Source organism: Molossus molossus, unplaced genomic scaffold (genome assembly GCF_014108415.1).
Source record: "Molossus molossus isolate mMolMol1 unplaced genomic scaffold, mMolMol1.p scaffold_m16_p_10, whole genome shotgun sequence".
Taxonomy (NCBI): domain Eukaryota; kingdom Metazoa; phylum Chordata; class Mammalia; order Chiroptera; family Molossidae; genus Molossus; species Molossus molossus.
Genome location: NW_023425345.1, coordinates 50,841,095 through 50,983,920, shown reverse-complemented (window position 1 = coordinate 50,983,920; position 142,826 = coordinate 50,841,095). Strand labels below are relative to the sequence as shown.

Below are 142,826 nucleotides of genomic sequence, written 5' to 3'. Positions count from 1 at the left end.
AGAATTACCTGGAAAGCTTTTCATAATGCATTTGTCCACATCCCTGGAAGCCATATTGTCTGAGTTAGGCAAGGTTAAGGATGGGGAGGGGGTGACACCTTCACTTTGAAAAAGCTCCCTGAGGAATGCAAACCCTCCCCAGCCCCAGCCCCTCAGAAGCCACTGTTGAAGGCGGAGTCCCAGGTCCTCTTTGAGGTAGGTGGAAGGAGTTAGTGACTGCCTGTCTGTCAGTGTCCCTCGGCCTGGGTTGCATGAGGCCGGAACGGGAGTTCTGAAGCTGTTGGTTTTGATTCATCGGGAGCACCCAGCTCTGAACATTTCCCTGACACAAGACTACATTCGAGAAACTCAGCCGAAGAGCCTCTGCTTTTCCTGGAATTCTATCAACCCAGGGTGGCACTGCTCGCTATCTGCTGCAGATCTGAGTTGGCTTCATACATCTTCCCTTAGCAAGAAATGGGGAAACAAATTAATCATGACTTACATGCAGTCTGCTCAGTCGGCAACATTTTTCAAAGCATGACCTCCATGACATGGTGGGGGTGGGAATAGATAACAGAAGGTGTCTTTGCTGGTGAAAAAGTAGAAAACGATTAACCACTCCAACACTGCAGAGAATACAACAGAGGTCCAGAGAGGCAAAAAGATTTTCCAAGGTTGCACAGCAAACTATGAACAGATATCAAATTTGAACAAAAGTGTCTGACTCCTAGACCAGAGTACTTTTTTACCAGGCCACCTGCCCTCCCCACCTTCCCAGGGATCTCAGAGACCCTCAGATACATGATTTATTCCATTTTACATTTGTAGGTCCCTAATCCTCATGAGAGCCAGTCTTTCTTTTATTTTTATTTTTATTGATTGATTGATTTTAGAGAGAGAAAGAAACATTGATTTTTGTTCCACTTATTTATGCATTCACTGGTTGATTCTTTATTTAAAATGTGTTTTTATTGATTTTTTTAGAGAGAGAAGGGAGAGGAAGAGAGGGAGAAAGAGAAACATCGATGTGAGAGAAACATTGATTGGCTGCCTCTTGCACACCTCCTACTGAGGATCAAACCCACAACCTTGGTATGTGCCCTGACTGGGAATCAAACTGGGACCTCTCAGTCCACTGAACCACAACGGCCGGGTGATTTTTTTTTTTTTTTAATTTTAAATATGATTTAATACCTGTATGTGCCCAGACTAGGGACTGAACCCACAACCTTGGTGAATTGGGACTATGCTCCAACCAACTGACCTATCCAGCCAGGGTGAGAGCCAATTTTGCAAACACCCTCCCACTTTCCCTCTTGAATCTTCGGATTCTATTTGTTCAAGGGTAAATGCCGAGAGGCCATACTATATCATTCTATTTATATGAAGTACAAAACCAGATAAAATTGATCTATGCTGTCACGAGCCAGGACAGCAGTTATCCTTGAGGGAGGTGGTGACGGGAGGAGAACAAGAAGAATTCTAGGGTGCTGGTCACATTCCGTCTCTTGATCAGGGTTCTGGCTACACAAACGTGTTCAGTCAGTGAAAATGTCTCAGGCCGTGTACACTAATGACACATGCAGCTTAATGTATGTTTTTAATACCCCAATTAAAAGATTTTAAAGCTACGTGATCATTAAATACTTATCATTGATTAATGAAAGAAAGCACCTTAGGACTCTTTCTAAGAAATGCTTTAAATATTGGACAAATCTACACCCTGGTCAGTGGTCTGCAGTGCCGTGGAGACTTTTCTCACCCCCACCACTTGGCTGGTCAGCCAAAGGCCCCCCGGGGGCAGGGGCTTCATTAGGACCAGTAGCCTCTGGCCCACTTCACAACCAGACTCCTGGGGTGAGTGCAGTGAGTAAGGACCCTGAGGGGAATGCCCAGAATGGTGGTGGGGATAGGGCCTGTATCGTGGGAAGGAAAGCAAGCAATGGCAGACATTACATGCCCTCTTGAGAAAACGACAGCTAGAACCCAGAGCCTGGTGGGACTCTGAGTTGTGAACTGACTCAGGCAGACACAATGACATGATCTTTCAGACAGTCTCTGACTGGCCCTTGTGGAAGGATGCACCTGAGTGTATGAGTGTGTATTGGTGCAAGTGTGTGCCTGGGAACATGCCTTTGCTCTAGGTGGTCCTCTGCCTGGAACACCTTGCCCACCCTGCCTGAAACCCTCCAGCCCTTTTCTCTACCTGGCAACATCCTAAGTAGGTTTCCAAGCTCAATTCAAAAGTCTCCTGTAGCTTGATACCTGCCTGCCTCCCTGGCCGAATTACTCCTGCCCTCCTGCTCTGGGCCCATATGTGACCTTGTACTTGGCCCCTAATTCAGAAGAGTGGCGTGTGTGCTGTCTCCATGCCTGGACTGAGGGCAAGAACTTAAACCTCATCTCTCCCTGGATTGTTTAAGGGACAAATATGAGCATGGAGCTCTGGGATTAGAGTTAATCCCTCTAAACAACAAAAATCATTAGCAGATTATTTAAGAGCCCTGTTTGGAGTACTAATTCAAAGGCTAATAATCTTTTTGTTTAAGCAAGGTCTGATGCTTTGATAAAACTTGTCTGTCATTGTGTTATAGAATTGATTGAGGCTGGCCCCTGGCTGTGGAATTGCCTGAATATGCAATTCATACATTTGTTTTCTCTTACTGACAAGCGTGCTAATGGCTGTAATAAACTAAGAAAATCTCAGGTGAAACAACACATGCCTACACTTGTCTATAGAGGTATAGCCATGAATTTCATGAATGCATTTCCTAAACCCCTTTTTCTGGTGGATGTTTGCTCAGGTTCTGATCAGAATATGAACTATATGATTGACTCAATAGAATTTATTTATCAATTCATTCACTTATTCATTCAGCATATATTCAGCCCCATATGCTGGGAGCCCTGAAAAATACTTTCAAGTAAATAAGACACAATCCCTGCTTTCAAAGAGCTTGTCTTCTGGTGAGATTGGTGATCCCAGCAACCGCACAAGAATACAAGATGCTATGAGAAGTGGTAATGAGATGGTCAGAGGAAGACAGATCCTGAATGGAGAGTCTGAGAAAGTTCCCTGGAGGAGATAGCCTTTGGGTGGTAATGAATTAAATATGTAGCATTTTGTTCATAGTAATATATATATATATATATATATATATATATATATATATATATTCCTTCTATAAAAGTAATTCATGCTTCAGAATGGCCAAAACAAATCTTAAAAAAGGAAAAAAGTTGGAAGAGTCACTTCCTGATTCATACCACAAAGCTGCAGCGCACTCTGTATCAAGTATCAGGGCTGTGTGGTGTTGGCACAGGATAGATATAACAGATCAATGGAATAGACTGACAGTCCAGAAATAAACCTATATGTTTATGGGCAATTGATTTTCAGCAAAGGTGCCAAGACAAATCAATGAGGAAGTAATAATCTTTTCAACAAGTGATGCGGGGACGACTGGATATCTACATGCAGCAGAATGAAGTTGGACCCTTATGCTAGAATTAAGTCAAAATGATCAAAGATCTAAATGTATGGGGTAAAACTATAAAACTCTCAGGAGAAAATAGGAGTCTCTTTGACCTTGGATTAGGCAATGGTTTCTTAGATATGACATCTAAAGCACAAACAATCAAAAAAAAGTTGAAAGTCATCAAAATTAGAAAATGTTATGCTTCAAAGGACACCATCAAGAACACGAATGAAACAACTGATAGAATAAAAGACAATATTTGCAAATCATATATCTGATAAAACTCTAGTATCCAAAATATATAACATTTATAACTCAGCAATTGAAAAGACAACCTAGCCCTGGCCAGTTTGGCTCAGCAGTTAGAGAGTCCGCCTGCGGTCCGGAGAGACCTGGGTTCGGTTCCCGCTAAGGGCACGTACTTCGGTTGCAGTTTGTCCCCGGCCCAGGTTGGTCGTGTGGGTGGCAGCCACTCGATGTGTCTCTTTCACATCGATGTTTCCCTCTCTCTCTCTTCCTCTCTCTCCCTCCCACTCTGTACAAAAAATGGAAAAATGTCCTCGAATGAGGATAAAAAAAAAAGAAAGAAAGAAAAGACAACCTAATTAAAAAATTGGTAAAGGGTGGAGGGAATGAGCAAAAAGGAAAAAAAAGAGAGAACTCATGGACATGGATAACAGAGTGGTGATTGCAGGGTGGAGGGAAGGGGGTGGGTGGAGATAGAGAAGGGCATGGAGGGATAAATTGGTGATGAAAAAATAAAATAGCCCTGGCCGGTTTGGCTCAGCGGTTAGAGCGTCGGCCTGCGGTCCTGAGAGACCCGGGTTCAGTTCCCGCTAAGGGCATGTACCTCGGTTGCAGTTTGTCCCCGGCCCTGGTCGGTCATGCGGGTGGCAACCACTCGATGTGTCCCTTTCACATCGATGTTTCTCTCTCTCTCTCTGTTCCTCTCTCTCCCTCCCACTCTACCTGAACAAAAAATGGGAAAATGTCCTCGGGTGAGGAATAAAATAAAATAAAATAAAATAAAATAAAATAAAATAAAATAAAATAAAACACATACACACACACATACAAATGGCCAATAAGTACTTGAAAAGACGTTCAACGTCATTAGTCATTAGAAAAATGCAAATCAAAACCACAATGGGACCACTTCATACCCATGATGTTGGCTATAATAAAAAACACAGACAACTGGTGTAGCCACTATGGAAAACACTATGGTGTTACCTCAAAAAGTTAAAAATTGAATTGCCATTTGACTGATCCCACTTCTAGGAATACACCCTAAGAAACCTGAAACACCAATCAGAAAGAACATATGTACCCCTATGTTCATAGCAGCACTATTTACAATAACTAAGATCTGGAAACAACCCAAGTGTCCATCAGTAGATAAGTGGATAAAAAAGCTGTGGTATATAACACAATGGACTACTATGCAGCTGTAAGAAAGAAAGATCTCTTATCCTTTGAGATGACATGGAGGGTATTATCCTAAGCGGAAACAAGCCAATCAGAGAAAGACAAATATCACAGAATCTCACTTTTTTGTTGAATATAATGAACAAAACAAACTGATGAACAAAATAGACCCAGACACACAGAAGTAGGGTACAGACTGACAAACCTCAAAAGAGGGGGTGGAGGGGAGAAGGAAGTGATAAACCATAGAACGTATATGCCTGTGTGCCTAACCAATGGACATAGATAACAATGCTGGGGACAGGGCAGGGGGGGAGGGACGGGCAGGGGGTCGGGAGAAGAGTGTCAATCAGGGAAAAAGGAGAAACATCTGTAACAAAAATAAATTAATAAAAAAATTTAAAAAACACACAGATAATAACAAGTGTTGGCAAGGATGTGAAGAAATTGAACCCCTCATACATGGCAATGTAACTTTTACACATGGCAATGTAAAATGATGCAACCATTTTCTACCGCATGGTGTTTTCTCAAAAAGTAAACATAGAATTACCACATGATCCAGCAATTCCACTCCTATTCCATTCCATACCCAAAATAATTGAAAATGGGGACTCAAACAGATAATTGTATGCTGATGTCCATAGCAGCATTATTCACAATAGCCAGAAGGTGGAAACAACCCAAATGTCCATCAATAGATGAATAGATAAACATAGTGTGGTCTATCCATACATTGAAATATTTATTATTCAGACTTAGAAAGGAAGGAAGTTCGGGCACATGCTAGAACCTTGAAGACATTATGCTTAGTGAGATAAGGTTACATATTTTATGGTTTCATTGATATGAAATATTCTGAGCGGCAAATCCACATAAATAGTAAATAGACTGGTGGTTGCCAAGGGTGAGGCAGAGGGAGAATGGGGAGCGGCTGCTCAGGGGTATGGGTTTCTTTTTGGGATGATGAAAATATTCTAGAATTAGACAGTGGTGATGATGGCACAACCCTGTCAGTGTACTAAAATCCACTGAATTATACAGTTTGTTATATGAATTATATCTCAATAAAAAAGATAATTCATGCTTATCATAGTAAGTTTGGAAACAAATATTTAAAGAAGAAGAAAAAGTAGTGCCACACTCTCACCTGGAGGACGTCACGGGCGGAGAACCCATCAGCCAAGATAGGAAGGGAAGAAGCGTGAACGCAGCCAGTGTCCAGGTGACTGGCTGCCCCAGTGAGGAGGTAGTGTAAGAATGTGGGCAAGAAGTAGGCTCTTAAATATCACCATCTCACTGAATGTGAAAATGTGTTCCGTCGATTTCTGGTGAACTAGCACATGTCCACGATGTGTACGCACCGCAAACAAGTGCGGAAAGTAGCGCTACTGACAATAGAGAGAAAATGGAAACACACGGGTGCTTAGGGAGAGAATGCCACATGGAAAGATGTTCAAAATATATTAAGTGAAAAAAAGCATCCACAATAAGAACTTGATTTTGTTTTTAAAAATGTTATTCCTAACCCCCCATCTTTATAGATGAGTGGAAACGAATATGCTAAAATGATACTGATGGTTCTCTGCTCATGGAGTTAGCTTGATTTTCTTTGTCTTGTGTTTTCTTTTTTGGGGTTTTTTTTTCATGGAGAATTAACTTTTTTTTTTCCTCTTTAAAAATTTTTTTTCTGTTTAAAAATGTTCTTCTATGATGGGCATGTATTACTTGTGCAATTAAAAAACCGTTTTTTCTTTATTGAGAGGGAGGGAGAGGGAGAGATAGAAACACTGATGATTGAGAACATCAATTGGCCGCCTCCTGCATGCCCCCCACTGGGGACCAGGCCCACAACCTGGGCATGTGCCCTGACCATGAATCAAACTAGTGACCTCTTGGTGCATGAGTCGACACTCAACCACTGAGCCACACCGGCGGGGCTAAAAGAATAAAGATAGCCCTAGCTGGTTTGGCTCAGCGGTTAGAGCATCAACCCGTGGACCAGAGAGTTCCAGGTTCTGTTCCCACTAAGAGCATGTACCTCAGTTGTGGTTCATCCCCGGCCCTGGTTGGGGTTGTGCAGGTGGCAACCAGTCGATGTATATCTCTCACATTGATGTTTCTCTCTCTCTTCCTTCCTCTCTCCCTGCTGCTCTATCTGAAGATAAATGCAAAAATGTCCTCGAATGAGGATTTTTAAAAAAAGAATAAAGATAAATGTTAACTTAGATTAAACAGTGCAGAGAAAATCCTGCCAGTTTTCTGGTTATTCATGGGAGAATCCTGTGAATCCAGAGTTGGCGGAAGAAAGTATTAACGGGTCACCTGATAATTCAAAAGCAATTTGCTTTATTCCTTTCAGCAACAAGGCAGAGCCGGAAGCTTAGAAGACAAAGGCAAGAATGCGGTTCTCAATACTTGGGACCTGATGAAGCCGGCAGTTTCATCCTGCCCATGGGCAGAAGCTATAACACTTAACACATCATAAGAAAGACCATTTTTATATGTTCATTTGTCCATTCACTCACCTGTCAATGAGCATATGTTGTGTGTCAGGCATGGAGCTTGGTTCCAGAGTTCACTTGTATTCGAGACACAGCCTTTGCCCTGAGCTAGCCAGACGTTGGTTTATAATAAAGCTATCTGCCCCATGATGAAATTGCCTACTTAGCAAATAGTCAACATTCATCAGTGTTTTCTTTGTGCCATGTGCTAAGTGTTTCATGTAGATTATCCCATTTACTCCTCTCCACAACGCTATGAACTAGCATTATTGCTCCTTTTTATAGATGTTGAAACTGAGTCCTTATCTAGGTTTCTTACTGTGGAAGTGGTGGAACTTCCACCCCAGCACAACAGCCCCCTGGACTCATACTGTGCATCTAACAGCCTTTATCGGCACAGCTGGGAGACCTGTGCTCTCCTCCCTGACATTCAGTGAGCTGACAGGCATTGTGCTGGGCCCCGGGGACACAGTGGTGACTAAGGCAGGGCCTGCCCTCAAGCAGTATACAAACCCGGGGTGGGAAGTACAGATGGCTGTCGTCTTCATTCCACAAAAGAGAACCTGAGCTCTGCGAGGCTGAGAGGCATTTCTGAGTTCTACAAGAGACAAAGCTCAGAAGGGCACAGACCGGTGCCCGACACACAGTGAGACACAGTAAACCTTAGCTGTTGTTATTATGTCTAAGGTCACACAGCTGGTCTGCATCAAGGTTGGGGGCTCAAATCTGGATCTTCTGGCTCAAAATCCAGTTCCTTGGAGAGAAGGGCCTGAGCAGAGAAGAGCATCCCTGTGTGGAGGGCTACAGGTTGTGTGGTATGAGGCTTAATCTGGGAGGAGCTCTTTGAGGAAAAGAATAAAATTTACAAAAATATATGGCCACATAAACACATTTGCTAGGGTCTCTTCCAAGGTCATAGAAGGGCCCATGCAAGTGAGGGGCCCTGAAGCTTCGTGGCAAATCCACCTCTGCGACCACATGGAGATTTGCTACCTGAGCGGGTGGGTTAGGCTGGCCAGCCACCGAGGTCCCTTCTAAGACCAAGACTGTGATTCTGTATCCCGAGGTCTATGCAGCAGCACCACCCTTAGACCCAAGAGGGGTCCTTTTCTGGCTCAGCTCTTTAGACGACTCAGCATATCACATATATATGCACAAAATAAATTTATTGAGGGCCACATGGGCACCTCCTACACTGAGAATATGGCAGGGTCTGGAAACTCAGCATCTCCCATGACTAACATCGAACTCGTCCAATCCTTACTCTCAGATAGTAGGGATGCAATGGACGCCTAACAGAGTCTTGCTTCCCAGAAACGCGTGTTCGTTTTCTTGCTTCTCTCCATGTCCCAGTTAGTGGCTCTGGATGTACTTATGAACTAGCTCAGTGGTCACAAAGTTGCATGTGGCAGCTGAGGAAGGTTTTGCAGGATTAATTCTTATAGCGCTTGTATTTGTATATTTGTAGGTCTAGACATAATGTGTAGGAAGCACAATGCCCATTCTTTACGTTCCTCTACAGCACCAGTTCTCAAAGTGTAGTCTGAGGATTCCTGAGGATCCCGAGCCCTTCCAGAGGGTCCACTTTCATAATAATACTAAGACAGCATTTGCCCTTTTCACACTAATTGCCTCATGAGTGTGCGTTTCCCAGAGGCTGCCTGGTGTGTGATGTCATCATTGCTTTGACCACAAATGGGACGTGTATTTGTGTGCTGTTTTAAAAATTATCAGTTTTGCCCTGGCCAGTTTGGCTCAGTGGTTAGAGCTTCGGCCCGTCGACCAATGAGTTGCAGGTTTGATTCCAGTCAAGGGCACATACCTTGGTTGCAGTTCGTTCCCGGCCCTGGTCGGGGTCATGTGGTAGGCAACCAATCGATGTGTCCCTCTCACATGGATGCTTCTCTTTCTTTCCCTCCCACACTGTCTGAAGATAAATGGGAAAATATCCTTGGATGAGGATTAAAAAAAAAAAAAAGTTATCAGCCCTGGCCAGTTTTGCTCAGCGGTTAGAGAATTGGCCCATGGACCAGAGAGGCCCCGGTTCGGTTCCACTAAGGGCACGAACCTCGGTTGCGGTTTGTTCCCGGGTGGTGTGGATGGCAGCCAGTCAATGTGTCTCTCTCACATCGATGTTTCTCTCTATCTCTTCCCCATTCTCTCCAGCTTTATCTGAAGATAAATGCAAAAATGTCCTCCGGTGAAGTTAAAAAAAAAAAGTTATCAGTTTTACTTTCTAATATGATAAATATTGATAGTTATAATTTACATAAACAAAAGCTCTTTGGAGTCCTCAATAATTTTTAAGTGTAAAGGAGTTCTGACAAAAGTGTTTGAGAACTGCTATTCTGTAGATCCACATATTGCTTCAAAACTTTTTCACAGTAGAGGTGATAGCAGTTTATATGATGAAATAAAAACATTTTGTAATTTATTGTGACAGCAATCATGTGTCATATGCCATCTAATTATTTTGTTTGTACACGATACATAAAATTTGTGGTTTAATTCTGAATCCAAGTATTGCTTTGAGAATGATATTGATAGTTTCCTGCCTCAGCGGAGTGAAGTTTCTCCAAATTAAAGTTAATAGAAAAACTAGGAACTATAATGACTGAAGCAAGTTTATCTAATTTGGCATGATTGTCAACAGAACACAAATTACGTGAAAATCTTGATGACAACCATAAAACTGATGACTCTCCTGTGACAAAGGCAAGAAAAATAATTTTTATTGAATAAACATGTACTCATTTATGAATTGTGTATATATTTACTACCAACCAAACATTGCCAGTCCATCAGCAGTACACCTAGACAAGTGCAATAATATTTAAAATTAGTCTTTTGATGTTTTTTTGTTTTTTTTTAATCCTTACCCGAGGACATTTTTTCATTTTTTGTTCAGATAGAGTGGGAGGGGGAGAGAGAGAGAAGAAAACATCGATGCATAAGGTACTCATTGAGTGGCTGCCTGCCACACGCATGACCCAAAGGGCCGGGGACAAACTGCAACCGAGGTACTTGCCCCTAGCGGGAACCGAACCTGGGTTTCTCTGGACCGCAGGCTGATGCTCCAACCGCTGAGCCAAACCAGCCAGGGCATCTTTTGATGTTTTATAACTTTCAGCTATGTAATAACCATAGCTTTACACATTAAAATTTTTTGTTGTTATGAGTCTGTCGTCAATATAGGTGAATAGAATATATTTTATGTAACACTTTGACACTTTTTTGGCTTGATTGATAACATTTTAGTGTTTAGACATGTGGAATGAAAACCTCGTCTGGGTCCTACGAAAGCTAAGGGTGAGCCTGGCACTATGGACCGGGTCATCATTTCTCAAAGAAGTGGGCAAGAGATTCCAGATGCTCAGGTCTCGCATCTGACACTTTCTACTCAAGCGGGTGATTTTTCTACCAAGGGAGAGAAAAAGGTGTAGAATTCACGTGTCAGCTTGAATGGTGGGCTCACTGCCTTTTCCATGGCCCCGGAACTGCCTGAGCAGTGTGAAGAGTCACCACCCAGAACAGGGCAGCTCTCGGAGCGTGCAGTGTGAGGCAGACACCTCACTTACTCAGAGACCGGGACAGGGAGAACACACGGGGCCACTCCTCCCGCCTCCCGGCACCCCATGTGGGCTGCATCGATGAACATGAGTCCTGGGTGAGAATGAAGGGCAAGCGCCTCCCTTGGGCAGGATCATCCTTGAGGAAGGCTGGGTCTTGGGCAATGACTGGCTGAGAGGAACGCCGGTTGCCCATCAGTCCAGGAAATCTAGGTCAGAAGGCCTTGCCCAGACCTCAGCTCTTTTTCTAGACATCTCCACAGAGGTTGCTTAGGAAAAGAACCAGGTGGGAAATAGAGGCAGAGTGTGCTGGGGTGGCAGCCAGTGGGAATCCAGCTCAGTGTCGGGCATGGCAGAGGAAGCCCCATCCCCTTCACCTGATAATTATAGAACCTATCTCATAGGGTTACTTACTGTGAGAGCCAAATGCAAGAATCTATGCACTGAAAGTCTAGCACATAGTAAATGATCATTAAGCATTAGCTATTATAATGATGGGACTTTTTAAAAAATTCACTTGTATGAGTTTTCTTATAAAGTAAGGAAATATCCCTTTGTCGACTGTTTTCTCTGTTATTGGAGTAACATTTTATTTATTTATTATTATTGTTATTTTTTGTTAATCCTCACCCAAGGATATTTTTTCCATTGGAAAAAATAGAGAGAGTGGAAAGGAAGGAGGGGAGAAGAGAGAAACATCGATGATTGCCTCCTGCATGTGCCCCAACTGAGGCCCGGGATCGAACCTGCAACCCAGGTATGTGCTGTTGACTGGTTTGAGAATCAAACCTGTGACCCTTTGGTGCACTGGTTGACATTCTAACCACTGAGAAACACTGGCCAGGGCTAATATAACATTTTTTAAAAAATCCTCACCTGAGGATATCCATTGAAGTGAGGAGGGAGGTAGAGAGAGGAAGGGAGAGAAAGAGAGAGAGAAACATTGATGAAAGATGCATCAAATGGTTGCCTCCGCACAACCCGAACCAGGGCTGGGGATTGAACCTGTAACCGAGGTATGTACCCTTGACTGGGAACCAAACCTGAAACTCTGGTCCATGGGCTGGGCCAATGCTCTAACTGCTGAGCCAAACCAGCCAGTATTGGAGTAACATTTTTTATGCTAATTTTCTATGTAAAACTTTTTTTTAAATGTTATGTAGTCAAATATATCAATTTTTTCCTTTATGATTCCTGGGTTTTCCATCCTAATTAGAAAAGCCTTCCTACTCAAAAATTATAAATCAATTCACCTATACTTTCTTCTTTTTTTTTATCCTCACCCAAGGACATTTTTGCATTTATCTTCAGATAGAGCAGGAGGGAGAGAGGGAGGAAGAGAGAGAGAGAAACATCGATGCGAGAGAGACACATCAAGTGGTTGCCACCCACACGACTCCAACCGGGGCCGGGGCCAAACTGCAACTGAGGTACGTGCCCTTAGTGGCAACTGAACCTGGGACTCTCTGGTCCATGGGCCGACGCTCTAACCGCTGAGCCAGACTGGTCAGGGCCACCTATACTTTCTTACAGAACTTCTGTGGTTTTACTTATTACATTTAAATCTTTGATCCACTTGGCAACCCCGTCAGCAGGCTGGGCTGTGGCGCACTGGACACTGGTCCAGCCTCGGTTCACCAAGGATGAAAATCCCACCAACTCACTACCCAGCCCCTAGGGCGGCCTTGGTGGTAGAGAACTGCATCAACTACCAACAGGGACCACCCTCCCTCCCCCGAAAGTGTTTCTGGTGTAGACCGTCAAACAAGCCAGAATGGAGGCTATTCTAGGAAGAGGACGAAGTATCGCCTTAAGTTTTCTGTGGAAGAAATTACCCAGAATCAAGTGACAGTGAACTTTACAACTGAAGTACTTTACTCTCCAGTGGGTCAAGAGACTGCACCAGAAGTCAACTTCACATTTAAAGGAGAAATTGGAAAGAACCCATATGAAGAAGAATGCACATTGTAGCAAAGGCTCAAGTCCATGAAAGAATCACTAGAAGCACAAAATATTCCAAACTGTTTTGGGAAAGTATCTCCAGCAATGAAATCAGTTTGACATTCAGCCTGGGTTGCCTGTGGTTATATAATATGATATAATTCTGCTGAAAACACATGGTAAAAATTCAAACTGTCAAGCAAGTGCAAAGCAATGATGGCTTTGCTGAGAGAGGCTACACCACTCTGCTTCATGACAGTGCATCTCCAGAGAGATCATTCCTTGGCAAATGCAAGTTCTCTGGCATCCACAATATGGTACCAAAGTAAAACAACAGCTGTCTGCCAAAAGAAGTACAACTGGACTAAACAGAGACCCTAACGCTGGGTGAAGTGTCAGTATGCTTACTGATGATGTGTATGCCAGTCTTCAGTGACAGCTCATGAAGGAGCCAAACAAATCCCAAAGTTATCACTTTGTATAAATGTTTTGATTACAGTAGAGAACTGTATAGCTTCAATAATACAGAGTGTCATGATTAAAAGTATCTTAAAAACAGTAATAGTGCTACATATAGACCATAATACAAAGCTTCAAATAGAAGTAGTTTGGGCCCCATTTTTATTATCCCCCCTCTGCCCCAACAACAATCCAGGCACCCTAGCACCATTCTTGAGTATTCTTTTTTCCACTGATTTGAGTGGAAATGTTTGAGCCTTCTACTGGAGTTCCCAGCCCTTTCCCTACCGAAGGATCCTTTGGGCCCAATGTCAGGACAAAGGCCAGCACGCTGGGAGACACAGACATGGATGTGAGTATGGAGAGCACTGGACCTGGAGATGGGAAACCTGGGTTCTAGACCTCTGCACCATTAGCTTGATGAGCGATCGTAGTAAGTCATTTCTGCTTTCTGGGTCTCCCTGCTCCCCTATGTAAAATGAGGAGATAAGACTAGATGGTTTCTAAGGTCCCTTTCAGCTTTAATCTTTTCGATTCCACAGATACCATGGTGCTGGTCAGTCCCTTCTGTGCCAGCCCTGTCCCCTCACCATTCACACCCCCATCTCCCCTACCCAAGGCCCAAAAGCCTGGGAACCAACTGCCTGCTCTCTCTAGAGACCCTGGCTCTGGCAGGGGAAGGCAAGGCCCAAGAGAGGCTGCGGACTGAGGGTCAGTGGGCAGACGGGACAGGCCACTGAGAAAGCCAGCCTGGAGCCAGCACCACCGGAGTGTGACCATGTCCAAGGGCCTAGACCCATCCCGAGAGAGGAAGGCCTGCAGAGGACTGGGAAACCCTACTTTGCAGCTAGGAAGTGACTGTGAGCTCATGCACACACCCGCGCACACCCGCGTCATCCCACAATACATACGCACAGAGGAGGCAAAATTACTTAAGCTTGAGGTAAGCTAGACCTGGGGTCAAATCCCTGCTCCACCACTTAATTGGTGTGATCTTGGGCAAGAAATTTAGCTTTCAGAGTCTCCTAGGGAATGAACTTCACAAGATTTTTGTGACAACCCAATGAGTTCTAACAGCTCCTGGGATATGGTGGGAAGCACTTCATATTATCATCCATGGCCACTCCTGCTCCCTCCCTCACTATCCTGGGTCCTCAAGCCTTTGCACAGGCCACTGCAGGGTGCAGTGGAAAGAGAGCTGGGTTTTGGAGTCTGACCAATCATGTGGCTCTGTTAACGTGCATCCCTAGAGCACCCAGCATGGCACATGGTCCCTGGTGGGTACACAATAAGTGGTGTTAGTATTACCACTCAATACATCTTCAATGAGCCTGGGAGCTCACTGAGGGCAGCATCCAGGCCAGACCTGGAAGGAAGAGAGACTGACTGGAAACTCCCAAAAGGCCTGGGTCTGAGAGATTCACTAACAAATAAAGGCCTAAGACAATGGTGCAGCCACAATTTCACAGCCCCAGTGGGTATTGGCACATCTGCATGTCCAGTGCCATTCTAGACAGCCTTTGCTGGCCCCACATCCCTGTCATCCCAGCCACTCAATAAACTGTCATCAATAAGGTTTCCAGATAAATCCAGGATACACAATTACATTTAAATTTTAGATAAACAACAAATAATATTTTTACAGGTATGTCATGAAGGATGGCAGAATATGTCACTCCGAAATATACCACTTTTGACATAGGATTATTTTGAGCTAAAAGCACTTGAAAACCAGCAGGTGCAAGAGGGCATTCTAATCTCCCTCTTTCTTCCTGAAAACAGGAAACAAAAACTCCCATGTGGAAAATGCCCTCCCTGTGCCAGGAAAAAAGAAACTTTCTCCCGAGGTTAGTTAAAGCCAAGAGACTTCTCTACAAATAAACTTTGTTAAAATAACTCTTACCTTCCTTTAGCTTTCCCATATAATTTGGTTACTTTTCCACAACTGCCTCCCTTTGCGCAACTCAATTTGATTTTGCTGTTTGTTTGGGTCTTTGTCTCCTTACGAGAGCTCCTGTTTCTCTTAAAACTTATATAAATGTGTACGTTTTTCTCCGGTTAAATTGTTTTATGTGGATTTAATCCTCAGGTCCAACCAAAAACCCTAAGAGGGTAGGGATAAAAATTTGCCTCCCCTACTGTCTCAAATATTGTGTAGGACGTACTTATAAAAAAATGTTTTTTGTTTATATGAAATCCAAATTTGATTGGGTGTCCTGGCTTTTTATTTGCTAATGTTGGCAACCTTAGCGATTGAGCAACCATCACAATAATAGGAACAACTTACATTGGTAGAACGCTTTGATGACCATTACATTAGCTGCGTGCTGCCCTTTGCAGGCAAGGACACATCCACTAGCTGGTATGGTCTTCCTTTCAAGGTATGACTTGGTGGCGCACTTGACACTGCACTAGCACTCTTGGGGGTGGGGGGAAGCCAGTGGTTGAGGCCAGGAGAGTGAGCTTGCAAGTGGGTGGAAGCTGGCTCTGAGGAGCCCTCAGTCAACAATATTATTATTACTTCCACTTAACATGCAAGGAAACCAAAGTGCATTCATTTAAAAATATGTACTGATCCCAGTGCTTTTCAAGTCCTGAAAGGACAGATGAATGGATTTCCACGGTCCCCAAGTGGTAGCTAGTGGCCAGCTGAACTCTGCATCCCTGGGGGTCACATACCTGTCCTCCCTCTCACAATGTCAGTCACTGGAAAATTACAAACAATACGTTGCACATGTGTTAGAAATTTCTGTGTATGTGTACCCAATTCCACCCCTCGTCCCCCGCTGGGATCCCCAGAGAGCAGCAACAGTCTCATTCACCTTGGGAGTCCCAGACAGAAGCTCAGAGGGGGTGCTCAATAATGTGGATTCCAGGAACAGCTATTCATGGGAACCCTTTCTTTCCTGGATGCTGTACTCTAAGCTGCTGCTTCCCTGGCCACCTGCTCAACTCCCTTTCCTCCAGGCCACCAAGACCTGGGGCCCCTGGAAGGAGTAAGAAAGGAAGGGCCAGAGGCTGAAGACACTTAGGGTTAAGGAGGTAAAATATAAAATGTACACCTGTACAAATAACACAGTTCTGGCCCTTACTATGATGGGGAGATACTAACATTAAAGTTTAGTTGGGGATGGGTCAGGGCAGGAATGAGCTCAGGATCAAGGTCCTTAGGCAGCACTGAATATGTGTTAGCATGTGGGAGCAGCCATCTGTGGCTGTCCCCTCCCAACACCCCGCCCCCAACACTTGCCCACTCAGGTGGAGTCACAGTGACCACCTCGCATGCACTCTCCCATGCCAGGGCCTTCGCTCTAGCTGGTGACTATGTGGAACACCCTTCCCCAGATTTCCACTCAGCTACGCCCTCGCCTCTTTCTGGTCACCTTCTCAGTGAGGCTGGTCCTTGTCTACACTATTAAAAGCTCTAACTGCTCCCCAAACTGGCACTCCTCATCACCCTTGCCTGATGCTACTTTCCTCTTTCCTAGAGATTTTACTTATTTATCTTGTTTTGTTCAGTGATATATCACAAACCTGCAGAATAGTGCCTGGAACAGTGGGTGCTCAATGAACACCTGTTGCAGTGAACTCGTTAAGCTGGATTTAATCAGCTAGTTGTTTCCCATCAGGTGTTCTTTCAGAGTTGCCTGCAGAGGTTGGTAAACTACCCCAAGTCAGAGTACCTTCTCTGACCTCCTGCATCATCTTGAGAGACTCCCCAAGCTTCTTGACATATAAACGCCTCATCTGCTGCAGTCCCTCACTTAGCAGGATTTACCAAGGCTCCCAGAAGGACCTGCCTTGCTCTAGGTCATAGTGTGGTTAGGGCACCTGAGCCAGTAATCCCACAGTTCTCTCCCTCTGGGGCCCCTTCTAGCTCTTTGGGAAGATCTAGGGGACCTCCTAGTGCAGAGTAGGGGACCCTCAGTTCAGAATAATAGTTATCAGAAAGAATGCCTGGTGCTATTGTTCTCTGTTTAGTTTCCTCCTAACCCAATTAACCTAGCACATAGTTGGATCAATGAATGCTTGTTCTTATTACTTACTATCATATTCTTGGTAAGCAGAGATGCCTGAGACCTTGGCCCAGGTAATATTTTTTTTTACAGTTGATATACAATATTATATTAGTTTCAGGTGTACAACATAGTGACTAGACATTTATATACCTTATGAAGTGATCACCCCATAAGTCTAGTACTCATGACATTATACATAGTAGGTCCAGGTCATCTCACAGTCTCCAACAGGGCTGAGCAAGAGCAGGGCATGAGAAATCAGGACCTGAAGCAGGACTCTGCCTTCCTCTTTATTTCATTATGCCCTGAGTTTTGGAGCAATGTCCTGTGGTTGCTAGAGCACTGGGTTTGGGGCCAGTCATTAATTGCTTCGTGGCTTGAACGGATCTCATAATCATTGTGTCTGTTTGCTAATCTGTAAAATGGGCTGGCTCCCAGGATTGACATGAGGCTTCTACCTGATAATGTACCTCTGGGAGCTCTGGGTAAAGCACAGATCACCATGCAAACCGAAGTTTATCACTGTTATCAACCCTCTTGCTTAACACCTCCTATGGCTAACTCAACCGCCCAAGGACATGGTTCTTGCTCCTTGGCCTGGAAGCCAAGGTTCTTCTACCCTGGCCCCAGCACCACGTTCCCCCACTCCGTCTGCTGCCCCTCTTCCCTACACACCCTTCACTCTGGCTATAGTTAGCCACCACCCTGAACAGGACATACCCTTATATGCCTCTGCACCTTTGTACAAACTGTTCTTTCTGCTGGGAATGCTCCCCTCCCTTCCTTCATCACCTGCCTCCTCAGTCCTCTGCTTCCTGGTCTTTCTGTACCCACTGTGGAGTCAGGCGGCAGGGTTATACTCCTGGCTCTGCCACGTGCTGGCTGAGTGACCTGGGGCAAAGTTGCTTAACCTCCCTTAGCCTCAGTTTGCTCATATGCAAAATGGAGACAATAACAAGACTCAGCTCTTTGGGCCATTGTGAGGATGAACTGGGTAACACAGAGTTTAGACCCTGCCTGGCACATGGCAGATGCTCAGGAAATGATAGCTTTCATTGTTCTCTTAGTGTTCTCATCCCTGCCTCCTGCTCCAAGCTGCACCCAGGATCTCTGCCCTCGCCCACCACAGCCAGGTAGGTCCTGCCTGTCCTCTAAGACTACCCAAGGGCCACTCGGGCCAGCTGACTTTGGGGAACAGAGGGAACTTTTCTGCCCTTACTGACTGATGAACCATGATGCAGTGGAAATAGAACTCACCAAGAACAACTGCATTCTTAGGCAAGAGGTCTGTGTCTTAGCTGGTGAGGGGGGCCTGAGGAGGAAGAGACCACAGCTACAATAGGAGTTTCTCTACCCTGCTCACCACATGCCAGACCTGATTATGTTTCGTTTCTGAGGGGAAGTGCAAGAGCCAAGGCAGCCGTGCTCACAATGGACCCTGCCCTGGTCTTCCTATCCGTTAGGGTCTGCTCTTTCCTGGTCAGCTTTACGCCCCATCCCATGCTCCCACCGTGGTTACTTATACAACCACCACCTATTCTTACTAATGCACCAACTATAAGCCAACACTGTGAAAATAGAGTACTGGCTAAGAGTGTGGGTTTGGAGTGAGGCCAAGTGCCTGGCATGATGCCTGGTATACAATAGGCATACAATGAATGATCATCACCATCTCAAATCTTCATGCTAACCACTAGATAACAGTGAGCTTTGGAGTTTGCTGCCCTGGGTTCAAGTCTCGGATCCACTACTTTCTAGATGTGTAACATTGACAGCTGCTTGAGAACTCTAGGCTTCATTTTTCTCATCATAGCTAACATGGGGATGATAGTAATAGCTCTCACTTCACTGAGCTAATAGGACTACGTACCATCATCATGTCATGAAAGCACTTAGCACAGTGCTTGGAAGATGGCAAACACTCAATACATGTTAGTTATTACTAATCATTTCCCTGTTTGGGAGATGAGGAAATAGAAGGAAGGAGAAGTTAAGTAACTTGACTAAGGTCACCGAGCTTATAAGTGGTGAAACCAGGATTCAACCCCTGGGCAGTTTGACTCTAAAGTCAGAGTTCTCTCAATTTTTCCATGTTGCCCCTCATTTTCTAAGTTTGAGCCAGAAATAAAATTTTTAGAAATATCCTAAGTATTATTATAGCAATGGATTGTGAAACTTCAAACATATTTAAATCCACGAGTTCATGGTTTAAAAAGAATCATTGATTTCTTCTGGAGCGGCTAAGGAACTAACTCATTATTTCTAAACTGTAATAAAGGAAAAGAATTAAGCACTTATCCGATTTTTTTAAAATCCTCATCTGAGGGACATTTTTGCATTTATCTTCAGATAGAGTGGGAGAGAGGAAGAGAGAGAGAAAAACATCGATGTGAGAGAGTCACATCAAGTGGTTGCCACCCACACGACTCCAACCGGGGCCGGGGCCAATCTGCAACCGAAGCCAATCTGCAATGGAGGTAGGTGCCCTTAGTGGGAACCGAACCTAGGTCTCTCTGGTCTGTGGGCCGATACTCTAACCACACTGATCTGATTTTTTATAAAAATATAGTTTATAAAGGTTAACCTAGGCTAACCAAATAGTTGAGGGAGGGAAGTTCCTTTTAGTAAAGTTATTTCAGTTATTTTTTTTATTTTTCAATTACAGTTGACATTCAAGATTATTTTATAATTTTTTTTTTAGGAAATTTTTATTAGAGTTTATTTGAACCAAACTGATGATATGCCTGGAAGCAAGATCTCAAATACTTGTGTATTTGTGTTCTATAGGCAATGTAGTTTTTTCTTTGATCCTCACCCAAGGACATTTTTTCGTTGATTTTTAGATAGAGTGGAAGGAGGGAGGGAGAGAGAGAAACATCAGTGTAAGAGAGACACATCCTCCTGGGGCCAGGTATTGAGCCTGCCACCCAGGTATATGCCCTTGACTGGGAATTGAACCCGCGACCCTTCAGTCCGAGGGCTGACGCTCTAACTGCTGAGCCAGACCAGCTAGGACTATTTTAGATTAGTTTCAGGTGTACAGTATAGTGGTTAGACAATTATATAATTTACAAAGTGATCCTCCCAATAATTCTAGTATCTACCTGGCATCATAGATAATTAAAAGTATTTCAGCTACTTAGTGCAGAAGGAAATGATAGAATGTCACCATTTTGTGGCCCCTCATGAAATAATGGATCCAGGGGGTGATAATTCACAGGTGCTTTCATTGTGCGTCTCCTGATGGAGGAGCACACCAGGCCCTGGGAGGAATCTTCCCAGACGTTGAACCTGACTCACATCAAACCTCTGGGTATAGGGACACAACCAAACTTTAGGCTGAGGGAAACTCTACAGAACAAATGACCTGTTTATTTTTTTCAACAAATATATTGTAAGGGAGGGGGTAGATAAGGGGGTACCTATAGTTTTAAGAAACTTAAGAGATAGACATCAGTAATTTGTAATACACAGACTTTATTTGAACCCTGATTTAAACAAATATTTTAGATATGAGACAACTGGAGAATTTGAACAATGATCGGATGTTTGATGATATTAATACATTAGTGTTCATTTTTTAGGTGCAATAATGGTAGTGTGTCTATTTTTCAAAGTCCTTTTCTCTTAGAGATACATACTGAAATAATTACATATGAAATTATATAATGTCTGAGATTTGCTTAAAAAAAAAAAACCCAGGGGTGTGGCAGGACTGTAAATGACACCCCATGGGACATGAGCTTATAGTCACTGAAGTGGGGTAATGAGCACATGAGGATTCATTACATTAGTCTCTCCATTTTTGCATGTTTGAAATTTTCCATAAAAAAAAAAACTAAAAGGAGAAACTGAATGATGTAAAATCATTTTGTCCTTATAGCCTGATTCCCCAGCAGTAAGTGAAGGAGCTAGACTGCTTCTAACATTGAGTGTTTACCACATGGCAGCCACAGTTCAAAGTCCTTGGTTTGTTTTCAGTCATTGAATCTCTGAACCACCCTATGGGCAGGGAACCTGTCTTATACCCATTTGAGAAGTGAAGAAACTAAGGTCTAAAGAGGTTACTAACTTGGCCCAGACAGTGTGGTTCAGTGGTTAAGTGTGGACTCATGCACCAAAAGGTCCCCAGTTTGTTTCCTGGTCAGGGCACATGCCCAGGTTATGGGCTAAATCCCCAGTGGGGGGCATGCAGGAGGCGGCCAATTGATGTTCTCTCTCATCAATGTTTCCCTCTCTCTCTCCCTCTGCCTTTCTCACTCTCTAAAACCGACAAAGAAAATAAATAAATAAATAAATAAATAAATAAATAAATAAATAAATAAATAAATAAATAAAAGGAGGTTAGTAACTTGCCCAAGATCCAGCCCCACCCCCACCCCGGGGCTTAAGTTCCACAATAGGCTGCTTCTCCACATGCAGCACTAACCACCCACCTATCTGAGCCCCTCTGGGACCCTTTCTTTATTCGCAGGCCCTCCCTGATCCTGCTGCCTCTCTCCCTTTCCTGCTGCTGGGCCAAGAGGCTTCCCGAGGGTGGGGACTGTGAGAACCAGCCAGTGGGACCCCACCTTGAGAGTTGAGGTGTGTGAGGCGGATGCTCTTGAGAGTCACTGACCCATGACTTGGGCAAGGGTGGTGCCCTGGCTTGAAATGGGAGCAGAGCTGTGCCAGGCAGGAATAATTGAACGTTTCCTCCCTCCCAGGCAGCACTAGCTGCAATCACCATCCTGGCCTGAGTGCAGGGAGACCTGCTGAACCTTCTCTTCCAGGTGTGTGTGAGCCTGTGAGAAGGCACAGGGCAGCCAGCTGGCTGACTGCAGGAGGGGGAAGAATCAGCCCCTTTGGAGGGGCCAAAGAGGCTGGGGGGATGCTGGATGCAGTGACCTTGGGGTGTCCTCACTGCCTGTTCCCAGCTGTCTTCCAGCTGCCAAGAAGTATACATGAGTTTGGCCTCCCTGCTCTCTGGAGGTTACAATAGAAAGGATTTAAGACTACAATCTTCCAAATATTCGGAGTGCTATAGCCACCCAGGCAGACCCAACACCATCTCGGGACAGTTCTCTGCTGTCTAGATTCTCTCCTCATCCTATCCCTCACCTGATCCATTAATTCAGTGCATGCTTTCAAGCATTTACTCTATGGCAGGCACTGTGCGTGGCACTGAGGACATAAAGATGAATAAAACACGGCCTTATTTATCTCAGGGAGTTTACAGTCAGCTAGGGAGGCAGACGTGAACAGAGAAACACGAGGCTGAAAGAGAAAGTACCTGCTCCTCATCCCCCTTTTCCCAGGCCCCTTGTCAAGCATCTCTCTGCATCTGAATCTCCCCCGTAATATCTGTTTGTGGGTTTTCCCTTAGAAGAGTAGGGGAAGCGAAAGAACGGTTCAGTCTAGATCAGCATGGTTCAATAGAAAGAAATATGTAAGACCCAAATCATGTAGTATATAATTTGAATTGTTTTAATACTCGCATGAAAAAAGCAAAAAGAACAAGTAGAAGTCATTTTAATAATATATTTTATTTTGACCTATTATGCCCCAAGTTTTATCACTTCAACATGTAATCAATATAAAAAATATGAATAGCATATTTTACATTCACATTTTGTACTGTCTTGAAAATCCAATGTGTCTTACACTTACAGTACATCTCAGTTTGGATTACCTCCCTACTCAGTGCTCAGCAGCTACATGTGGCTAGTGGCTACCACACTGGACAGCACAGATCTAGATGATCAGCCTTGGGATTTGGTCTGCTTTCTTAGTTTGGAGCTGGAAACTCAACTCCATTACCCAGGGAGCAGGTTCCATCTGTTTGAGAGACTTTGCCAGGAAGAAGGGTAACTGCAACCTCATGTCCCTGCCCAGAGCCCAGCCCAGGGTGTCAGACAGGAAAATGGGTTGAGACTTGGCCAAGGTTGTAGCCCATTAACCGATTAGAAAGCTGAGTGTCTGGGGGCCCAGGAATCTCAAGGGTCGAGCCTACCTGTGGGCTCTAAGGACCCCAATGTGGGCACATAAAGAACCGAGATGCCCCATTTTCACTCTGCCACCTCCTCCTTCCTGCATGCCTGTCCACTCCCTCCAACTGCAGCTGCCAACATGCTACCTTCCAAATGTTTACGCTCCAAAATTAAGTGAGAAAAGGAAGCAGTGGAACAAAGAATAGAGGCCAGAGGAAAGCACACCTGTATTTTAACCATATAGTTTTCTCCGGTTTTTAGAACTAGGTAACTATTTTCTTCTTCCTACTTTTCTTTAAAAAAAAAATTTTTTTTTATTATGAACATGTATTAATTACTTAAATAATTGGGGAATGCAATCTGTATTAATATATGTTTTCTAAAACCCTGCCTGGTCTTCAGAGACCAGTTAAAATGCCAATTCCCCTGAGGGCTTTCCAGGTCTTCCTCTGCGTCACTTTCCTCTGTTATGGTTCTAACTACAGCCTGGCCTATACTGAGTTTAACTGTGGGCCTGTCTTCTCTCTTCTCCAGAATGTTGAAGGTGGGTCTGCATCTCAGCATCACCCTAGGGCCGCCACAATGCCTGCCACCTAGGGTCTCTCTACACATTTCGGAAGGAAGACACAGGCAAGCTAGAGCTCAAAGGCTCCAACTTGACAAGTGGGACTACATCAAACTAAAAAGCTTTTGCACAGCAAAGAGAACAATTAACAGAGTGAAAAGGCAACCTATAGAATGGGAGAGAAATTTGCAAACCATACATCCAATAAGAGACTAATATCCAAAAAATATAGGAACTCCTACAATTCAGTAGCAAATAAAACCATCCAAAATGATCTGCTTAGAAAAAAGGCAAAGGACTTAAATAGACATTTCTCCAAAAAAGACATACAAATGGCAAGCAGGTATAGGCATACCACAGAAAACTGCAGGTTTGATTCCAGACTATCACAATACAACCAGAATTGCAACAAAGCGAATTTTAATCTTTTTGCTGGTGGAGAGTCTTGCCTTCAATTTGTAAAAAATGCAACATCTGTGAAGCTCAATAAAGCAAAGTGCAATAAAACAAGGTCTGCCTGTATATGAAATCATGCTCAATGTCACCAATCACCAGGGAAATGCAAATCAAAACTACAATGAGATACCACATCACATCTGTTAGCACGGCTTTTATAAAAATAAATAAATAAATAATAACAAATATTGGTGAGGATGTGAAGAACCTAGAACCCTTCTACTGTTGGTAGAAATATAAAATGATGCACCATTATGGAAAACAGTATGGCAGTGATAGTTCCTCAAAAAATTAAAACTAGAACTATCCTATGATCCAGCAGTCCCACTTCTGGGCATTTATCCAAAAGAATTGAAACCAGTATCTCAGAGATATTTAGACATCTATGTTCATTGAAGCATTATTGACAATTGCCAAGATGTGGAAACAACCTAAATGTTCATCGATGGATGATTAGATAAAGAAAATGTGGTGTATACATACAATGATATATTATTCAGCCTTAAAAAAAAGAATGAAATCCTGCCATATACAGCAACATGGATGGACTTTGAGGACTTTATGTTAATGCTGCATGATTCTACTTTTAGGAGGTAAAAACAGTCAAACTCAGAGAAGCAGAATCAAATGGCGGTTGCCAGGAGTGGGCGGGGAGGGGAAATGGAGAGTGGCTATGTAATGGGTATAAAGTTTCAATTATGCAAGATGAATAAGTTCTCGAGCTCTGCTGTGCAACACTGTGCCTATAGCTAACAATACTGTATTGTACACTGAAAAATGTAAGAGGGTAGATCTCATACTCTCTCTGACCACAACAAACTATGTTTTAAAAAAAGAATTCAGCCCTGGCCAGTTTGGCTCAGCGGTTAGAGCGTCGGCCTGCGGTCCGGAGAGACCCGGGTTCGGTTCCCGCTAAGGGAGCGTACCTCGGTTGCAGTTTGTCCCCGGCCCTGGTTGGTTGTGCGGGTGGCAGCCACTCGATGTGTCCCTTCACGTCGATGTTTCTCACTCTCTCTCCCTTCCTCTCTCCCTCCCATTCTATCTGTACAAAAAATGGAAAAATATCCTCGGGTGAGGATAAAAAAAAAAAAAAGAATTCAAATTTTCCAGAGGCACTGACCCAGGTAAACTTGCCCTCAATTCTGGGTCCAGTCTCTGCTATAGGGGCACAGCCTGTTTCTCTTGTTTTCTTTTCTGGGCTCTCTCCGACCTTTCTGGGACCCCCGGTGTGACAGAGCCCTTGGCACAGTCTGCAGGTTGGGTGTGAGTATGTGGGGTGGTGGAGCCTGTGGACAGTTGCTGGGCCTTGCCAATGGCCTTGTTTGGGAAATGGGACTCTGGCCCAGATCATGCTCTGGCCTTTCTCCAGAAAGAATACACAGCTCAGTCTCATACCCATGACTATCAACTGTTCCAGGAAAAGGAAAAGGTCTTTTTAAAATAAAAAAAAAAAAAAAAATGAGGCTGAGCAAACTCTTGCAACAGGCCCAAGACGTTCCCCAGACCTTACTGTCACAGTGCTACAGAGAACGGGCTTCACAGCCTCAGCCACACACACCACTGAAATATTTACGAGGTTTCTGGCTCCTGAAGCCAAGCTTTCCGCTCAGGAGAAAGGAAAGGGACATGGCACATGGGAGGTGCCTACAACCTGTCACACCACTCAGAGTTTTACTTTCATTGTTGAAGCCTCATGGCTCAGTGAAGCAGTTGACATTAATCCCTCTTAACTGGTTTGAAAACTGAGTGTCTGAGGCAGGACTGCACAGTGGCTAAGAGCTGGGCTCTGGGCTCGGGCTGCAGCCTGCTGGCTGTGGGACACATTGGACAAGTCACTTAACCTCTCTAAGTCTCAGTTTCCTCGTCTATACCATGAAGATCATAAGAAGACCTATCTCTGTTTTCAGGACTAAAGGAAACAACCCAGGTAGTATGCTTAGCACATAAGTGCCTAGCATGTAAGTGCTCAATAAATATTATTACTACCCAGTCACATCCCTGCTCTCCACTGTTCCCAGGTCACTCTCCCCACCACTCCCCGCTTGGCCAAAAGCCATCCTTCCATGCTATTCCTCTGGGGAGGGCTTGCGCCCCTGCCAACAACCTCCTGTAGGCTGAATGCTTACCATGGAAATAAATTTCTGATGGTGAAATCTTGAACCTGGTGTGGTGTTGACCAAGGGTAGAGGACTGGAAAAGGAGTCCCTTAAACCCACCTCTTGGGCAGTTGTCTTGTGTGCCTGTGAATACAGCTGCCTTGCCTGGATCAGCCTCCAACCTCACACTGGGCTTGCCCATCTTGGGATAAGCATAAAATTGGTGTCTCACAGTTTCCTTTCTTCATGCCTTTATTTGTGTGCCATTCTGGCTCCCTGAAGGGCCTCCCTTTCTATCTGTGCCATACTGTCCCTATTAAATCCTACTCTTTTTTAAATATGTTTTAATTTACTTTTTAGAGAGAGAGGAAGGGAGAGATAGAAATATCGATGTGAGAGAGAAACATTGATTGGCTGCCTCCTGTACATCCCCTACTGGGGATTGAGCCTGCAACCCGAGCATGTGCCCTGACCGGGAATTGAACCGGGACCTCTCAGTCCTTGGGACAATGAACATCCCACTGAGCCACATCAGCCGGGCCTTCTCTTTTCTTCCAGATGCAGTTCAGAAGCCACCTCCCTCAGTCCTTTCTGATCTCCCAAATGGGACCAGTCTTTTTAACTTCCCAAAAGCAATACACGATTGCTTATAATGGCTTTATCTGAAGGGGATTAGGGGACAAGGAACTTTATCTCTACTACATCTGACATTCTAGAATTTCTTTATAGCCTGCAATACAAGTCAGTGCTGGTGATAAGCTTCTGAACAATGACAAAGGTGGTGTCCACTCAACACACTGTGGGTGCATTAGACTGTTAGTTCCTTGAGGGTGTGGATGGGTGCTCTGCATCTTTGTCTTCCCAGCATTCAGCACACACAAGGCTGGCACATAGTAGGTTCATAAATGGCTCTGAGTAGGTGTTCACAGCAATAGCTCTCAGGCCCACCATGAGGGGCACTGTGTTCACCTGTGAGGCCTCACTGTGTCCATATGTGAGCTTCTCGAGTCCTCGCAATCACCCTCTGAGATTGGCACTACTATTCCCCACTAAAAGGAAGCCTCACAAGGCATGTTCACTGCTGTACATACATCGATGCTTGAGATGAAGTAGCTCTCACTGAATATTGGTTGAATGAGTAAATTAATGAATATCCATCTTACGGATGAGGAAACTAAGCCCAGAGATGTTTAATGACTTGCCTAAGGTCAGCCATCTAGTAAGTGGCAAGTCACCTCTTTGCACCGAGATGGACCCTATTCCAAAATCCATATTCTTCACCACTGAACTCTACCAGGTGGAAGAGATGGAGTGGGAGTTGGAAGGATTGGGATACAGTCCTACCTTGAAGGAGCTTCCATCCAACGGAGAAGCAGAAGTGTACATGCACATAGCACAACCTGTGACCGTTGCAGGAATCAGGGAGGGCAGGCCCCAACACCAAGACCCAGAGGTGGGAAATGCCTGCTGAAGGGCTGGATACTGCGGAGGGCAGCAGAGCAGGTGGGGCTGGACATGAGGAGCCTGGAAATCAACTCTACACTTTGCTCCCCTGCCCCAGCTCCTAGCAAAAGCCCAGGAATGGTGAGTTGGAAAGAGGAAAAGGGGGGGGGGGGGCAGGAATGTGGTTCCACACCTTAAGCAATTCTGCAGCTGAAGTGTGTTGATGCTTGCCAAAGGCTTCATGTCCCTCTGCTTTGGAGACTGTATCTGGGCAGGCAGTGCGTCATGACATGAGGGGAGAGGGGAGGCAGAAATGGAAACATCCTACGGCTGGCCAGCCCAGGATGTCAGGTTCTTTGCTGTAGAGCTGCTGGGGGGAGGGGCAGGTAGGATAGGCCTATATGGATAGCAGCCAGAGTCAAGGGTGGGCAGGGACCTGCATGACAATGACAGGTTTTGAAATTTGTGGAGGGAGCCATGGCTGAGGCACAGGTACACTCAGCATGTGTGCAGGGATGCCTGAGCTCAGCTGGGCCACCACCTCTTGCAGAAACCTGCCTACTGTGAACGACCTGGGCTCTAGTGCCTGCCTCTGCCCCTACCCCATCATTGGCCTCAAATGCACAGCTTCTCTCTTCACCCTGGGGAGGCAGGTAGGCGAGGACGGAGGCTGGTGCAGGCTGGGTGTGCAGGTCCGTGGTTGGAGGTATCAGTGAGGATCTGGGGAGAGGTGCCTAGATAGCTCTGATTCTGCCCACGTAGGATGCCTGAGAGCCTCCCAATCCCTCCCCTATGTTCAGTCTGAGTGTCACTGACATTCTTGGGCTGATGGACTCTTCTCACGTTGGCTTGGTCCCCAAAATGTCATGTAATTTTGGGTAAGTCACCATCTTTGACTTTTTTGCTTCTCTGGCTATAACATGACAAGTGTTGCCTCACTCAACACCTTTGGCCCCCTCCTCTCCCTAGCACTTGCCCAAACACAGCTGGCTGGCAACCAGAGCAGAGCATGGAGTGGGATGGGCCACCATGGCATAGATCTGAAAGAAGAGAGGAAACAGCTGGAGCCCACAACCTACCCCCTCCCCAGCTGAGGCAGCCCTGAAAACAATGACTTAGGGTCTTTGAATCCCTCCACTCCCACCACAGCCTGGTGGAGATGTTGAAGGGAAATTCTGGAGAAGGAAAGAACTCCCTTCTGTCCCCCAACCCCAGGTGCTGCCATGGATCCGATTTCCCCACTCTTCTCTCCTTGGCCTCACTCTCCAGGGATGTCCCCCATTTACTTGTGGTTCAGCCACTGTTCACATACTAATGACCAAGGAATTCCAAACCCCCAAATCCAGTCCAGCTCCCGGCAGCCACACTGTTTAACTCCATGAAGCCCAGGATTGGGCGGCAGGGTGGGAAGGGAAGTGGGATTCCACTAAAACACAGTGTGTGGTGCCCCAGAGCTGTGTAAGGCTCTGTTGGGACCTCTCTCCTGGACATCAGGAGCCTCTACCTGATTGCCTATAGGACCACCAGATTGTCCCAAAGGCACCACAAACTCAACCTGAGCTCATGAACATGTCAGAGCCCTCCTCCCTTTTAGTAATGGCACCATTATCCCAGGAACTTAGCCTCCAAACCTCTGTCCCTTCTGACTCCTCTACTCCTTTGTCCCTCATCCAGCCTCTTCCTAAGTCCCGTCAGTCCTGCTGCAGGCTGTCTGCCTCTCTCCACCTCTTCTGCCCCTGGATCATCTGTCTTATTTTTAAACCATCAAACACTTAGAGCACTTGTGCTTGGCTTTGTTCTAAGTGCTTTACCAGATAAGGAAACTGAGGTACAGAGAAGTGAAGTGTCTGGCTCAGGGCCAGGAGGGTCAGGATTTGAGCCCACGCAGCCTGCTCCAAAGCCTGGGCTGTGAACCTCTGTCTCTTGTACCATCACAAATCTCCGCGCTCATCCCTGCACCTTCAGTCGTGCCCTCATTCAGTCCCTCCCACACGTTGCTCACAGGCTGGTCCTTCTTTCCTTCTTGTTTAAGAAAACACTTTAATGGCAAAAATTACTACCACAGTTGGTCTTTCTGAAGCATAACTTTGAACACGTTATTCCCTGCTCAAAAAACCTTGAAATTGCCCCCACTGCTCCACCTTGTGCAACCAGAAGGGAGCTCGTCCCCAGGCTAGGAATCCAAGGGCGTGACTCCAACAAGTTCCCCTGGGGAACCCCTCACTGTTGCCTTCAGGCACCCCTTCCTCTAGCCGTCCTGTGTCACCTGCTCCCACAGCAGCACAGCCTGGGGAGCTCTGAGTGGACTTTTTCTCCTCAAAGAAAGGCTGCAAAGCCTGATTCCTCTTCGGACCACCCGCAGCGTCCACCACAGCATGTCACACAGAGGTAGGCACAGCACACCCGATGAATGAATAACAGTGCAACCAAGCCGCTGATGCAGGTGGAAATGAATTATTTCACTAAACAACATTTGCAGAACTCTTATGTCCAATACTAATAGCTAACACTGGGCACTCTGTGAAACACTTTACATATATCATTTAATCCACTCTACAGTCTTATGAAGTCAGTGCCATCACTATCCTTCATTTTACAATTAAGAAAACTGAGGCTCTGAGAGGGGAACTAACTAGTCCAGAGCCACAGAGCTCTGAAGTAGAGCGGTTGGGATCGGAACCAAGGCTGCCTGGCTCTGAAGCGTCCTTTGGACCACCACACCTCGCTGCCTCCAGCGGCCAGAGGAGTGTTAGACAAATGTTCCAACATCCAGGTACTGTTCAAAGACCACGTAATGGAGACATATCAGTGATATCAAGGTAACAGTGTCCAACCTCTGAGAAGCATCATAGCACTGACAATGTCAAAATGTCTGAAGAGTATAAGGATTTTATGTAATGTTGTACTTTAGTCATTTAAACATTTATCAAGCACCTACTGCTATTTTAACCCATTGGTATAGAGCAGTGACAAAACTCCCCAAAACTCCTCCTCTCATGTAGCTGATATTTGGGGGAAGGGGGATTAAACAAAAAATACATGTCAGAGGTGACAGTTGCCATGGAAAAAAATTAAGCTGGGTTAGGAAAAAGGGACTGTCCAATGAGCTGGTGGGGGTATGTTGGGGCATTGCTACTTGTATAGGATCAGAAAGCCCTTCCCAAAAAGGTGACGTCTGAGCAGAGGCATGAAGTGAGCCATGCAATGATCTATAGATAGTCCAGGCAGAGGACACAGCATGTGCAAAGGCACTGAACTAAAGGCATGCTTGGCCCAGTCAAGGAATAGTCAAGAGGGCTGTGTGGCAGGAGCAGAATGAATGGGGACAGAAAAAGCAGGTGAGATATGCAAACATATGAAAATGTTGAGGCCTACAGAAGGTCAGGCTCTGTGTAATACCACATGTCTGAGAAATAGAAATAGCTAGGATTTATTGAGTGTGTTCCACTTGCCTGGTACTCAGCGCTGCTGACACAAAACCTGCTACAGACAGGCTTCCTTAGAGTCTAATGGGAAGACATATAAAGAAATCCCACAGCGCTATGTGACAGGTGTTATGTTGGGTGAAACTACAGGAAAAAAGCATCTAACCCAGACTAGGGGCCAAGGGAGGTTTCTGGAAGAGGTGGCACTTGATCTGTCAAACATGAAAAAGAAAACACTCCAAAACACAGGTGCACAGAGGGAAGAGCAGGCCAGAACCTGGAATGGCCAGGCAGAACTCAAGTAGCAGTGCACTGGGCTGGGGGTGGAGGTGCAGGTGCAGGGGCAGCTTGTGGGAGGAAAAGCTCCAGGAGCTGGGCTGAGAGAAGGAAAGAGGGGACAGATTTATAGGGGCTTAGAAAACTTCTGGAATGGGAGGCCCAGGCTTAAGTATGTGTGTGGGAAGTGGTTATGGAGGAAGGGACAAAGGGCGAGTAGAGGTGGAACAAAGCCTTCAGGACTTTCATACTGGCCCAGACCCCTGCTTTCTCACAGGTCATTAGGTGGTCTAGCTGTTGTTGACAGGGAAGCAAAAGGTAAGGGGCCACCCCCACCTGTACCAGGTCTTGGTTTCTCAGACCATCCTATGAGGTTCAGATCTTTCTTTTAGGCAGTTCTCTGAGTCCTCATGCTGAGGCACCCCAGGACACTCTGGTAAGAGGCATAAACTGTGTGTCCACCGCCATAACCTGTGTGTCTTACAGTCAATCGAGGATGGACAGACTCTGCTGTCATCCTCCTTACTATCGGTGATGCTGAGCTCAGAGAGGTTAAGGTCTTGCCAAAGTCACAAGACCATTGGGTGTCCAAGTTGGGACTTGAGTCCAACTCTTAAGATTGCAAGCCCCACAGTAACATCGTGGCAGCTGCAGAAAATGGCCTGAGGAAGAGGATGAGTGAGGCAGGCTCTGGGATGGAGCGGATGATGGAGAGGGAGTGACAGACACGAAGAGTGGAGGTGGAAAAGGAGCAGCACAGGGGCTTGGAGAGGCTTTGAGATAGAACTAGAGGTGTCCACAGAAAGACCTGGTAAAATGTCCCAGGAGGGGTATAAAAAAACAGAAGCTGCACCTTCCCACACCATGGCTCTGTGACAAGGTAGTAAGGGGCTTCTTGCTCCCATTTCACAGGTGAGAAAACAGAGGCAAAGAGAGGCGTCCACCTGGCTTGCCCAAAGGCCCATAGGGACTTAAGGCCCTGTGAGAAGCTGGGGAAGCTAGACAAACCGTCGTCAGAGACTTTTCCCAATCTCCCGTGGATGATGAAATAGAGATGATGAGAGGGGAAATGGAGATGGAGGTAGAAATCAGGGTTGCATCCAAAAAGGGAGCGGAAAAGAGGCAGAAGCACGGGTACAGCCTGTCAGTGGCAGAGATGGTGGAGAAATGAGGCCCTGACACCCAGCTCCAGTTACCCGCCCGCAGCATCAGCTGGCCGGGGTGTCACGGAGTCCCCGCGCCTCCTGTCGCCCGCCCGCGGACCCATCCACTTGGGCTGCTCCGCAGCGCGCGCTCCCTGGCCCCGGGGTGAGGGAGGAGGGGGCTGGAGGAGGGGGCGGTGCACCCCCCCTTTCTCGAGAACCTGCAGAGACCTCCTCCGCAGCCTTCGGGCCCATTCCCCTCCCCTCTCCTCCCCGCCCCGGCCCCTCCCCCCAACCCCCAACCCGCGCCCGAATGGTACGTTCCGGTCCGCCTGGCCCGGCTGCAGTGGATGTTGCTAGAACCCACGCCGAGGAAGGAAGAGACACAGGCAGGCTGCAGTGACCCAAGCGGCAGCCCCTGCCTCAGGGACCCCTTCCCCGAGAGACGGCACCATGACCCAGGGAAAGGTACCGGCATCTCCCCCACCTGAACCATCCTCCATCCTCAGGTTTCCTGGCTCCCTGTCACCCTAGGCAAGCTCTCTGGACCACTGTAAGAATCCTCCCCTGGCCCCTGAGGAAAGGTCCTCTGTGGTCCTTGCTGAAGTCAGAGAACCGTAAGGCCCATTTCAAGGAATGGGTTGGGGCCTCTTCCTGCCCACCAGGCTCACCTCTCCTCCCCTGTCTCCCTTCCATCCTTTGCTTTGACATCACAGAACCCTGCACAGATGCCCAGTCCCCCTTTAGGAGTCAGCCTGGTGTCCGTGTGTGTCCATGTTAAGTGTGTATGTGTGTGTGTGTGTTCACGAGGGTGAGCCCTGAGGGGCAGTTCCTATCCAGCATCCCCTTCTGGCCCAATCCCAACCCTAACATTAGCTCATCTACCGTGCCCTCCACAGAAATACCCCCACCCAACTTCCTGTCCTGATTCCACATCTGGATACATCACCTGTGGTTAGTGGGTTACTATAGCAACCCTTCATCAGGATGCTCTAATTTTTGTTTTGGTTTTGGCAGGGCATGGGACTAGATGAGACCAGATGAAACGTCTTCTCTTTTTTGTAGTTCTAGGCCTAAAATGTAGGGGATGGGTTGGGGCAGAGACTTGGCTGGCCTAGTAGGGTTATATAACATCAACATCCTGTGGAATTATACAACTACCAGGGCCTGGGGCAAAGGAGGAGGGTCCTCTGGCCTTTTCTTTAGGGGTGCTAAGGATTGAGCTGAGAAAACAGACAGGAACCTCTCTTACACTCCCCTTCTGTTTTCTAAGATGAGCCTCAGAGCCAATAGCAGCCTTCCCTGGCCTCTCAGAACCTCCTCTCCCTGTTTTTAAGCTTATCAGGCCTCAAAATGATGTCATTGGGTGATACCACCTCCTGCCATTGAGCAGACCTCACTTAGGAATGCTGGATATGTTTGTGTGTGTATGGGGGACAAGGCCCAGGAGGCTCTATGTGATTGAGTGCAAGGGTGGGGGTTGGTGAAGGGACCAGCTTGAACAGGGCTGAAGTCAGAGGTGATCATCCTTCTCCCAGGCATGAACCCTGGATCTGGGCTCAGATGACCTTGTTCTGGGGAGCTGAAATGGATTTTCCTGGGTATGACCCTCTGGTCTGGGTGATCATGGAGGTTGAGGAGTGGGAGGGAAGCAAATGAGCAAGGGCCCCACTCCTACAGGACTAGGCTTGGAAGCCCTTCCCCTAGGAGGTCTAAGGGGGTATTCACTGCAGTAGCTCCCTTTTCTCTTGATGCTCCCACTCCATTCCCTACCCCTACCTCCACCAGGCACTTTGCTGACCCTGCTTCCTGTCCTGAGCTGAATGTATTACCTCTGCCTCCTCAGCCACCCACCCCCAGCTTACTCACAGGCTTTCTAGCGATGGACTAGACCCTTCCAGTTCAGTGGTTCTCAGGGCTGGATGAGAGCTATCTGGTGCTTGCCCGACTCTGAGCTGCCTCAGCCACACACCCTGCCAAGAAGGGACTCTGCAGCCTTCCTCAGTAGCCCTTCAGGTTTAACACATTCTTTTTGGAGTCAGACCTAAACCCCACTTTCTGAAGTTCAGTCCTTTTGTTGCTGTTTCAGTTTTCATACCACCCCAGTCTGCCCTTCTCTGGCAACATCATTCAGGCCCTCACAGCTCATGTTCTCGCTCCTACGCTAAATGTGTGCATTTGGGGGCAGGGGGCACATCTAAATGTAAGTGGACTTGAGTTTTCAACCTGCCATGGGCATGTTTCCCTCTGGGTCTCAGTTTTGTCATCTGTAAAATGAAAGAAGGGGCTGCATTAGATGCCTCCTGAGATCCCTTCCAGCAGTAACATTCTGTGATTCTGTTCTGACTTGGGGGAGAGGCTGAAATTCCAATAGGACAAGGCCAGAACAGGACCCTCAGCTGGCGCCCCTTGTCCTTCCTCAGCCCTGCAGTCCCCATTCCTCTTCCCCCCTCTTCTATTTCCCTGCTTTCCCATCCTCACTGTCCTTGGTTGTCTTCAGTCCAGCAGAAGCAGGCCAGTCCCAGTGGATGGTGCCTGGGCTCTGCAGCCCAGGCGGCCACGTGTGGCTCTGTGACCTTGGATGAGTCATTCTTTTCTCTGATCCTCAGTTCCCTCATTTTGTTTTATTTTTTTGTTAATCCTCACCTGAGGATATTTTTTCATTGATTTTTAGGTAGAATGGAAGGGAGGGAGGGAAGGAGGGAGAGAGAGAGAGAGAGATACATCGACTGGTTGCCTTCTGTACAACCCCAACTGGGACCAGGGATCGAATCTGCAACCCAGGTGCCTTGACCAGAAATCAAACCCAAGACCCTTTAGTCTGTGGGGCGACGCTGTAACCACTGAACCAAACCAGCCAGGGTAGTTCCCTCATTTTAAAACAGGTCAAAACACAACTAGCAAGGTAGCAGGGAGATTAGAGAAACTTTCATTTAGTAATACTTTTGATGGCTTACTACATGCCAGGCCTCCTCCTTGGATCCCAGACAAACAGTGTGGAACCATACAAACCCAATCCCTGTCCTGGGAACAGTGACCTCTAATAGGGGGCTCTTCTAAGAATTTTCTCCTTTCTCAGGTCTTTTCCCGGCTCCCTTTTGTGCCTGGCCAGTCCTGGAGCTCCTGGAGCTCAGTTCTTCCATCTATAAAACAGAGAGACCCCACCCCCCTCCAAGTTTTATTGTGGTTTAAGAGACAAATAGAAATTGTATAATCTAAGGTATACAATTTGATGTTTTAATATACATATATACTGTGAAATGATAACAATCAAGCTATTTAACATATCCATTACTCCACATAGTTCCCTCTTTTTTTGTGTGGCAAGAACACTTAGATCTACCCTCTCAGCAGATTATAAGTACACCATACAGTATTGTTAACTACAGTCACCATGCACATTAGATCTCCAGAACTTCTTCATCCTGCGTAACTGAAACTTTGTTTTTTTATTCTCACCCGAGGACATTTTTGCATTTATCTTCAGATAGAGCGGGAGGGATAGAGGGAGGGAGAGAGAGAGAGAGAGAAACATCGATGTGAGAGACACATTGAGTGGTTGCCACCCCCCATCCTGGACCTGGGACAAATTGCAACCGAGGTACGTGCCCTTAGCGGGAACCGAACCCGGGTCTCTCTGGCCTGCGGGCCAATGCTCTAACCACAGAGCAAACCGGCAAGGGCATATAACTGAAACTTTGTATCCTTTAACCAACATCTCATTTTCCCCATCTCCCTACCATTGTCAACCATTATTCTACTCTGTGTTTCTATGAGTTGGACCTTTTTAGGGTCCACACATATCAATGGGATCATGCAGTTTTTAACTTTCTGTGTCTGGCTTATTTCACTTAGCATAATGCCCTCCAGGTTCATCCATGTTGTCATATATGGAAAGATTTCCTTCTTTTTTAAGGCTGAATAATATTTCATTGTATGCATACACCACAAAAATACGGAGATTCTTGTCTGCACCCCTGCCCTTCCTAGTGCAGGTGATAAAGTACCCATAAAACTTCCAAAATTGAAGGGAAGGCTTAGTGAGGAGGGCTTGGAAGACACCCTTTCCCTGGTAACTGTTTCTCTCTGCCTCTACTCCACAGCTCTCTGTGGCTAACAAGGCCCCTGGGACCGAGGGGCAGCAGCAGGCAAATGGTGAGAAGGAGGCTCCAGCAGTGCCCTCGGCCCCGCCCTCCTACGAGGAGGCCACCTCTGGAGAGGGGGTGAAGGCAGGGGCCTTCCCTCCGGCCCCTTCAGCTGTGCCTCTCCACCCCAGCTGGGCCTATGTGGACCCGAGTAAGTCTCTCAGCTCCTGGAGGCTAGAGCATCACGGGCAGAGGTGGGCTCACATGGAAACCAGGGTAGGAGGAAGTTGTCCAGAAATAGCTGCACTATATGATTGTTGTATGAGGCTCTGCTGTCAAAGGCTTGGGATTTGGAGGACTGTTCTGAGGGTAGGTCAAGGAGGATTCCATAAAAAGGAAGATGTACAGTATCTGTAGTCAGAGTGCTCTTGGATGGAGACAAAGGAATTTTTCAGCTCACCATGCTAGGGATGAGGGGCCAGATGCAGGGAGGAACACAGGAGCTAGTCTAGAAAGGCTCTCCTAGGAGAAAGAGATACAGAAAAGGAATGAGGAGAGGACAAAGTGGGTGCAGGAAGGGGCAGTACGATGCTGCGCTGGCCATTGCCATAGCTGGGGCTGGTCCTCATGGGGGTGGTGGTGAAGCATGTTTACTTGTTAGTTGATACAAAACCCTAGTGGGGACACATCACCATGGAGACCCCGGGAGTGTTGGGGGCCAGAAGCCTGAGCATTCACTGCACCCATCACTCTCCTGTCCCTCTTCCCTTCCCCAGGCCATTGTTGGAGGCATGGTATGGGAAGGTGTGTGGGTGTCAGCCTCAGTGTTCCTCACATCCAGGCATAATTCACAGGCATATTCACCCAGGCTGATGCCATTTTCTTGCAGAACCAGAATTGTAGCCAGTGGGAGCAGCTTTGTTAAGCTGAGCGTCCTGTGGGAGCTTTGCCTTGGGGCTAGAAACATATGGCTCCCACAAGCTGTAAGGAAGGGCCCCTCTCAAATCTTCCTCAGCCCCTTCAGCCTGCTCAGCAACCTCTCAACCCCTCCCCCCACCTGCTCAACTCCTGCCCCCACCCCCAGCAGAATTCTAGAAGGGATCCCAGGAACAATGCCCCAGATAGCCTCTGATCACAAGGAGTGGTCACCATGGTCCACACTGCTCACCACAAAACCTCTCCTCCTAGACCCAAGCACCCCTACACCACCGTGGCCAGCTGGACGGTCAATGAAGGTCTGGTATTTGTGGGAGCCCTTCTCACTGCCTCAGACACCCACAGGACTGCTTTCTCTTTTTTTCTCCCCATCCGTGGCCTGGCTATTTGGACCTTGGTGGGGTGGATGCAGACAGAAAGAACATGACGAAGAAGTGAAGGATAAGAGAGTGAGGGTCTCCAGGCCCCAGGTCTCCAGGTCCCAGGTCTCTCCCTCTTCCTCTTTGCCCATATCCTGGTTGCCAGGACTGGCTGCCTTAAAGAATGTTTTCAAGGCACTGTCAGGACAGGAAGGCAAGTCATTTCAGTCAACATGTGACAAAGATTAACTGAGCATGTGCCAGGCACTGTGTCTGGCACTGAGCTCATTTCTGAGGATGCATCGATTTGCAAGACCTGCCCTCACAGAGCTGACTGTGCAGACAAGTAAACAAACAACTACCACACAGTGAAGCAGATGCTGTGGTAGCGGCCTGGGCAGCTCACCCGACCTGCCTGACAGTCAGGGAAGACTTCCTTGAGCCCTGGAGGATGGAGGATGGCATGAGTTATCCTGGTACCGAGACGGGGAAATGAGTGTTCAAGGCTGAAAGAATGGAACATGCAGAGGCCTAGTAGCAAGAGAACACATGGCCGAAAAAATAGGCTGAAGAAAAGTAGGAGGCAGTAATGTACAGTGGAGCTGGGAGGGCTCGTGGGAGGAGGCTGTGGAGGCTTTAAGGAACTTGAACTTGAGGAAAAAGCAATGGGGAGCTATCGGAGAGCTAGAAGTAGGACTGTGCCGTGGTCAGTTTTGAAAGACCAAGACCGAGGCTCTTACTGTGGAGAGGAAGGACGTGGGGAGCTGGCGGAGGCAATGAAGGAGAACAGAGTGCACCCATGTGAGGCCTCAGGAATGGCCCAGACAAGGGGTACAAGGAAGAGGGCAGTGTAGTCCCCGTAAGGCACAGAGAGCCATAGGCTTTCACTTTTATCTTGTTTCATCCCCATGAGGTGGGTTCAGAGATGAGACTTGGAGAAGGCTGGTCATTTGCCTAAGGTCACACAGCCGGTCAGTCTTAGAGGAGGAGCCACCTAGGGGTCTGTTTGACTGTGGAGCCCGTGCTCTTCTGAAAACCTGGTTCTGGGGCCAGCCCGCAAAACTTCATCCCCTCCCACACCCCACTTTCTTGCCCTGTCCTGGCTTCATTTCCCCTCCAGTCTTCCTTCAGCCCTGGTTCCCAGCTGGAGCACCGGAAGGTTCACCCATCCAACTGGTCCCAGTTCCCACCCCAAGGGCCTCAGAGAAAGCTGGGACCAGGACCTCTGACCCTGGGATATGCTAGGTAGTCCTGGGATTATGTCTGTCCCTTCTGATTTTTGCCATAGGAAGTCCAAATGTCCAGGGAGGAGGTGGGGGACACAGAGGGAAAGGTTGCATTTGTATGGCAGAGCTTAGTCCCCAGCCAGGGTGGAGGGAAGGGGAAGGGAGATGGCAGTTCATTCTCAGGATTCAGAACGAGAAAGATGAGAAGCAAGTGGGGAGAGAGATCTGGAGATGGAGTGCAAGGTTTGAAAATGGGGCTGGAGAGAGTCAGTTTGCCCAAAGGCAGCTCCGAGCAGGTGGCCGCTGGGGCAGTGTGTATACACACTGGTGCACTCGCTCTGGCCCTCCCCCTGCCCATCCAGGCAGCAGCTCCAGCTATGAGAGCGGCTTCCCCACAGGTGACCATGAGCTCTTTACCACCTTCAGTTGGGATGACCAGAAAGTTCGCCGAGTCTTCATCAGAAAGGTAACTGCCTCTCCCCAACACTCCAGGACTGGGGTCTGGGTGTGGGGATCCCCTTGAAAAGCCCCTGGCCCAGCCCTGTGCCTGAGAGGCCAGTCTCTCCTCTTGCGATGCCAGTGACACCAGCTTCCCCAGATTTCACTCCATTGCCCCCCTGCCACTCCGAAACACCTCCCTCTTCTCTCCAGATACTGGGAGGCCTCTTTGCCTATGGGACATCTTTACTCCCCTTTTACTTTGCCCTAAATCTGTTCAAGTGACCCTCAAGAAGGAGGGTGGAGGGCACAGGCTGCAGGACTAGAGAGGAGATTGAGTCACAGGGAAGCTGGGGCCTCCCTGAGCTTCGCTGGGGACCTGAGCCTCCCTGGCCTCAAACAAGGACCCCTCTTCCTTCCCCAGGTCTATACTATCCTGCTGATCCAGCTGCTGATGACCTTGGGTGTCGTGGCTCTCTTTACCTTCTGGTGAGTTGGCATTTTAGACCAGCACCTTTGGGAGGGGACCCAGAACCAGACTTCTCTTGGAATGTTTGCCTGAAGAGATTTGTGTGGGGCAGTGGACCCCCTCATGTGGGGGAGAACCTTGGAGAGTGCACACGCAGGAGTTCTCCGTCCAGTGAGGTGGACCTGGTGCCTTCCAGGTCTCTCTCAGATCCTCTAGTCCCATACCAGGCACTTCTGCTTTCTAAGCCACCAGGGTGTGTGACTCCTTTTCTTTCTCTCAAATCCTGTAAACTGGGGGGGGGGGGGGGGGGGGGGGGGGGGGGCGGTGCAGGTGCAGATGTTGAACCAGAAATAGAGATAGAGGATAAATTTTTGTTCTTTCTCCCTCTCTTCTCTGCAGTGATCCCATTAAGGACTATGTCCAGGCTAACCCAGGCTGGTACTGGGCATCCTAGTGAGTATGTCCCAGGCCCCCAGGCCCCTTCCCAGAGAATCCTCAGCGGCACAGGGTGGGAAATTTCTGTTGATGGAACGCAAACTCATGGCCTATCCCTACCCCCAGGAATTGTTCTCACAAGTGCGAGTTCAGAAGAACCCTTCTGAGGTCTTAGAGGGAGGGGAGGAGGTGGGTGTGGGTTCTCGTGCCTGCACAAGGAGGGAAGGGTGGGGCGGGAGCCATGGCTGGAGAGACTCAGTTTTTGGCCCTGAAGGGAAGGGGGAGTGTGGCTCACACTAATAATAATGTTGCTACTCTTATTACATTGTTACTAATGCTTACTAATTGAATCATTACTTATAGAGTGCCTAATAAGGGCTGGGCATTGTTCTGTGTGCTTGATATATGGTATTGAATTCATTCCTCAAATTTACAAGGTATAATTACCTCAGAAAACTAAGGCCCAGAGAGGTTGAGTAATATGTTCAAGGTCACAAAGCTATTTAGTGATGGAGCTGGGATCCAGAATTCAGGTTGTGGCTTGTGCTCTTAACCCCTCTGTTTGGCAGACTTCCTTCCTCTGGAGCCACTCAGCTCCGGGTTGTTCTATACTCTTTAAGGAATGTGGCAGGTAACTTGAAAGAAGAGATTTGTAGGCGATTCTGACCCTCCTATCTGGGCAATAAAGGGGGTCATCCTGAACAATTCTGCTCTCACCAAAGTCTCCTTCAGCACCTACTATGAGCCCAGCCTGTACTGGGGCTGCTGGGGAGGAGGCCTCTGCAGGGGGAGGTAGTGGGAGGCATAAGGCAGCACGTGAAAAACCGGCGTTCAGAGGAGGGGACGCGGGAAGTTGTGAGCCCAGTACACCAAGCCCTCAGTGCTCATCAGGGCTGGACCTCAAAGGCTGGAGACAAGTGGCTCAAGGTGCAGCATGGCAGTGGACTGCACTGGTACATTTGGGAAATTAGGACCAGGCTGTCAGAGGGCCAGAGACTCCACGTAGGGGAATCCAGGATATCTCTGAGAACGGGCTGAGGGGGCAGAGGCTCTGAATGCCTGGCCAAGAAGCTTGCGCACTAGGGCTCCCAGGCCTGTTCCCGGAAAGGGATTAGGTGGGGATGTGGGCTCAGCTCAAAGCCTGCTGGGCCATCCAAGCCCAGAACAGTCCCAGAGTGGGCCCAGAGCTTATACAAGCTCATGGGAATGAGACTCCTTCTGGCCTCTGGGGCTTCTCAGAGGAGCAGAGAAGTGAATGGATGTCTCGGTCAAGTTGGAGGTCCCAGGGGAGGAGATACTCACACCCAGAGCCTTTCTTAGGGCACAGGAGAAAGGGCCTGTCTGCACACCAGGCAGGAGGCAGGCGTCTTGGGGAACTGGGAGGCACTGTGTGGTAAAACTAATGGGACCCCAGGGACTGCCCCCGGGCCAGCTCACGCAGCAGGTTGGCATGGCTCCCAGCACGTCAGCACTGCCTGGCAGCTTCAGGTGTCCTGAGAACTCAGGAATGGAGTCCCCAGGCCCTTTGCCAGGCCTTCTGTGAGAGGGTTTGTAGGACACTGTGTCCTGAGCAGATGGCAGGGGGACAGCCCAGAAATGAGCAGGCTCGGAAGTGGAGGCAGAGCCCACCCCACGGAGAATGGGCATGAGTATCTGGCCTCTGCATGGTGAGCTTTATTAATGCCCCTCCTCAACATCTCACGGCAGAAAACAGAGATGCTCTCCCTGGCTCAGGGGCGGAAGGGGTGGAGAGAAATAGGAAGTGGGCATGGACCATGTGCTTTCCATGGGGTGTCACAAAGCCTTCAGGATGTTTCAGAAATCCACCACCATGATGCTGCCCTTTTCTCCAGAAAAGCAGCCTGTGGCTCTGCCCTGCCCTGCCTCCTCCTCATCCTTTCCCACCATTCACCCTGCCCCCTGAGTCGGCCTCCTGGCCTGAGACTTAGTGGTCTCACTTTCTCCAACATACTAATCCCTTAACAGCAATAAGAGTAAAACAGCTCTTTTTTAAGTGTGTGAGGCACTGTGCTAAGTACTTTATAGATATTTTCATTTGACTCTTACCCCATCCCTACCAAGGCAGATAGTATTGTCATCTGCATTTTACAGATGAGGAAATTGAGGCTCAGAGAGAAGTTACTGCTTCTGAAGCAGCATAGCCACGGTTTTCCACGGGCACATGCGTGCATTTCCCTCAGTGCTCTGCGGCCACCCCTGGCTCAGGGCTCCTAGAGCGGACACGGGACGGACCACACTGGTCTCAGATGCTGGCCTGCACCTGGGCCTCGTTCCTCTGTCCTGACACTCTGTAAACAGAACATGGCTCCAGTCCAGGCCCTGGGGCCCAGGCTCTGGCACACAAGTCAGTCTTTCTCTCACTTCTGCTATGGCTCATTTTCTGTGCCCTGAGATGGCAGCCTTCCAGCACTCCCTGCCCCCTCCCCAGCCACAGCTTTCTGGAGTTCCTAGTCATCTCCCTCAGGGAGCTCTTGCCTTATTGTCTGATTGCTCCCTCTGAGCCATGGCAGTGGGAACTATGGGCCTCCCTGCAGTGGAGTAAGTAAGGGCTGCGGGGTGGGGGTGGGGGAACCAGGCAGAAGAGGAAAATGCAGAGACCAGAGCTTGGGTGGGGAGGCTCAGAGCCTCTCCAACACATTGTCAGTCCTTACAATAATAACAACTTCCATCCTCAATTCCTTACTTGTGCCAGGCCCAGTGCTAAATGTTTGCCATACATTCTCTCATTCAATCCTCTTTGCAGCCCAGAGAGTTGGTACTAATATTCCTGTTTCCAAAGGAGGAAATGGGGGCTCCGCAATTAAGTAACTTGTTCAAGGTCACGTGATAACAGTGGCAGAGCTGGGATGTGAATGTGAGTATCAGGCTCCAGGGCTGTGCCACGACCCCCAGGTTGTCAGTCCCTCTGCCATTCTTCCTGAACACTTGTCTTGAGGGTTGAGGAGCTATGGAGAGAAAAGGGACTGGGCCCTTGCCTTCAGGGGGCTTCCATTCTGGCCAGAGGGACAGGACCCACACCCAGGACACACATAGACAAGGCGTAATTGTTGTTGAAGCAACTGACTAATGACTGAAGCAAGTCCCAAAGCGAGCAGATGCTGGGGTGTTTCTCAACAAGGGCAGAAAACTTTCCTCCTTCATGGAGCAGGATGTTCAGCAGCCCTGGCCCTGGTGCTGAGAACCTCCCAGTCATGTGACAACAGTTCCACATCATTTGAGAACCACTGCAGGACAAGAAAGGGTAAAGATGAAGGGCTCCTGTTCACCAAATCCAATAGGCTTATCTCAACCCTCCATTCCCTGTGCTTCTGCATTTCATCCAGAAATGTTTAAAGGTCACCTAACCAGTATAAATACAAAACGAGTAGGTCACAGACTCGTCCCCCAGGTACTACACCTGGGAGTCAGATGAGCAGGCTCGTGGGATATGGGGGTGCAGGCTTCAGCTGAGGTATGCCCATGGTGCACGGAGGAAGCCTCTCCAACCCAGACCTCAGCCATCCTTGCCAGTCGGTCCTTTCTAGCAGAAGCAGAGTGTGAGGTGCGGAGGGAAGGGGAGGAGTGTGGTGAGGGATGGGCTGGAGAGGGAGGCAGGGGTGGATCATGCAGGGCATTGCCAGGTCTTTGGAACTTTTAAACAGCGGAGTCCCATGATAGGCTCTGCTGGTAGCTTGGAGGGTGGAAGGCAGGGCTGGAGGCAGGGGGACCAGAGGGAGAGAGGTGCCCACCCAGAGGGGTGGTAGTGGGGATGGAGAGAACAGATTTGAGAGCTGCCTGGGTAGGAGGATCAGCGGGTCCAGGTGATTCCTGAGGCATGGCAGTGAGAGTTAAGGATGATGCTGAAGCCTCTGGCTGGGTAACTTGGAGGGTGCCTGTCTTCTGCAATGGGGATGCTGGAGAAGAGCAGGGAAGAGGAAGAGTTCAGATCTAACCTGCTGAGTTTGGTATGTTTCTGAGTAGCCATGTCTGTCCAGCGAGCAGTTGGATATTAATGTCTTAGGTTGAGAAGGAAAATCTAGATCAGAAACGTAAGTGTGTGAGTCATGAGCTTTTGCCTGATAAAGGAAGGCCTGTGGATGAGTGAGCCCACCCAGGAAGAGCCCACCCAGGAGACTTACCCCACAAGATCTGTGCATGGAAGAAGGAGGCATATTTAGAGACACTCTGAAGGAGACTGAGGAGTGGTCAGGGAGGTGAGAGGGGAACCAGAGTGTATTATTGTGGAACCAGGAAACAATGCTGAGAGCAGATGTTGTGGAGAAGTCGGAAGATGCAGACTGACAGGTGTCAGTTGGACTCAACAAGGTCATAGTGACATGGCCAAGCCAGCTCTCATTAAGTGAAGCTGGGGTTGGGTTTGTTGCATGGGGGAGCGGTGTTGGGAGATGGAGAAGAAGACAGTGCGTGGAGGGAACTTTTTCAAGAAGCTTGGCTGTGAGTTGGCTAAGGTGGCAGTAGCTAGATCCTTGGAGATGCTGATTAAAGATGGAAAACATCTGAGAAGGTTAATGTGAGCAGAGGCAGCAGTAGGAAGGTGGAAAAGAGATGGCAGGCGGTTGAGGGTGTGGGACCCCGAGCCCAGGCCAGGGGCATTGGCCTGGGATGGGAAGAGGGACAGGGAGAGGGCACATAGATGCAGGACATGATGATTGCAAGTGGCAGGCAGGGAGCCAAGGGAGCCCCAACTCAGCTCAAATCTTTCTGGGACACATCAGGCCAGATCATGCAGGAGAGTGAGGGAGCCTGGGAGCTTTGGGGCTGGGGAGGATGGTTGGAATTGCTGCTGTGGAGGATGACTGAGAGAACCGAGGAGGCAGATGGGGAAGGATGGCAGGCGCCATGCTGAGAGCCTTCTGGGCGCTGGAGACCATGCATTGGTGGTGGCACCAATCGAGGTAGGTGTGAGCTCACCCCACCCTTGGGTGCTCAGCACTCTTCTCCTACTGCCTGGACTGGCCTTCACTTCCACTGCTCTCCAGAAAATGCTCAGTCCTCAGTCCCCATCTCTGGGTTGTGCCTGAGCTCCTGCTAGTCTCCTGTTGGACATAGCCACCTGTTCCAGAAACCCATGCCACAAGTACTTCCTGTTTGTGCCAGGCACTGGCAGGACAGACAGGAGCTCTGCCCCTGCCCCTGCTGGTAGGGTAGACCAACAATAAAGTAACCAACAAGATCTGTATGGAGAGTGCCAGGTCTGGGAAGGGCCTGAAGGAGGCAGTGTGGGGTTGGCACTCTGGAGTCAGAGCACCCGGGTTCTAATCCTGCCTTTGCCACATGGTAGCTGCATGACCTTGGACAAGTCACCTGACCTCACTGTACATCATCTGTTAAGTGAAAAGCATGCTTTGTAGAGATGTGAGGACTGCCTGGCTGGTGTGGCTCAGTGGATTGAGTGTCGTCCCATGAACTCAGAGGTCCTGATTCAACTCCCGATCAGGGCACATGCATGGGTTGTGGGCTCCATCCCCAGTAGGGGGTGTGCAGGAGGCAGCCAATCAATGTTTCTCTCTTACATCGTTGTTTCTATCTCTCTTTCCCTTCCTCTCTCTAAAAAAAAAAAAATCAATAAAACATATTTTTAAAAAAGAGATGTGAGAATTGCATTAGTTAATATTCATAAAGCATGTAGCACTCTGCCTAGCACATAGAAAATGAGCTTTTCCTTCAAAATAATTAGATAGTGTCCCGGGAGGCCACTTTGAATTGATTGGGTGGGTGCTCAGCTGTCCCATGGCACCCAAGTATTTCTAGAAGTAGGCTCTTCCTATTCTCCTTCCTCTCTTTTAGAATTGGACCACCACCCTGCCCTTGCTAAGCTCTAGGGTGATTATAGCCTTGCCCCAGGCCCCATCACCCTGCCTAGTGCCCTGTGGGATGAGCCGGGCACAGGATGGAGAGGCCTCGGGGGACCTGCTAACTCGCCACCCACTTGTCTTCCACAGCATTGTATTCTTTGTGACCTACCTGACCCTGGCCTGCTGTTCCGGACCTAGGTATGATGATGGCTGGAGGAGCAACTTGTGGGAATATGAGCAGGAACTTGGACATTCTGGCCCCAGTCCTACCTGCCACCAGTGTGCTGTGCACCCCGAAGAGGGCCCCATCCCTCTCTGGGCTCCATCATGTAGGCCTGCCCCTCCTTCCTTTACTCTGAAGTAGGAGGAGGGTGGACAGACAGATAGGGGCACATGGTTAAGTGGCTAAAGAAAGGCTCCAAAAAGTGAGTTGGGCAGAGATCCCCCTCCCTGTAGGGGTGACTCAGCCTGTAGCTGCTGGCACCCCCCACACTCCTCTGAACGCAGCGGCTTGCCTTACAGGAGATATTTCCCCTGGAACCTGATTCTCCTGACCATCTTCGTAAGTGATCTGGGGTGGCTGAGGACAGATGCTGAGTGGATGGAGGGAGGAGGGAAGGAGGGTGGGTGTCAAGGGCCAGGAAGTCTAAGTTGGGTATGTCTAAAGTGAGGTCACTGGGGGAGAGGGGTACTTTCACTCCACTTCTTTAAAAAAAAATTTTTAATTTATCTTTATTATTTAAAATATTATAGCTCTCCCTCCCTTTTCCCCCAATTGAACCCCTCCACCCTGCTCCCGTCCTCCCGGTCTTCATCACACCTTTGTCTGTATCCAGTCACCCCACTTCTTTCACAAAGACATCCCACCCTCTCCCCCCCACCCCGACTTCCATCCACTTTTTATTGTGATTTTTATTGTGATTTTGTTTTTAAGAGGTTTGCATGGGGTATCCAAGAGCTATGATAGTGAGAGTGGGGGTCTTGGGAAGGGGGGCAGAGCAGGGCTGCAAATGGAAGAACAGCGGAGCTGGTGTGAGGCCTTGTGGACGCTGCCTTCAGACCCAGCTCCGAGAAGTAAATGTGTGTGTGAGCGAAGCCGACTCAGAGTTGAAGGGCCTGTCAGGGTGGAGACCCAGGCTGGACCTTGAAAGTGTCTGGACTCCAAAGTCTGAGTCCTGGAGCATTTCTGCTTTTCCTTTCAGACCTTGTCCATGGCCTACCTCACCGGGATGTTGTCCAGGTAAAGGGGACAGGTAGTAGGGGAGGGGGCCTTACGGGGTCATAGGCCAGGCTTAGAGCCAGGGACTCACCAAACTCCATCCTCCTGGGAGCATTTGAATGAGGGAGGGGATCCAGGCAGGCAGGAAACATTGGCCTAGAACCCTCTCCCCATACACTCTGCTGGACAGTGCGTCTAAGATCTGGCAAGGTTGGTGGGGTGGGATGGGAGATAGAGGAGACCAAGGTGAGTACTGTGAGGCTGCAGCTAGAAGCCCTGCTGGAAACTGACCCCTGGGCTGTGCTCCTGCAGTTACTACAACACCACCTCTGTGCTGCTGTGCTTGAGCATCACGGCCCTCGTCTGCTTCTCTGTCACCGTCTTCAGCTTCCAGACCAAGGTCAGCTCTGGGGCCTGTGGACAGGGAGCTTGAGTGGGGCCTCTAAGCTTCGATCCCTAGCTGGTGAGAGATAAAGGGGGGTCAGCTGGGTCTGAGAGGCCACCTGGAAGAGGTGATGGGGAAGGAATGCTGGGTTCTGGGGTGAGCACTGGATGGTGGTCTACTGTATGGGCCTCACCCTGGCACTGACCCCTCCTCATCCTTGCAGTTTGACTTCACCTCCTGCCAGGGTGTGCTCTTCGTGCTGCTCATGACGCTCTTCTTCAGTGGACTCATCCTGGCCATTCTCCTGCCCTTTCAATACGTGAGTCTGGGGGCTCCCAGCAGGCCCCATGGGGAGGGAGAGGGGCCTGCCAGCCAGAGGTTGCTGTTTCCTCCCACACCCTCCAGGGAGGGCCCAGAGCCAAAGGCTCACAGCCTGCCATTCTGTCCAGCCCCTCCTGGCACCTGCCCTGGGTTTGTTGGCAGTGTAAGCACACCAACAAGGAGGACTTTCTTAGCAGGCCTGGGCACCTGCCTGCTCCATGAGCCACATCCGGCTTCACCTTTCTCATCCTCCCCTTTAGGAGGAGGTGTGGCTAGTGGGGAGTGTGCCACGGAGCAGTTACATTTTTTCAGGGAAGGGAGCTCTGGAACTCCATGGGGCCACCAGACCCAGAGGGGTCCTGAAGAAGGGCCTCTTGGGGCTCCTGGGGATCAGCCAAGTCCACAGGGGCAGACTCTGAGCAGCCAGGCAGGTGGGGGTTATGACAGTTGGCCCTGAGCCTACCTCCACCCCTGGAGCATCCATAGGCCAGCCAGATCTCAGCTATTTTACAAGTGTCCAGTCTGCCCTGGGAAATCCAGCTAGGACTTCCCAGGGCTCAGTGACCCATTTTAGGTACTGAGGCCTCTGCAGATGGAAAGGGGTGCAGATTGAGGGCATCACAGGAGGATCTGAGGTTCTGATCCTGGGAACCTGAGAGATAAAGCTAAATTATTGGCCCTTGTTGGAGGCTCCATGCTCATACCTGCCCCTGCCCCCCTTGGCATTTGGTCAGCCCCCACCTCTTTCCTGCCAGGTTGGGAGCAGCATTCCTGGGCCCCATTTCCCCAGCCCCTCAAGCTCAGCCCCAGCCCCCAAGGTGTTGTTCCCAGTCCAGGACAGCTGGATTGGTACTGGGACTTCCTTGGCACTTCCCGGATCCGGTTAGTGAAGGGAGGGGCCTGAGCTGGCCTGGGGCCCTCTATGTATCTAGGATAGGGGAGTACAGGGAGGGGCCCCAGAGCTTCAAAGAGCCCTTTATTGATCCAAGTCAGGCTGCTGGGATGCCTGTGCTTCCAGGAATCTTCTAAGGGAAGGCCCTACAGAGGGCGCAGATAATGGGGTACCTCTTACAGGGTTTCCACAGGGTTTCCGCACGTACCCCTGTGACCTGGGGGGCTGAGACTGGGAAGAAGGCTGCCCCAGCCTCTGCACAGCTGGCAGGAATTCCAGATGAACCCCACCTTCCCCTGGGGGCAAGTCTTGGTCCCCTTCCACCTGAGCCTCTTACCCGTACAGGTAGAGCCTGGGAACTCCCCACAGAGGGACAGGCAGACCCTGTACAGAAAAAGGAGGAAGGAGCAGCCTCAGGCCAACCCCAGGCTGGGAAAATGACAGGACCCCAACAAGGCCCACTCTGATGCTGCCTGAGCCTGGGGCTGTGTGGCAGGAACAAGTGCCAGTCAGGTTGGGCGCTCCCTGCCAGGCCCTCCGTGATCACTGTTATCCTGGGCTTCCCCCACCCACCCTGAACACACAGAGAATCAGGGATCTCTGTTGGGGACCTGGAACTTCTTAGGGATTTCTGGGGAAGGTGGTGGGAGTGAGGAATTCTCTGGACTGAGCCCCCATCCCTGCCTGTCTGCCCCACTGTCCGGTCTGCCATTCCCTAAGCCGTTCTGCATCTGCCCTGTAGGTGCCCTGGCTCCACGCAGTGTATGCGGCGCTGGGAGCAGGCGTATTTACATTGGTAAGTGTGGCTCCCGAGGGGCCCCTCCTACTCAGCCTCTGATCATCTCCCCAGGCCCTCCACCATCTCTGCCTTCCTCACAGTCCTCCTCTCCGAACCCTGTGAAGCATCTGGGGCAGGGCAGGGCTCAGTGCTGAGGTCTAGGAATTCTCTCTGGTCTCCAAGACAGACCAGCTGATCTGGGCAGAGCAGGGAGGAAGATTGTAACAACAGGACTGAAGCTTTAGACAGAGCTGGGAAGAGGTACCCCTCATTCCTGGGAACGGACAACCAGTGCTGCTCGTGGGGTGGGAGAGTGAAGGTGTTCTGGCCACATGGACTGTTACTTGTTGCTCTCCTAGGGGTCATCTGGAAAGGCTTCTAGGGGCAAAGGAGATTCCAAGTGCCCTGTGAGAGAACACTTAGATTGAGCTTGTTCTTGACTGTTCCCACCCAACTTGGAGTGTTGATGGCAGTGATTGTGATCCGATAACAATAACAGCGAGCACTTACTGAGCACTTGCTCTGTTCTCCTCTGAAAGCTCTCCATGCGCACTTCATCCTCACCATAACTACAAAATAGGTTCTGTTGTTATCAAATTAAGATGAGGAACCCGAAGCTCAGAGAGGTTAAATAACTTATCCAAGGTCATCCAGCATGTCAGGAAATGGTAAGGCCAGGCTGAAAACTGATAGTCTGGCCCCAGAGCCCCACTGGCTAGCTGGGAAAAGGAGCAGGTGGCTGGAAGCAGATGCCCAGGGGACAGAAGGTGACCAGGCAGGCATCCACTTGGAGCACCCAACACAGACCTTTTGCTCAGATGGGCTCCAAACATGAATGTGTTGGTGCTGCAGGATCCACCCAGGGGGATAAGCCCATGTGGGTGACATCTCTTGGGGGGGGGGGGTCCAGGGTAAACATCTGCTGCCAGCAGGAGCAGTCACCAGACTCCCCTCCCTCATTGGAGTGTTCAATTCAACTCAGTCTGGCCAGAGTTCTGGGCTTAGCCACAGGTTCCAGAGGCTTGTGGGTGATAGATTGGAGAAGCAGAAATGGGGGGTTAAGGAAGTCAGATCTATGAGCAGACGTTTTGGATTGAGATCAAACCAGGAATGGGGGTGTGGTCAGCTCATTCATTCATTCCCACAAGTCTTTATTGAGCACTTACTCCGTGTGAGGTGCTGTGCCGTGTGCCCAGGATGCCACAGTCAACAGGAAGAGCACAGAGTGTGGCACATGGCGGCACTCAGTGAATATCCATGGAATGAGTAAATGACCTCCAGGCTCAGAACTTGAGGATTGGAAGAGACTAAAAGGGGATCTAGTGAAACTCCGAGCCCTTCCTTTTACAGATGAGAACATTGAACCCTAAAGAAGTTAAGGGACTTGTCCCAGGTTTCCTGGCAAGATGATGGCATATTAACTAGGTGTGGCCTTGGTCAGCTTATCCCAGTTTACCCAGAACTTTCTCCGTTTTAGCACTGAAAGACCCACTTCTTGGGCGACCTTGTAAATCTTGGGCAAACCAGGGTGGTTGGTCGCCCTAAGACACTAACTTCTCTTGGCTCCTGGACCAGCGCACTTTCCTCCCGGCAGTAGGTGCTAAAGACAAGTTTAGACTAGGAGGATGGGGTGGGGAATCTGCAGGGAGGAGAGGAAGAGGGAGGGTCACACCAGAAGGAGAGAGCCTGCTGGGCCTGAGAGGGTAGCCAGGGTTTGCCAAAGATGAATGGAAGAAGAGGGGTCAGTGCAGGGCAGAGTGCAGGAGGGCGAACATGATGGGTAGAGGAGAGTTGGGGAGTTCACTTGGCTCATGTGGATCAGGTTACAACAAGGGTGTGGGCTACATGGGAGGCTGTCGGTACCAGTAGGGCCAGATGAACAATAATCTCTTAAATTTGTTTAATAATCCCTTGTGCTATTAGACTCGTAAAAATAACTCCAACCAGCTGTTCTACCCTTTACCTTTTAACAAAGCACTTTCACACTTATTACCTCATTGAATTTTCCCCTCAACCCAGGGAGAAAGGCAGTGCTGATGTTATAAGACCCGATTTCCACATCTGAAGCTCTGGGTGTTGAAGGGCTGGTACAGAGTCCCACTGCCAGCAATAGGCAGATTTAGGACTGGACCCAGGTGTCCTGTGCCCAGCCTGGTGCCATTTCCAGTGCCCTGTGGTCCTCCTCAAAGAGGACAACTCCTATTGTCTTGGAGTTGGGGGAGGCTAGGAGGTCTCTACAGTAACTGTCCCCCCAACCTTGCATCATCATTTCCCTCTCTATTGGATCGTTCCCATCACCATAGAAACTCACACACACACACACACACACACACACACACACACACTGCTCCCTACTCCTCACCCTGCTTTATTTCTCTCCATAGCACTTCTCATCCTGACAGACTCAATATTTTTTTATTTGTTTCTCATTTGTCTTCTTCCAACATAATGTAAATTCCTCGATGGCAGGGACTTGTGTCCGGCTTGTTTATCACTGCATCCCCAATGCCTAGAAGAGTGCCTGGCACATAGTAGGTGCCCCTTGATGCTGTGGGAGGCATGGCTGAGGTGCTGCTGTCAGTGGGCAAAGAAAGCGGCTGTAGGGTTCACTAAGTGCTGCATCCATCTTTTGTGAGTCACAGGGGAGGAGGAATCTCGGCACCTAATTAATTACCATTAATGTCTCATTGGGAGACCAACACACCAAAAGGCCCTGGTTATGTAAACAATGGACAGGAGCAGGTGACGTGTCCCCCTGCTCCTTGCCCTGCCCTCAGTTCACTTGGGTTAAAGGAGAGATGTACAGCAGGTCCCTTGGGACCCGTGGGGTAGGTGGAAGGTGATGGGAGAACTACTGGACTTGTTCCCCTCCCTGCCCTCAGTTTCAAGTGGGCAGAGACCCTCAGAGGCCCAGCCCCACAAGAACTGAGTTCCTGGGACTTTCCATTAACCCTCAACTCAGAAAGTCCTTGACCTCAATCTGACCCTCTGTCTAGCTTCAGTTCTGTCCTGTGGAATCTGTGGTCACCTAGCTCCAACCCATCCCCAGAACCAGTGCCCAGCACCCTGCTCTCTCCCGCTGCTCATCCTGGCATCCCCTACCTTCGGGTGGGAAGTTCTCAGCTCCGTGAGGGGCCCTCCCTGCACCACAGCTAGAAAAATGACAAGATAGCACTTAACACGCCCTTGCCCTGCTCACTGCCTCAGGGAGCATGTGTGAGGAAGGAGTGAAGAGAAGTGTCAAGGGGAAGACCAGACCCCCGGTGAGAACCAAGCCCCCACTCCACCAGCCTGAGTCTTGGACGAGCTTTGAGAGTCAGATGATTCTCTCTCCTAGAGATCGCAGCCCCTCCCCTGAAAGACTGCCATTTCTGAGGGCAGGGCTGTCCAGCTGGACTAGACTGAGACTGGGGGGTTGGGAGCCCAGGTTTCTAGAGTCCTGATTCAGCCTTGAGGAACAGGCCCCTCATGGGCTTCACCCCATCTAGCTTTGGTGAATTCTCAAGAGGCTTGGGTTTTCTGCCTCACCCCACCCCATACCCTCTGGGCGCCAGACCCAAATGCCAGTAGAAGTGGGTGAGTCAGCCAAAAGGTACTGACCTCAGGGTGGCCCCATCCTCCTCTCCCCTCTAGTGCCCTCTCGGGTACTTTTGTATAGAAGCTCATGGAAAGTCAGGTGGGGGAACTTGAGGGCTGGGCTGGGCTGGGGGGAATAGAGCAGGAGGCTAGGGAGAGGAGAGAGAACAGGTGGGGCTGGGGGCCTGGCCAGAGGTTTCTGGCTGTGGCTGAGTCTCCATGCTCATGTGACTTTGGGGACGCCCAAAAACTATGTAGGATCTCCAGCCACCTAAATTGGAGGCCAAGCCCAGAAGTCTAAAGGAGAAACTAGGCATAGGATTTTAGAAATTAGGTGATGAGCCCAATGGGACTAGAACTCTGTCTACCTGCCCACCCGGCCAGTTTGAGGGCCTTGGGAAACATCCTGGCCTCTGTGCTTTTAGGAGTATTAATGAGAAGCTGTGGGGATAGGCTGGGGGCTGGGAGGGAGACCCGTTTGGAGGCCACTGCAGTGTCCTAAAGCCAGGGACAGTTGGCAAGGAGAACATGTGTGGTCAGTACTAGATGCTTCAGAGCACAATAGTGTTTAGATGAGTGGAGCTTGAGTAGGAAGATGATATGTTTGTAGAGGTGCTGGGCCTCCAACGCGGGGTGTTTAACCTGACCATTGGGGGACATGCAGAGCCACCTGCCCTCAGCCCCTGGAAGAAAAGGAGGGCCAAGACCGTGAGCTTTTAGAGCTGGCAGGGATCTCCCTGCACTGAGGCCCAGAGAGAGCACTCCCAGACACACACACACACACCCCACATACCATACACACACACCCCACATATAACACGCACACCACACACACCACATACCACACACACACCACATACACACCACCACACACCACACACACCACATACCACACACACACCACACCACACACACACCACATATAACACGCACACCACATACACACCACCACACACCACACACACCACACACACCACATACCACACACACACCACACACCACACACACCCCACATATAACACGCACACCACATACACACCACCACACATCACACACACCACACACACCACATACCACACACACACCACACACCACACACACCACACATATAACACGCACACCACATACACACCACCACACATCACACACACCACACACCCCACATACCACACACACCCCACATATAACACACACACCACATACACACCACACACACCACACACCACACACACCACACATATAACACGCACACTACATACACACCACCACACATCACACACACCACACACACCACATACCACACACACACCACACCACACACCACATACACCACACATATAACACGCACACCACATACACACCACCACACATCACACACACCACACACACCACATACCACACACACCACATACCACACACACACCACACACACCACACATATAACACGCACACCACATACACACCACCACACATCACACACACCACACACACCACATACCACACACACACCACACACACCACAGATATAACACACACACCACCACACATCACACACACACACACACACACACAGTGTTAACTGCCAAGTGGTGTGCAAGCCCCATTTCCTCCCAGCCCAGCATTCTTTCCCCTGCTTACCTTGCTGTCCATTTCACAGATGGGATGATGGCCCCAGAGGGACCATTCAGGTGGTCTCCCCCCACAGCAGGAGGACCAGAGAGGCATTCTCAACCTCTGTCACGCAGAGGCTAGGCTTTTAGCAGTTACTTCCATCCAGCCCAACAGGGACTCTGTCCCCAGACATGATACTGAGGCATCAGAAAGGAGACTTCAGTCTACCCCACCCCACACCTTACCCTGCTTTTCTAGTGGGGGCCGTGATATATGCCCTACCTCCTTTAAATTAGAGAAACACTTTGAAAAGAAAAAACAGCTACACAGACACATGGCAGGGTGTGATTTTATTTTAGACTTATCTGTTTCATTGAGTTTAGAGGCCCTTTTGCCTCAGAAAGACCCAGTGAGAATCTTCTCTGTTCTGTCACCCACCCTCTGCTACTAAAACAGCCCTAATGCCTCATCCGAACTCTCTGGAAACTGCATACATTCCTCCAGAGCAGCAGGGAGGGTGGATTGACTGGTAATTTTTCCTTTGGGGGAAAGTATACCCAAAGGTGCCCCCTCACAGGCCTCACCTCAACTTTACTTCCTGAAGTGCTAATTCTAGGAACCAACGTGCTGCTCAAACCAAATCTTACATCACTGAGACCCAGCGCCCCCTCTCTCCCTATCCCTGGAGGTGGGGGACTGAGGGAGACAGTGACTCCGAGGTCCTGTGGGGAGCAGGGCAGAGGAGCATCTGCACTGGCAGGGCAGGGAGGGAGGGGAGGAATCACTGCTCTCAGAGCAGAGCCAGGAGGAGGCACTGTCAGAAGGGCCGGGGAGCCTGTAGAGTGGCCGCGTACATCCCACCCAAACCACATTCAAGGCCAAGCTCATCTCTTACCACTTTGACCTTGGGCAAGACTTCTCTGCCTCAGTTGCCTCAGCTTTAAAATAAGGCTAATAGCCCGGCCAGTGTGACTTAGTGGTTGAGCATCGACCCATGCACCAAGAGGTCACTGGTTCGATTCCCAGTCAGGGCACATGTTCAGGTTGTGGACCAAATCCCCAATGAGGTGCATGCAGGAGGCAGCCAGTCGATGTTCTCTCTCATCAGTGTTTCTATCTCTCTCACTTTCCGTCCAAGAAAAAAATTTTTTAATTAAATAAAATCAGGCTAATAGCCCTGGCCAGTTTGGCTCAGTCATTAGAGCTTTGGCCCTTGGACCAATGAGTCGCGGGTTCGATTTTAGTCGAGGGCACATATTTTAGTTGCGGTTTGTCCCCAGCCCTGGTTGGGTCTTGGGGGAGGAGACCAGTTGGTGTGTCTCTCTCACATTGATGTATCTCTCTCCTTCTCTCTCTTCCTCCCACTCTATCTGATGATAAATAGAAAAAGAATGTCCTTCCTAAAGCGTTGGCCCGTGGTCCAGAGAGACCTGGGTTCACTTTCCCGCTAAGGGCATGTACCTCGGTTGCAGTTTGTACCCTGCCCTGGTTGGGTCGGGAGGCAGCCACTTGATGTGTCCCTTTTACATCGATGTTTCTCTTTCTCCCTCTCACTCTATCTGAACAAAAAATGGAAAAATGTCCTCGAGTGAGGATTAAAAAAAAAAATGTCCTCAGGTGAGGATTAAAAAATGCAAATAAAATAAAATGGGGCTAATATAGCCCAGCCAGTGTGGCTTAGTGGTTGAGCGTCAACCCATGCACCAGAAAGTTGCCGGTTCAATTCCCAGTCAGGGCACATGCCCAGGTTGTGGACCAAATCCCCAGTGGGAGGCATGCAGGAGGCAGCCAGTCGATGTTCTCTCTCATCCATGTTTCTATCTCTGTCTCTCTCCCTTCCCCTCTCTCTAAAATCAATAAAGAAAAAAATTTTTTTAACGGGGCTAATATAAACTCTCTCACAAGGCTGGGTAATGATTACATAAAATAATATGCAAAAAGTAAAATGAAGACAGCCTAGCACCTGAACATGGTAGTTTCTCAACCCTTATTGTATATGTTAACCTTGTAATTCAGAACACCAGATTTTGAAGCCAGGGTACCCAGGCTCAGATCCATTCTCTGCCACATCTTAGCTGTGTAGACTGATTCAATCAAGTAACCTTTTTGTGCTTCCATTTTTAAAATCTGTAAAATGCAGATAATAATAGTACTTTATAGGTTGTTGTAACTTTAAAATGAATTAATATATGCAAAATACTTAGAAAGTGCCTGGCACATCACCAGTGATCAATAAATATTACTTATTAGTAGTAGTCAATTGCCTAAGGTCAGAGGCAAGATTTGAACCCAGGTCTGTGACTCCCAGGTCTGTGCTCTTGAGCACTGTATTACACTCGAGCCCTTCCTCATAGGACCACCCATGGGCTCTCTCACATACTTTGTACACTGCTTCCCTTTTCTCCTGGGCTAGGCTTTCTGGCTCACATGCCTGCCAGAGCCTGTTCCTGCAGTGGCCCACCTGGAGACGCATACCAGGACCCAGGGCTATGTGCAGCGTTCTGTGTCAATTCAAGTTTGACACTCAGGTCAGTGAAGACAAGAGAAATGTGTTCCAGTGGCCTCAGGCCACTAATGGACTTCAGGTCTCTCCATTCAGCACCTCTCCTCTCTCACCCTGACCTGCATTTCAACCTAGGGCACAAGGCCTAAGGCTGGTGTTTCTTCCTAGAGAATCCCCAACACCCAGGCTCACACTCTAGTCCGGTAGGTGGTGGCAGGATCAGGTGGGCCGAGCTCCCTGTGTCCCCCAGGAAGCCTGCAGTGCTCTTGGCCATGAGCTCTGTTTGCACATCTCTTCCCACCTCTTCTATCCTTACACACACACACATGCACACGCACACGCACCATGCCCTAAAGCAGGGTCATATGGTGGAAAGAGAGTGGAATTTGGGGTCAGAAGACACGAGCTGTCCTCTTGGCTGTGTGAAGTGGGCACATCACTTATGCTGTCTGTGCCTCAGTCTCCTCAGCTACATGATGGACGTGATCATGCAACACCTATCACTGGGGCTTATGGTGGGAGTTCACCAACTCTTCTTTTGTGTAACTCTAATCTTTTTTTAAAAAAATTTATTCATATATTTTATTTTTTAAATCTTATTGTTTTTTAGTTTAGTTTAATTTTAGAGAGAGAAAAGGTGAGAGAGAGAGAAACATGGATGAGAGAGATGCATCGATCAGTTGCCTCCTGCACATCCCCCACTGGGGATCGAGCCTGCAACCCAGGCATGTGCCCTGACTGGGAATTGAACCAGTGACCTTCACCAGGACACCACTCAACCAACTGAGCCACACCAGCCAGGGCTAAAATCTTAAATAACATAGGTACCGTAAACATTGTTTTGACCATGTCCCTTACTGCCTTCCCCAGTGGTAACCACTGTGGTCAATATCCTTCCAGACCTTTCTATATATGTTTTATAGATATTTACTACATAGGCTCCTATAAGATTTCTCCGTTAACTTAAAAGGGGATCACCTGATATAGATTTCTCTGCAACTTGCTTTTTTCTTATGATAGTATATGTCAGAGATGTTTTTGCCTCAGAATTGTTGCCCACAGTTTCTTTCACGCGGCCCCCACTGATCGAGTTTGGGGCGCTTTTCAGTGTTTCGCCGTTAGAAGCGTGCTGCAGAGGACGGCCGCGGGCACGCCGCTCTGCGCTCTCCTGCTGGCATTTCTGTAGGATGGACACAGTCCATGTGTTACCTTTTACGCTGATTCAACACATTGCAACCCCAGCTTTTTGTATTCAGTGCTTGTTTGTTGGTGGCTCCGAGCTGGCTTTTCCCTGGCATGCTCCCTCACAGCCTCACCCCTGGGAGAACAACAGCTCTAAGCCCAAGTCCTGGACACAGCAGAATCAACCCAAGTGTGTGGCCAGGGACCCTGACCAGGCCCAATGCTAGCCAGTAGGGCGAACCAGGAAAGTTTGCTTTGGCTCCTCTGCCTCTGTGCATGCCCCCTTCCTCCTTGCAAGCCCACCCTACCCCCATCTCCATCAGAATGAGACAGGTCATCTGGTTCCAGCACTAGATAAATGACTATCAGTAAGTCAGTCACCAGCTCTGAGACTCCTTTCTTCACATGTAAAATAGTGACAATAACACCCACCTCCTAAGACAAATTGGGTGAGTGAGATGAGATAAAAGAATAGTGTGTAAAAGGACTATTCAGACCTCAGTTAATAGCAGCCTAGTCCCATGTGCTCCTCCGGCAGCATCTTGTCTTCAGCTGGCTACCAACTCAGGTACCTGCTTCCTTTTAGGCGTTAGTGGTTAACCCAGTTTTTAGTTCTCATCTGAGATCGTAGCTGCTAAGATGTTAACTGTAATCAAGATACCTGCTCTCAACCAACACATTAGTCAGCAATGCTTGTTATCACCCAGGGGGATTATTAGTGGGTAACTTTCCCCTATAATGAATGCTTGCGCATAATGTAATCTCTGATGATGTCTTTTGCTCTCATTAGACTGTGACTTCTCTAAAGGCAAGTTCCCTAGAATATAATAGATGCTCAATAAATACTGCTGGGAATAAATGGATGAAAAGCCTTCAGTTGATTCACAGGCATGAGGTTGCAGTGATGGGTGGTACCAGGTAGGGGGACTGAATTTGGAATAAGCTATCCCACAGAGCACCACATAGATAAGCATCCATGGCCATAGGCCAAGGACAGGAGCAGAAATCATTTCATTCCTCTTTTCTCCAAGAGAGGAGCCAGCTGGCTACTCTGAGAGGCCTCCTAGGTGAGTGCTCTTTGGAGGGGCCACCCCCACACCTGGTCAGGTCTCAGCCTTATAAGTTGAGAGATTTATTTTCATTAGCTCACCCAGGGGTGACCAGGCTCTGGGCAATCAACCAAGCAAGCTACTGATTGATAAGCTAGATCAGCAATTTATTAACTTCTGCTGGCAGCCGTGACTGCTAAGCAGCCTGTAGCACTGGGGTTGGCCCCTCTTCTTGTTTGTTCTCTCTACAGAGGGAAAATGCATTTGAAAATCCAAATCAAATTTAGAAGAAGGCTAGAATGGAGTGAGATGATACTAAGGAATAATAATAGTTGATGCCACATACACTGTCAAACCCACACTTGGTGTGGTCATTACTGCTGTCCTGTTTTATAGATAAGGACACTGAGGTCAGATGGATGATGGCTACTGAGGGATGGAACCAGCAAGCAAACCCAGGTGTTCCAGCTCCAGCCCTGTGTTCTCACATGCCCTTTCCTCGGTGTTGCTGAGCTCAGAGAGGCTGATATACCTTGCACAGGGCCTTCTCAGCCCTGGCTATGGCTCCCCATTTTCTTTCTCCTAAGGCCACACAGCTTCCCTAGTAACATTTCTGCCTCCTCGATGAGCCGCAGGAGACACTGGAGGCTCAGCAGCGGAGTACACATGTTCTCAAGAGGACACCTCTCCTTCTGCAGACAATAACAATAAAACCACATTAATAGCTACCATTCATTAAGTGCTTACCATATGTCGGGCACCGTGCCAGGTGCTTTGCATGCATTATCTCCCTGTCACAACAACCTCTGGAGGAAAGTACTGTCTCCCTTTTACCATTGTGGACTCACAGGCTCAGAGAGACCAAAGGCCTTGCCCAAGGTCCCACCACTAATGAGTAGTGGAGCTAAGACTAGAATCCAGCCAGTCTGACTTTCAAGCCTGCATTCATAATCACCCCTCACTTCCCTACCTTTGAGGGTGATGTGCCTCAATGTCCCACTTGCTGAGGTTGCTCCCATTTGGAGCCTCTGCTCCGTGTGCACTGGGGGCATTGGCACCAGGGCAAGGATCCACACAGGCTTCTATGGGGCTGCACCTAAAGCAACCCCAAGGAGCCTGGGTCCTAGAGTCAGGGAGTCGGTGTCTGGGGTGAAGGAAAGGGAGCTGGGTCTTGGCTTCCAGGGTAAAGTGCAAGCTAGCCCCTCTCTTCATCCCCTTCACCCTTGCTTCTGCCACACTGAATTCCTCACTCATCACAGCATGCCTTCTCAGTCTAGCAAACTCCTACTCATCCTTCAAAGCCCTGGTTAAGTGTTATCTCTCCTGGGACACTTCCTCCTACACAAACAGCCCTAATTATGGAAATCACTAGGTTTTATTGTACTCATCTTAGAGTCCCCACTAAGTGGTGAGCCCCCTAAGGCAGGCATTTGTGTTCCCCCTTGTCTGCAGCTCTCAGCAGGTCGCTGGCACCAGCCCTTGCCCTGTGCATATTTATCGTGTAATGAATGTTTCAGAAGGCCCAAGGAATACAGGGCCACATACAAGTAATGGAAGAGCCGGGAACAGCCCAGTTAACAAGAATGTGAATCGATTTAAAGAATTCCAGTCCCGTGTGGATCAGTGGTTCATAACCTTTGAAACACTGGTGGAACTTTTTGGCTTCTTTCTCCCAGAAAAGTACACCATGCCTGTCAGATTTTATATGCTACTTCTTGAGGGGTTCTGCTCCATATGCTGGGACCCCAGAGAAAAGCTATTTGGAGGAGTTACTGCAGACAGTGGGAGGGCCTGGTAGGGAGCAGCAGGGTGGCAGAGAGGAGCCATCTCTAAGGGAATAACTGTTCATAGTCCAGTAGGCCAAGAAGGTGCCCTGGTGAGATCCTGTTTCCTGGCAGGGGGCACAAATCCTGGTGCTTTCTGTAGGCAGAAGAGCAGAATGGTTAAACATGAGGGCTTTGGAGGAGGCCTGCTGAGGTTCAAATCCTGGCTCTGCCATTTCCCAGTTGTGTAACCTTAGGCTCATACTTAACATCTCTGGGCTCTGGTTATCTCTGGGAATAATAGAATCCCTACTCAGTAGGGACATTATTAAGACAAAGCAGACTAATGTTTACAAAGCACCTAATAAGTGTTCATTCTCTCCTCGCTCTTTCTTTTTTTTTTTTTTATCCTCACCTGAGGACATTTTTCCATTTTTTGTACAGATAGAGTGGGAGGGAGAGAGAGGAAGAGAGAGAGAGAAACATCGATGTGAAAGGGACACATCGAGTGGCTGCCACCCGCACAACAAACCAGGGCCGGGGACAAACTGCAACCGAGGTACATGCCCTTAGCGGGAACCAAACCCGGGTCTCTCCAGACCGCAGGCCAACGCTCTAACCGCTGAGCCAAACTGGCCAGGGCTCCTCGCTCTTTCTTAAAGCATTTCTTTATCTTCTAACTAAGAGCAGGGCCCTGAATGGCAAGAAGATTAGGACTCAGCTTCAAGGTCCCTTAGGGTCCCCTCCTCCAGGAAACCTTCCCTAACTTCTTGCCACACTCACACAGGGTCAGGTTTCTTGTAAACAGCACTCTGTGCTTTGGTTACACTCATACTAGCAATTACTTCCCACTAGACTTGAAGCTCTAAGAGGTAAAGGATCTTGTTTGTTTTGTTCTTTGTTGTATCCCTATGCCTGGCACATAGTAGGTGCTCAGTTAATAGGTGATGGGGACAGAGAGTGTTGGGGAAGTTCCAGATTCTGGGCTGTCACAGGAAGGTCACTGAGCAGTCAGGCAGCAAGCAACAGTAACAAAATCAGGGGTGGGCCTGGGTGGGGCTCCCCTGAGCAGTGCCACAGTAACTAAACCTTCTGACTTCTCCTGTCTCTTCCCCTTCCCTCAGTTCCTGGCATTTGACACTCAGTTGCTGATGGGTAACCGACGTCACACGCTGAGCCCCGAGGAGTATATTTTTGGAGCCCTCAACATTTACCTAGACATCATCTACATCTTCACCTTCTTCCTGCAGCTTTTTGGCACCAGCCGGGAATGAGGAACCCTTCCTGCCACCCCTTCCTTCAGAGAATGCTCCCTTGCTGGCCCTCTGACCCTCCCTATGCTCCTGTAAGCCCAGACATAAACTAGCTGCCAGCCCAGCCTGTGGCCAGCCTGCTCACTCCCTCAGCCCATCCCTCGTCCTCAACCTCTGTAGTTTGTATCCATGCCGTCAGGGGCCCTGCAAAACCAAGTCACACCATGCCCTGTGCTGCCCTTTCCCCCCAGTTATGTCTCCCAGACTGGGTCCATCAAGGCTGGAGGCTCCTCTGGGTTTGAGGACCCAAGGGACAAGTGAGAGGAGATCCAGCAGGATTCCAGCAGGAGAGGCCCCTGGCTGAGGCCTAACCCCCCCCCAAGATTCTTCCTAATGCTGCCACAGCAGTGTGACCTTGGGGCACACTTTCCTGTGCCCAGTACACTCTCTTCTCTTTCCTTCCAGGCCAGGCTTTGTAAGGAAAGGGGTCAGGGGATGGCTAGGAGAGGAGGTGAGGGCGCTCTGCAGGGTGGTGGAGGGGATGTGGGTAGACAGAATGGCTGTCCCAGGCTGCCCGTCTTCTCTTAGCTCTGGGGCTAATGGCTTCTTCTAGGGACTGGAACCCTGGGGCCACGAGCACCCAGAGACACATAGGAAGGCAGTGCCATCTACCTTCCTGGGTCATGACAGAGCACTGTTGAGGCAGGTGGTGGGAGCAGGAAGCCCTGCTCCTACGTGGGGGCCTGTCATGGGCCTCAAGGGAGGGGGGCACAGGGCAGCCAACTGGGAGGTCTGGGCTCTGTAGTCCCACCAGTTCACCCTGACCTGCATCCCCTGGGAGGCCTGTGGGGTTGGCGGGACTGAGACCTATTCCTCTCACCCTCTTCTCTCGGCTACCCAGGATGCTCCCACAGGCCTGAGACTGAGTGCTCCTGCCCTAGAGGGCTGGATGTTCCGAGGGAGGAAGGGTTATTCTAACTGAGCCGGCCCCATCTGGAGGGAATCCTACCCTGCCCCCAGCCCTTCCACAGGGCCTTTCCACACAGTTTATTTCTTAAACCCTCCCCCATCTAATACCATTTGCTGGCGTATGTATCCCTAGCCAGGCCTCCTGTGGCCTAGTTGGCTGTGCCCATGCCCCCTTCCCTAGCTTCTCTGGCCACTCAATACAGAGCCCCTAAGCCCCTCCACTCCTTATCTCTCCATCTCTCCAATTTGGAAGCTATCCAGCCAGGTCCAGTCTCTCCAGCTGGTCCCATGTGATGAGGCCAGGTCTCCTTATCAGCCTCTAGGCGGCTGAGATCTCAGGCAGGGAGTGCGTCAGCCACCCAGCCCCCTGCAAGGCCCTGTTGGGGAGGGGACCAGGAGCCCATGCCTGGGGGAACGTGCAGCCAGTGCAGCCAGCACGTGCGACTCCAGGCCAGTGGAAAGTTACTGGGTGGGGTCAGGGAGGTTCAGAAGGGTTCTTCTCCCTCTAGATACCTCTCTTACCTCCTATGCTGAGGGACCTGTTTGCCTATGGGGAGGGTGACTAGGTAAACTGTCTGCGTTCCCAGCCCCTCCCTCCCCACCCTTCCTATTTCCAGCTTTCAAAAAATATTGCATAAGCATTTAAAGTTTTGTTACATCTTGGGTACTTGAGGAGATAAGGAACCAAGAAGCGATGGTGGTGTTTGTGTGTGAGATAAAGGCAGTTGTGAGGATGGGTGAGATGCCTACTGTGTATTGCCCTAAATCAATTCATTTCAGCCATCCCACGAAGGTGGTGCTCTGCACATCCCCATGGCAGAATGATCAAGGGGCTTGGCAATGAGCCCAAGGTAGTGTAGCTAACAGACTGGGTGGGGCTGGAATGAGGCTGTGTGGTGGTCAGGTCCTGGTGTCACTAGAGATTTGTTGTCCTTGGTGCCATCCCTGGCCTTCCATCTCCCCTCCCACTACCACCATGAGTTTTTCACTCTGTGGTTTCCACCTTCTGGACACAAGCTGGAAGGCTGGGTTCTGGTATCTGATTCCCAGCCTCACTGCCTCACAGTATTAGGGGAATGTCTCTTGCTGTCTGTGATTCACCTTTGCTATCGGCAAGAAGGAAGACCATGACCACGGTGTCACAGGAGAGGCACCAGAACACTCATTTCCACTCACTCCCTTATCCTGTTGCCCCTTCTCTTCCTCTCCTGATCTCCTGCCCCAGCTCTCAGGGGTCAGAACTCCTCCCTTTGCCCTGCCTTGCCCTAAGCCTTGGTCTTGCTTCTCAGAATCCACTCCCTCAAGTCCTGTCTTCCCAGGACAATTTATGCAGAAACTAGGATTTGAGAAGCTTATCCGAGGCCATGCTCCAAAAGTGGGGGGCAGGGTAGGAGGAAAGCCCTTGGCAATAAACATGAAGGGGCAGCTCAGGGCCATCATAAAGCAGAGTATGCTGCAAAGTCTCCTACTCTGGGTCCTGAGAGGGGTCCGGGGCACACTGAGCTGGCGGCAGAGCCAGGGCTGAGGCGCCAGCATTCCACCTGCACCTGAGCGCTGAGGAGCCCAGGAACACCTGGATGGGTCTTGGAAGGAGGAAGGGCAGGGGAACAGGAATGCAGGATTATGAGAAACTTGAGAAACCTAAAATGGGCTGGTGTCACAAGCTGCAGAGGAGGAGGGGACCTGCTGCTTCCTGACATTTTTGGCAGGGGTGGGACTGGGCCCAGGAAGAGTTAGGTTGGGTTTCATAAAGCTGGAAGCAGCCAGGAATCTGACCATCTGATGTGAGGTCAAAGGTTTCCTACTGTGGGGAAGACAGATGGAGGGATTCTGTCCTGGGGATTGCAGATTGGGGACCAGGGAGGCACATCCAAGTCCCTAGACTTCCACATCAATTCCTAGATGCATGCTTGCCTCCTCCTGTATGGCCTGGGAAAGCCTCAGGAACCCTGGTTCTTCCATCCTCTGCTCTTCCTCCCAGGGGAGTCAGGATCAGACAGACACTCTTACTCAGAAAGGCTCCACCTCTCCCAGGCGGACCTGGAACAAGTCCCAAGGCTGTCAGCTCTCCCGCTGGGCTGGGGTTTCACACCAGCACTTTGCTGCCCCTTGGTGGCTGCCTGAGAAAGAGCAGGGCCTAGTTCTGCCTGGGAGAAGCAGAGGGCCCTGTGGCAGGAGTATGGACAGGCTTCCATTCCTGGCTCCCCTCTGACCTTTCCAGACCTCCCAGTCAAACCAACCATCATGGGATCTCTCGGACACTGTTTTACCTGCCTGCTGTTTACCACCTGTGTACCCCTCCCACCCTGGGGTTTCCTCCCAGTGTCTGAGGACAGACACATCCTCAGACACAAGTGTAATCTTTTCCAGGCCTCACCTTCTCTGTCCATGACTGGTGGGAGATAGAATAAAAGTAATTATGACACCTGAGCGGTTTCCTTTGCATGCCTTTTGCTTGTCGCCTCAGATGGCTCAGGGAGTCTGTGCGTGAGATTCAACTGGATATGGGGTGAAAGATTCACACCAGAGCTGCTTCTCCCAGTGAATTTAAGTGTGAATTAACTCTCCACATGTATGTGGAAAAGGGACTCTGGTCCCCCTTTGCGGAGGCTCTTGGGATCCCACAGTTGGAAGGAATCCCAGAGAGCTGGCACCTGTCACGGTCCTACTAGAAGCTCCTCCCACCGGAGGTGCCTTCCAGGGGAGCCTGCTCCTTTGTGGACAGTTCCTTAAAAGATTATTATTTTGACCCAAAATTTGTTTCTCTAGAAGGAAAGCCTTGTAGTGCCTGGAAGGATCCCCAAGAGCAGCAGCTTTAAGTCACCTCTCCAATGAAGCTTTTCTCAGTCCTTCCCCCAGGTGTCCTGGCCACTTCCACCTTGGAGCCCCTGTGCCACTCTTGCTGGGTTTTAACCACTCCTTCTGTCTCTTTCAATAAAACTTGAGCTCTTTGAAGTCATGAACTGTGTCTTGTTCACCCCTGAATTCACAGGACTTGTGGCACAGTCTTAATAAATAAGTTTTGAATGAATGGAGGAATGACTAAATGAATGCATCTACTCCAACCCTTTTATTGTACCTAAAAGGGAACTAAGGAGAGAAAGGTGTAGTGGTTTATCCAGATTTATACACAAGTTAGTGACTGAGAGCAGAATTAGAGGGCACATGGAGTGATGATTATGTTACCAAGTTCCTTTGAAGAACTTGTTTTCAAGGGTAGAGTGTGGGAGGGGGACATGTCACAGTGGAGCAGTGGGAGACATTATCCTTGCCTCTGACAGCTTTTGGAAAAATTCAGCTGGAACAGGCAAAGGAGCAGGGCAATAGGACTCTGAAGAGAGAATAGGTAACATTTATTAAGCACCCACTATATACAAAGCACTTCCAAAGACAGTAAGAGATAGAAGAGGGAGAAAATACTAACTGTACTACAAGAGAGAAAACATACACACAGCTCGAGACCACTTCCCTGAGAGTCCCGAGTAAATGCTCTTGAAAGTTACACCAGCCGGGAAGCAAGGGCCGAGGAGACTTGGAAAGGAGAGGCCTCTGGATCAGAGCCTGAAGTGTATTAATGGCTGAGGGGCATGAACTGATGGAGAACATGGGGTAGCAGTCTAAATCAGCAGTGGAGCACGCTAACGCTGGCTCCCTCACCTCCTCTGCCTCTGACCAGCCTTCAGTCTCACTGTATCTGTCTCCTACCCATTTTGTCTTCATTCGTTTCCTAGGGCTGTTGCAACAACTTACCACAAGCTGGGTGACCCATAAAAACAATTTATTCTCGCACAGTTGTGGAGTCAAGAAGCCTGAAATCAAGGAGTTAGTAGGGTTGTTCCTTCTGAAGGCTCTGAGGGAGAATTGCTCCGTGCCTCCCTCCTAGTTTGTGGTGGCTGCTGGCAAGCCTTAGTGTTTCTTGGCTTGTAGCTGCCCTCTAGTCTCTGCTTCCACCTTCACATGGCCTTTTCCTCTGGGTTTATCTGTTTTGAATCTTCCTCTCCTTTCTCTTATAAGGATATCCATCACTGGATTTAGGGCCCACCATAAATCCAGGATGATGATTTCTTCTTCTTCTTCCTTTTTTAAATCCTCACCAGAAGATATTTTTTCATTTATCTTCAGATAGAGTGGGGAGGGGAGATAGAGAGAGAGAGATCGACATGAGAGAGACACATTAATCAGTCGCCTCCTGCACGACCCGGGCCGGGGACCAAACCACAAATGAGGTACGTGCCCTTGACCAGAATCGAACCCGTGATTCTTTGGTCTGCAGGCCAATACTTCAACCACTGAGTCAAACTGGCCAGGGCTGATGATCTCTTCTTGAGAGACTTCATTACATCTGCAAAGACCTTATTTCCCATAAAGGTTACATTCACAGGTACCAGAGGGTAGGACCTGGCATCTTTTTTGCGGGGCGCTATTTAACCCACTACACCATCTACTCCCTGCTGGTAGCTTCTACTTTGAGTGGTGATCTCCATGCACATTCTTCCCACCCCACCCCTAGGGTGGTCTTTACATCAAGCCTTTCTATTCCCATTCCCAGGCTCCCAAGTGAGGCTGGAGAAATTCCAGAGCTGAGCTGACCTGATCCAACTCACGTGTGCCATCTGCCTTCACTCCAATCTGGCTACTGGATCATGCCCCCTCCCCCTCACACACTCAAGTGCACAAGGACCTTTCTTCCCAGCCTATGCCCAACTCCTCTCTGAGGTCTATGTTTTTTCCTGGGAAAATGCTGCCAAAAGGAGTGAGCCCTGTCCTGTCCCTCAATTAGCTCTATGGCCCTTTATTAGCTCCTTTTTCTCCATGCCATTGAGGCCACGCGTAGGTACTCTCGCTAAGAGCCCCAGCTCAGCGAGTCTTCCAACCACACCCACCAATCCATGTGAGGAAACAAGCCATTTTGGAAGTAGATTTTCAAACTTCACCCATTCTGTCCCCCAGCCACTTGAGTCTCCCCAGTTGAGGGCCAAGACATCATGGAACATAGACAAAACATCCTTTATGTTCCCTGTCCAAATTCCTGATCTCCAGAATCTGTGAGCATAATAAAATGGTGGTTGTTTTATGCCACTAAATGTGAAGTAGTTTGCTATGCAGCAACAGATATAGGGAACAGAATGTGGTACTTGGCAGCAAGGCACTCCCATACAAAACTTAAAACATATGGCATTAGTCCCCGCTGGTTTTGCTCAGTGGTTACAGCATCAACCAGACTAAAGGGTCATGGGTTCAATCCCCAGCCCCAGTCAGGGTCGTGTGGGAAGCAACCAATCAATGTGTCTTTCTCATATCGATGTTTCTCTCTCTCTTTCCTTCCCTCCCTATGTAAAAGAAAATCAATAAAAAAAATATCCTCGGGTGAGGATTAACCAAAAATAAATAAAATGCTGTCAAAAAAACAACAACAACAAAACACATGGCATTGGTCTTGGAACCAAGTGGTAGGAGATGCTGAGAGGCCTCACTGATACCATTGGGAAAAGCTGGAAGGGCCTCAAAGAGACTGCAGGTGACGGTTCAAAGGAAAGTTGAGAAAAATGTAATTGGAACCTGGAGGAACAGAAATTCTTGTTACTGCCCAGCCAGTGTGGCTCAGTGGTTGAGCATCGACCCATGCACTGAGAGGTCGCTGGTTTGATTCCAGGTCAGGACATATGCCCAGGTTGTGGGCCAAATCCCCAGTCAGGGGGCATGCAGGAGGCAGCCAATCGATGTTCTCTCTCATCGATGTTTCTATCTTTCTCCCTCTCCCTTCCTCTCTCTCTAAAATCAATAAAGAAAAAAATAAAAGAATTCTTGTTACATAGCAGGAGAAAGTTTAGCAAAAGTCCTATCTACACTAATGTGAAAAATAGCAAAAGTGTCTAATGAATTGATGGAGCTGACTAAGATTTCCAGACAGAATGTTGAAAGTGTCAACTGGCTTATTTCGGCTTGGTATCATAAAAAACAGTGAGAGAAAAGCTAAAGAAGGAATTATTTTGTTTTTAGGCAGAATTTGGAGATGTAAAAATCCTAGACTTTCCAGCCAGCAAAGAATTATCAAAGTAATAAAGGCCTCAGGGCAAAGATCAAATCCAGTGTACTGTCAGGGTCAAAAATGGTCTTCTGTTAAAGACAAAAGCAAAGGTGTGATTGTAAAACCCTTTGTTAGGACTTCAGAAAGGTCAAAGATGAATCTAAGATTTCAGACAGACAGAAGTACTCCTAAGAATCTAAAAGGCACTTGTTGCCAAGCCATTCTATTAAACAAGAGGGCTTCGAAGGTTTTTTTTTCTTTCTTTCTCTCTCTCTCTTTCCTTTTTTCTCTCTTTCTCTTTCTCTTTCTTTCTTTCTTTCTTTCTTTCTGATTTTAGAAAGAGAGAAAGGGAGAGGGAGAAAGAGAGAAATATTGATAAGCGAGAATATCAATTGGCTGCCTCCTACATGTCCCCCACTGGGGATTTGGCCCACAACCTGGACGTGTGCCCTGACCGGGAATCGAACTGGTGACCTCTTGGTGCATGGGTCAATGCTCAACCACTGAGGCACACAGGCTGGGCATGCTTCGAAGGTTCTTAAAGATATCACCCTCAGCAGCTTCACTGAGGGGGGCAGGTCCCACATAAAGAAGTCCTTGTCTTAAGGAGATTTATATGTGTGATTTTTGTCTAATGAAGTCATAGAAAAACCACAGAGTTTTGAAGACAGTTGTATTGGTAGAAGCACCACCAGCTTAAAATAAAAGGGATAGAAACAGTACAAAAAATGAAGAGGCTTTGGACGCCTGAACTTCTGTGAATATAAGCAGGCAGAGAAAACTACTCAGAAGCAAGATGGGCTATTTCCTATGGAAAAAAAGATGACTCAGAAGACAAAACCAAGATGCCAGAGATGAAGTTAAAAGCCACATTTAATCATTGCCAGGGAACAATATTGGGGCCTAGTCAAGGAACTGGCAACATGTGCCAAGCTGGAATTCAGAATTTCTCTAACCAGTGTCTGCTATGGGCCTCTCATTTCCTCCCCTTTGAACCAGAACCTCTATTGTAATTGTCCTATGCCTGCCTCACAGTGTGTGCTCTGTGTACGTGTGTGTGTGTGTAAGGGAGTGGGAGTAAATAATCTGTCTTTCTAGTTCTGAAGTCTTTAGATTGAGAACGGCCAAGGAACCAAACCTGAAGAGCCTCAAATGCACAGACTTGGTTTAGATGTAATTCTGGACTTCACACCTGAGCCTGATGTTGGGCCTGATAATGGGATGAGGCTTTTGGGGGCCTTGGGAAGAGGTTGAATATATTGTGCATAAAGGCAGAGGGTAGAATGAAGAGGTTTAAAATAATGGCCACAAGTTCTTTAACAGATGGAATGTGATGATAGTGCTATTGTGTGAGTTCCAAGAGTTCTCTGGCCCAGCAATTCCAGCATAATTTCGGTTGACCCTGATTGGTCCTCCTTGGCTCAGAAGCTCTCCACTGGACCAATCACTATGATACTGGGATGGGATACATTGACTGACTGGACCTAGGTCATATATTCACCCTGAAGCCACATTCATTGACGAGAATGAAGAAGGTGAGAGATGTTTATCCAAAGGAAAATCAGAGTATGGTTCCCAGAAGAAAGTTGAATGTCAAGCAGGCAAAAACAACACATTTCTATCACCATAAGAATAGAAACCCTGTCCTCAAGAAACTCAGCATTGTGGTATGGACATGACAGAGAAGTAACTGTAATGTGATAAGTGCCATGCTAGTATAGTTGGATGAGGAGTTAAAAAAAGTTTCTTAGAGGCCTTTGAGCTGCATCTTAAAGGATGAGCAAATTTTAGTCACATGGACAAGAGAAAAGAAGGACTTTCAGACAAAGGGACCAGCTTGAACAAAGACCTGGTGGCATGGGGTGTTATAATGTGTTAAGAGATGGCAACTTATCTGGTGTAATGAAGCAAAGGGAGATGGAAGGGAGCAGAGAGAAGATGTTGAAATGTAGATGAGTCAAGTTATGAGGGACTAAGTAAAGCTCTGCTAAGGAGATGGAACTGGATTCTGTAGGCAGTGAGGACACTGAAGATGATTAAGTAGAGGAGTGACAAGATTAGATCTGTGTTGGGAAACAACTGTGGAAGATAATTTGGCAATAGTATCAAGTGACTTTTAGAAGTAGACACCCTTTGGCCCAGAATAGATACTAGATACTAGATACTAGATACTTATCCTAAGTAAATAATTGGACAAATGCCTAAAGAATGCAAGGATGTGCATTGACATAAACATAAATATTAAACAATAAGGGACTGTTAAACAAATTGTGATATGCTTATTCTAGGAAATACTAAGTGGCCACTAAAAATGATGAAATGGGTAAATATTTACATAGAGTTACAATATTGCATAATATTAAATCAAAAAGCAAATTATAAAGTATTATGTAGAGTATAATCACATTTAAAAATGTTTTAATGTATTTTATGGCTCTTCCTTAAGTAAAATGGCAACTAATAAATATAGAAACAATTATAGAATTAGAAAATTAAAATTTTGCTACAATCAAAGTAATAATTGATTCAAACAAGAATCAATGGGGTCCTGGCCAGTTTTGCTCAGCGGTTAGAGCATCAGCCTGTGGACCAAAGAATAAATGGGTGCCAAACTTTTAGGTGAAAGTTTGATGAGGAACAAAATATTTATATAATTCTAGCTTATCACCATACACATTACTTTTTTCTTTTCTTTTAGTTTTATTGAGATGTAATTCATGCATTTCAAAAACACAATTCAAACCACCATCATAACCTGTTTGTAAAACATTTTTGCCCCTTCCCTCCGTTAGCCGTCAGTCTCCATTCCTTCCTTCCCCATACCCCTTGACAACCATTAATCTATTTTCTATCTCTAGAAATTTTCCTATTCTGGATATTTCATATAAGTAGAATAATACAAATATGTGTTTTTTTGTGTGACTAACTTCTCTCACTTAGCATAATATTTTCAAGGGCCATCATGTTGAAGCGTGTATCAGTACTTCATTCCTTTTTATACTGGGTCATATGTACCCATGTTTAACCTTTGAGAAACTTTTTTCTGAAGGAGCTGCACTATTTTACATTTTCACCAGCAATGTATGAGACTTCCAATTTCTCTACATGGTCACCAATACTTGTCAGTGTCTGTCTTTTGTATTTTAGCCATCCCTGTGGGTGTGAAGTAGTATCTCACTGTGATTATGATTTGTATTTCACTAATGACAAATCATATTTAGTATCTTTTCATATGCACAGATTTTTTTCATAGATTACTTTCTTTTATCCTCACCAGATAACATTTTTACATTTATCTTCAGACAGAACAGGACGGGGGGAGGGGGACATTGATGTGAGAGAGACATAACAACTGGCTGCCACCCCGACCAGGGCGGGGGGGGGGGGGGGGGAGGGTGGAAACTGCAACAGAGGTACGTGCCCTTGGGGGGGGGGGTGGAAACTGCAACAGAGGTACGTGCCCTTAGCGGTAACCAAATCCTGGCCTTTCCGGTTCGCGGGCCGACACTCTAACCGCTGAGCCAAACTGGCTAGGGCCATAGATTACTTTTTAAAACTGATTTTTAGACAAAGGAAGGGAGAGGAAGAGAGAGAGAAGAGAAACACTGATGTGAGAGTAAAATATCCAACAGTTGCCTCCCACATGCCCCCCAGTGGGGATGGAGCCTACAATCTGGGCATGTGCCCTGACCAGAAATCAACCAGCAACCCTTCAGTGCATGGGACATGCCCAACCAACTGAATCACACTGGCCTGGACACAGATTATATTTTTTTTTTATCCTCACCCGAGGACATTTTTCCATTTTTTGTTCAGATAGAGTGGGAGGGAGAGAGAGGAAAAGAGAGAGAGAGAAACATTGATGTGAAAGGGACACATCGAGTGGCTGCCACCCGCACGACCAACCAGGGCTGGGGACAAACTGCAACCAAGGTACATGCCCTTAGCGGGAACCGAACCCAGGTCTCTCCAGACCGCAGGCCGACACTCTAACCGCTGAGCCAAACCGGCCAGGGCACACAGATTACTTTTTATTTACAAAGAGGCATATAGTAACTTTACAACAGGTGGAGAGAAGGAAATATTCACTCTTTTTGAAGGACAGTGGGTGGTGATGTCTTCACAAAAGAGGACACAGATGGGCTGGGTTTCTGGAGAGAAGTTGTGGGCAAGGGGAGGGAACATAGATTCCAGGCACAGAGAACAGCATGTGCAAGGATATGGAGCTCACACCCAGTATATTCAGGGGACATGAGTGGCTCAGCATGGCTAGAGTAAAGATGTTGGAATGAAATGGGGAGTGGGCAGAGGAGGTGAAGCTGAAGAAACAGTGGTCAGTTTTAAGGGATCTTGTAGGTCATCTTAAGTTAAGTCCTCACCTAAAAGCTTGTCAGAAATGCTGATTCTTGGCTCACCCTAGACTTCCTGAATCAGGATCTGCATTTTAAAAAGAGGTTCAGGTGATTTGTTTGCATTTGAGAAGCTCTGATTTAAGTTCTTTGAACTTTATTCTGTAGATTCGAGGGAACCTGATACAGATTCATTCTCCCTTGGCATCCTTGGCAGGTGATGGTTCTTCATCTCCTCTTCCCAGTCCACTCCTTCCTGGTTTCATCACCAGCAACTCTGCCTCCCAGAAACCCCAAAGCACTCCAGTCCTCCGCCCACTGCTTCCCTTAACAGACCTCGCCTCAGTCACTGTCCTGAATACATCACAAAGTTCTTAAATTCAGGAAGTCCCTTGGGTTTGAAAGATGATAAATGAAAATGTAAGATTCTATGAAAGAAAACTGTGTGGCAAGGTGACATTGTGGAAATCATTATGCCTAACCAGTGGTACATGCTGGAAACATAAGTCAGCTCAAATATCATTTAGAAAAATTCACAGATGCTGAGTCCATGATGAATTAAGAGGAGCTAAAGATGTTGCAGACATGGTTCCTGACCTTTTCTTTGTAATAATCTGTACTGGGATTTTTTTCTGACTATAAAAGTAATACACGTACATTATTGAAAGTTTGAAATATACATTAGTGTGAAGGAGAAAACATAAGGGCAGAGAAAAAACTCAGAATTAAAAACAAAATGAGAGACAGATGGAAGTCAAGTTTATGCATACATACACACACACACACACACACACACACACTCTTCCTCTTCCCCCAAACCCTGGGACCTTCTGATTTGGTTAATCCATAATTGGATTGATCCATATTCAATATTGATTGTTTACATGATTAACACTATAAACCCTGTTGACCACTGAGCAATGGTTACTTTTCCTTTCTTGCACAATGTTTTGCTTTTCTGGAGGTTAATCATCGTTTTTGTTGTTGTTAGTTGTCTGTTCATTGGCTTAATTTTGTTTTTGTTTTCTTTCACCCTCACCTGAGGACATTTTTCCATTTTTTGTACAGATAGAGTGGGAGAGAGAGGAAGAGAGAGAGAGAGAAACATCGATGTGAAAGGGACACATCGAGTGGCTGCCACCCGCACGACCAACCAGGGCCGGGGACAAACTGCAACCAAGGTACATGCCCTTAGCGGGAACCGAACCCGGGTCTCTCCAGACCGCAGGCCGACGCTCCAACCGCTGAGCCAAACCGGCCAGGGCTTAATTTTGTTTTTAATGGTAACTTTTTTCTTAACCCTCCTCTAAGTGGGTAAATATCCTCTTGATATATTCAAATACATTAGATGTTCTATCAGTTTCATCATATTGACACCGTCTTCCCAGAATCTCCTGACTTCTCTAACCTGCATGTTCACTCTGAAGATCGGCTGGCAACTCTTATCCAGGAATCTTCCTTCATCTCCATCCTGGGATTCTCTCACACTCTCCTCTGTTGTAAGCCTGCGTTCTTATTTTTTTGGTTTTCTACCTCATTTTGGTGGAAAATATTTTCCAGAAAGAGTTCAAGGAAGGTAATATTTTGGCTTCATGCATGTCTAAAAATGTCTTCATTCTATCTTTATACTTAATCAGTTGGCTGTGTATAGTGTGAAGGATTGGAAATAACTTTCCTTTAGAATTTTCAAAGCATCATTCCATTGCCTTCTAGCTGACGGTGTGGCTGTTGTGATTCAGTGCTTTGAGGATTCTTGATCCTGTGTAGGCAATATTTTGTTTTGAATCTTTCTGGAAACATTTCAGATTTCCTCTTTGTCCTCAATGTTCTGAAAGTTTACCATGTTATGTCTTGTTGTGGAACTATTTTTATCCATTATACCTGACATCCTTCAGTTCTGTGAAATTTTCATGAATTATTTCTTTAATAGTTCTTTGATAAACAGTTTGATAGTTCCCCATGCTTTCTCTTTCTAAAAGTCCTATCATTTAGATATCAGACCTTCTAGGCTGGATTCTATCTTTTGTCTTCTATTTTCCATCTCTGCCTTTTTTGCTTTTTTTCTGTTTGTCAGCCAGAGTCCTGTCAATCAAGAACCCTGATATAATATAAATTATTTATTTCAGAGAGGAAAAAAAGAGATTCTGAAGATAAATGAAAGAATTGGCTGTTAATAATCTGTAGGTCCTATGGGATTTCAAATGAGACACAAAAATGATTTAGGTTGTGGAGGGTAGGCTAGAAAGTCTTCCAAAAGGTCTTCATATACATTCTCCATCTCATCAGTAATTTGTGACGGTAGATCGTTGGTTTTATGGGTCCCTTGAAGTCTAAAACGTGTCTTGTAAGAGAGATGGAGGATGAGAAATATCCTTGTTTCCATTTTAACTTCCACTGGGATTGAGGCCAAAAATATACCAACATGTGAACAAGGAGAATCTGAAGCTTATATCAGATTTAATGAATTAATGTACAGAAATCCAGTTCCAATCTGCAGGCCAAAATTCTACAAATATTCACTCTCTTCCTCATCTCCCACTCTTCCTGAACAGAGACTAGTTCGTTTTTTCTCAAATCCATGGGGTGTTTTTTTTATTTCCTGGACACATTATCAGGCTTTATTCCCCCACCCTCCTTAGGCAGGCCATAGGACTGAGTTTTGGCCAATAGAATGTGAAAGGAATGCTTCTTCTGGACTTGGCCTCCAAATCATCACTTGAGATTCTCCAGGTGCTCTCCTCCCTCATCTGCAGCCAGATATAGAAGACTCACTCAATAACTTCAGGGCCCCTGGGAAAGGCAAAATTTCTAGATGAGTCCATGAAATCTCTGAAAAGCAGAGGATCCTTCCATCCGTCCCCACTGACCCACACTGGACAGTAACAAAAGGGAGAAATAAACCTTTGATATTTGGGGGTTGTTTGTTAAAGCACTTAGTCTACCCTGACTAATTTGACTCCATCTTTGGAGAAACCGCCTTTACCTACTGGGTCTCAGTTTCCTCATCTGAAAATGAGGGGTTTAGAATGGGTACTCTCTTGGTTGCCTTTCAGCTATAACATTCCACTTGTAAATTGTATAGTTATTATTCCAAGTGGTTTCAAACTCTACAAGGACTAATTGCAGAATTTTTCAATTATAATAAAGAGTAAATTATCCATTTATAGATGGGTTGTGTTCTAAAAGTCTAAGTATGAATCCCTTGTTGGAACACTGCTTATGTCAGAAAATAGATTCAGTATTTTAAAGTTTATACAGATTTGTGTTTAATCCTCAGTTCTGAGGCCCCTGAGCCCCAACTATAGGCAGTGAGTTAAGCAGGAAGTCAGGAACTAAGCAGAGGCTCTGAGGCATGATTAAAGAGGCACAGGATAGAAGAGTAGGATGGAGTGCACCATGGGCCAGGCTGTCAGTTGCATAAGCTTCCTTGGGAGATCATAAGAGCCATTATACATGTGAATCATTTCTATCTCGCATACTTCCAATTCCACCTCTCAATTTTAACTGTACTTGGGTACATGTTGTGTGCAGGACAGAGATGGATTTGCCATGGAGCTAATGAAACTCAAGCTCCAGGGTCCTCACTCATACACAGGACCCTTCCAAGGTCCTAGAATTATATTCACAGGTTTTTATAAAATTTGAAAAAATAAGATATTTTAACTATAGTTGGTTAAGACTGCTGTCTATTTCCACTTCAACTTTCCCTCCTTCACATTTCCCTTTGTGTTAGGTAGCACTGGAATGGCCACAGGCATTTTTGGAATCCAGCTAAGGGGAAGTTTAGTTGGGATACATTCCATTTGGGATCTATTCACATGGTTTACAATTACTTGCATGCATAGTTGAGCTAAGACCCACTGCTCAGATGAAGGGATAGTTCCAGAAGTCTCTTACCTACTTTGCTAACTCACCTAGAATTGTGACTTGTAGGTGCAAGGCCAAAGTTCAGATAAAAATCTAAACATTTCCTACAGCACCTGACACCAGAAGTATAAGGAACTGGAGGGGAATCAAGTTTTGAAAATGTATAAGGCCAGAAGCTAGTCTGGAGAAAATTATTCTAATCATCAGCTATGCAAAAAAATATAAGCAGAGATTTCTGTCCTTATTGACATCCAATCCAAAGAACTTTTGTTCTGCTGGCAATATGCTTAATAACACAGTGTATATCATTATAAATGTATCATTCATTTTTTTCTTTTTTGATGAGAACTGTTCAAAATATAATTTACCAGAATTCCAATCTTTTTAAAGTTCTTGATGACTTGACATAAATTACTGATATTAACACAGATAATTAAAAACTCATAATATATCACTTATAATGAGGTTTTCAAAGAAAAATTGGCTAGTAAATGTAGTCCATTCAGCCCAGCCAGTGTGGCTCAGTGGTTGAATGTCGACCCATGCACCAAGAGGTCACCAGTTCAATTCCCGGTCAGGGCACATGCCCAGGTTGTGGACATGATCCCCAGTAGGAGGCATGCAGAAGGCGGCCAATCTACGTTCTCTCTCATAGATGTTTCTATCTCTCTCTCCCTCTCCCATCCTCTCGCTGTAATATCAATAAAGAAAAAAAAATTTTTTTAAAATGTGGTCAACTCAAAGAGTACATCTAAGATTAGTCCCTACACAAGAAAATCTAAAATGCTCTAGAATCTTATAGCTCATAGATGAAAGAAATTTTGATCAAGGGTTTCCCCAATTTGATAACAAACCTAAATGTTTACCTGATATTGCCAATAATAACACATTGTGAACCTGAAACTTTCCTAAACAACCAAAATATAAAAGAAATTTGATCTGCCATGCTAAGAAAAGACTGAATTGTCTTTGTAATCCTCTCTGTAAAGGAGTACTATCAAATTATTGTCATATAAAGAAGGAATCAAAGAATAAACAGCCAAAAATGTAAGAAAAAACATAATATTCAGCCCTGGCCAGGTGGCTCAATTGGTTGGAGCATCATCTCCATACACCAAAAAGGTTGCAGGTTCAATTTCCAGTCAGGGCACATACCTAGGTTGCGGGTTCGATCCTGGTTGAAACTCAATCTTTCTCTTTCTCTCTCTTTCTCTCTCTCTCTCTCTCTCTCTCTGTCTCTCAAATCAATACACATATCCTAGGTTGAGGATTTTTTTTAAAGAAAATGTAATATTCAGCCCTGGCCAGTTTGGCTCAGCAGTTAGAGCGTTGGTCCAGAGAGACCCGGGTTCGGATCCCGCTAAGGGCATGTACCTCGGTTGCAGTTTGTCCCCGGCCCTGGTTGGGTCATGTGTGCAGGAGGCAGCCACTCGATGTGTCCCTTTCACGTAAATGTTTCTCTCTCTCTGTCTCTTCCTCTCTCTCCCTTCCACTCTATCTGAACAAAAAACAAAAAAAAATGTCCTTGGGTGAGGATAAAAAAATAATAATAATAAAATAAAATAAATAAAATGTGTAATTTGTTGTGAATTATGTTCTTATGGTAAATAAATACTATTCACTTTGACATCTATCTTATATTTGTAATTTTTTTTTTTATCCTCACCCGAGGACATTTTTGCACTTATCTTCAGATAGAGCAAGAGGGAGAGAGGGAGGAAGAGAGAGAAACATCGATGTGAGAGAGACACATCAACTGGTTGCCACCCACACAACCCCAACCAGGGCCGGGGACAAGCTGCAACCGAGGTACGCCCCCCTAGCAGGAACTGAACCTGGGACTATCTGGTCCAGAGGCCGACGATCTAACCACTGAGCTAAACTGGCCAGGGCTGTAATTTTTTTTCTTTAAAACACCCCCACACCTGCAATTGTATAAGCACCAGGCTCTACAAAATCTGGCCAACTACAGTGCAGAGCATGTTCAGGTGCTACTACAGCTATTTGAAGTGTTGGGACTGGTTACTCAGGCCCCAGGCCCAGGAGCTGAGTATTATCAGGTCGTATGGACAGATCGAGATCTGAAAAATGGGTACAGGTTTTTTAAAAAGTCAACAGGTTAGGTCAAACTAAAACGCTTCTTCATCAGCTCACCTCTGAGGCATTTTAGATCTCCAGGAACATTATCAGGTCCACCCCTATCTTTGCTTCTCGAGTATCCCAGGGTCAGAAGGAACCTGCCTTTACCATGTAGGCCTGATGCCTTTTTATTTTTTTTCTGAAGAACAGTGAGTGTTTTAAGAACTCAAAAAACATGCCTATGTCCTTAATCCTTCGTGAAATTAAACTCTTGACTGGAAAATTATATATCTATATAATTTATATATAATGTATAATTATAAATATATATAATTGTGTTTAAACAAGCAAACAAAACAGTGTTTACTAAAACAAGGTGATTCTAGCTCCTTGAAAATTAAGGGTTGTCAAATGTTTGTGCTAGCACCATCTAGTGACAAAAAGGGGTAAGTTCAGCTCACCAGAATCTGTCAAACACTGGGAACAGAAATAGTACTAATGCTGCTGTCCCTGCACCTCCCACCCCCGGCTCTGTTTTGGAAGTTGTGCAGAGTACTGTGGTTTATTCAATTCCACTGTGACTTTTGGTCATTAACTTATGTCCCCACATAGATCAGGCAGAGATGAAAGTATGAAGTAAAAATTGGTAGGAAAAGAGAGAGGGCCTATTTTTACCCTGATGGCACTATCTGCAGGGTTCATGCTTCAGTCCCTTAGAAGTTCAACAAACCACTAGCTTTATGAATCAGGAGGCATCTTTTAGATAGCTGGCCAGGTGGGGAGAGGTCAGCACAACTCTGCTGACCACTGACTGAACCTGTTAGATATTCTGGGCCATTCTGGCTTCTGATTTGAACCTGCTACCTAGGCTGACCCCTCAGCTTCTCTCCTTACTAGCTCTGTTTTTTCCCTATCTCTGGCTCAGCCCACATTCTGCCTAGCTCCATTCCATTATGTCTGTTTCAGTTGGATTCCTTTCTCCCTTCCATTTTTGTTTTTTTAAAAAAAACAAGTTTTTTTGTTTTTTTAATCCCCACCCGAGGACATTTTTCCATTTTTTGTTCAGATAAGTGGGAGGGAGGGAGGAGGGGGAGAGAAAGAGAGAGAGAGAGAGAAACATCAACGTGAAAGGGACACATCGAGTGGCTGCCACCAGCACGACCAACCGAGGACATTTTTCCATTTTTTGTTCAGATAGAGTGGGAGGGAGGGAGGAAGGAGGGAGAGAGAGAGAGAGAGAGAGAGAGAGAGAGAAACATCAACGTGAAAGGGACACATCGAGTGGCTGCCACCAGCACGACCAACCGGAGCCAGGGACAAACTGCAACCGAGGTACATGCCCTTAGCGGGAAATGAACCCGGGTCTCTTGGGACCGCAGGCCGATGCTCTAACCGCTGCGCTAAACCAGCCAGGGCCATTTTAGTTTTTTCAAAACAGATCTGGCTTTAGTCACCAGGGAAGTTAATCCCTTGCATCGTCTATTGAGTTAGCTTTTTTTTTTTTTTAATTTCATTTCATTATGATAAACCCCTTAACATAAGATCTGTCCTTTTAACAGATTTTAAAGTACACAATAGTGTTGTTACCCACAGGCATAATGCTGTACAAATCTCTAAAATTTATTCATCTTGCATAACTGAAATTTATACCCATTCATTAGCATCTCCTCCTTTCCCTTTCCCCCAGTGCCTGGCAACTACCATTCTATTCTTTGATTCTATGAATTTGACTATTTTAAATACCTTATATAAGTGGAATCATGTAGTATTTGTAATTCCATGACTGGCTTATTTCACTTAGCATAATATTCTCAAGGTTCAACCATGTTTTCACATATGACAGGATTTCCTTTTGTTTTTAAGATGAATAATATTCCATTGTATGTACACACGTTTTAAAAATCAATCCATCTGTTGATGGACATTTAAGTTGTTTCCACATATTGGCTGATTGCGAATAATGTTGCAATGAACATGAGAGTGCTGATATCTCTTTGAGATCCTGATTTCAATTCTTTTAGATAAATACCCAAAAATGGGATTGCTAGATCATATGGTAGCTCGATTTTTAACTTTTTTAGAAATCTCCATACTGTTTTCTATAGAGGCTGCACCATTTTACATTCCCACCAACAGCACACAGGGTTCTCTATATCCTGCCAACACTTGTCTTTTGTTGTTTTTATAATAGCCATCCTGACAGGTATGAGATGATATTTCATTGTGGTTTGATTTGCATTTCCCTGGTGATTAGAGACACTGAGCCTCTTTTCATATACCTGTCATCCACTTGTATGTCTTCCTTTGGAGAAATGTGAATTCAAGTTCTTTGACTGTTTTAAAATCAGATTATTAGGTTTTCTGCTATTGCATTGTAGCAGTTTCCTATATATTTAGGAAATTAATCCCTTATCAAATACATGGTTTGCAAATAGGTTCTCCCATTCTGTAGGTTGCCTTTTTACTCTCTCAATGGTTCCCTTTGTTGTGCATAAGCTTTTTTAGTTTGATATAGTCCCCCACTTGTCTATTTTTGCTTTTGTTGTCTCTGCTTTTGTTTTCATATACATAAAATCATTGCCAAAATCAATGTCATGAAGCCTTTCCCTATTTTTTTTCTAGCAGTCATACAGTTTTAGGTCTTATGTTTAAGTCGTTAATTCATTTTGAGTTAATTTTCATGTAAGAACCTACTTTCATACTTTCGCATATGAATAGCCAGTTTTCCCAGCAGCATTTGTTTATATTGAGTTTTCATTCAACAAATATTTATTGAGCATCTTTGGCCCAAGCATTACGACAGGCATAGGGGATTCTAGGCTGTGAATAACATAATGGTTGCATGCACACCCTCTGGAGCCAAACTGCCTGGGTTCAAATTCTAGTACTACCATTTCTCTGTGACCTTGGGTAAGTTACTAACTTCCTTGTGCCCCAATGTCCTTATCTACATAAAAGGGTAATATTTATGGTTCTTTCCTCGCCGAGTTGGTGTGAGGACTAAATGAGTTACTACATGTAAAGAGTTTAGAAAAGTGTCTGACACCAGGTAAGCACTCTTCAGTGCTGGCTCTTAAGGCATAGTCTTTGCCTCTCAAGAAGCTCACAGCCTATACTTACCTAATCCACCTAGCCCCATGGCAGGCAGGGCCATTTGGGTCTTTTGGCACCTCAAGTGACACATGGCTCTGGCTACCCTTTCCTGGCATCACAGGATAAACCGGGTACAGATTCCTGTGTCAGAGTTTCGCTGTGTGACCCTAGACAAGTAATGTCTACTCTCTGGGTCTCACATTTCATCTGTAAAAGAAGGAAGTTGGAACAAAACTGATTTCCAAATCCCAACAAACTCCTCTTTCTGGATAGTCCACGTTGAAACTGTCACCTTGGGAAAGTCATAACCTTTCCGCTCGTTTCCTCACCTGTAAAACGGGATAATATTACTAACCAGTTCCCAGGTCAGGTGAGGAGTCTATGACGCAAAAAACACCCCGCCAGGGATCGAAGGCCTCTCAGTGGATGCCGTCTTAATACCCACTCGCCTTTGGCATTCAGCGCAGGCGCATTGGTGCCATGACCGCGGATTCCCGACTTCCGCTTCCGCTTCCGCCGGGACCCGGAGGCTAGACTGAGGCTCATGGCAGCGTCCGCCGAACGGAACGTCGGAGGCGTAGAGAAGGCTGCGGTGGAAGAGGAACCTAGAGTTCTGGAACCCGGGGCCGCCCCTTTCGGAAATTTTCCTCATTATTCCCGCTTCCACTCTCCAGAGCAACGGCTCCGCCTTCTGCCTCCAGAGCTGCTCAGCCGGCTCTTCCCTCAGGGTCCCGAGACGAAGCCGATTCTGGGGCTAGACGTGGGGTGTAACTCTGGGGTGAGTGACAGGGGAGGGATCCGAGGTCTGGGAGTCCCGCGGTTGGCTGCCTCCGTGTCCACTGGGTTTCTGGCCTAGGCGTGTCATCACACCTTTCCCAAAATGCGCTTAAAGGCGTAGCGCTGATCGACTCGGTGCTGCTACTAGCTGCCCTCCAGGGTCCCACCACCTTCTGTCTTAGGGATCGTGCTCAGTGTTTCTCAACTACCTTACGAATTGCCGCGTCCCCGCCTCCGCGTTCGCCACCTCTAGGCCAAACCCCTGTGGCAAGGGCCACCGTATCTGGGCTTCTGTCGCTTGCCTTCTGTTCTACTTGACTGGGGAGGGGTCAGGAGAGGGACGCTTCCGGAGACCCCCATTTGGGAGCGTGGGGTTGGGATTAGGTTACTTGAAGAGATGAGCCAGAGGTGACAGAATCGTGCCTGGAACTAAGGTTCGTGTGCCAAGCAGTACAGAACCGACCCTGGCGTCAAACTGATAATAATTTTATTAAAAAAAATTTTTTTTCCTTTTATGAATTTTAGAGAGAGAGGAAGGGAGAGAGAGATGGAAACATCTATGAGAAAGACATGCATTGGCCACCTCCTGCATGCCCCCCCACTGGGGATTTGGCCCACAACCTGGGCATGTGTCCTAACTGGGAATCAGCCAATGACCTCTTGGTGCAGGGGTCCTCACTCAACCACTGAGCTACACCCGCCAGGCTGATATTAATTTTACGGAGTATAGTGTAGAGGATTGAGAAGCAAAAATACAGCATCCTACTGGAGGAAGGCACTACCACGTTTTCTTACCGAAAAGTATTCTTAGGTGTCTAGTGGTTATAGTTAAACAACATGCAAAATAGCGAATTGTTTCTCTGATACCGAATGCTTCCAAAGTTAATGCCTTCTACCTCCAGGAGCAGGAGAGGGTGGGGAAAATTGTATTATATTGCAGGTCATCCTCAGAAGAGATTTTGGTGGAGGGTTGAAGGCTATAGAGACACAGCTGATGAGGAGGGAGACATTTGGATACAGACTCAAAGCTGGAATAAGTAAATAGGTGGGTCTGGGTGACTCCTGCAAACATTTCTCCACTGTGATGATACAGGAAGTCAGAAGGGGAAAGCAATGGAAAAGACAGGCTAGATTTAAGGCTTAGGATTTCATGAAGGGCATTAGGAACCCATAGGAGGTTTTAAAGTTGACAGGGATAGCCCTGACCGGTTTGGCTCAGCGGTTAGAGCTCCGCCTGTGGTCCAGAGAGACCCAGGTTTGGTTCCCGCTAAGGGCACATACCTCCGTGGCAGTTTGTCCCCGGCCCTGGTTGGGTTGTACGGGTGGCAACCAATAGATGTGTCCCTTTCACGTCGATGTTTCTCCCTCCCTCCCACTCTGATAAAAATAAAAAAAATTAAGTTAACAGGGATCTATAGATGTATATAATACACACTAGAAGCAAGTACGTAGTTGCAGTTAATGTGGGCTACCTTGGTTGTACATTGAGGGAGCAAGTCTCTACTGACCCTAAATCCTCCTTTACCCCTACACAGTGGCAACTGCTATTTATAATTTCTTGAGGATTGGGTATGCATCCTATGTGTATACAAGCATTTATATATGTACAATATCTCCCCTCTTTTAGTTTTACTAATAACACACTATTTTGTACTTGCTTTTTTTAAAATTGAATTTATTAGAGTAACACTGGTTAATAAAACTATATAGGATTCAGATGTACAATTCTATAATACATCATCTGTATATTGTATTGCACCTTGCTTTTCATTTAATAATTTGAAGGTCACTTATGTCACTTAATTTTTTTTTCCAGCAGCTTCATAGTATTTCATTGTAAAATGTGCCATAATTTATGAGGTGCTTTGTTTAAATTTTAAAAACTCCTAGGCTCCACTCTAGACCTACTGAATCAAGATCTTGGGATACTAAGCCCTTAAGTCTGTATTTTCGTTTTTAAGCTTCCAGGGGACTCTAGGACTGGGGAATTGAGGATGGAGAGGATGAAGAGATGTGGTGGAGGAGGGACTGATGTGACAAAATGACTGGCCAAACATGGGGCACACCCAAGATCAGATAGCAGGAGGGAGACAGCAAAGAAGTAAATAGATAGGGACCAAATTAAGCAACATAGTGTAGAACCTTCCTATTCAAAGTCGTTGAGCCCTGGCTGGTTGCTCAGTGATTAGAGCATCGGCCCATGGACCAAAGGGTTGTGGGTTCGATTCCTGGTCAAGGTCACGTACCTGGGTTGCAGGTTCTATCCCCAGTCCTGGCCAGGGCTGTGCAGGAGGCAACCACTCGATGTGTCTCTATCGCATGGGTGTTTCTCTCTTTATCCCTCCTTCTTTCCCACTCTATCTTAAAATCAATGGAAAAATATATATGTATCCTCAGGTGAGGATTAACAAAAAACAAACAAACAAAGTGTGGTCCTTGAACTGTAGCATTGTCATGACTTGGAAGCTTATTAGAAATAATCTCAGCCCCCATCCCAGTTTGATTAACCAGCCTTTACTTTAACAAGAACCCTAGGTGATGTGTATGCCCACTGAAGAGTGAGCAGCCTGGTATAGAAGAACCTAATGTAGCCTAACTCTTGCTGTGTACTAACCATGTGACTTGAGACAAGTAAAGTCACTGGCCTCTGAACCATAATTTTTATTTTTTATTTTTATTTTTTATTTTTCTTTTTATCCTCACCCGAGGATATTTTTCCATTTTTTATTCAGATAGAATGGGAGGGAGAGAGAGGAAGAGAAAGAGAGAAACATCGACGCGAAAGAGAGACATCGAGTGGCTGCCACCCACACAACCAACCAGGGCTGGGGACAAACTGCAACCGAGGTACATGCCCTTAGCGGGAACCGAACCCGGGTCTCTCTGGACCGCAGGCTGACGCTCTAACCGCTGAGCCAAACTGGCCAGGGCTGAACCATAATTTTTAAAATACCATTTTTTATAACTATACCACACATAGAGAAAAGTGCATAAAACATAAATTTACACTTATAAATTAATATAAAGCAGACACTTTTATGACTTTCTTTTTTTTTAGTATGTTTTTATAAATTTTTTTAGAGAGAGAGGAAAGGAGAGAAAGATAAAAACATCGATGTGAGAAGAGAAACATCTATCAGCTGCTTTCTGCACACCCCCTACTGGGGATCCAGCCTGCAACCGGGCATGTGCCCTGACCAGGAATCAAACCAGAACCTCTCAGTCAATGGGACGATGCTCAGTCCACTGAGCCACACCGGCTGGGCTATGACTACTTTCTAGATCAAGAATAAAACATTTTCAGTAGCCCACAAGTCTCCCATATGCCTTTTTCTGTTCATAAACCCCCTCTCCACCCAGAGGTAAGAACTAGTTTGATCTAGTTTGATTTTTTTTTTTCCTCACCCGAGGACATTTTTGCATTTATCTTCAGATAGAGCAGGAGGGATAGAGGGAGGAAGAAAGAGAGAGCAACATCGATGTGAGAGAGATACATCGAGTGGTTGCCACCTACACAGCCAGGGACAAACCGCAACCGAGGCATAGCCCCCAGCAGGAACCAAACTTGGGACCCTCTGGTCCACGGGCTGACGCTCCAACCGCTGAGCCGAACCAGCCAGGGCAGAACTAGTCTGATTTTTATTGTTTCTTTATAGCTCACTATTTTTGTATCCCTAAACAATGAAGTTTAATTGTATCTATTTTTGAACTTCATATAAATGAAAGCTTATCATGTATTTTCTTTTATGTCTTGCTCTTTTATTCAGCATTATAGGTTTGTGAGAGTCATTCATGTTCCTGCACTTAGCTGAATTCCTTCATTTTTTAACTGCTATTTAGTATTCTGTCTTAATGACTACATCACATTTATTTATCCATGCTACTGTTATAGGACATGTGGGTTGTTTCAGACACATTTTCTTCACCTGCACAAAAGGCATAAATATTTCCTCATAGGGTTGTTGCATAGAGCAAATGAGGTAGTGAATAGGAAAATGCCTTGAAAAAAAATGTATAGAAGAACACAAATTTGAATTAATAATAATGGTTATAGAAGTCAGAATTAGAGAAAGGAATAGTGACTTAAGAGTCCAAAAAAAGTGCTAAGATGGTGAAAATCATAAATTGTTGAAGAAGGAGGTCAGCAGGGACTTTTGGGAGTAATGGATGCAGCGGAAGAATAAGTCTGAAGGGGGTGGTGAAGCATAGGACAGGTAGTAAAATTGAAGCTGTAGAGTGAAGGCTGGATGAAGACTTTTTGGAATCTACTTTCCTAACCACAGGTATGAGAAGTGGGTTTTTATAAGGTGATGCTTGTTCTATTCCTTATCTTCCTGGTAAGAACACTGGTAATGCTCCTGGAACCCATTCCTCCCTGGAGTCTGAGATACCCAAAACAAAAAACAAAAAGATAGCGAGTTTACCAACATATTAAGCTGGAAAATACTGCTTTAGTTTCTTTCCTGCATCTGTTGGGCTGTAACTTTCACCATACTACCCAATCTGCCATCAGTCGGGAAAGCGTAGAGATGATTCATTACAGCCCGTCACCCCTGGAGGGTGCTGAGAGCCTGCTTTGTGGAAAACTTTCCAGACAACTTCCTTAGGCTATAGTTTAGGAGTCTCACACCCTCTAAAGCCAGAAGTATGTGGCAGTCTCAATAAGAGATGAGGACAAAAAAAATTTTTATGTGTATTTTCACGGAAGAAACTTTTCCATTGCTTTTTAGATAGAGTGGGAGAGAGAAAGAGAAACATCGATGTGAGAGAGACACATCGATTGGTTGCCTCCTGCATAAACCTGACAGGCCGGGGATCAAACCTGCAACCAAGATACCTGCCCTGGATCAGGAATCAAATCCGCTACTCTAGTCTGTAAGTTGACACTCTAAGTTGAACCAAACTGGCCAGGGCAAGAGGATAAAATTTTTAATAAAGAACTCTTGGACAACAGTGTGGTGATTGTAGGGGTGGGGAAAGGGTTAAGGGGGATAAATGGTGATGGGGAAAAAAGATAAAATTTAAAAAGAGATAAGAGAATAGACATCTGTAATACTCTCAACAATAAGTTAAAGAGATGAGAGATAAGATTCTCTTCTATTCAGTGGTTGAAAGCAATGACAAAGTTCTTTTGGATTCCCCTAGGATCTAAGTGTGGCCCTGTACAAACACTTCCTTTCCCTACGTGAGGGGGAGACCTGCTTAGATGCCTCAAGAGAACTCCGTCTCCTCTGTTGTGACATAGATCCAGTCCTGGTGGAGCGAGCTGAAAAAGAATGCCCTTTTCCTGATGCTTTGACTTTTATTACCCTAGATTTCATGAATCAAAGGAACCGGAAAGTGCTCTTGGGCTCTTTCTTAAGCCAGTTTGGACGCTCAGTTTTTGACATTGGCTTCTGCATGTCGATAACCATGTGGATTCATCTGAACCATGGGGACCATGGCCTGTGGGAGTTCCTGGCTCACCTCTCCTCCCTCTGCCACTATCTCCTTGTGGAGCCACAGCCCTGGAAATGTTACCGGACAGCTGCAAGGCGTCTCCGAAAGCTGGGCCTCCATGATTTTGACCACTTCCGCTCCCTTGCCATCCGAGGTGATATGGCCAATCAGATTGTGAAGATCTTGACCCAGGACCATGGCATGGAATTAGTGTGCTGCTTTGGCAACACCAGCTGGGACCGAAGCCTTCTGCTCTTCAGGGCAAAACAAACCACAGAAACTCATCCCATCCCTGAATCACTGATAGAAGGAAAAGAAAGGAACAGGTTAAGGTCCTGGAGATAGTGAGATGAGAGGGTGAGAAGGCCAGGAAAGAGATATTGAAATGGTTTTATTCTGAGAATTAAGTTCACCCTCTTTAACTCCTTAACATTTAGGCAGCTTCAAAACCTGGCAGAAGCTTTTGACAAAATGTCCAAGATGCAATTGAAAAAATCAGCATTTGTTCCCCATTGTCTGGGATGATCCTGGAGGAGAATCTATCTGTGGAGCAATGAGATGGGCTGTCTGGATTGAGATGGCCTAGAAAAAATAATCTTGATTCTTGGATATGGACAGAGCTGCTTTTGGTGGATTTATAAAGACCAGGCTAGCCTTAGAATGTATTGTTCTCTGGGCCCCTTGGGTCTGATACAACCTCACAATACAATCTGAAAAGAGTCACTGGCCTGGCTAAAGGCAAGGGTTAATATGAAAAACATCTTTCCAAAGCAGGTCAAGTCTCCAACATGACCAGGGTCAGCACAGCAGTTACAGATACTAGGCAAGATGCATTAGCTGACATTTAAAAGATGTTTAAAATGTTTAAATTAGCCCAGCCTGTGTAGCTCAATGGATTGAGCATTGCCCCATGGACTGAGTGGTCCTGGTTGGATTCCTGGTCAGGGCACATGCCCAGGTTGTGGGCTAGATCCCCAGTGGGGGGCGTGCAGGAAGCAGCCGAGCAGTGTGTCTCTTTCATATCAATGTTTCTATCTCTCTCCCTTCCTTTGTCTCTAAAAAAATCAATAAAATATATATTTTTTAAAAAGATTTAAATTATCGGGGAGAGAGTAGAAGAGGATAAACGGGGAATAAATGGTGATGGAAGATTTGACTTTGGGTGGTGAACACAATACAATATATATATGATGTATTATAGAATTGTATACCTGAAACCTACGTAATTTTTATTAAACAATGTCACCACACTAAATTTGATAGATAAATAAATAAAGAATTTAAATTATGAACTCAAAATCTAACTGGTATAAATGAAATGAATGAAGTGGGATTGTACATAATATATATAATTATATATAATAAAAGTGACTTGAGTATGGTTGAGAATGCCCTGTGTATCTGGGGTAGATAGGAGATTTTCACTTTTACCCACTCTATCCAGGAAGGTTTCAGCTCAAGAAAAAGAACCTCACCCAAGCTTAGAACAGAAAACAAGCCAGAGAATAAGTCAATTCAGGACTTTTTTGTCCCCATCCTCTGCCAAAGCACACCAGTATGGAAGTGGGGGACACCCGCCTGTGTGGGGGTAGGACTTTTTGTGGAGACAAATGCATAGAATGTGGTCTACAATGGGATGACTACACCGTTAAGTGCTGTGGGATAGTGTTGCTGATGTCTGTTAGGCTTTGATTTTTAAGACACCCATTAGTTGAATCCAAGGGAAAGTGGAAGATGGAGAAAGATTTGTTTGGTGAAGAGAAGATGGAAAAACAAAACATACCTAAGAAGGGAGATTGTGTTGAGCTTCAAAATCCCTAAGATCCTATTATTTTCTGAATCAAAGTTGTAGAAGGAGCAGGGAGCAAGAGAGTATGGCCCATCAGTTTGACGTTGGACTTGTTGACAGTCAATAGGACCTAGGTAAAGGCTCCTGCGAAGGAATTTGAACTTTATTCATGAGACATCAGTGGCCTCTGCTCTCATAAAACCTTCATTTAGAAAAAATTTTTCTATTTTGTGCTGGCTGATTGTGTTGGTTGGTGCCATTTCCAATCTCAATTAGATTCCAGTACTATTTTTCAGTCTTTTTGTATTGCTGCTCCTGATCATTTTTATCCTAGTGACTCTTCCAGATTTTTACCCTTCTTCCCTTCTACAGGCTCTTGATTCTATCTCTGCTCCATTAACGTAAGCAAATGGCTTAACCACCAACTAAAGTCATTTTTGTTTGCTGTGTCAGAAAATCTTGCCCTCAGTCTTGAACTTCATCTTGCCTCCTTTTCGCTTCTAAACTTACCCGGTCATTACCAAATAATCTCTGCCTACGTTCTTGATTCCAACCTCTACTACCTCTACTACATTATGCTTTATGGAGGATCCCTTTGGTGTCTCCTTGGCCTCATCAACTCCCTCCTATTCACCCACCAACATCTTCAAAACCACCATTTTTTTCTGTGTCCTATCCTCAAGCTTATGCAATCTTTCCTTCCATATTTTCACCACCAAATGTGAGCAAATCCTTTGGAACAATAGACCCCACAGTCTCTGCTCCCCCACTTGATATTCATCAGTAACCACCTGAATGCCAAATCTGTAGCCTCTTTTCAGTCTTCCTCCTGGGCAGTGGCACCAGTCAACACTATTGACCTCTCAGTCCTAACTACTCCCTCACTACCCTTGACTTGCAAGCAACCCTAACCTTCCCCTGAATTCCTGAAAGTCCCATCTGCCTCTACCTTTGACCCTGGGTAGAATCTTCTAAGAGTGTGTTTCAACCTGTTTCATGATAAGGAGGCAGGGATTCCAAGGCCAGCCCCCTGAGATAGAGTTTGGCCTGGGAACAGCACAGTGGAAAGATCAAGTTTGAATCAAGATCTGCCAATAGCCCTACCCAGTTTTGCTCAGTGGTTAGAGCGTCAGCCTGCGGACCAATGAGTTGAGGGTTCAATTTCAGTCAAAGGCACATACCTTGGTTGTGGTTCATCCCTGTTCCTGACCGGGGTTGTGTGGGAGGCAACCAATGTGTCTCTTAGATCAATGTTTCTCTCTTGTTCTCCCCCGTCCCTCCCACTCTATCTGAAGATAAATAGAAAAATATCTTTGGGTGAGGATTTAAAAATAAAAAAGATCTTCCAATAATTCATTGTATGATAACCCTGTTCAAGTCATTTAACCTCTCTGAGCCTCAGTTTACTCATCTGTAAAACTGCTATAACAAACGCTTTTTCCTTTTCCTATGTCCAAATGAGCTAAAGGATGTGAAGGTATTTTGCAGAATATAGAGTTAAAAAAAACAAGGTGCGCCCTGGCCAGTTTTGCTCAATGGTTAGAGCATCGGCCTGCGGTCCAGAGAGACCCAGGTTCAGTTCCCGCTAAGGGCACGTACCTCGGTTGCAGTTTGTCCCCGGCCCTGGTTGGGTCGTGTGGATGGCAACCACTCGATGTGTCCCTTTCACGTGGATATTTTTTTCTCTCTCTCTCTCTCCCTCCACTCTATCTGAACAAAATATGGAAAATGTCCTCGGGTGAGGATAAGAAAAAAAACAAGGTGCAAATAACATTCTGTAAGCATGTCACAGATAACAACTAGGCTCGTTAGATCAAAGGCTTATGAGAAAAACACCTCATCTCTAAACATGCATCTTACTATCTCTAATAATTTGTTTTTTAGGATGAGAAAGGAATAAAGAATTTAGCTTCAGCGCTACAGAGCATTTTAAAGAAAGCAATGCCGGAAGGGAAAAATTGTGAATGGAAATGAGGCCAGTTTATGATCATCTCAGAGTGATCACAGTAATTACAGATTTGAATTTACCTACTTATCTATAGATCTTAATTTAAGAACATTTTGAAACCTTGTGACCCTGCTGGCTGCTCTCTCCTACCACCCTTCACCAAGGTAGTGTGAATAAATATATGGGCTCTGGCAGGCTGAGTAATCGTCTCCCAAGATGTCCACATCCCTAATCCCTGGGACTTGTAAATGCTACCTTAGATAGCAAAAGTGACTTTGTAGATGTTTACAGATTTGTAGATGTGTAGATTAGGGATCTTGGCTAACGATTAAGGATTTTGAGATGGGGAGATTAACCTGGATTATCAAGATGGGCCCTAAATGTAACTACAAGTGTCATTATAAGAGGGAGGCAAAGGGAGATTTGACTACAGTAGATGTAATGACAGAAGCAGGATATTGGAGTGATATAAGAAATGCATGTGGCTTCTAGAAGTTAGAAAAGGCAGAGAAATGGATTCTCCCTTGAAGGAATGCAGACCTGCTAACAACTTCATTTTAGGCTTCTGACCTCCAGAACTGTAAGAGAAAAAATTTGTATTGTTTTAAACCACTAAATTGGTGATGATTTGTTACAGCAGGGATAGGAAACTAATACAGGAGCTCTGGCTACAATGAAACTAGGCTACAAGCTAAGTGGCACCTGTCCCAAGTAACTCCATGATGGCAGGAAATAGCTCCAGTGGCCAAAGGAGTGGGCAGGGGCTCTGTCAACATGGTTAATTAAGGAATCTTCAGTCATTAAAAGCTTTGGGAGAGGCTTCAGCATCTGAACCTGACCAGCTGTTCCCTACTAATATTTCTACTGGCTAAGCAATTACCTGACCAATTGGAGAAGAACCGTTGCATTTCAAGTCTGCAGCAATTAGTTTCAAAGAAGTTGCATAAATAGTGCTCATAAAAATGAGGCCCTGAGACCTGGGGAGTAGCTCGGTTGGTTAGAGCATCATCCTAATACACCAAGGTTGCCAGTTCGATCCCCAGTCAGGGCACATATGAGAATCAACCAATGAATGCACAAATAAGTGGAACAACAAATTGATGTTTCTCTCTCTTCTTTCTCTCTTTCTCAAATCAATTTTTTTAAAAAAAGATGAGGCCCTGGCCAGTTTGGCTCAGTGGTTGGAGCGTTGGCCTGCGGTCTGGAGAGACCCGGATTCAGTTCCCGCTAAGGGCACGAACCTCGGTTGCCATTTGTCCCCTGCCCTGGTTGCTCGTGCGGGTGGCAGCCACTCAATGTGTCCCTTTCACGTCAATGTTTCTCTCTCTCTTCCTCTCTTTCCCTCCCACTCTACCTGAACAAAAAATGGAAAAATGTCCTCAGGTGAGTATAAAAAATATATATATTTCATATAAATATATATATATATATATATCCATGGGTGAGGATTAAAATTAAAAAATTTTATCAAATTCCTTCCATATACCCAGCATGCTTTTAGCTGCTGAGGGGGTAGGGAAAAGTAGATTAAATAATTCTGGACTTTCAAAGATTAGATTTGATTCATTCAGCAAATATATTAAACTTGAGGAAAAAGGGAGAGGCTCACCCAAGACAGCATGTGATCATGTGAACTTCAGAAAAGGAAAATTTTCTACAATAAGCATGGAAAGCTTTCTGGAGGATATGATATTTGAGCTGTCCCTCAAAGGAATATAGCTTATGTGATGATGGACAAGAGGAAAAGCATGCCCTATGAGCCGGGGAAAGGACCTTCTTGGCAAGAGTACACAGGAATGGGTGTTTTATACTTTGAGAACAGACAGGACTGAGTGGTCTAGAACGGAGATGTCATTCTGGGCAGACATAAGAAATACCAGTGGTCTTTGCCATTTAAATAGATCCTGTATGGAATATTTAAAAGTAAATTAAAAAAAAAAAAAAAAAAAAAACCCTAAACATACTAGAGAAGAAAGATAATTTTAAAAATCGGAGTACTGCCGCCCTGGCCGGTGCTCAGTGGTTAGAGCGTCAGCCTGCGGTCCAGAGAGACCGGGGTTCAGTTCCCGCTAAGGGCGCGTACCTCGTTTGCAGTTTGTCCCCGGCCCCGGTTGGTCGTGCGGGTGGCAGCCAATCATGTGTCCCTTTCACGTCGATATTTCTCTTTCTCTTCCTCTCTCTCCCTCCCACTCTATCTGAACAAAAAATGGAAAAAATAAAATTGGAGTACTGCCCGGCTGGTGTGGCTCAGTGGCTGAGCATCAATCTATGTACCAAGAGGTTGCCATTTCGATTACTGGTCAGGGCACATGCCCAGGTTGTGGGCCAAATCCCCAGTGGGAGGCATCATGTGGGAGGCAGCCAGCTGATGTTCTCTCTAATCAATGTGTCTATCTCTGTCTTCCTCTCTTTCCTCTCTCTCTAAAATCAATGAAGAAAAAAATAAAAATTGAAGTACTTTCTAAGCTTAACAACCTAAAAGATCAATAATTTTGACTACATAAGGTAATGAAAAATAATCCAATAAAGTCACAGAAAGAATGTGGGAAAATAGGTATTCTTGTATCCTGTTAGAGGGAATGTAAATTAGCATGACCATTTTGGAAGGTAATTTGTCAATATTTATCAAAATGTATATTGCATATACCTGGAAATCCCATTGCTAGGAATTTCTCCTGTGGATATATTCACATAAGTATGCAAGGATATGTATACAATATTATCCATTACAGTCGAAGGATAAAAGTGAAAAGCTAGAAGGAGCCTAAATGCCCATTAGTAGGAAACAAAAAAATACGTACAACCATTAATGGATTACTATACAATTGTTTAAAAGAACAATATAGACCTATATATGCTAATATAGAAAGGTATCCAAGATATTTTAAGAGCAAGAAGGAAGGTGCAGAACGGTGTGGATGGTATGATACCACTTCTGTGCCTTTTTTTTTTTTAATCTTGCCCTATGCTATTTTTTTTTTTTTTTTTTCATTTATCTTCAATTAGAGTAGGAAGGAGAGTGGGAGGGAGGGAGGGAAAGTAACATTGATGTGAGAGAGACATATCCACTGGTTGCCTCCTGCATGGCCCCGATCAGGAATCAAACCCATGACTCTTTGGTCCGAGGGCTGATGCTCTAACCACTGAGTCAAACTGGCCAGGGCTCACTCCTGTGCCTTTTTAAAAGAATATACACATAGGTAATAAAGTAAATCTGAAAGCAAAAAAATTAAAGAATAGTAGATAAGCATATTTATTAATATTGAAACATCAGCCAGAGGTTAAAATGTCTCATTACTGGGAGTGGGAAATGAAGCAAATAATTGCTTCTGTATTATTTGATTTTTTAAAACCATATGCATACAATGCTTTTTAAAAATAACATTTAAAGTAATTTTTAAAATAAAATTAAGCAGTGTCTTTAAAATAACTCTTATCCTCCATTACCCCACCTACCTGTCTAACCTTTACCTCATAGCATAGCCAAAATTATTGAAAGAGTTTTAAACACTTCTTGTGTCCATTCCTTACATTATATATCTTTCTCAATGCTTCAAACTCTGGTTTTGCTAGTAACCAATGACATGTGGCTTAAGTCAGTGGGTACATCTCAGTCCTGATCCAGCTGGACATCAGCAATATCAGGGAACTATTTGGTCTTTGTTTTTGAAATGTCTTGGATTTGTGTCAGCACTCCACCAGTTTTCTTCCTTCTTCTCTGGAGACTCCTGTCCAGTGTTGTTCCTTGGGGTTCTGTTCCAGTCCCTCTTCTCTCCTTGCATGATCTCCTCCACTCCATGGCTTCAGTTACCACCTATGTTCTGATGACATACACTCTATTATCTATCATCCACATCTCTCTCGTGAGCTTCAGAATTATTTATCCAACAGCATTATACATTGGTGCTTCCCAACCCTTTCCACTTCATAGCAGTTCAGCATAACTGAGCCTGCTGTCTGTCAGAGGGTGCTATGCAGCCTTCAGAGTTGAGAAGATCATTATGTAACACATCTGTAATCTCTTCCTGAGACACAACAGTTGGGAAGCTCTGACTTCTTGCATAGACATTTCCACTTGGATGTCCCCTAGGCATTTCTTTCTTTTTTTTTTTTTATCCTCACCCGAGGACATTTTTCGATATTTTGTTCAGATAGAGTGGGAGGGAGAGAGAGAGAGAGAAACATCGACATGAAAGGGACATAATCGAGTGGTTGCCACCCACACGACCCAATCAGGGCCGGGGACAAACTGCAACTGAGGTACATGCCCTTAGCGGGAACAGAACCCGGGTCTCTTCAGACCGCAGACTGATGCTCCCACCGCTGAGCCAAACTGGCCAGGGCTCCTCTAGGCATTTCAATGTCAGCATGTTCGAAAGTGAGCATATCATCTTCCAAACCTGCTCTTCCTCTGGTGTGTGTGTGTGTGTGTGTGTGTGTGTGTGTGTGTGTGTATTTAAGAGCTTAGCATTTACAATCAATGAACACACAAATAAGTGGAACAGCAGATTGATGTCTCTCCCTCTCTCTCTCTCTCCCCCCTCTCCCTTCCTCTCTCTCTCTCCCCCCTCTCCCTCCCTCTCCCCATTCCTCTCTCTCTCTCTCTCCAACCAATCAATTAAAAAAAAGTTTAGCATTTATTATAATCTTATTCCTTGATGAAACTTCTGGTGTTTTTTCTTTCAGTGAGTGGCACTACCATCTGCAAATGACCCAGTGTTGGTTTATCTCTGTTACCTTCCACTTCCAATTCCAAGACCTGCTGCCTCCACTACTGTTTATCTTAGCAATTTCTATTTATTATGCTTTGAAAGAGGAAGGGATGTCAATTCAACAATAAAAACTGTGAGCAAGCCCTGGCCAGTTTGGCTCAGCGGTTAGAGCGTTGGCCCATGGACCAGGGAGACCCGGGTTTGGTTCCTGCTAAGGGCATGTACCTTGGTTGCAGTTTGTCCCTGGCCCCGGTTGGGGTCATGTGGGTGGCAACCAGTCGATGTTTCTCACATCGATGTTTCTCGCATCGATGTTTCTCTCTCTCTCTTCCTCCCCCTCTCCCTCCTGCTCTATCTGAAGATAAATGCAAAAATGTCCTCAGGTGAGGATAAAAAAACTGTGAGCAGTATTCTGGAGGAGTCACAGAAAGTCATAGAAAAGTCAAAATGATGAGTTGCAAACGGTGTCAAAACTTAAACACTAAGGCTATTTTAACTAGGGATAGAATGAAGATATGTTTTAGCCAATTTTAATTTACAAAATAAAGTCCCTTTAACATTAGAAGGTGGTTCAAATAATCTAGAAATCATGCAAACTATGAGAATAATAAATGTCAAGTTTTTGAGAGAAAGATACCTTTAGGAATTTTTTATGTTTTATTCCAGCCTCCAGCCTCTCTCTAGGTTTCTCCTGTAATAGGAACTATGGGTCTTTTTTCCAGTTTCCAGATATGTTCCTTATTTCCACCTGAGACCTCATAATTGGCCTTTAAGTCCAAATATTTCTATCAGCATTCTGTTGAGAAGGACTTGGGTATTTTCTAAGATGAAGGCTTTCTCTACAGCTCTCCTATTTTCTTTCTGAGCTCTCACCAGAACTACCCTTAATGGTCTATTCCTGGCAATTTAGACTTTTTCTAGCATGAAATTCAAAAATTTTCCAGCTTCTATCCATTACCCAGTTCCAAAGCTATTCCCACATTTTCAGACATTTGTTAAAGCAGCACTCCACTTCTTGGTACCAGTTTCTGTCTTGGTCCATTCAGCCTGCTATAACAGAGTACCTGGATGGCTTATAAATATCTATCTCAGTTTCTGGAGGCTGAGAAGGCCAAGATCAAGACACCAGAATGGTTGAGTTCTAGTGAGAGCCCTCTTCCTGGTTCGCAGCCATCATGTTCTTGCTGTGTCCTCACATGGTGAAAGAGCTGCTTACTTCTTGACATCATGTCCTGTTTGTCACCACTACCACTTTCCTAGTCCAGAGCAGATTTTTCATTTTTTCCCTCAATTACCATAAAAATATCCCATCCTTCCTGACTTCAGTCTTACTCTCTCTGTTCTACATACTGCAACCACAGTGATTTTTTTTTTTTATCCTTACCCGAGGACATTTTTCCATTTTTTATTCAGATAGAGTGGGAGGGAGAGAGACGAAGAGACAGAGAGAGAAACATTGACATGAAAGGGACACATCAAGTGGCTGCCATCCGCATGACCAACCAGGGCTGGGGCAAACTGCAACCAAGGTACACGCCCTTAGCAGGAATCAAACCCAGGTCCCTCTGGACCGCAGGTTGACGCTCTAACCGCTGAGCCAAACTGGCCAGGGCCCACAGTGATTTTTCTTTTTTTTTTTTTTTTTTTTTTTTTTTTTTTTTTTTATCCTCACCCGAGGACATTTTTCCAATTTTTGTTCAGGTAGAGTGGGAGGGAGAGAGAGGAACAGAGAGAGAGAGAGAAACATCGACGTGAAAGGAACACATCGAGTGGCTGCCACCCACACAACCAACCAGGGCCGGGGACAAACTGCAACCGAGATACGTGCCCTTAGCGGGAACCGAACCCGGGTCTCTCAGGACCGCAGGCCGACGCTCTAACCGCTGAGCCAAACCGGCCAGGGCCCACAGTGATTTTTCTAAAATGGAATTCTGGTTATGCCACCCTCCTGCTAAAAACCATTCAAAGGCTCTTAGGATGAAGTATGATTTTCCACTGCTTACTTTTTCAGTCTCATTACTTATCATACCCACATGTTATCTAGTGCATAGTGCCTGACATAGTAAAAACTCAATAAGAATTTTTGATTGATGTAAATGAGGGAAAGGAGCTTCAAGGACCTGAGCAGATCCATCATATCTGTGCCAGGTAAGTTTCAAAGCACAAACTGGTGATGATGTCAGAACTCAAGGAACTTAATTGTCCCGTGCAGAATTAAATAGCAATAGCAAAGATCTATTTCTATTTCTATTCAGTAAACGACCAAACATTAACCTATACCAGTTCCTTTCTTCCTCTTATTAAGCAATAAAGACATCAAGAACACACTCAGTCATTCCAATCTGGAGAATAGACAGATTTTTTAAATGTTTTGAGAGGCCAGGTACCAATCTGACCATCTCAAGAATTCTAAATTGGGGTGAGTTTATCAACCAATGTAACAGTGTCCAAATGGCTACAATGCCAAGCTGAGGAAAGAAGATACTCTAACACTGAATTAATGATCACATAGTATTGAAGCAGAGGACCCCAAAGGACTGATATGAGTGGTGAAGGGGGTGGGTCTCTGAGATGCCTTCTACCAGTCAGTCATTAGCACTGAATACACAGTTAGATCACACCACCAAACTGGCTTGTTTCTAATAACTTGCAGCAACTAGAGACCTATGAAGCCTAGTTTGCTTCGTAACAGACAACTCAAATAAAGAACAATATATGAACAACAACAAAAAAAGAACAATATATGATCAGGGGAATATAATAGTGTGAAACCAACTTTGGAACTTCTGTATATTTTTAATAATTTAAGTGAATAATACCATTGAGAATGAAAGTGTTTTTTAAGCTTCATCAAATACAGAAAGCGATTATGAAGCAATGTCAGCTATCCTTCTTTCACCTGTCAGTGAAGATGAAGGTTTGTGAAGCATAGAGAATCTGCCCAAATCTGAGTGCCTAAACTTGCAAGTGTGCAAGAGTCTTTTAAGTAAGGCAGGTACTTGCTCTGACAAGAGCAGATGTTAAACAGTAAACATCTGAATGAAAAGTAAATCATTTATATAGTCTGTTTGCTTTCCAAAATTTAGTTATTTGGAAACATCCAAAAATAGTTAGAAATGCCTGGCAGACTCTTAAGGTTTATCCACCCCATGGCTTTGCAATGCAACAGATACAAGGAGTTTTATGGAACTTTTCAGCCTTTTGAGGAAAGAATCATGTTCTTATTGTAAACCAAGGACTTTCCCACAGATCCCTATTCAATAAATGTTGGATGATTGAATGAATAAGAATTAATGCTGCAGGATTCCAAAAGTACCACTATCAAGAAATAAAGTGAGAGCCCTGGCCAGTGTGGCTCAGTTGGTTGAATGTTGTCCTGTGCACTGAAAGATCTCGGGTTCAATTCCCAGTTAGGGCACATATGCAGGTTTGATCCCTGGTTGGGGTGCATATGGGAGGCAATGGATCGATGTTTCTCTTTCTCCCTCTCCCTTCCTCTTTCTCTCTAAAAAAAAATCAATAACATTTTTTAAAAAAAAAGAAAGAAAGAGAAAACATGTTTACAAAAATATTTCTAAAATAATGTTTATAGCAGCCCGGCCAATGTGGCTCAGTGGTTGAGTGCCAACCCATGCACCAAGAAGTCACTGGTTTGATTCCCGGTCAGGGCACATGTCCAGGTTGTGGGCCAAATTCCCAGTTGGGGGCATGCGGGAATTGGCCACTTGATATTCTCTCTCATTGATGTTTCTATCTCCCTCTCCCTTCCTCTCTCTAAAATCAATAAAGAAAAAAATTAAAATAGCCCTGGCCGGTTTGGCTTAGCGGTTGGAGCATCCGCTTGCGGTCCACAGAGACCCAGGTTCGGTTCCTGCTAAGGGCACGTACCTCGGTTGCAGTTTGTCCCCAGCCCCGGGTGGTTGTGCGGGTGGCAACCACTCGATGTGTCTCTCTCACGTCGATGTTTCTCTCTCTCTTTCTCTTCCCCTCTCTCCCTCCCACTCTATCTGAATAAAAAATGTCCTCAGGTGAGGATTAAATAAATAAATAAATTTTTAAATAAATAAAATAATGTTTATAGCAGTCTTATTCATAATAGCCCCAAACTGGAAATACCCAAATATCCATCAGCTGGAGAATAAACAAATTGTGATGTAATTCATACAGTAGACTATTACTCATCAATAAAAATAAATACACTACACATAACTGGATCTCAAAAACATTACTATGTTAAAGAATATAGCCCAGCCCTGCCAGTGTGGCTCAGTGGTTGAGCATTGACCCATGCACCAAGATGTCGTTGGTTCAATTCCCAGTCAGGGCATATGCCCAGGTTGTGGGCCAAATCCCCAGTGGGGAGCATGCAGTAAGCAGCCAATTGATATTCTCTCTCATTGATATTTCTATCTCCCTCTCCCTTCCTCTCTCAAATCAATAAAGGAAAAATATTTATATAGTTGCAAAAGAGTACATACTGTATGATTCCACCTATACAAAATCCAAGAACAGACAAAACTATAGTGATAGAATTCAGGAAGTTGCAGGGGGTGAGTGGTGGTAGATGCAGGGTAATCAACTGTAAAGGGATATTAGGGAACTTCTTGGAGTAATGGTTCAGTATCTTATTTGGGGAGTTACATAGGTATTTGCTGTTGAAATTCACCAAACAGAACACCTAAGAGCTGTATATTTAATTGTATGTTAAGGATAAATCAATTTTTAAAAATTTTAAGCAAAGATGAGAGAACTGGTAGTGGTAACCATCATATCTTTTAGACTCCAATAAACCGTCCTCAAGCATTTGAAAAAGTCAAGCTACCTCTCATGCTCAAGAACCCACAATGACTTATCACTTGCGCTGTCAAATCCATATTCTGGTTCTGATCTCCACAAAATCTCCTCCATGAACTTCTCCCACTTCCCACCCTACCAAGGTGATCAGCTCACTATCTCACATAGATAATTTGCTCTTTCCTATCTGAGTCTCCTTATGTCCTTACCCTGACTCGATCTTATTCAAACTTTTTCTCTGTCCTTCAAATACCATTTTAAATTAAGGAGCCTCCTTCTCAGAGGAGCTCCTGATTAAACCTCGCCAGTCTGAGCACCCTATGTTCCCTCAGCTTTTATTTTCCTTTGACTAATAACATGATGCTTTAATGCATTCCGCAACAGAAGCAATTTGAATAAAATAGAGACTGTGGCTAGGGATCCCTTTTTATTTCTTTGCAGAACCCAGTTCAGAACCTGCATTTCCGGGCCAGTTAGTACAATGCAATGCAGATTATGAAGATTATATGGTATCCAGACGAGGGCAAATCGAAGTTTATCCAAGGACCAATGAGAATGGGATTGAAGGGAGGCCCCCATGAGCCTAGATGGGCTGTTTGCTTTTCCTCTTTTAAGCACGGGTTAGTTAGTTCAACTGAGAAGGAACTCATCCCCACTGAAACAGCAAGTGGCTGAGAACAAGATTTTATGCTTTTTCTGCTCAGCCTTCCCCACAGCTGGGAGGAGTGGAATCTGTTCCCAGCGTCCAGTTTTTCACTGGGAGGACCCCATCCCGAAGGAAGAAAAGGGAGGCGGGTGCATTTGATGTCAAGGAGGCACTCAAGCCTTTTCCCTTAGATTTACTCCGAACACGTATGCAGGAAGGCAAATTACAAACACTCGACGCTCACAACCACATATACACGTGCACACCCAGCCCCAGAGAAGCAGACGCTCATGCCTATGGGGCCGCGCACACCAGTTTTCTATGCTACAGATGCCCCCTATTGCACCCCAGCTCGGCCCAGCCTAGCGTCCCCGAACCCCGGCACCAGGAAGGTTTACCAGGCCGACCCGGCCCAGCCTGAGGAGAATGTTTCTCTATAGGGGGAGGGGCGGTCTTTCCCTCCCGGGCGGAAGCGGCGCGCGCCGGCGGGGCAGACTTAGCTCTCGTCCTGGGAACATCTGGAGGAGCTGGGAGGGGCGTGCATCCAGAGTGAACACGGGTTGGCTGCGCGGGAGGTAGGAGGCGGGATTTGGAGAGGGGCGGAGCTCCCTGGCCCCTTTAAAGCCTTGACATCAAGAGGCGGCCTCAGCACCCCCCTTCTCTGCCCCTGGCCCCCGAGCTGTGGCCATGCACCCGGCGTATTCGGCCTGCCCTGGCCCAGCTCAACACCTGATTTCGGTGAGTTCTGGCCTACTTGGGATTTAAAGGGCGCTATTGGTGGGGGTCTGTAAGCTCTAGGCTAGGGGTGAGGGGTGTGAAGCGTAAGGTTCTCGTGGCAGCCTTGGTTCCGAGGGGGCGACACGGCTTCCTGCCCGGACCTTATTGTCCGCCCCTCCCTCCCTCCGCACTCTATCCCCGGGGGTCAGGATGGGACTCTGTCCACCCCCACCCCACTCCCTCCCGCCCCCCTGCGCCATCCTCGCGCACACTCCGTAGCCCCGGAAGAGAAACTTTCAGGAGAGGGGGGATGTTCCGGGGGCCGGTCTCCCTCCCTCTTTGAAAGCACTGACCTTGCCCCAGCTGCGCACCCCACCCCACCCGCATCCCACCGTCCGGGTGCCGTTTAGTGGTGCCCGGTTGTTGCGGTGGGAGAGGCTCTTCCCAAAGCGCAGGCGCGGAGACGAGCCCGGGGCTCCTCTTTGCACTTAGCAGTTCCCGTGGCCTGGGGCGGTAGGGCGTGGAGGAGGTGGGGAGAAGCTAAGAGATCAGGGCCTCCGGGAACGACCCTTGTGGCTTTAAGGGGATGCGGGTAGGAGGAGGGCAGCCTTGAACACTAAAGAGAGGCTGAGGGAGGGAGAAAGGCTGGGCAGGGAATGGGGCCAGGGCAGCGCCTGCAGAAAAGACTGGGTTCTGGCTATGGTGCCCGAAGAATGCTGAGAATGTATCTGTGCCCTACACTCCCCTGGGCTAGCCCGACTAGGAAAGTGGCTGTCTGAACCCCAGCCCCCAGCCACTTGGGCCCAGGATAAGGATACAGCCCTGGCACTGCCCTAAAGGCACAGAAGGCTCTCACCTCCCATAGGCCTGGTTTTCCAGGTGTGTCAGTGCCCTCCACCCAGCCTGTCCAGCTGCTACTTTTTTTGTTTGTTTTGATAAGTGGAAGGGAGAGAGAGAGAAACATGGATGTGAGAGACGCATCATTGCCTCAGTAGGACCTTGACCAGGCCAGAAATAGAACCTGCAATCCAGGTGCATGCCCTTGACAGGAAATCGAACCCACCACTCTTTGATGCACAGGTGACACTCTAACCACTGAGGCAAACCAGCCAGGGCCAGCTGCTACTTTTTAATACTTTCCTGAGGAACCAGGGGTCTTAGGCTGATGAATTTCCTTCTCTGGCTGTAAAGGCAATTCCTGTTATTCCCACTCTACCCCTGCTCTCCGTCTCCCACAGGTCCTCCTGCCTAAGTACAATTGTCTACCAGAGGTAGTGGCTGGAAGCAGATGCCTAGGACAGAAATGGTCCTGAAGGACAGTAAAGAGGGGGTCATTGTCTAACCATTTTGTGCTCAGTACTTTTGGGAATAATGGACCTAGCCCATTTGCCTTGTTGCAGATTCTCTCTTGCAAGATATAATATCAGCTGACTCTGAGACCCCTTGTCTGGCAAGAAGGTAGAAACAAAATTCACTTACATATTGGCCCCTTGTCTCTCTAAGAACAACCTGGGTTATTGTACTTCTACCTCAGAGGAACACATGTATTCCTATCTGGGGAGATTCCCACATAATTCAACTTTGTGTTCAAAGTCTATGGTCTGTGCCTGAGGTGGCATCTGCCCTCATGAATGAGGTGGTATGGCCCTTCATCATCTTTCTCCAGCTCAGACCTTTGGGAGAGAGTGTAAACCTGGAGAAGCAGGTGGCCTGAGCTGCAGGGAAGAAGACTCTTCCACAGTAGGCAGGTGGAAACCAATATGCGTGAGGACCAAGCTGTTGTCACAGTGGACTGAGTCAGAAGCTCTGGTCCCTATGCTTCCTAACTTGCTGTGTGACCTTGGCCAAGACAGTTTGCCTCTCTCGGCTGGTTTACCCCATCTGTAAAGTTCAGCATTTGGACTAGAAAGCTCTAACATTCCCTTCCACTTTTAATACTGTGTGGTTCCACTGATGAATGAGTCTGGAGGAGAGAAAGGTCCTCTTGCACGGTGGCTCAGTTTGGAAAGGTAGGTGTTAGGTGATGTGGTTCTAAATCTCAGTTACTTGAGATTAGAACCTTGGGTGGAGGGGAATAGACTCCCTTACTTTGCCTAACAGTAGCCCTTGTCTTGCTCACCCCTGGTGCCTTGGGCTGTGAACTTCTGCTGGCTGGGGTTTGGCCCACCCATCAAGGCCTCTGGTGAGACATGCTGGCGGGCCAGTCTTTGAGTTGGGCCTATGAGGAGGGGTTGAGAAAGGAGGAGGCAGCCAAAGGCCAGCAAGGTAAGCAGATTCCCAGGAGATAGTTTGCTTCTCAGCTGTTGGGACTTGTTTTAGGATCTGGGCCAGAAAGCACAGCACACTCTGCCCTCTTGAGGGAAGAGGACAAAGAGGGCCCACTGTTGCCCATTCCACTCCCTGCCCTACTCACCTCACCTCTACACTCATACCCCCAATTCCCAGGCAAGGGGCTAAGGAATCTTCTCTGCTGCCCTCACCCAGCCCAGCCAGCCTCCCAGGCCCAGCAGCTGCAGAGAGAGGTTGCCCCTACCCCAGCTTCCCCAGCCTCCTTCCCTCTGGAGTTAGGGCTTTCTCAGGAGTCAGGCTCCCCAGGTTGGGACTTGCTCTGTAGCCCAAGAGCCAAAGTCCTTCACATTCTCCTTGTTTGTTTTCATCCTTTGTCTCCCAGGTGCTGAATGGGATGTTGAAGGAGAGGTAGTAGTTAGAGAGGCATGGGATTGTTTGGATATGGGGCACATTCTCCTGTATTGCTCTTCCCTCTGCTAGCTCCCCTGGGCCCTGCTGCCCATAGGAGTAGAGCTGCAGCAGGAAGTCTTTAGGTTAGACCCCAAGGAAACCTTTCTCACTGCTAGAAGCCTATGGAAGAGAGAGTGGAAGCTCCCAGGGAGGTTACTTTCCCAGAAAGTGGATAATGGTGGAGTCCCTGTCAAAGTGAAGGATGCAACTGTTGCTAGGCAGAGGTGCTGTTCCCTCTTGGGGTGTGGCTGAGCCAGAGACCACTTTAGAAGCAGGAGGGAAAAGGACACTTGTGTGGTAGCTTAAGTGGGGTCCTGGGCCCAATCAATCCTGGGTCACCGGAACTGCATCTCTCAGAACAAATTCTGTCTGCTGTGATAGTCCTCACCCAAACCTGGCAGGCTCCTCCAGCCCCAGTCTAGCTGCACTAAAGAACTGATTGGATTTTCTACACTCCGAGTTTAGTATTTCTGACTGAACATGCAAATTTATGGAAATTAATCTGGCATTTACCACCACATCAAAACAACAAAGAATCATAGACCGGAAGGAATCCTAGAGACAGTCTAGTCCAGTGCCCTTGTGTTAAAACTGGGGAAACTGGAGTCCAGAAGGGAAAGTGATTTATACAGTGATGAGTGTCAGGCAGGGCTCCTGACTCTGGTCAAGTGTTTTCCATGCTACCATTCTGCCTTAGTTTCTCGTGCATGAGGAGGCCTGGCTGAATTTAAAGCAGAGAGGGCAGTTCTTGAAGATGAGATTATGGAGAGCGGGGGCCCTAGAAGGGGCAGAATATTCTCAGGAACCTTTCAGGGGCTCTGGTCAGCTGTCTAATATGTGGAAGTGAGACAGCTTCAAATCCCTTCAAACAACACAGTTAATTAACACTTTTCCCCAGGCCCTGCCCTGGAAGGTTAGAGAACAAGGTCATTGGTTGCTGCCTGGCTTGGCCCTTATAGTTTCCCCAGAGCTGAGATTGCATCTCTTGCAGGACCAGGCTGTGGATAGATCTACACAGGCAGTATCTTTACCCTTTCATTCTCATTTGAGTCTGCTGCTTCCTTCTGTAGCCACCATGGGAAAAGATCTTTGGTGTTCTATGACTCTTTGCCTGCCCTCCCCTGCCCTCTTGGAGGGCACAGGCCAACTGGGCCTCTTGTGCAGTTTTCTGCAGCATGATTAGCCCAAACAGGCCTTGCTGTAGGAAGGATCTCATTATTTTAAGATCAGTGCCAAAGGTGGAAGGGGGCTGCGGAGATGGGCTTGGGTTCCCAAGAAGCAGTCTCCTCACTTCTTAATGAGTTCTTGATCTGATCCCAACCACCCACCCAGCTGCAGGATACCCTCCACTCCCACTTTATAGACTGTGCCTGTGGCAATGGGTTATTTGGAAGGTTAAACCCTCACTTACCCAATGGTTTTTGCTCGTGTTGCAGAGATGGCGGAGATGTCCAAAGCAGCTGTTGGGCTGCTTTGCAGAACTTTGGGAGAGTAGGTGTATGGGCTCAAAATCAGAGGCCCTGGTTCCCAGGCAGGGTTACCACCAAGCCCTGCTTCAGCTGAGGAGGGGGCTTGGGACACACATCTGGGGTTTTCTTCACCTCCCCAAACCCATATCTGGCTGACTCTGGAAGGAGTGCCCTTATCTTCAGTATCCTCTCAAAACACAACAGATATGGAGCTGGCACCTTCATTTCTTCACTGCCAGTGGCCCTGGTGCTTGTATCCTATGCTCTGTGTGAGAGGAAATCCTTCTCCCTGAGCCTCAGTTTCCCAGCCTGTGCTGATGGATTAATAACACATCATCATCGGGGTGTGGCACCTGCTCAATAATTACCGTTTTCCCAGTTCTGGGAGTTACGCAGATGAAAGAGGCCTGAGGAGGCCAGGCTGTTATTAAGGTGAATTATCACTGCTGTTATTACTGATTTTTAAAAATCCAGCAGCCACTGAGAAGAGCCCAATCAGGCACAGTTCCTTGAAGCTTGAGCTGGTTCTTGAGCTCTGGGAATTCCTCAGTTCTCAGTAAGCTTTTTTCTTTGTATATGCCCCTAGTATAAACCGAACCCGGGACTCTCTGGTCTGCAGGTCGATGCTCCAACTGCTGAGCCAAACCGGCCAGGGCAAGCTTTGGTTTTTTTTTTTTTTTTTTAATGTATAGATATTTTTAAAGGAGAGACACCCATTCTGCTGCTTGTGCTGTGCCTATAAGACCTGGGTGGTGGGTACTGCTTGGGGCCTTGGTCTGCAGTTCTCAAATTGTCCCTCCCTAAAGACCCTCTGGGTAGAAGAATAATGAGACTTTTCCTAGACAGGACTGTGAGGGTCCCTGGAACTCCTGGGGTTCTCAGCAACTGTAGTTCCCAGGGGCTGATTCACTTTACACACACACCCCCCCCGGCTAGTTTGGTGTGGGGGTTGTAATTGGCCCTTTTGTATGAGGATCTGTTGAGACACCCTCAGAACCTGCCCACAACAGCCCAGGCCTGTCCAGGAGGCAGTTACCCCACTTTATCCCCACCTGCCCCAAACTCTCACCTTGCCCAACCTCCCGTCTCTGCCTCTCCCCTTAGCTAGAACCTATAAGCCCTATTCCCAAGAATCTAGAATGAACTCTTATCCAGGCAGAAGTGGCCCTGATCAGCTTGTGAATAGTTTGGTGCTACCACACCACACCACACTACACCACAGCACACCGCACCACACCACATCACAGTCTAGGGTGGGAGGGCCTCTCTCCTAGCCCAAGGAGAAATTTCTGGGAAGAAAGGGAGTGGAGACATTGGTATCCCTTGGCCAGAGTCCTCCACTCATCTGGCCAGAACTCCTTGCCCCTCCCTGGTTCATACTTTCTAACGGGAAAAGAGTAGATGGCCCCAGTAGGGAGGGGCTTTAGAAATCACTTGGTCACATGGTTATTCTAACGTGTGTTTTTTTTGTTTTTGTTTTTTTTAAATAAAGAGTTTTTTTAATTTTTATTTTTATCCTCACCGGAAGACATTTTTGCATTCATCTTCAGATAGAGAGGGAGGAAAAGAGAGAGAGAAAAACATCGATGTGAGAGAGACATATCAACTGGTTGCTACCCACATGACCCCAGTTGGGGCCAGGGACAAACTGCAACCGAGGTATGTGCCCTTAGCAGGAACCGAACCCAGGTCTCTCTGATCTGTGGGCCGACGCTCCAACTGCTGAGCCAAACCGGCCAGGGCTATTCTAATGTTTTTAAAGACTTTTTAAAAATATATGTTTGTGTTGATTTTAGAGGAAGAGGGAGAGAGAGAGAAACATCAATGGTTGATGAGAGAGAACCATCCATCGGCTGCCTCCTGCATGCCCCATACTGGGGATTGAGCCCACAACGTGGGTGGGCACGTGCCCTGACCAGGAAATCAAACTGTCAACCTCTCGGTGCATGGGACAATGCTCAATCAACTGAGCCATACCGGCCAGGACTTTTATATTTTATTTTTCACTCGAGTTTTTTTTTTTTACCTAGTCCAAAAGTCAAATATAAAAAGCCATACATTGAGAAATCTTGCTTCCATCTCCACTCACTTGTCCCTCCATAAATAATCACTTATTAGTTTATTACATATCCCTTAATAATTTCTTTACACAAAAACAAATATGTATCCTTTTCTCCCCCTTACCAAAACGATAGCATATAGCATATACTGTCTTCCTCTGTTGCCTTACCTGTTGGGAGTATCTGGGTGTGCATAGATTTCTCCTGGCACCTCTGTCAATTTCTGACCTTTACCACTCACCCAAGGATCCCCCAGTCGACCCCAGGCCATGAGCAGTGTTCATTCATCTTCATATACTGCATTGCATTCAGATGCCAGAGTCAGGCCAAAACCAGCCTCTGAGGAATTCTCAAACAGTGGTCAGCACATTCATTCAGCCAGCACTTTATGTGCTAGCTAGGCTCTGGGGGTAAAATGGTCATCAAAAAGTCTACATTAATCAAATAATTAAACAGTTATAGTGATGAAGGCTGCAAAGAAAGAATATGTACTGTAAGAGTAAGTAACTAGACCTGGCCTACCTTGTAGGTGGGGTTGTGAAGCAGGGCAGGAGTCTGGGGCCAGGACTGCAAATATACCATGTGACCTGGAATGCTGGGTTGCTTAACTTGACTTCAGTGGCTTATCTTCTCCCTCCTCCCCTACTCTGTGCCCCTTGAGTTTTATTGTGTCCAAGATATAAAACCCCCTTCTCCACCAGATGGTGTTGATAATGCCTCCTCCCCACCCCTGCCCCAGCCTTCTCTTTCCCTAGCCCTGGCCTTCAGCCTCCTGAAGCTGGAGCCTTCCTTTTCACTGTAGGCTGAGGGGAAGTTGGGGGGTGTTTGCCTCTTACTTCCTCTGTAGACAGCACCTCACTTCCTGTCCCTGGGGCTAGAAGAAGGCTAAGCTCTTGGCTTTGCTGTCCCTTCCTCTCCACCACCCCGCCCCCTCCTTTCCTGGGAAGCCTGAAAGCCTGTAGGAGGAAGGCAACATCAAAGCCAGTGGCTTCTCCCCAAAGCCCTGCTTAGGTCCTCACTCCCACCCCCTTACCCCATGCAAGGGGACCTGTCTTTTCAGCTGCTAGTCCTTTCCAAACATGATCTCATCCTTTTCTTCTATGTCCTGCAGGGAAAGAGCAATCAGAGAGCTCACCCCATGTTACAGATAGGAAAACTGAGTAGAGGGTCTCTAGGCTTCACCTGGGGTCATGCAGTATGGCTGAGCCAGAACTGGAATCCAGGAAGCCTGTTCCCATTTGTGGGCACAAACAAGAGCAGAGCCCAGTGGAGGCTCTGGGTGAACCAGAACTACCTTCTCCTCCCAGAGCAGAGCTGGCAGTTTAGGTGGTCACCTCTGGGCTCTGGCCAGATAGTGCCTCCTGAGTCAACTCTGGAGCTGCCTAGACACAGAAGGTGCTTGGTCAGCCACAGCCTGTTCCCTTTGAAGAACGAGACCAAGCTAGGAAACTTGAGGGAGTGAGCACTGGGGACTGAGCATGGGGGCTTGGGGACCATATACCCAGCTCTCCTGGGCCTGTAGGTACAGTCTGAGAGCCGACCGGCTCTACAGCCTCTCAGGCCCTTTTTCTCTTGGATCTGAGATCAGACAGCTGACGTTCCCATAGTCAGCTCTGCTATTGCCTCTAGGAGCCTCTCTGCCTTGGGTCCTCCTATGGGACCCAGTGTATGTCTCTGATTACACCCAGGATGTTGGAAAGATGATGACTCGACTATTCAGTCAGGGGATAGGAGAGGAGTTAATAACTGGAATGGTCCAGGGGACCAGGAAACACTCACCTTCAAATGCCCTTCCATCCAGCTACACTGAGTCATTCTGCTTCCTTACACACCCAGAGATTTTTGCCTCCTTGTTTATGCCCTTCCTTCTGCCTGGAATGACCCCTTTCCCTTTTCCTTGTACCTAAATCCTATGCACTTCTATAAAGGCTCAGTTTACTTGATGCCTCAAATTCTGAAAAACTTTTCCAGCTTCAGCTTAATATTTCTCTCCTGAATTTAAGTTCTCCAGACTTTTCATGTGGAACTTCCTTCACAGTACAGCTATTTACCCTGCATGGCTTATGTTCCCTACTGACTGAAAGCTCCAAGAAGTCTAAGAGCTGACCCATCTCTGAACTGCCTTCCTAGTACCCAGCATATGCCTCATCTGTCCAGAAATATCTCTACATTGAGTAAATCAGTCCCATTTGCCAGAGGGAGTCACTGAGTCCTGGAAATGTTTGAGAACTTGGAAAAGGTCATACCAGTGTCAGAGACAAATCTGAAAATGTCCCTTGTTCACTTCTCAGTGTGGTCTGTCAATAAACCCTCAGAGCCATTTTGGTAGGAGACAGTTGGGGTCTTTTGGAGAACCTGATGAGCCCATTGTACGTTCTCACTTGTCCTTCTTTCTGGTCTTTTTTCGTCTGGAATGAAAGAGATCATCAGAGTTAGGGCCTCATTGACAGAAGCAGTGTACTGGCAGAGAGTATGGAGGGAGTACAGAAATTAGTCAGGGTCTGGCCAGAATGGCTCAGTGGTTGAGCGTTGACCCATGCACCAAGAGGTTGCCAGTTCAATTCCCAGTCAGGGCACATGCCCGTGTTGTGGGCCCAATGGGCATGCAGGAGGTGGACAATTGATGTTCTCTCTCATCAGTGTTTCTATCTCTCTCTCCCTCTTCCTTCTTTTCTCTCTAAAATCAATAAAGGAATAAAAAAATTAGTCAGGGCCCCTCCACAGGGAACCCTCCTTCCAACAGCATGGCAAGTACCCTCTTCCTCACGGGGGAGTCCTAGAGAACAGGACCCATTGCAGTGTGAAATACTGGTCTGCAGGAGGCACTTGAAGAAAATCAATGTGGGCTGTATCAGTGCAGGCCAGCTTTTCAGAAGAATTCCTCCAGGGCCAGGGCAGGGCAGGGCTGCCAGAGTCCTATTGAGCACTTTGGTCTGTCCCCAACACAATAGGTCACGGGAAGATTTGAAGCGGGAGGGACACAATCGGATTTAGGAAGAAGATGGCTCTGGTCGAGCTCCTCGGAAAAGCTATTGTGGCAGGGAAAATACAAGATAAGCCTGGAACACCTTGTGGTACCAGAAAGTAAGCAAATGATAAAAAAATAAATAAATTTTTAATTATTTTTTTAAGACATGTTTTTATTGATTTTTTTAGGGAGAGAGAGAAACATCGATCAGCTACCTCCTGCATGGCCCCCACTGGGGATCAAGCCCGAAATCCAGGCATGTTCCCTGACTGGGAATTGAACTGGGATCTCTCAGTCCATGTGACGACGCTCAATCCACTGAGCCACACCATCCGAGCAGAAAAAATTAAATTTTTAAGTGGAGCCACATTGAAAGGACACAGGAGCTAACCTGGAAGAATTATCACTGGCCAAAGCTGAAATTTAAGCAATGAAATAAGTGATGATAACATTGGATTATAATCCAAAGAGTAAAATAAATATCCATGAGCCCATATTAATATAAATATGTAATTAAGTAAATAAATGAGAGTGAAGGGATAGCTCTTCCTTACAGAAAACTTCCAGTTAATAAATGTATATGGAATGAAGGAAATCAAAAATTATCATTAGAATACCATAGTAAAGTAAGACCCACTGAAAATTTAAGCAGAGATAGGATATTTGCATGGTCACAAAATATTTATTAATTACAAAAGGAAAAATAGTGATTTTATGGTGGAGAATTCCCTAGTAGACATCACCTAATGAAGTGATCAAGGTTAACATCACCAGTAATAAGCCAACTTGACATCATGTATAGTCCCTGACATAAGGCACTGCAAGGAGCACATCACCTCTTTGGTGTTCCAGACATCTGTAACCTTAATCTAATTGGAGAAAACATCAAACCCATATTAGGGAGCATTCTCCAAAATACAGACCAGTTCCCTTCCAAAGTGTATGTTCATAAAAGACTAGTAACTATCATGAATCGTCAGAGATTAAGGAGACATGGTGATTAAGTACCATGTGGGATCCTGGATTGAATATTGGAATAGAAAGAACATCAGTAGAAAGAGCATTAGTGGAAAAATGGGTAAGATCTGAATAAATTATGTGGTTTTCTTTATTTTTCATTGTTCTGCTAAAGAAAGATGTAAAACAATGACAACATGCTGCTGTGTCTGTTTTTATTTTTTTTTTAAGGTTCTTTAAAATTTTTTTTTCTTTTTTCTTTTTTAGAGAGAGAAGAAGGGAGAGGTAGAGAGAGAGAGAGAAACATTGATGAGAAAGAACATCGATTGGCTGCCTCCTGCATGCCCCACACTGGGGATTTGGCCCACAACCTGGGCATGTGCCCTGACCAGGAATCAAACTAGCAACCTCTTGGTGCATGGGTTGTTGCTCAACCACTGAGCTATACTGGCTGGGCTGCTATGTCTGTTTTTAAAAATAAAATATAGCCCTGGCCGGTTTGGCTCAGCGGTTAGAGCGTCAGCCTGCGGTCCTGAGAGACCCGGGTTCGGTTCCCGCTAAGGGCACGTACCTCGGTTGCAGTTTGTCCCCGGCCCTGTACGGTCGTGCGGGTGGCAGCCACTCGATGTGTTCCTTTCGCATCGATGTTTCTCTCTCTCTCTCTGTTCCTCTCTCTCCCTCCCACTCTACCTGAACAAAAAATGGAAAAAAGAAAAAAAAGAAAAAAAAAAAAAAAAATTCTTGCAGCACACCCATTGAAAATCACTGCTTTATGCTCTTAAAAATTAACATATTTAATAACAATAATTATATATTTTTCCAAACAAAAATAAATCATGAAAACAGTGGCATTGTTCTTCATTTATGCAAATCTGTCGTGTCTGACTTAATAGAAGACAGCTGGATTCTCATTATCTGCTTCTGTATTCAATCTTGTGATACCACATCACATAGTCTCTGGAAAATGCTACTATATACTTTTAAGAGAAAGAGAGTAAAAGAGGCAAGCAATGTCTTGTAGAATTATGAAAATAGTTTTGACCCTGTGGACTCCTTGAAAAGGCTTCAGGGTCCCTGGACCACACGTTAAGAACCACTGTTCTAGAAAAACCTTCACTTGGCATGAAGGAACTTGTCCCCAAGAGACTGTGATTTGCCTAAAGTCACACAGCAAGTATATTGCTGTCTTGGGACGAGACTCTAAATCTGCTGCCTTCTGGTCTGAGGCTTTTTCCAGTACCCTTGGCTGGGCTAGGATGGTCCCCACTGGGCTTTGGGGGGTGGGGCCTGGGCTTCTTGGCTGCAGGGCCCCTGGCATGTGGCCCTATAAATAAACCCATTGTGTCTGTCCGAGCCCCCTTCCTTCCCCCACCCTCAGCTGCTGCTTTTTTGTTGTTGGCTTGTGATGTGGGTAGGGAACCTCAGGGATCCCAAGGAGGAGAGATAGGCCCTGGGCTCCTAACATGACTGCCCTTCCCCCTGCTCTGCCTGGAAGGGCAGGTGACTGATCCCACTGTCGGCTCAAAGAACCCACATCATAGTATGGAGGTTCTTGGAGTGTCTGTAAAGAGGAAGTTAGAGGGGAGATTCAGGGGGCCTCTTCCCCATGGACACATGCCTCTTAGAAGGGCTATTGTGTCTTAGGGCCAGTTGTCAGGAGGAGGGAAGGAAATTCTTGTCTGCCCTCTTTCCCTGAGAGGGGAGGAGACCAGTTGGAATTCTTAGGGCTAGAAGTTGCTTTGGGCCAGGGATTAAGGTGGCCACTTTCAGGCCAGGAGTGCCCTGGGGCCTCGGTCCTTATATCCTTTCCCACACCCCAAGGCAGCCCAGGGCTGAGAAGGAGTGTTTGCTCTGGGTGCAGAAGTTGCTGTTTACAAGTGGACTCTTGGGTGTGACAGAGATTCCTGAAAGCAGCTGGGGGAGGGGGGAGCAGAGGGGGAAACCGTTGGTGTTACGGATGATTCTGTTATTAAAGTGAGCTTCTCCATCTCTGCCTTCCTGCAGCTGCCTACCCCTCCCCCACCTCCTGGTCCCTGGCTTCTCTCCCTAGAGGACTCTGGGGGAACAGCTGGTGAGTGAGGGGCTCATTAGGGCCCCAAGGCCTTGGCGAAGGGCCCAGTTTAGGGAACATGGAGGACAGGCTTGCTGCCACCTCTCAGGCCCCTTCCTCCCAGGCCTGGACTTGAGTTCAGCCTGTGCCCTGACCAGGGAGAGAATGGGAGCTGCAGGCCCAACTCCTTTTTTTTTAATTTTTAATATTTTTTTTATTGATTTTATTAGAGAGAGAGGGAGGGAGAGATAGAAACATCAGTGTGAGAGACACATCAATCGGTTGCCTCCTGCACGCCCCCTACTTTGGATCGAGCCTGAAACCCAGGAAACAAACCGGGAATTGAACCAGGACCTCTCAGTCTATGGGATGATGCTCAATCCACTGAGCCCCACCGGCCAGGCCAGACCTGACTTCTTTGATCTGGCTGCCTGAAAGGCCAGGATAGCTCTCTTTGGAGCTCCTGTCCCCTCCTGGCTTTAAAGGGGAAGTGGGTACTAGGGCCATGACTGACTTAGGCTGAAGAGATTGTGGTCACCCAGATTAACTCTTTGATTGGGCTGAACCAGCTATGTCCCCAGGCCAGGGACAACTCCTTCCTCCACCCCCACGCCCCAAGCAGCTGTTCCCCCTTTTCTGTCCCTGGCTGCTTGAAAACTGCCCCCTCCCCCTAAGGACTGGCCAGAGAGGCTTTACTCTTCCTCCCTTCCGCTCCCTCCTCTCAGTACTGAGGTCACAGCCCTCTGAATCAGGCCTTCGTGGGAGGCGGGGCTGCCTGTTGGTTGGCAGTTCTGGCGGGAAAAGCCTAAGTTAGAGCTTCCACACCCTGCAGCTCCATCGCTCCGCAGCCCTGGCAGACCTCATGTGTTCCAGACCCAACATCTAACATCCAGGATGTGTTGCGGGACCACCAGAGGAATGTCTGAAACTAGGGCCATCCTGAAAAACCCAGGCTGGGTGTTTTCCCAGGCCCTGGTCAGGCTGAACACAGAAGCTGTGAGTAGTTGTGGACCTGGGGGAAGGAAGAGGGTGCTCGGCCCCTGGGGTAAGGGGCCCAGTGACACTCTGTCAGGTACAGACACTGGGGAATTGACCTGGGTTGGGTTTTTGTTTTGTTTTTTCCCAAGAAATGTAGGCCGAAAACCCAATTAGGAGTCAGAGGTGGTAGTATCTCTCTGGATCTTAATATTCCCCAGAGGAGTGGAAAGATGCAGGAAGTTTTGAAATCTTGAACTCAAATTCTGTCTGACTCATAGCATGAGCCCCTCCCCACTACCAAGTTCAAATGCAGGCCTCTTCCCTGTGACTCTTAACAACCCTGGCCAAAAGCTTCCTGCCCTCTCCTTGTGGCCCTGCAGACACAGAGAAGTCCCCTTATCCTGAGTTGGCCAGACCACCTTGGCCTGGTAGCAAACATCTCTCCCAAAGTGTGGCTGAGTCAGTCTGCCTGCAGCTGACATTTCCGGACCCTCTCCTAGTTGCAGCCAAGGACACAGAGACACACATGGCAGAGCTTTTGTTCTTGGATGGCTTATCACTTGGAGGGTATCCCCCAGGCCACAGTGGGATCCAGGCCTCCCTGCACTGAGACCCACAGGGGCTCCGATTGGAGGGTGGCATGGTTGGTTCTGTGGAGTGTTGGATCCCCACCCTCCTTGACACACCTAAAACCATGTGTACTTCACCCACAGCCAGTCCTCACTTTTGGAGCCTCAAGTCTAACCTGGATGCATTTATGTATTTATTTATTTATTTTTATGTATTTGTTTGTTTATTGGCTGTGTACATAGGGTGCTTTATTCTCTCCAGAGTAATACATGCTGTGGTGGGTGGGGCATGGGCCGATGTCCTCACATGAACAGGACTGAAAACAGTGGGTCTCTGAGAAGAAGTCCGATGTGCCTCGATGTGGAAAGGGGGTGGGGAGGTGGAGATGGACATTACCACCAGGGATGTGTTCAGTTCTCTGCTGGTTCCAGTCTGGAATGCAGACAGATAAGGCAGCTCTCAAGATAGTCACTTCCAGGCAGGGGGTGCCTGCCAGGCTTAGGGCCTCATGTACCATGTCTCCCCTGGGCGCCTGCTATCTCCCCAGTCCAGGCAGGAACCCGGTGCAGGCAGGCTTACTCCAGCCATCGTCCTTTTCATCAGCTCTACCTGTTCTGTGTCCATGAGCTGCGGTGGCTCAGAGCTGTGGCTCCCTCATTATCATCCTCACTCTCTAATGGTAGGTTTGGCAAGTAAAGCCCCTGGGCCTGGATCTGCAACTGTATCTCCCTCCCCCATTGATGCCAGCTCCGCTTCAGGATCTTGGTTCAGGGGCTGGTCGGAGTAGCCAGCTGGGCCTGTACTAGTTTCCTCCTGCTCTTTCTCAGGCTCCTCACTGCTCCAACCCCAGTGCCTTCTGCAGGGCCCTGGTGTGGCCTAATTCCTCTGATTGGGGAAGGTACGCCCAGGGCTCCTGGTATCTCCCACTAGTACTTACCAGGGCCACTGAGCCTGAGGCTGAACCTTATTTTTATTTTTTTAGGAAAAAATCCTAAACCACCTCTACTCTTAGTTTGGTTTTTGCTGTGTGGAGAACAAGACTTGGGCTTTCCACAGTTTTATCTTTATTCCTTCCTGGCCCCTGGACACTGCCCTGTTAATCCCACTCCTGTCCTTCACCCTCTCAACTTTTTTTCTCACACTCCCCCGCACTTCTGCCCCCATTCCAACCCCTCTGTTCCCTGGGAATGTCCACTGGGGAAATAAATGAAGACGACCTTGAGGGAAAGCTGGTGATCCGTGGGGGCAGGCCTCTCCTAGAGTAGGAGAGCCTTCGACGGGAGCCAGTGGGTGTCGGCCCGGAGATGAGTGTGGGCTGGGGTGAACTGGCCCAATGGTGGGGGTAACCCAAGACCTTTTTTGGTTTGAACACTTATTTGTGTATGTGGGAAAGAGAATATTTCTTGAAATTTTTTTTTTGTTATTTTCCAGACCTATTTCTAAATATATCAAACTTAATCTTATAGGCAAATGAAGTTATATACATTTTTATGATGTTAAAATTAACAAAGGACTTAGATTGTGGTAGAGTGTTAAAAGTAAATATTACACAGTTTTTCTTCTAGCTTTTAGGAGACCCCCTTCCCACTGTTGTCACACACTCAGGAAGAAGCTTTCTCCCGTTTGCTGTTACCCCTCTTTCTATTGTGTCAGGCAGAGAAGAGTGAAGGCTTGGCTGGCTTTGGGGCTGGAGAGGGGCAGCCCCCTGAGGGCAGGGCAGATTGGGCAACACTCTCAGACCTTCAGCTGAGAGTGACCACCCCAGGCTGAGGATCCTGTGACTCAGGGTCCGCCTACCTGGGAGTAGACTGGAAGTTGGGAGATATAGCAGCAGACTCCATTGCAGGACTCTGCACTGTACCTGCATCCAGATGTGATAATACAAAAAGCTTCCGTGCACCACACTTAACATGCATGACCTCGCTTCATCCTCCAACAACCCTTTCTGCATAGTATTCTTATCCCGGTTATAAGTGAAGGAATAGATCTTGTAGAGCCAGGATTTTAACCCAGATCTGTTGGGAGCCCTGGGGCTATATAGAGCTTACTGACTGTAAGGAGCTTACAGTACAGTTTGTGTACAGAGAGTCTGTGTGGATGTGGGGTGAAGTCCAGGCCTGTCCAGTGTGCTTTGTGAACCAGCCATATGACTTGGGCCATATCTTTTGCCTCCAGAGCCTGCTCCCTACCCAGGTGTATTCCCCTTACAAGGTTGATAGGAGAATCAAATGAGATGATGCATGAGAAAGTGCCAACACAGGATACTTCAGTGTATGCAAGTATAACTTCCTGTTCCTTGGTTTCATCTCAAATACAGGTGTTGATAAAGCACTTAACTTTTTTTGTGGTGAGGAGGATTAAAGAAGACATACGTGGGTTGTGGAAGGGCCGTAAAGCACTGTGATACTGTTCATTTCCTTCTGGTATCTGAGTAATTTCTGACTGAGAGCTGGGACCTTTGCACTGGCTCTTCCTCTAACCAGAATGCTTTATCCATCCCAGGATTTCATCTGGACATCATTCAGGTCTCTGCCTAACTGTCGCCTCTCAGTGCCTTACCAGGACCCAGCATATATTCCTTGGTTTATCTGTGTAGTGTCTGCCTCCTCCAATAGAATGGAAGCTTCCTAAAGGCAGGGCTTTCGCTGGCTTGTTAATCCATGTGGCCCAGCACCTGGCAGACAGCAAAAGCCCAATAAATGCTTGTGAAATGGATGGCTGACATCTCCCTCTGTTTCTCCACAGGCAAGGTGACCATTCTGGCTATTGGAGTGAGTGTGCCAGCCTGGCTGAGGGGCAGAGACAGGTGAGGGGCTCTGGGGCCTGCAGTGCTGGTGATGGGGGCTGGAGGGGGAAGGCTGGGGTGGGAGAGGTACCCCTGGTGCCCCACCGTAGAGGACGGAGGAGAGAGCATTCAGGTACCTGGTTGACGAGTTGTTGTGGTGCTCCCTTCCTTGGTCCAAAGGTGCTAAGCTCCTTTTGTGGGGGCTTCCATGGGGCAGGGAGGCAAGTAGTCGGTTGTGGACCGGAGCCTCCACCCTTTTACATTAGGAAGGGTTTCATGTCTACTGGAAATTTCCACAATATTTGTGCAGAAGAAGGAAATGAGCGCTTCCTTTGGCAGAGAAATTGAAACTCAAATGGAAGGTGAAGCCTAGTCAGTACAGCCAGTAACCATGGCAACAGTGTGCCGGGGTAGGAGATCACACACAGTTCAGGTCAGAAGCCTGGCTGGGTTGTGTTCAGGCAGTGACAGACTAGCCTGCCTAGTGAGCAGTCCATCTCTTAACACACCAGGTGTCCCACCAGGAAGTGTACGCCTGGGCAGTGAAGTGAACACTGTCCCTGCCCTCATGGAATTGACAGTCTGTGGGGGACAGTTACAGATCCTGACTGCACTTGGATTGGGAGCCCTGAACAATGAACAGGAAGGAGCTGGCCAAATGGAAAGGTGGGGAAAGGGTTGAGCTGCAGAGGACCCGTGTGCACCAAGAGTCTGGTCTGCTGGGCCTCTTGGGAGCAGGGATCCTTGGAGACATGCAGGCCACCTTCCAGTGTCCCCTGGAGGGTGCAGTTGGAGGCCAGTCTCAGCAGAGAATTCAGGTTTCTCAGCTCCTGGCCAGAGTCTGCGTGACCTGTGATAGGGTGAGTACAGTTATAGGGGTTTATAAAGCAATGGTTTTTGTTCTTAAGATGGGAAGAGTCTTTGTGCCATAATCAGGAGAGACTTAGTCTGACTCTGAGTTGTTACATTGTCCATGGCACATCGGTCACACTGAGCCAAACTCTGAGAATACTGACAAGTTTTGTCTTTGTCCTCCCCCACTCGCCTCCTCCTTGGGCCCTGGAGTAGCCTGCCTGGCCTTCTCACACTTGTTCCCAGGACCTGATGTCAGAGGTCATGGACCAGCTGGCTGGGAGTCCTGAAAACCCGAGGCCAGAAGACAGTGGTGATGGCAGCATGGAGCCGGGTGCCTGCCAGGAGCTCCTGCACAGATTGCGGGAGCTGGAGGTGGGGTATGGGGCAGGGTGGGGGCATCAGAGCTGTTTCCACTGAGCTTGGTATGGGTGTTTTTGGGTATGGAAGCCCTTCCTCTCAACCCCCTTTGCCAGGCTGGAGCAGAGCTCCTGTGAGAAGCCCTCTCCCTGCTCTTAGCTATCTGGGCTAGGTGCCAGCTCAGGGACAAGAGGCATGCACAGGGCAAGGCTGTCCTAACCCCAAAAGGGCTCCCCTCTTTACACTACTTCTCTCCTACGTTCATGCCCTTACTGGCGCTAGGAAAGGGGTGGTCACAGAGGCCTAGGGAACAGGGTAGATGACCTGGCACTCGGGTTGAGGGGCAAGGACATGGATCCTTAAACTAAGGCCCTTCATCACATTCTCAGGACCCTGCCCTCCTCCTTCCAGCCTTCTCTGCCCTCTCCCCAGGGAAATAAGAGTTACTCTTGGCACCTCCCACATGAAGTCCACCTGGGCCACTTTCCCCAGCCCCTCCAGCCTCACTGACTGAGGTTGAGGTTTACAGAAAACCGGACATCTGAGTTTCTGCTGAGCCAAACCAGCCAGGGCTGAGTTTTGCCTTCTTAACGCCCTTGGCCCATCTCTTTAGGCCTCCCCATGGCAGTGTCCAGCCAGAACATCCCCATGGGCAGGGCTGTAGTTAGTAGACTCCTTACCTCCCCTTCCCAAAAGGAATTTTCTCTGAGGGAAGAATGATCCCATAGCCTCCTTTTTGCCCTCTTCCTCCTGCAGGCAGAGAACTCAGCACTTGCCCAGGCCAACGAAAACCAGCGGGAGACCTATGAGCGCTGTCTGGACGAGGTCTGTGGGGTCTGCAGTGTGACTGATGCTGGGGAGAGGGTTGGGAGAGCATAGCTTGTCTCCTCCAGACAAAGTCTGGGTCAGCTAACAGCTCTGCCTTGGGGCTTTCTGTCCCCAGGTTGCCAACCATGTGGTACAGGCACTGCTGAACCAAAAGGTAAGTATATTCTCACCCCCAAATTTAGCCTCCCTGGATACCAGAAGAGGCCCTTCCTGGGGACCCCTGAGCCTTCTCAGCTAAGCCTTTGATAAGGGCTAGAGGAGGGGGCTTAGTGGAAATGTCCTATTGGCCTAGTGGTACCCCCCCTCCCCACACCCCACCACCTGTCCCCTGCCCCCCACTTCATCACCTCAGTCAGGTCTGTACTATTCTACCTGGAGGCAGGGGTGGGATAGGTGAGGCCAGATCTCTGAGTTTTGGTAACTTTGATTTGTGCTTGAATCCTTCCCTTATCCTGGCCTCAGCTGGTTTCTCCAGGTTGGAATGTCCCTGAAAGCAGTGTTGATATCGTGAGCACTGGGTGGCATCTAATACAGACTCGAGTACTCTGGATAACTTCTTGACATACGGTCCACTCTGAGCCCTAGGTTTTCCTCTACCCTGTATGGACCCTTCTTTGATGTGCGGTTTCTAAGAGGCAGGGGGTGGCTCCAGGATCGGGGAAGGTGCCGAAGGAAATGGGATTTACCTCCCACCTGGTTAACCTTAGAGAATTTACCATCCCCTGAAGATTCAATAGCTACAGGCATAGGTAGGCTCAGTCCCTCACAGGAGGCGGTTGCAGAAGGGCATGCCCAGGAGGAGTGCCCACTGCTCTGATGGAAGGGACTGTGCATTCTGTTCTACCCCTCCCCGCATCATCTCCTTTTCCTCTGCCTCCTGGGTGGTGGCAGGACCTTCGGGAGGAGTGCATCAAGCTGAAGAAGAGGGTGTTTGACCTCGAACGGCAGAACCAGATGCTGAGCTCCCTGTTTCAGCAGAAACTCCAACTCACGGCAGGCTCCCTCCCTCAGGTGAGCATAAGCCATTCTTCCTTCATCATCTCTCAGTTTCCTGCCTCCCCAGCCCCATCATGATCACCACCCTCTTTTTTCCCCAAACACCTACAGAAGCAGGCTGTCCATCCAGGGAAGGTCCACCTAGCCTGATAGAGCTGAGCCTTAGGTGGGGTGAAAACTCCCTGAGTCCCTTCAAGCTGGGCTGTCCCCCACCTTCAGGTGCTCCCCTCCCAGCTGGATGGGATGAGATCCCTTCTTGTTGACAGAGAAGATTCTTGCTCTCACCCTGTGTGGGGAGATGGGTGGAGGCTGAAAATGTAATTATTTCATGCTCTCAAGGGGCCCCCTTGGCCACTGCATTGCCTCTTCTTGGCCAGGGGCAGGGGTGGGACTGGTGGAAGGCACTCAGGGCTTGGTGTTACACAGAGGTCAGGAAAGGCGCTTGCCCACATAGCTCTGCGTGTGCACACATTGCACACAGGGCGGGGCACAAGCAGGTTTACAGTTGTGAGTACACAAAGCAAGCATTTATTCTTCTATTATTATCAATTAGTTATTGTATTATTTTCCATACAAACAACTATAAACCTACTTTTGTCCCACCCTGTATGCTCACCCACTGACTCAGGCATGGCTGCAGACCCTGGTTCCTGCTTCTAGCCCTGACACCTGCCTTCCCTGGGAGAAGCAGGAGCCTACTAGGAGCGAATCCTGTGCTCGTTTGGAGTAACTCTGTCAGAAAGACTCAAGGATGGGGTGAGACATGGGGCTGGGAGGATAAGGAGCAGCTCCAGGTGCCAGGTGAACAGCAGGTTCTGAAGTCAGCTGGAGCACCCCTCACCCCAGCTCTGACCTTGACGAGAAGAGAAGCACCTTCTGTGTGTGTGTCTGTCATACAAATCAGGCAGTTCTTGGCTCCCAGACCCTGGGCAGGATGCCATGCCCTCAACTCCCTGGGAAGCCTGACCCTTGGCAGAGAAAGCCTGTCGTCACCAAGGCCTTTCTAGAGCCCCTCCCTGTCCACCAGGATGGTACAGAGCTGGGTGAGTCAGCGACAGGGACAGCAGCTCCCCTGCCCTGGGTCTCGCCTGCTACAGGGTTCACCCTGGATTTCCTACAGGTCTAACCACACTGGCCGATCTCACCCCATCCATACCCTTCTCAGTAACTGGTGATAAAAGAGGTGTAGGTCATCCTTAAATCATTTAATTTTTACTTAAATGAATTCTGGGATTTGAATTTGGGATTTTTCGATGAATTTTGGGATTTGGGCAATAGATTTATCTCCCCCAGAGGTAACATGACATCATGGAAAGAGCATGAACCATAGCCTCAGATAAACTTGGGTTGGTTCCCTAACTTAGCTAATTCTTAGCTGTTTGGCCTTGGGCAAATTATATAATTTTATAAATCACAGTTTTTCCTTATAGATAGGGATAAGAATACCTATATTGCAGGTTGTAGTGAGGATTAAATGAGATAATATATAGTGCTTGGTCCATAGTAATAGTTAATATTCAGCAGCAACTATTTATCATAATTAATGTTATTCCCAAGTTGTATTTTGCTAGGATGAAAGCTCCATGGAGGAAATGCTAATTAAGCTCTTATCGTGAGCAGTGCCTTTGCCAACACATAGGGGACTGGACAGGGCTGTGGCCTGTGCAGAGTGCTGACCCTGAGGCTGGGGTTGCGGAAGCTGGTCAGGTCTGCAGGCAGCAAGAGAGTGAAGTGGAGTGTGACGGTGTTGTCCAAGCGCCAGAGGGGAGAGAGGCCACCAGAGGCAGGCTTGGGAGGGCTCCCCTACTGAGGTGACTGTGGACCTAGGCCTTCATGGATGGGAGATTTTAAAAAAGTGAAGGCCCGGCCCATGTGGCTCAGTAGGTTGAGCGTCATCCCATGGACTGAGAGGTCTCGGTTCAATTCCTGGTCAGGGCACATGCCCAAGTTGCAGGCTTGATCCCCAATAGGGGGCATGCAGGAGGCAACCAATCGATGTTTCTATCTAGCTCTCTCTCTCTAAAAAAAAATTTTTTAAGTGAAGTAGGACCCTGCCCAGCATGGCTCAGTGGTTGGAGTGTTGGCCCACACACCGAAGGGTTCGATTCTCAGTCAAGGGCACATACCTGGGTTGCAGGTTTGATCCCCGGCCCCAGTCGGGGTGTGTAGAAGAGGCAACCAGTCAAGAGTGGAGTAAGGGTTAGAGAAAAGGGATTCCCTGTAGAAGGAAAAGCAGGGAAGCTTAGGGAACAGCAAGTTGTTCAGCAAAGCTGGATCAAAGGGTGTGTGAGGGAGTAGTGAGTGAGACAGAGCTGGAGACCACATCAGGGAAGACCAGTCAGGCCGGGCCTGGAATGCTGGGCAGGCATAGGAGGCTTTGAGCACAAAGATGCTTTAGGAAAAAAAGAAAAAGATGCTTTAGGCTGCCTTGTACATCGGAGGTTGAAAAGCCACCCAGGTCAGATAGACTGAAATGCTGAGCAGCATCCAGCCAGAGGTGTGAGGATCTGGGCTGAAGGAGCAGCTGCAGGTGGCCAGAGGAGAAAGAGATGCTGCAGAGACAAGGTTTAAAAGCTACGGAGAATGAGAGACAAGGAGGAATTAAAGTTGACTGGTAGCCAGTTGAAATGCCTCAGTGAAAGAAGTGACATTCTCAGAGGCTGAGAGAAAAGTGACCATGATTAAATACTACTTCTGTAATCCTCAGAGTACAAGTTTCATGAGACCAGTTAGGGGAGACAGAAGTGATAACTCCCACCATCACTTTTCTGAGACCCAGTAATAAGTGCCTCTTTCCTTAGTCTCAGCCTATGGTGCTGGGCTCACAGATAGTCAGAAGGAGAAGGCAGTGCTGCTCGCTCTCTAATCGGGAGGAGGCCCTGAAGAAAAGCAGAGCAGTCCTGGAGCTGCAGTGGCACCTAGGGTAGACCTGCCACTTGGAGAGCCCACCCCCTCTCCACAGCCCGTGGGCCAGTCTCGCCTTTCTGCCACCTGGGTGTGCACTTCTCCCTTCTCCCTGGGCCTTGCTCTCCCAAGGCCAGGTGGTGGGGACAGTGGTGAGAGCGTTCCTTGGATCAGGAGATGTCCCTGAAGGAGCAACTTTTTTCTGCCCCATGATGGGAAGGCCTAGTTCACGAGGAAGTAGGGACCTGGGACAGAGCACCTGTGCTAACTCTGCCTCTCCCTGCAGATCCCACTCACCCCACTCCAGCCACCATCCGAGCCACCAGCCTCTCCCTCCCTGAGTTCCACCGAGGGACCAGCCACCTCGCTGCCTCTGGGGCGCTGTGCTGGGCAGAGAGAGGTAGGAGGGCTGGGCACCATGAGCTGTGGCTCCTCTGGCTATGGGCTTGGTAGTTGCCTCCATTGCTGTTTCCTAATGAGTCCCAGGGGAAGGGTTGCATCCTGGTGCACAGATTCCTGTCCAGGCTGCATATGGGCCCTCAGTTATCACCTCATACCAAGACAAACACTGGCCTTGCAAGCCATGTGTTAGTACTGCAGTAAGAGTCATAGCTTCCTCTGTACCAGGCCCTGTGCTGAACACCTAGATCTCATCCGTCTTATTTTATGAGGTTAAACATAATTAGCATCCATTTTACAGATGATACAATGAAGCTTAGAGATTCAATAACTTGTGAAAGGCATATAACTAGTTAAGTAATAGATCTGGTACTTGAACCTACACAGTCCGGTTCCGTAGTTAACCACTATATCAGACTGGACTGGACACACGAAGGGGCTGGGCGAAAGCTGGGAAGGGCTTGCATTAGAGTCGTTCCCAATAGCCTTCTCCATAGAGACCAGGTCAGCAGGACACTGTCTGACCTAAAAGGACCTGGGCTTACTGCAGTGACTGACCGAGGACTTGGCCACATCACTGTTCTCTCTGGAGCCTGAAGTGAACAGGCCTCCCTCCCCTGGGGCAGCATAGCTGTCAGGGTTGTAGGCGCCCGGCCCTGCTGACCCAAACAGCAGTGGAAAGTGGCGGGAAATCAAGGGTGGGAAACCAGGGAGGGAAGTGTGGTGTCCACCCAACCCGTTCATGCCAGGAACAAGAGTTGGACTGACCAGGGCTCAGTGGCCGCTGAGGAAGATGAGCCACCACATCCCAGGAGCTGTCTGTTCTTTTTGGGGATATAGACAAAACCAGGCCAGCCCTGTTCCTGCCATACTCAGTTATATGCAGCTCAAACCCTGGGTCCGCACGTGGTCTCCTCCTCATGCCATTTCTCCCCCAAGGTGTGTTGGGAGCAGCAGCTACGGCCAGGAGGCCCGGGACCCCCAGCCACACCGCCCCCAGCGCTGGATGCCCTATCCCCATTCCTTCGAAAGAAAGCCCAGATCCTGGAGGTGCTGAGAGCCCTCGAAGAGACTGACCCTTTGCTTCTCTGCTCACCTGCCACCTCCTGGCGGCCTCCAAGTGAGGGTCCCGGCTCCCCAGAGCCCATCAACGGCGAGCTGTGTGGCCCACCCCAGCCTGAACCCTCACCCTGGGCCCCCTACCTGCTACTAGGTCCTGGTAGCCTGCTACACTGGGAGCGCCTCTTGGGGAACCCTGGGGAGGAAGAGGGTACTAGGCGGCCCTGGGGCCCTAGTAGGGGCTCCCCCCAAGCCCAAGGTGCCATCTCTGGCCCACCCTGTGCCCCAGGCAGCAGCTCCTCTTCTTCTTCTGATGAGGCAGGTGACCCCAATGAGGCACTCAGCCCTGACACCCTGCTTGGGACCCTGGCCCACAAACAGTTGAACCTAGGTCAGCTCCTTGAGGACACAGAGTCTTACCTACAGGCCTTTCTGGCTGGGGCTGCAGGCCCATTCAGCGGGAACCACCCAGGTCCTGGGCAGCTGTCCTCCCCAGACCAGGGACCCCCACAATTATCCAAGTCCAAAGGCCTCCCCAAGTCAGCTTGGAGTGGGGCTGCCCCAGGGGCTCACAGGCCAGGCTTCGGTGCTACCTCAGAGAGCAAGGAGCCCCTCCCCTTCCTCAGCATGTTCATTGGTGCGGGGGATGCCCCCCTGGGCTCGCGCCCTGGCCACCCTCACTCCTCATCTCAGGTGAAAAGCAAGCTCCAAATTGTCTCCCCTTCTCCTGGGGAAACCCAGGGACCCCTTCTGCCCTCTCCAGCCAGAGGTCTCAAGTTCCTAAAGCTGCCTCCAGCCTCGGAGAAGGTCCCCAGCCCAGGAGGCCCCCAGCTCAGCCCTCAGTTCCCCCGGAATTCCCGAATCCCCTGCCGGAACAGTGGCTCAGATGGCAGCCCCTCTCCACTGCTGGCCCGAAAAGGCCTGGGTGGGGGCGAGCTGTCCCCAGAAGGGTCACAGGGGCTGCCCACCAGCCCTTCCCCCTGCTCCACAACCCCAGACTCTGCACAGCTCCGACCTCCCCAGCCAGCCTTGCCCACTACGCCGTCCCCTGGATCAGTGGTATCTCCCTGCTACGAGAACATCCTGGACCTTTCCCGGAGCACCTTCAGGGGACCTTCTCCAGAGCCACCTCCATCCCCATTGCAGGTGTCCCCCTACCCACAACTAACTCTGGAGGTGCACCAGGCCCCTGAGGTCCTCAGAAGCCCTGGAGCCCCCCTTAGCCCTTGCCTCCCAGAATCCTGCCCCTATGGGAGCCTCCAGGAGAAAAGTTTGGACAAGGCAGGCTTGGAGTCTCCCCATCCTGGCCGCAGGACCCCAGGCAGCTCTGCCAAGAAGCCCAACCAGGGGGCAGGACGACGACCTGGAGATCCTGGCTACACACCTCTGCGGGACAGATTGGCAGCCCTGGGGAAACCGAAGACTGGCCCTGAGGGGCCTCAGGGCCCAGAGAAAAATGGAGTGCCAGCCAGGCCTGGCACTGAGAAGGCGCGGGGCGTGGGGAGGTCAGCGGAGAGTAATGGAGACATGGCACTCCCCATCCCCAGGCCCCCTGAGCAGCCAGAAGTCAAGGGGGCCCTGCGGGGGGCAGTGGCCTTGGGCACAAGCAGCCTGAAGCAGCAGGAACCTGGGCTCCTGGGGGACCCCGGAGCCCGAGTCTACTCCTCCCACTCCATGGGGGCTCGGATGGACCTGGAACCTGTCTCACCAAGGAGCTGCCTCACCAAAGTGGAACTGGCCAAGAGCCGGCTGGCAGGGGCCCTGTGCCCCCAGGTACCCCGCACCCCTGCCAAAGTGCCAACCTCAGCCCCCGGCCTGGGCAAACCCAATAAGAGCCCCCACGGCAGCCCGACAAAGCTACCTTCCAAGTCACCTACCAAGGTGGTGCCCCGACCTGTGGCCCCACCAGCCACCAAGGAGCCCCCCAAGCCTGACAAGGGGAAGGGCCCACCTTGGACAGACTGTGGCAGCACCACAGCTGAGCCCACACCCTCAGCACCTGGCCCTACTGACCCAAACCAGGGCCCTGAGGGGCGTGCCCCACACTCGGCCATTGAGGAGAAAGTGATGAAGGGCATTGAGGAGAATGTACTGCGGCTCCAGGGCCAGGAGCGGGCACCAGGCACCGAGGCCAAGCACCGCAACACTAGCAGCATCGCCAGCTGGTTTGGCCTGAAAAAGAGCAAGCTTCCTGCACTGAACCGCCGCACAGAGGCCACCAAGAGCAAGGAAGGGGCCAGCGGGGGCTCCCCACTCCGGAAGGAGGTCAAGGTGGAATCCCGGAAGCTGGAGGCAGAGAGCCTCAACATCTCCAAGCTGATGGCTAAGGCAGAGGATTTACGCCGGGCTTTGGAGGAGGAGAAGGCCTACCTGAGCAGCAGAGCCCGGCCACAGCCCGGGGGACCAGCACCAGGGCCCAGTGCAGGGCTGGGGCAGGTCCAGGGCCAGCTGGCTGGCATGTACCAGGGAGCAGACACCTTCATGCAGCAGCTCCTCAACAGGTGAGGGCAGGGACCCCTCAGCAGGTACTTGGTGACTGGGAGCACTTGTTTCTCCATGGGCACCAGAGACTGGGTGGAACTTCCTGGCCTGGGAGCTTGGGTTTCGCAGAGGTCAAACAAAATGCAGCCAATGTATCTGGAGATTAGTGGCCTGACCAAGAGGAAAAATGGGGGATTTGTTCTCCAGCTCCTCACCTCTCTGGCTCTCTGACATCAGACTTACTGAGGCCCAGTTTCTCATTTGGGAATAGGGAACAGCCACGCTTTCCTGGATCAGGTCGTCTGTGGTGTCGGATGGGGCAGCTAAGGGCCTGCACGTAGCAGTCAAGGGCATGCTGGTTCCTAAGCATGGCCTGATGAAGGCTTGCTCTGGCCCTGGCCAGTTTGGCTCAGCAGTTAAAGAGTGTTGGCCCGCAGACCAATGAGTTGCGGGTTCAATTCCGGTCAAGGGCATGTACCTTGGTTGTGATTTGTCCCCGGCCCTGGTTGGTCCTGTGGGAGGCAACCAGTTGATGTGTATCATGTCGATGTCTCTCTCTCCCTCTCTCCCCTTCTTCCCCTCGCCCTCCTTGCCCTCCTTCTCTTCCCCCACCCCACCCTGTCTGAAAAAAAATGAAAAAATGTCCTCAGGTGAGGTTAAAAAAAAAAAAGGGTGTTTTGCTCTGGAGGTTTCCCATCCTATAGGACAAGGGGGACATGGGAGCGTCTCCTTCCCATCTTGCCCTTTGGCATTTGCCACACCCAGCAGTGGGAGCTGTCCTTATTTTAATTTTAGTTTTTGTTAATCCATACCTGAGGATATTTTGTCCATTGATTTTTAGAGAGAGTGGAATGGAGGGAGGGCAGGGGAGAGAGAGACACATCAATTGGTTGCCTCCCGCACACCCACTGGTCAGGGCGGGAGCTGTGGTTTAGAGAAGGGGTCACCTGATCTTGGGGTTACTCTTGTCTGGGCCAGGTTAAGGCAGAATGTCCGCAGGGCTTGGGGACCCGGGTAAGGTGTGATTTGGACAGCCAGTACGCTCTCATATTCAGCTGGGGCAGGCAGCACGTATTGTGAGTACCAAGATGTGGCGGTCTGCCATCTACCTGCTGATATTGTCAGGTGGTCTCTAGACTTGACTGGATAACTTTGGGAGAGTTGTCCCATCTTCCCTGCCTTCAATATTCCTCTGGGGTTTTCCCTAGGGTCTATGCCTATTCCCAATGTTAAAAGGGGTTGCTAGGGGCAACCACCAGGGATATGTCCTCTCCTCCAGGGACAGAAGGGTTGCCTCACTGGGCCCACACCATAGGTGGGAGCAAAGCCTCCCTCATCGCCCACACTGCTGCCCCTAGGGTGGATGGCAAGGAGCTGCCACACAAGAGCTGGAGGGAGCCCAAACCTGAGTATGGTGATTTCCAGCCAGTGTCCTCTGACCCCAAGAACCCCTGGCCAGCCTGTGGGCCCCGAAATGGCCTGGTGGGCCCTCTTCAAAGCTGCGGAAAACCGGGGAAGGTAAGTGCTTGGGGCAGGGGCTGGTCTCTTGGTCCTGCCAGACCTCTTACCCTTGGAGAGCTCCCCTCCCTGAGGTCTGGAAGCAGCTGGATGCACTTCTGGTTGGGGGTAAGTAGGGGAAGGTCCTCCTGAAGGCTGGCAGGCTTGGAGCACTCTCGGGACCGTTCTCCAGGGGTCCATGATGAGGTTTGGAGAGGGGTTTGGGGTAGGGGAGGATTGGGCTCAGAAGTCTCCTATTTCCCACAGTCAAGCAGCGAGCCAGGGAGACGGGAAGAGATGCCCTCAGAGGACAGCCTGACTGAGCCAGTGCCCACCTCACACTTCACAGGTCAGCAGGGTCAAGGGCCAAGGATGGAACTTTACTCCTCCTGCAGATGCCAGGCTCTGAGTGCCATCTTGGTGCCAATCACCAAGTGGGCATTGGGGCTGCATAGCAATATATCACTTCCTGCCCTCGGAGCACCTGCCACCCTCCCCAAGCCTAGGGGAGGTGGGGTAAGGGTAGGGTAGGCAGGGACAACTGAGCCTCTTGGGCCTGGCAGGGCCCAGACCAGGAGCCTGGGTTGGGGCAGGAAGCTAGAAGAAGCAGAGTGGATGAACCACTTGCAGCCTCACATGCGTGACTTACCCTCCCCTCCCCCAGCCTGTGGCTCCTTGACTCGAACTCTGGACAGTGGCATTGGGACCTTCCCGCCCCCTGACCATGGCAGCAGTGGGACCCCCAGCAAGAATCCTCCCAAAACCAAGCCACCACGGCTGGAGCCCCCACCTGGGGGACCCCCAGCTCGGCCACCACCCCTTACCAAAGTCCCCCGCCGTGCCCACACACTGGAGCGTGAGGTGCCAGGCATAGAGGAGCTGCTGGTGAGCGGGCGGCACCCTAGCATGCCAGCCTTCCCGGCACTGCTCACCGCTGCTCCAGGCCGCCGGGGCCATCAGCCCTGTTCTGACGGTGAGTGTCTGCGCAGGTGGGTGGGCTGCCCCTGGGACTCCCCCACCACCACTTACCTTCCCCTTGTCACTTCATAGATCCCTGTGAAGACCCAGCACCTCCTCCTCCTGTCCAGCTGGCCAAAAACTGGACCTTCCCCAACGCCAGGGCAGCTGGTAGCTCTGCTGACCCTTTCCTGTGCCCACCCCGACAACTGGAGGGGCTGCCCAGGACCCCCATGGTGAGCATGGCTGAAGAGGAAAGGGAATAGGACTGGAGGGCAAGGGAATCGGGGGAGACCAGTTTTCCTGGTGAGGTACAGCCCTGTCCTGGAGAAGGATTGAGCAGCCCACCCACCTCCCTTCTTACACCCCTCTTGTGGGAAGGGTTTCCCTCCCTCCACAGAACCTTGGTAGGACTGTGCTCAGTCATGCCTCCAGCCTGCTTCCTCTGAGTGTGCCCCACCTTGGCCCTACAGTGGGCCCCATCTGTAGAGCCCTATCCCGAGGGCAGAGCCCAAGGCCATTCAGGCAGGGCCCGGAGGTGAGAAGAGATTCCTACTGAGCTTCCCTTCCTTTCCCAGGTCCTGCCTGTGGACCGAAAGCGGAGCCTGGAGCCCAGTCGCCCAGCCTCTACAACGCCCCAGGGCCCAGCATTTGGGGGTAGCCGCACCCCCAGCACATCAGACATGGGTGAGGAAGGCAGAGTGGCCAGTGGGGGCCCCCCAGGTCTGGAGACCTCCGAGTCTCTCAGCGACTCGCTTTACGACTCGCTGTCCTCCTGTGGGAGTCAGGGCTGAGGAGCGGCGCCGCAGCCCTGCAGACCACAGGAGGGACAGCTCTCTTCAGGCCCTGCCCCGTGGGGCCACTGGGCTCCTCCCTGAAGGGAACAAGGAGGCAGATGGATAAGAAGGTGAAGGGGGTCCCTGGCACACCCCACTGCCCACCGCTGCTGTGGAGAAGATGACCACTCTCAGCTCAGGGAGAGACCCCACCTCTGGTCCCTCCTCACCCAGAGTAAGGCTCTTCCTTTGAGGGACTGGGTTTCCAAGCCGCTGTGTCCCAGCCCTGGCTCCTACTTCAGGCCGAGCCGTCTTGTGGTGCTGGGCTTCCTGCCCGCCAGCTGTGCCATCTCCACCCAACTGGCTGCTCCCTGTCCCGAACCCCATGGGGCCGCCAGGGGCCCAAGCTGGTGGAGTTTGCGGCGAGGGGTCAAGTTGCCTTCTCTCTCATCTGCCCTGGTCCTCCTTGCTGTCTGGATGGTGCTGCCCTCCCCTGCCCCATGTCTTTGGGGTCCATTTGTCTGTCTTTTTTGTTGTTTTTTTATATTAAAGCGCCTGGCCTACTCCCCACTCCCCACCCCATCCCGCACTGCGGTTAATTTATCTGTCGTTATAAACGCGGCTGCTCTGCTTCCAGCCTCTGCTTCTGCGATATCCCTAATAAAACGTGGAGGCCCCTCCATGTCTTTGACTCGGCTTGTTCTGTGGGAGGACTCAGATGGACACGTGGGTGGAGACAGAGCACCAGGGTGAGAGGGTGAAGGGGTGAGGGTGAGACTCTTCCCAGTTGCCCTTAGGAATAACCCCCCTACCAGGGGAGCTGGCTAGGGTAACCTGGAAGGTAACGGAGGATTGGGCGATTGGGGTCTGCTTAGGCCTAGAATGGTGCCCAGGTTGGGAGATCCCCTGGCCCAAGGTGTGGGCAGGGCAGAAGGCAGGCTGCCCCTGGAGAGGGTAGCCATGGGCATGCATTTTAACCCCTGTACATGTCAGGTGGGGTAGGACCTGCGAACTCTGAGCTTCAGGGGCTGAAGGGTAAGCAGAGCTAAGTGTTTGTAGCTTCCTCTTGCCATGAAAGGAGGCACAACTAGATCTCACACTGTTGCCAACTCTAATTGCTCCTCAGATCTTGGGCTTTCCCCAGATCATGCCCCTCTTCTACCTCATTTCAACTAGCAGTTCCCCTGGCTCTCAAATTCTCACTATAGGAAGGAGAGGCCAGGCATGAAGGAGAGGCTTTGCAGAAGGATGTAGACATCCCAGGAGTTACTTCAGACTCCACATAGCATAAGGACAGGGGATGGTTGTGGCCCTCCAGCCCTTGGATGTCCTGTTGGGTATGAAGCTGGGCAGTGATCCAAAGGTGAACCAGGTGGCAACCAGCTCATCTTCTGTTGGCCAGCCTCCTGCCCACCTGGGTTGCAGGTGCAGGATGACCCTTCCAGAGCACCTGCCTGACATAGTCTATACTTGCTGCCTCTCTCTGGCCTCCCTCAGCTTGAAACCACCTGGGCAGTGTGCACGCTCAGTACCCCAGGCCTCATGGCTGGGACTCTAGACGGTTCATCGTGGGCATGGGGGCCCTGGAGTAGACACGTGGTATATTGACATCACAGGCTTGTTGCATCAAGGTCAGGGGTAGTGCTGGGCACATTCACAACTCAGTTATTTGTGAACACTGTCTTAGGCTCTGACCAACCCAAGGAAGACGGAGTGAGGGAGATGTCAGCACCTCCTTTTATACTAACTCTTTCCAGCAGTGTCTCTCCAGGCTCCCGATGCTCCAGAGAGTAGTAAAAGAACTCGTTACAATAAACACCTACCTGGAGGTGAAAGGGGGGATGTAGGGGATAAATGGTGATGAAAAAATAATAAAGGGTAAAAAATAAACACCATCTTGCCAGCCCCCTGATGCCTAACCTCCACCATAGCCCTGCTGGAGGAAGGACCGGCATCCTCATTCAGAGATAAAGACTTAAAGGCTCAGAAATATTCAGTGGTTGCCCAAGGCTGAGAAGTGATGGATCCTGGAGGAAGTGGTTCCTTTTGGGTGTGTAGCTTTGCTTTCTTCTGCCTGGACTTTAACCTCCTCTTCCTTTTCTGGCCTGTGGATTCTTCCTGATGTGCAGGGGTTAAGCAATGGCCTGGAAGTTAAGTGTCTTAGTCACTGAGTCTGGTTTTTTTGGTTGTTGTTGTTTTTTATCCTCACCGGAGGACATTTTTTTTCCATTTTTTGTTCAGATAGAGTGGGAGGGAGAGACAGGAAAAGAGAGAGAGAAACATCGATGTGAAAGGGACACATCGAGTGTCTGCCACCCGCACGACCAACCAGGGCCGAGGACAAACTGCAACCAAGGTACGTGCTCTTAGCGGGAACCAAACCCGGGTCTCTCTCGACCACAGGCCGAAGCTCTAACTGCTGAACCAAACCATCCAGGGCCTGAGTCTGGTTTTATGGGGAAGGTTGCATTCCTTCTCCAGGCCTTTGTTTTTCTTACCTACAGAGGATTAGGAGGTTGGGCCAGACCAGCAATCTCATCAGCCAGACTCCTCCTTAGCTCTCTGCTCTTCCTACCCCCGCCCTCCTCTCTTCCTCCTGTTTCCCTTAGTTGATGTCATCATCAAAGAAATTAACAAGACTTAGAGATTTTTAACTTTAATTAAGTTTGGGAAGTGCTGACTTAAACAGGTTAAAACTTCTTTACCACAAGGTTTTCCAGCATGTTTATGTTGACCTTTTATTAGACCATGAGATTATTCCATAGTTACTGATCTACTTCTTTCAGCACTGAACATGTCTTGGAGATCTTTCCAAAGCCCACACATCTCCATGACCATACAGTCTCCCACTGCGTGGGTGGATGTCCTGTGTTTCATTCTTGAGCCATGACAGACAGCGCTGTAGTGGACATTGCATGTGTGTCTGTATTTCCATAAGAAAAATTTCTATAAATGGAATTATTGGATCATACAGTACGCTTAATTTAAATGCTTTCTAGTTATTAACAAATTGCACTTCATCAACAATGTACAAGAGAGACTATCTTTCACATGATTGAGTATTATCAAACTTTTTATTCTTAGCCACTTTGGTTGGAGTATGTGGTCATGTACAGTTAAAATGCAGCCCAATGTAGGGACTGCTTTGACTCAGAGTGAAATGGGGAGCCATCAGAGAGTGATAAGAAGAAACTGTAGAGGGCAAGTATGGAAGCAAACCTGTAAGGAGGTCTCTTGGGTAACCAGTGAGAGATGATAGTGACTTGTTCCAGGGCAGACACACTATGGACAAGATTTGCTAATATAATGGGCATGAGGAAAGGAGAAGAGTTGAGGACAACTCCAAGGTGTTTGGAGCAACTGGTAGGAAGAAGTTGCCATTAACTGATATGGGGAAAACTGGATAGAAGAGACTTGGGGGGGATGATCAGGAGTTAAGTGTTGGACATGTTAAACTTGAGGTGTCTGTTGGACAATATCCAACAGAAAATATGGAGTAAGAAATAAGTTATAGGAGTCCAAAATGTGGAAAAGAGACCTGGGTACCCACACACACCCATGCACCTATGCTCCCCATGTACCCCAACCCCACCCCCTAAAAAAGAAACCTGAGCTGGAGATACAAATTATAGTAAGTCATTAGCATATGTATGTTATTTAAAGCCAGGGAACTAGATGAGATCACCAAGGGAGTAAGAAGAGTAACAGGCCGCGGGACACTCCATTTCGTTAGAGGTCAGACAAAAAGGTGAAAACAGCACAGGAAACTGAAAAGATGGTACCAAGAGACCGAGGTCCTGGGATAGAAGCAAAGAAAACATTTCAAGAGCCCTGGCCGGTTTGGCTCAGCGGTTGGAGCCTTGGCCTGCGGACCAGAGTCCGGGGTTTGGTTCCCACTTAGGGCACGTACCAAAATAAATAAATAAATAAAAACATTTCAAGAAAGATTAATCAGAGGCAAATTCTGCTGATGTGTGTAGCAAGGTGAGGAAATTGCGTTTGGATTCAGCAGCATGGAGGTCACTGGTGACCTGAGCGAGAGCACTGGTGGAGTGAGCTGACTGGAGTGGTTCGAGAGGCAATGGGAAAGGAAGGCTTGGAGTACAGATTTGCTAATGGAATAATAGGCAAGAGGAAAGGAGAAGAGAGTAAGGGAGAAGAGAGCAGGAGAGGGAAGTGGGGTCAAGTAATGGTTTTTAATATTTTTTAAGTCTTATTTTTGAAACTATCTCAAATTTACATAAATGTTTTAAGAATAATACAAATAAGTTTTTTCTCCTAAACTGTTTACGAGTAAGTTGCCAACTTGATAATCCATCACCCCAATACTTAAGTATTTATTTCCTACAAATAAGGGCATTCTTCTATATATCCCCAATACCATCATCAAAATCAGAATTAATGTATAACTACAACCTAACCCTCAGACTGCATTCAATTTTCAACAGTTGTCCAAATAATGTCCTTTTTTTTTTTGTCCTCACCCGAGGACATTTTTCCATTTTTGCTCAGATAGAGTGGGAGGGAGAGAGAGCAAGAAAGAAAGAGAGAGAAACATCAATGAGAGAGAACATCAAATGGCTGCCTCCTGCATGTCCCCACTGGGAATGTGGCCCACAACCTAGGCATGTGTCCTGACCAGGAATCAAAGTAGCAACCTCTTGGTGCATGGGTTGACACTCAACCACTGAGCCACACCAGCTGGACAAACCTGTGACATTTTGGTGTATGGGACAACACTCAAACTACTGAGCCACATTGGCCAGGGCAAGTTGTCATGTTTCTTTCATCTCTTTCAGTCTGGAACAATTCTTCCATCTGTTCTGACTTTCATGACCTTGACACTTTTGAACTTTACAGGCCATGATTTCTATTTGTCTTATCACTAGGGATGTTCATTTTCATTACTTAAATTGTTTTTGCTAGACTTCTTTATTATACATTTACTATTTTCTCTTTTATAATTAATAAGAACATAGTGGAGAGGTATTTGAACTATATAAATATTTTATTTTCATCAAACTTTTTATTTCTTCATTGATTTTTATCTGTATGGACTCGTGGCTTTCTATTTTATTCAGTGGTTCATAGTCTATTACTATCATTATTCACTTTGATGCTCAAATTGTCCATGATTTGGCTAGTAGGAGCCCCTTCAAGGTGGCTTCAGTCCTTTTTTTTAAGCAGAAGTTGCTTTAATCAATCAGGGAGGCCTCACTCAATCTTTGATGGTGGGGGCTTCTGTCTTTTTGACAAGTCATTGTCATTCTTTGAGGACATACTTTCTGGAATAACATGCTTGAGATTCATCTTAGATTTTCCCCAACCCAGCCTGGGAATCAGCCATTTTTCTGAAATCCCTGGTTTCTTTTAGTGGGAAATGATATTTAGAAATCAGGATCTGCCCTGGCTGGTGTGACTCAGTGGTTAGAGCATCGCCACCCTCTCCCCACCTCCTGCACCAGAGGGTCTCAGATTCAATTACCCGGCCAAGGGCATGTGGCCAGTTGGGGTGCATGTGGGAGGCAACCAGTTGATGTATCTCTCTCACATTGATATTTCTCTCTCTCCACCCCCATCCTTCCTTCCCTTCCATTCTCTCTAAAAATCAATGGAAAAAGTATCCTAGGATGAGGATTAACAAAAACAAATAAAAAATAGAAACCGGGATCTGGAGGCCAGGTGTGCTCATTGCTACTGGGGAGTTGCTGTTCCCAGGCCCAAAAAGGTTTTTAGTTTTCCTAATCCTCACTGAGGACGTGCTTTTTTAAAATTGATTTGAGAAAGCAAAACATTGATGTGAGAGAGAAGTGTTGATTGGTTGCCTCCCACTCAAGCCCTGGCCATGGATCAAACCCACAACCTGGGTATGTGCCCTGACCAGGAACCAAACCCACCACCTTTTGGTGCTCGAGACGACGCCCCAACCAACTGAGCCACCTGGCCAGGGCTAAAGTGTTTTCTTATACTTATGGAAATGATACAATAGAGACGTTTTGACGCACACTGGGAGAACACCGTGTGAAGATGAAGGCGGACAGGGTGATACATCTACAAGCCAGGAATGGGGAGGGAGGCAGGGAAGAGGGAGGTGTTGGGCTCTAGTGCACAAGTGGCCTTGAGCCACATCCGTAAGGGCAGGAGGGAGGAAGGCACAGCAGATCTTTGGGTGGTGTATACTTACAGAAGTATTCTTCTGATTGCTTTTATTTTCTCAAGGAAATAGTCAAGGTCATCAGTTAAGAAGGAGGATAGTCCCAGCCGGTGTGGCTCAGTGGTTGAGCGTTGACCCACGCACCCAGAGGTCGCCAGTTTGGTTCCTGGTCAGGGCACATGCCCAGGCTGTGGGCCTGATCCCCAGTAGGGGGCATGCAGGAGGTGGCCAATGAATGCTCTGTCTCATCGATGTCTCTCTCTTTTTTTTTTATCCTCATCCGAGGACATTTTTCCATTTTTTGTTCAGATAGAGTGGGAGGGAGAGAGAGATTTTCCATTTTTTGTTCAGATAGAGTGGGAGGGAGAGAGAGAGAGAGAGAGAAACATCTATGTGAAAGGGACACATCGAGTGGTTGCCACCCGCACAACCCAACCAGGGCCAGGGACAAACTGCAACCGAGGTACGTGCCCTTAGAGGGAACCGAACCCGGGTCTCTCCAGACCGCAGGCCAACGCTCTAACTGCTGAGCCAAACCGGCCAGGGCTGTCTCATCAATGTTTCTACCTTTCTCTCCCTCTTCCTTCCTCTTTCTCTAAAATCAATGAAGAAAAAAAAATTAAAAGAAAAAAAAAAGGCACGCACACTGGGAGAACACCATGTGAAGATGAAGGCGGACAGGGTGATGCATCTACAAGCCAGGAAATGCCAAGGGTTGTCAGCAAACTACCAGAAATTAGGGGAGGGGCCTGGAACAGGTTCTCCCTCACAGCCCTCAGAAGGAACCTACCCTGCTGACACCTTGATCTTTGACCTCTAGCCTCCAGAACTGTGAGACAATAAATTTCTGTTGTTTAAGCCGCCCAGTTTGTGGTATTTTGTTTAAGGCAGCCCTGGGACACTAATACAGAGGGGTTGCAGTTATTGGGAATGACAAGGACCAGGGAATGACTATGAGTGGCTCAGACAGGGTAGAGGACAAGGTCATTGGAGGAGAAGAGATCATGGAATTGAGAGGGTCATCTGGATGGATACTGAAATCTCCAGGAATGAGGACAGAATTAGTATCAAAGGGAATGATAGTGAGGCAGGAGCCAAACCCTTCGAGAGGAAGTAACCAGGGATTGATGGGTAAGTGGAAAAGCGAGGCAGAGTGGGCAGTGTCGTATACTGACATGAGATTCAAAGCTGAAGGAGTGTAGGAAAAGAGAACCGCCTGGAAGCAGCACTGAGGGACAAGGAGGCACCCACACAGCTGCTGGCCGGGTGGCACGTGGGCCAAGGAAAGAAAGCAACACCCACTGGAGAGGGCTGCAGGGAGAGCAGCATCCCCAAGGAGGGTCAGGAGGGCGAAGGGACCTTCCAAGAGGCTGTGTCCATGGCAAGTTTGCTGGAAGGGCCATGAGCTCTAGGTCCCAGCAGAAGGGCTTCAGGAAATGGGAACAGTAGGGAATGTGCTGGGCTATGAGGACCAGTGCGGTCAGCATGTTACCAGAAAGGGGACCGGGCCCTGAGCAGGTCTGCTTAGGGCCAGCCCGGAGTGCGTGAGTTCTTGACTTCATGCAGGAAAGATTTCAGAACACAAGTCCATCTGATTTTTTTTTTTAATTTTTCTTTTCTTTATTGATTTCAGAGAGAGAGGAAGGGAGAGGGAGAGAGAGAGAGAAACATGGATGAGAGAGAATATCAATTGGCCGCCTCCTGCATGCCCCCCACTGAGGATTTGGCCCATAACCTGGGCATGTGCCCTGACCAGGAATAAAACTGGTGACCTCTTGGTGTATGGGTCAACGCTCAACCACTGAACCACACTGGCCAGGCTCCAGCTGATTTTTAAAGAATGTTTATTAAAGCTGGGACAGTGAAACAAGGAAGGGCCTAGGATAGAAGAAGCAACAGGAGAGGGACTAGGTGGGAAAATGAACTTAGGCTGGGCTGCTTTAGCTCACTAAGAAGTCAGAGAAGAGAGGGCCTTGGGGACAGGGTCAGGGGGTTAGCCCAGGTCAAATTGCCACTGCCCATTGCTCCCTCGTTGCAAGCCTCATGGGGTCCCTTAGAGTTTGGGAGATGCATGCCTGTGGGGGAAGAAGGGGAGCAAGGGAAAGTTGTGGGTATGTTCCTGGGAAGGGACTGTGTGTGCTGGGACCTTAATTTTGAGGGGTTTTAAAGACTGGGAGTTTAGGGGAGGTCTTAAGGGGGGATCTCAGTAGAATATTATTCATCAGCTTTATGCTGATGTGCCAAAATGGTATTTATTCCCTTAATTTCATTTGTCCTTGGGTGTGGTTGGCAAATGGCACTAATTGGACTTCTGCTATCTGTCTCCCTGAGTAGGGTACTTTAAGCTATCTATCCCCCTGGTTGGGAAGAAATGTAAGTCATTTATTCTTGAAAGTCCTTGGTGTAGGGAAGATAGGATTTTATGATTTACTAGATGAACTGCTCGGCAATTTAAAAAGCTGTCTCAGTCTCTATTCCGCTTGTTCTGGCTTACTAACCTGTCTCAGTCAAAGTCAGTGTGGGAGCTGCAAAATATGGTAGTCACATTTATCGACTTACCTCAGAGGGACACTTTTCCTGTACCCCTTTGTACCATGTGGATGGGGAAGTGGTGGAGGCGTAGCATGGTCACCACAAATAGAGGAGAGGGACCAGCCTCAGGACAAGCCAAGGATTTTCAAAGGAGCCTGGAGCCCACTGGAGGCTGAAGCTGAAGAGCAGGCATGTCCAG

At 47.9% G+C, this 142,826-nt stretch overlaps 3 protein-coding genes and 1 pseudogene across 5 annotated transcripts; all 4 read left to right on the top strand.

The window, feature by feature from the left end:
• The first annotated feature begins 12,605 nt into the window (after positions 1–12,605).
• Positions 12,606–13,271, top strand: LOC118624732 (annotated as a pseudogene).
• A 19,829-nt stretch (positions 13,272–33,100) lies between these two features.
• On the top strand, positions 33,101–66,661 carry FAIM2 (Fas apoptotic inhibitory molecule 2). 2 transcript variants are annotated; one of them, XM_036252981.1, is made up of 12 exons: positions 33,101–33,221; positions 36,857–37,049; positions 39,758–39,825; positions 40,222–40,286; positions 40,666–40,719; positions 46,665–46,715; positions 47,040–47,079; positions 47,720–47,757; positions 48,049–48,136; positions 48,345–48,440; positions 50,077–50,130; positions 62,921–66,661. In XM_036252981.1, the coding sequence occupies exons 1-12, from the start codon at positions 33,207–33,209 to the stop codon at positions 63,068–63,070; spliced, it is 912 nt and encodes a 303-aa protein (XP_036108874.1). In that variant the 5' UTR covers positions 33,101–33,206; the 3' UTR covers positions 63,071–66,661. The 2 variants fall into 2 exon arrangements, with proteins under 2 accessions (XP_036108874.1, XP_036108873.1); XM_036252980.1 differs by having other exon boundaries at positions 39,722–39,825; positions 62,921–63,168.
• Positions 66,662–83,964: 17,303 nt separating this feature from the next.
• On the top strand, positions 83,965–90,592 carry BCDIN3D (BCDIN3 domain containing RNA methyltransferase). Its single transcript, XM_036252066.1, has 2 exons — positions 83,965–84,212; positions 89,357–90,592. The coding sequence occupies exons 1-2, from the start codon at positions 83,979–83,981 to the stop codon at positions 89,993–89,995; spliced, it is 873 nt and encodes a 290-aa protein (XP_036107959.1). The 5' UTR covers positions 83,965–83,978; the 3' UTR covers positions 89,996–90,592.
• A 13,578-nt stretch (positions 90,593–104,170) lies between these two features.
• On the top strand, positions 104,171–134,619 carry NCKAP5L (NCK associated protein 5 like). Of its 2 annotated transcripts, none has more exons than XM_036253067.1 (13): positions 104,171–104,277; positions 120,793–120,853; positions 121,931–122,059; positions 122,801–122,869; positions 122,988–123,026; positions 123,764–123,883; positions 127,059–127,172; positions 128,111–130,731; positions 132,070–132,229; positions 132,476–132,557; positions 132,873–133,181; positions 133,259–133,401; positions 133,744–134,619. In XM_036253067.1, the coding sequence occupies exons 3-13, from the start codon at positions 121,937–121,939 to the stop codon at positions 133,957–133,959; spliced, it is 3,996 nt and encodes a 1,331-aa protein (XP_036108960.1). In that variant the 5' UTR covers positions 104,171–104,277; positions 120,793–120,853; positions 121,931–121,936; the 3' UTR covers positions 133,960–134,619. The 2 variants fall into 2 exon arrangements, with proteins under 2 accessions (XP_036108960.1, XP_036108959.1); XM_036253066.1 differs by having other exon boundaries at positions 121,901–122,059.
• The last annotated feature ends 8,207 nt before the right edge of the window (positions 134,620–142,826 follow it).

Excerpts from the sequence above, each read along its gene's own strand:
- FAIM2 (XM_036252980.1), top strand. Across the intron at positions 37,050-39,721 it reads CTGGGCCTATGTGGACCCGA|GCAGCAGCTCCAGCTATGAG; the intron begins GTAAGTCTCTCA and ends CTGCCCATCCAG. Across the intron at positions 39,826-40,221 it reads GCCGAGTCTTCATCAGAAAG|GTCTATACTATCCTGCTGAT; the intron begins GTAACTGCCTCT and ends TTCCTTCCCCAG.
- BCDIN3D (XM_036252066.1), top strand. The coding sequence starts at position 83,979 with ATGGCAGCGTCCGCCGAACGGAACGTCGGAGGCGTAGAGAAGGCTGCG. Across the intron at positions 84,213-89,356 it reads ACGTGGGGTGTAACTCTGGG|GATCTAAGTGTGGCCCTGTA; the intron begins GTGAGTGACAGG and ends GGATTCCCCTAG.
- NCKAP5L (XM_036253067.1), top strand. The coding sequence starts at position 121,937 with ATGTCAGAGGTCATGGACCAGCTGGCTGGGAGTCCTGAAAACCCGAGG. Across the intron at positions 127,173-128,110 it reads GCTGTGCTGGGCAGAGAGAG|GTGTGTTGGGAGCAGCAGCT; the intron begins GTAGGAGGGCTG and ends TTCTCCCCCAAG. Across the intron at positions 133,182-133,258 it reads CCATCAGCCCTGTTCTGACG|ATCCCTGTGAAGACCCAGCA; the intron begins GTGAGTGTCTGC and ends GTCACTTCATAG.